Raw genomic sequence first — 101,325 nt, forward strand, 5'->3', positions numbered from 1 at the left:
GTGTCGTTTTACATTTTTGTAGCTATGGCGTTGTGAGTTTATTTTCGATTAGAGTTTGAATGTTACTCTGGCATCTTTTGTCCTTCATTTAATGATGTCTATATGAATGTTTCAAATAGAGTTCAGTACAAATTTGTAAATTTGTAAACATTTACCATTTACTTTCTAAAATTATGATTTTTTTTATCTGAATGATCATCTGATTTTCCATTACAAAACATTATATTTCTATGTTCAATGCCTTAGCCACATTTTCTCATAAAACATTTGAATATGAAGTTAATAAGTTTTAAATTTGTAAAAATAGTGGACTCTTTAATTCCTTTTTCAAAATACTTTTTGGGTTATTGGTCTGTATTAGCTAATGCTCGAAGAATTTTCTAAGACAAATCACTTTGATTGACAATTTTGCCAAATCGTACAACGTAGATATTAATATAACTCAGATTTTGTTTTCTTCACATTTTACATTTTTATTGATCTGTTATGTGTATTTCAACTATTGGTTATAATCCAAATTTCATTCTTATTTCACTTGAACTTTAACTGTCGTATATATATATATATATATTATATAATTTTCTTGGGCTTAGCTTTCTTCTAGTAATTGAAAAAATCATAATTTTCATTGTATCAGTAGGACAACCGGAAGCGCCTGAGTAAGGATTTCGCCGCTCAGTGATACGGTTCACTAGACGACGTTGTCAATACGTAATGGCGGCCATAACTTTACGTTGATTTTTGCATTTCAGGCTGATAAGTTAATGATATCATAATTTGACGCTTGAACATTATACTATACACGATAACTTACGAAGGAAAGGCTTACTTTCTATTTTTGGCTGAAATATTTAACAAGAAAGTGCGTTCATCTAAATCATGTTATAGACTCGAAAAAATGAACCGACGTGTGTGTAAAAGATTTGATGCAGGCAATACCATTCATTTCATTTTTATTCATCATAACCACCAACATGAAAGAAGATAAAATTCGGATTTGAACGCAAGGTATCCGCGTTTGACTCCGGTGATAAACCAATTCACAAGACATCCGTTTCCAGCGTTGAGTACCCCACCACATGGTAAACGACTATTTCGTAAATCTGGGAAGATAAACACCAAATACTGAACAAAGTGAGTGAAATTAAAATCCATATGTGGTCAGTTCATACCGACAATTAATTCTAAAACCTGGTACCACTGCAATTTGTCTCTGATATGTATTATGTTCCCGGTGATTTTATAATTAGGCCAAACAAAAAACATGCGTGTTCTGAACTTTTCTACAAACTTACCTTCCTATTTTGTAAGCTAAAAAAAGCCTACATGAAGTTTAATTTTTCAAGACGCAGTGTTAAAGTTATAATGTCCCTCCCATAGACTCAATCAGTCTATGTATAAAAAAATAATAAAAATGGTTAAATGGGAAAAAAATTCCTACCTACATGTACCTATTAAAATATACCCTATCTATTCAAAGATGTATCAGGAAACACACTCACATATTTTTTAACCTTACAATTATGCCATTTATCAATAAGAAATCAGCTCTATTGACTAACTTGTTGTCCTGGTTTTCTGTTGTCCTCTTATTAAACTGGTTAGTATAAAATATATATGTTCAAAAAAGTGAAAATTGGAAAGAAAGGAGCAGATATTAAGAAAAGGATCAAGGGTCGATGTTGCCTCAACCTTCGGGTTAATCTGAATTGATGAAATATTTTTGCCACTTTTATAAAACACTTAAATCTAAGTGTCCATACATTCATAGACTTTTAATAGTACATTGTAATAGTTGATTCAATTAATTCATATAAAAGATTTTAACTCATTTAGCTATTATGCTGAAATTCAAGCTTTGATATGAAACAATTATCAAATATGCCATTATATGTCACTTTTGAGATGGTTTTTGTCAAAAATGAAAACGAGTGCATCCATGTTAATTCTCAACCTCTAAATATGTTATGTTAAATGTATTGCAGCTCGAGTTATTATTTCAAACTGGACAGTGTTCAGCGCCAAGTATTACAAAGTGATTGGATCAGATCAAAAGATGTAAATCTTGAAGCACACATTTCAACATACATGACATATGACCTATAGAAAAAAGAGAATAAGGAAAGACAGTGAAAAACAGGAAATATTTGAAAGGGTAAGCATGGTAAACATTTCTTTTTAAATACAATGTATAGTAATATTCTGATGATGAAATAAATTTATTATAATTTCCATAAGGAAATAAGCATACCTCATTTTATATTTATCATGTTACAAAAATGAAAATCTGCTTTAGACTCGAATAAATTTTATAAAATTTCAGATAAATAGTGTTTGAAGTAAACAATTCAAAGAAAAAATGACTTCTGTAATTGAGTACAAAGAGTCAATTCATATAACAAAAGAGGGATGTATAAGTACGCAGCCACACATTGGGCTGACTGAGCTTTGATTTTAATCAAATATGGCCACTTTCTTTCAAATATTTTACAATAATAAAAGAGTACTTGTGGCATGATTGCCAATGACATGAGTGAGATACATTTGTACCAGACCAGTGCATTAGATGAGTCATGAAAAGTGTCTCTTGTCCTCTACATCAGGAATACTGATTCAAGCATTTTTTATTGGAAAAAACTTGCTTACAGAATGTGGTTTAAAGTATATTTATTTCTTGGTTTTAATTTATATTAATTTCTGGTACCTTTATAATATACTTTTGATATGTCTCCATTTGTTTTATTTTAATGTTTTATAGATACAGCTTTTATTTCATATTGGACAATGTTCAGCAGCAAGTATTACATTGTGATTTGGATCAGATCAAAAGATGTTTACATTGAAGCATACATTCAGAACCATAGAATAAAGAGAAAAAGAAATTACAGTGAAAAACAGGAAATATTTGAAAGGGTAAACAGTTGTTTTTCAAATATAACAGACTGATTATGATATAAATATATGTTAATTTCCATCAGGAAATTTATAGTATACCTCATTTTATCTTTTTTGTTACAAAATTTGCTTTTCAATCAAATAAATTGTATAAAATTTCAGATAAATAGTGTTTGAAGTAAACAATTCAAAGAAAAAAAAAGTTCTGTAATTGAGTACAAAGAGTCAATTCATAGTACAAAAGAGGGATGTATAAGTACGCAGCCACAAGTTGGGCTGACTGAGCTTTGATTTTAATCAAATTTGGCGATTTTCTTTCAAATATTTTACAATAATAAAAGAGTACTTGTGGCATGATTGCCAATGACATGAGTGAGATACATTTGTACCAGACCAGTGCATAAGATGAGTCATGAAAAGTGTCTCTTGTCCTCTACATCAGGAATACTGATACAAGCATTTTTTTATTGAAAAAACTTGCTTACAGAATGTGGTTTAAAGTATATTTATTTCTTGGTTTTAATTTATATCAATTTCTGGTACCTTTATAATATACTTTTGATATATCTCCATTTTTTTTATTTTAATATTTTATAGATACAGCTATTATTTCAAATTGGACAATGTTCAGCGGCAAGTATTATATTGTGATTTGGATCAGATCAAAAGATGTGTACATTAAAGCATACATTCGGAGCCATAGAATAAAAAGAAAAAGAAATTACAGTGAAAAACAGGTAACTTTGAAAGGTTAAACAGTTCTGTTTTAAATATGATAGACTTATTAAGATAATTTCTATCCGGAGTATACCTCATTTCATATTTATTGCTACAAAATTTGCTTTTCAATCAAATAAATTGTATAAAATTTCAGATAAATAGTGTTTGAAGTAAACAATACAAAGAAAACTGAAGTTTGGTAATTGAGTACCAAGAGTCAATTCATATAACAAAAGAGGGATGTTTAAGTACGCAGCCACACGTTGGGCTGACAGCTTTGATTTTAATCAAATTTGGCCATTTTCTTTCAAATATTTTACAATAATAAAAGAGTACTTGTGGCATGATTGCCAATGACATGAGTGAGATACATTTGTACCAGACCAGTGCATTAGATGAGTCATGAAAAGTGTCTCTTGTCCTCTACATCAGGAATACTGATACAAGCATTTTTTTATTGAAAAAACTTGCTTACAGAATGTGGTTTAAAGTATATTTATTTCTTGGTTTTAATTTATATCAATTTCTGGTACCTTTATAATATACTTTTGATATATATCTCCATTTTTTTTATTTTAATGTTTTATAGATACAGCTATTATTTCATATTGGACAATGTTCAGCGGCAAGTATTACATTGTGATTTGGATCAGATCAAAAGATGTGTACATTAAAGCATACATTCGGAGCCATAGAGTAAAAAGAAAAAGAAATTACAGTGAAAAACAGGTAACTTTGAAAGGTTAAACAGTTCTGTTTTAAATATGAGAGACTTATTAAGATAATTTCTATCCGGAGTATACCTCATTTCATATTTATTGCTACAAAATTTGCTTTTCAATCAAATAAATTGTATAAAATTTCAGATAAATAGTGTTTGAAATAAACAATACAAAGAAAACTGAAGTTCGGTAATTGAGTACCAAGAGTCAATTCATATAACAAAAGAGGGATGTATAAGTACGCAGCCACACGTTGGGCTGACTAAGCTTTGATTTTAATCAAATTTGGCCATTTTCTTTCAAATATTTTACAATAATAAAAGAGTACTTGTGGCATGATTGCCAATGACATAAGTGAGATACATTTGTACCAGACCAGTGCATTAGATGAGTCATGAAAAGTGTCTCTTGTCCTCTACATCAGGAATACTGATACAAGCATTTTTTTATTGAAAAACTTGCTTACAGAATGTGGTTTAAAGTATATTTATTTCTTGGTTTTAATTTATATCAATTTCTGGTACCTTTATAATATACTTTTGATATATATCTCCATTTGTTTTATTTTAATGTTTTATAGATACAGCTATTATTTCATATTGGACAATGTTCAGCGGCAAGTATTACATTGTGATTTGGATCAGATCAAAAGATGTGTACATTAAAGCATACATTCGGAGCCATAGAATAAAAAGAAAAAGAAATTACAGTGAAAAACAGGTAACTTTGAAAGGTTAAACAGTTCTGTTTTAAATATGAGAGACTTATTAAGATAATTTCTATCCGGAGTATACCTCATTTCATATTTATTGCTACAAAATTTGCTTTTCAATCAAATAAATTGTATAAAATTTCAGATAAATAGTGTTTGAAATAAACAATACAAAGAAAACTGAAGTTCGGTAATTGAGTACCAAGAGTCAATTCATATAACAAAAGAGGGATGTATAAGTACGCAGCCACACGTTGGGCTGACTAAGCTTTGATTTTAATCAAATTTGGCCATTTTCTTTCAAATATTTTACAATAATAAAAGAGTACTTGTGGCATGATTGCCAATGACATAAGTGAGATACATTTGTACCAGACCAGTGCATTAGATGAGTCATGAAAAGTGTCTCTTGTCCTCTACATCAGGAATACTGATACAAGCATTTTTTTATTGAAAAACTTGCTTACAGAATGTGGTTTAAAGTATATTTATTTCTTGGTTTTAATTTATATCAATTTCTGGTACCTTTATAATATACTTTTGATATATATCTCCATTTGTTTTATTTTAATGTTTTATAGATACAGCTATTATTTCATATTGGACAATGTTCAGCGGCAAGTATTACATTGTGATTTGGATCAGATCAAAAGATGTGTACATTAAAGCATACATTCGGAGCCATAGAATAAAAAGAAAAAGAAATTACAGTGAAAAACAGGTAACTTTGAAAGGTTAAACAGTTCTGTTTTAAATATGATAGACTTATTAAGATAATTTCTATCCGGAAGTTAGTATACCTCATTTCATATTTATTGCGACAAAATTTGCTTTACAATCAAATTGTATAAAATTTCAGATAAATTGTGTTAAAAGTAAACAATACAAAGAAAAAATAAGTTCGGTAATTGAGTACAAAGAGTTGATTTATATAACAAAAGAGGGATGTATAAGTACAAAGCCACACATTGGGCTGACTTAGATTTGATTTCATTCAAATTTGGCAACTTTCTTTCAAATATTTTACAATATAATAAAAGAGAACTTGTGGAATGATTGCCAATAAGATAACTTTTTACCAGATACCAAAGTGCATAAGATGAGTACTGAAAAGTGTCTTTTGTCTTTTACTGACTGATACATGTATAAGCCTTTTTTTTTATGGAAAATATTTACTTTCAGATTGTGGTTTAAAGTAGCATACATTTCTTAGTTATAGTTTATATCAATTGCTGGTACCTTTATAACAAACTTTTAATATGCCTCCATTTGTTTTATTTTGATGTTTTATAGATACAGCTATTATTTCAAAAAGGACAGTGTTCAGCAGCAAGTATTACAATGTGATTTGGATCCAATCAAAAGCACAAACTGACAAATGAAATATCAAAGAATTATCCACAGACAATTCTAAAAGATAGTGAGAGACAGGAAATATTTGATAAGGTTAAGATTTTTAAATAGTAAGCAGATTGTGGCCTAATTATGATTTATAAACCTAGATTAAGATATACAAAATGTATGAAAATTTTGCTTGTACTTTTTCAAATAATACAATTTGTTTTCATAGTAATTCTCACATATTACAATTGTGATAAAGGCTAAACAGATATTTATACATGTTACAAATAGTATTATCATTGTCAGTATAATTGTTTCACAAATTAGGATTATTTAATCATCTCTGCTGTAAAATTATAAAAAAAAATTAAGATAGTCATTTACTGGTTAGAGTCTTAACAAGTGGTAATTGTGTACTTTTATTGTTTACCAATTTACCCCTATTAAAGATGTGTCATTCTTTGTAAGAGGTATATCAGGGCAATGCAAAGTGATAAAATATGTTAAACTGTATCCTTTTAAAAAAATGTCAGATTTCAGGCAAAGGGGAAATAACTCTTACAATATCAAAACACTGAAAATAAGAACTTTGAGAATATCATTTTTTTTTAAACTTGTATATCCTGGATATTTTAATCATTACACTATGATATTTAAACACATTACCATATGATGTTAAAACACAGTACCAATGTACATAAAGAGTGCATGTCATATTTTAAGTCAAGGGGAAATAACCTTTACAATATCAAAATATTTAAATTAGAAATGTAAGAGTATTACATATATTATACTGTTTTCAACTTCAACAAAATGGTTTTTAATACCGTTTAATCATATATTTTTATATTCTCAGCTTGAACAGAACATCTATCCAGCACTTGAAACTTTTTTTTTCTTCAAATTATCATGAAGTTTTATATTTTACAGAAGTATCATACAATAATGTGCAGTCAAGAACTTGGTGTTATTCGGGACATGGATTAAATGGATCATGAACCAAATTTCAGATTGTGATAATGGTAAGTAATTGTAACCAACTATGTCTTGAATATTCACATACATAAAAATGAATATAGGTTGAAACTGTCATCCAGCAGTTAACAATTTTTATCATTCAGAAAGAAAAATGTGCAAAAAAGTAATAAATTTCGGATTGAAACACATTATAAGAAATTAGCTTAAATGTCATGAAAGTTATTATATGTTGATTCTCATATTTTTCTCTGTGATTTATAAATTTAATTCCTTCTGGCAAGCACTGACTCAGTATAGGACTTGAGAAAATTGTCAAGACAAATCACAAATGAACTATTTTAGAACATGAACCACATAAAAATTATTTTGAGAAATACTATTTGAGAAACACTGTCAACATGAAGCACATTAAAACTATTTGAGAAACAACACTGTCAACATGAAGCACATTAAAACTATTTGAGAAACAACACTGTCAACATGAAGCACATTAAAACTATTTGAGAAACAACACTGTCAACATGAAGCACATTAAAACTATTTTACAAACACCGTCAACATGAAGCACATTAAAACTATTTGAGAAACAACACTGTCAGCATGAAGCACATTAAAACTATTTGAGAAACAACACTGTCAACATGAAGCACATTAAAACTATTTGAGAAACAACACTGTCAACATGAAGCACATTAAAACTATTTTACAAACACCGTCAACATGAAGCACATTAAAACTATTTGAGAAACACTGTCAACATGAAGCACATTAAAACTATTTTACAAACACCGTCAACATGAAGCACATTAAAACTATTTGAGAAACACTGTCAACATGAAGCACATTAAAACTATTTGAGAAACACTGTCAACATGAAGCACATAAATATATTTGAGAAACACTGTCACCATGAAGCACATAAAAACTATTTGAGAAATACTATTTGAGAAAAATGTCAAAATGAAGCACATAAACTATTTGAGAAAACTATCAACATGAAGCACATAAAAAGTATTGGAGACAAATGTCAACCTGTAGCACACAAACAATTTGAATTAAATTGTCAATCTGAAGCAGGCAAACTGCTTGAAAGAAACTTCACATGTAGCACAAACCCTACTTGATACAACTTTCAACATGAAGCACATAAAAAGCCCAAATGAAATATTCAAATAAAATTTGGCCCTGTCACGTTGGCCACTTTACTGAGTAAAGAGTTTCCAGTTGATACCGCGTGGAGGTGTGACTTGGACTTGGTCATATTAACCCATTCATCAACCTTTTTTTTTTTTTTTTTTCTTCATTATGTAAGAAGATTTTTTTTTTTTATTAAAAAAGTGTAATTTATGTTTACAGTATAAATTTTAATATGAGCATACAACACAACACATACTGTATCTACATTTTTTATACGATTCTCACCAATTCAGCTTATACAACAGATATTGTTTTTTACCAGCTAAGTTGGAACTTCTACTGTATTATGTAAAAAAAAAAGATTTCTCACCAAACATTATATTTGAATATATTCTGCTTTCAGAATGTGAAAACAGATGAATTCAAGTGTACAGCTACAACCTACTGAAATACATGTGATATGGGATATTTGGAACTAAAATTGTTTATGTAAAAATGTTATTTGAATGGAATTATTTCAAACATGTGTATTAAAATCTGTGATGACAGTTTGTAAATCTGATTCATCCAGATCAACTAAATTAATGCCAAGATTCTCAAATTCAAGAAAGAAGTCATTAAATATCATATTATCAGAGTCCGTGTCAGTGTCTGATTCAGAGTCATAAAGGGGTTCAACTTGGGTTTTCTCGTTTGGTTGTTGGATATTTGCATCACCAGAAGGTAACATTGTAGGGCCGCTTGAATTTAAACAAGACTGCCCACATTTACATCCAGGACCGCACGATTTTCTTTGCTTCCTACATCCACACTGATTGCCACTACAATTAGATTTAATACACCCACACCCAGCTGTCCATAATTTTATATTGTTTGAAATTTTTTCTAAATTTTCATCAGAGTCCCAAACAATGCTTAGTAAATTTTTGTCAACCTTCCAGCCATGGTCATTCAAAATTGGATAATGCACCAAATTTTGATTAGCTTGCTGCCATACAAGTTTAACCCAACAAGATCTTTTCCAGTGTAAAAATAATGCATCATTAGATGGCAGGAAAAATTCTTCGGATGGAACTCTACAGTAAAGTGCATCTCTAATTTTTGAAAGCCAATTGAAGTGATTTTCTAACGGGCTTAATGTTTCTACAAAAACAGATTGAAATAAATAATGGGGAGAGTCGATCCTATCTTTTAAGAAGGCAGAGGAACATTTCCTCCAATATTCACACCCAACTAAACGTAAAAAAGCAAGAAATCCTGCAGTTTCTCTGTTATCACTATCACTTAAAATTCCCAACCACCCCTTTACAATATTATTGGAAGTAATGAAATCTGGATATTTGAAAAATATCTGATAAAAAGAAGTTTTACCATGGTCCCTAAAAAAAGATACATAATCACATCCAGTAACAATATACAACATTTGAAAAATTGATGGTATATCGTCAAGATTGTTGTTTGAAAGGCACTGTAAATCTGGATCATTTTTCATGGACTGAATAAGCTTATTCATGTTTAAATATATGACATCCTTTTTAAAAGTAAGTTGAACAAAAACCTGTTTATCTAAAGTTTGTATAAGTGGTAAACCAATGTTGTATGTGTCATTGTCTGGCGAATAAATAAGCACAGTATCACACAAAGTTTGTTCAGTGTGTAACCATACACGACTGTCCCCCTCTGATATATTAGTTTGAAAATTTTTGATTATTCTTATCTCATTTTGGACAACACATTTTGATAAAGAATTTTCAAAACCACCACCAACAACAAATGTTTGGTTCAATTTGATAGCATTTTGTGATAGTAATAAAAACTGTTCACTTATTAATAAAACCAATTGTTTTTTGTTGTTTCTATTTGCCAAAAACTTCAACCAATCTGAAGGTAGTTTGGAAGATTTGGTAAAAGAAACACCAGATGTAGTTTCATTTTTTAAATCACGTCTGTTCCTCTCAATGTCCTTTGGGGAAAGTGGAGGCGACTGATCATCAAAAACCAGATGCACTTCAACTGTAGTATTATTATCAAAATAGGGTAATATGCATTTTCTGTAAAGGTAAATAATATAATCAGTGAAAGTTTTATGTGAAGATAACAAGGGTTTGGTATGTAAAAAAAACATTCCATCTATAACCACACATTGAGGGGTTTCAGTTAAAATATTTGTGAAAGAATCTGGGTATCGTGTACGGAAAATCTTTAAGGTTTTTGACTTGTCACCTTTATATGGTAAGCCATCAGAGTCAACAATGGCTTTGGGTAAAGCAATAAACTGTTGAAAATCAGAAACTGGTATGTTTTGATTTTTGGACCAGGAAATTTGTTTCCTAAGTAAAGAATTTTCCAAGCGTTGATCTTTTAATTCTTTTTTAACATAAGAAACAGTTGGTGGTTTAAATGAAAAACCAGTAATTTTTTTGGTTTTATTATGTCTAAATTTAAAGTCAGTCATACAAGATTTTATGTAGGTCATCAAATGAGTAGTGGCTACATTTTCATATGATAACAAGTCATCTTTTTGTAATTTTGTCAGAATTATTTTATCATTGAAAAAATGTGATAATGTTTTATTCTCAAATTGCACTAAATTGCTTTGCTTGAGATGATGTATATATAAAAGTATGTTTTCTTCTTCAAAAGTTTTCCTAGTAACAGCAGTTTTGTGAAGGTCTGGCTTATTGAATGAAAGTTCGTTTTTTAAGTTTGTTAGCACTGTAGCTCTATGGGGAAGATAATGAACTAGTTTTGACAAAGCAGAAGAGGAAAAAGTTGTCATTGCACCCTTTACTTCACGGTTGATACAACTCTCATGTGCTTCATCCAACCCCTGACTATGAATGTTTCTGCCAGATATGTTAACAACAAAAGCACCCTCTTCAAACTTTTTAATAATGCCAGCTGGAAAATTTTTCAAGTCCGCTATATGATATGGTAAAAGTCGTGCATAATATTTGCTTTCAGTGATTTGTGTAATTTTGGTCACTTCTTTAATACAAAAGTTACGAAGTTCCCAGTTACCAGACCGTATAGCAAGGAAATATGAAATATAAGTGAAGCAGTGCTTACTTAAGAAAGTATTCCAAAATCTCCAGTTTTCATTTTCCGCACAAAGCTGTTCTAATAATTCTTCATATTCAAAAGAAAAATTTTGGAAAAATTTCATTTGTTTTTGTATTTTCTCTAAAGGGGAAAGTGTATCATCTGATAAAATTTCAGATACTCTTTTAATATGAATAAAATGGTCATTTTGGTCATGATTAAAATGAAAATATTTAATAACAGTTTCTATTTGAAAACGAAAAAGTGATTCCCAGAATTGCAACAAGAAATTATGTGTTTTATCAAAGTTAAACGCCTGTATAACTGAATTTGCAGTTGCACCTTGATGGAAAATTTCAATGAAGTCTTTGAGACCAGCATGAAGATACAACTTCATAATCATCCTTTGATAATTTTTTAGTATGTGCCAGTCACCTGGAAAAGGGAGGACCCAATCAAGTTCGGATCCATATTCCCCTTTTAGCTTTACTAACAGGTCATATGTCTTTCCATCACCAACAACAACTAAATGGTTGATATCCTGACCAACATTTAAATTTTGATGCAATATCTCTAATGAATGTTTGACAGTATCTTTATTGTCACATTGTTCGTCCAACAAAGACAGATATTTAACCTCAGATTTTTCAATTAGAGTATTGTTATTTTTTTTACTTATAAAATCTTGAATACCAGGGGATTGGGAATGGCTATTTGGACAGGGCAGTTTACAAAAACAATATTCAAGTAAAGTAGAAGCACAGCTTTGGGCCACTGCAATTTCAGAATCTGATTTTTCAAAATCATTTACAATGAAATTTTTTTTTAAATTAGATTCCTGTCTGTTACTATTGGAATGTTCTAGAGTAACTTTATTAACAAAACTTTCTAAATTAAGTATAGACTGATTAGAGAAATGAAGATCTTCTGGTTTTCTTTTTCTGTTTCGAGCAAATTGCTGAATTTCTGATTCTTTCATTACTTCTGTGCAAATGGCTGCAATACTTGACAATTTTTTATGAAAACCATTATACTTTCTGAAATCTGAAACATCAGTTATATTTTTTGACATGAGAAAAATTCCACTATCAAAGTATAACCTATGATTTATTAACGGACAATATTTTCCATCAACCTCCATAATGTGGAAAGAATGATTAGTTAAAAACATTGGATTTATTTTCTTCTTAAGGAGTAAGTGATTTTGGTTTAAGGGATTGTTTGTGTTTATTTCATATATATAAATACAGCATCCTGTAGCAAACGATACAGCAGCTAAATCTACTAAATCTGACTCTCTCCTAGTATTAAAAAGATATAATTCATGGTTAATGTGCTCATCTGGAGAAAATTTTGAAACTTTAGAAAAGTTTTCATCACTTAAATAATAAGGATCTGACAATATTTCTCTCAGAGATTGATCCATAACAGTATTTGTTAGGCAATTTTCCATAACTTTTTCAATATCAGAAATGCAAATACCATCATTATCTCTTTCAGATGTAAGTAAACCATAATTCATTAAAATGGCAATTGACTTGTAAAGGGAAATAACTTTAAAATCATTATTTGGAAATAAATTGATGGAACGATACTCATCTTTACCATATAAATATATATGTCCTTTTAAATACTGTTGCTTTTCCTCGGGCAATAACTCTATTGAGGGCTTAGGTATAACCAATTGAATAGAGGTTCCATCAAAACCACGATGGGCATCTGTAGACTTAACAGCAGCATAAGATGATCTTTTGTTAATATTATCTACAGATGCTATTTGAAATTGACATTTTGAGGAATTTATTGAATTTGATTTCCTTTCTTCAACAATTTGAGTTTGGTATCTCTCATAAGTCTGTTTAGAAACACATATACCAAATTTATTTAAAAGGTTAAAGCAATCAGTAGAGGAATTAGTAAACTTGTCAATGATGTCAGCTATTAACATTTGAAATTTATTACATTTAGAATCTCTATTGAAGATTAAACAACAACAAATATTAAAAATTTGAGAAAACTGAACAGAATCCTCACTAAATGAATTCTCCCCGAAAGGAAGCTGTAATTCTGTTTCCTGTCCTATTAAGGAACACAAGAAATTCCACAATATTGGGTCAATAGAATTCTCTATATAGTTTTGAAATTTAAAATTTGACAAGCTTCTATTGGAACTATTTTTAATATTTTTACAAGATGTTTGTATTTTAGATTTGATAATTTCTGCAGCTTTTTTCAAAACATTTGCATCATCATCAGTCTTGACTTTTTCTTGAAGTGTATTTCCTTCATGTGAAGTACAACTTTTAAATTTCTTTAATTCAGCCAAAGAGTCAATAAGACAAGTAACAATATTAATTCCTTTCATTAGTATTATAGTACCATGTCGGTCGTATTTGCAGTTGATGGAATCACCGAATAATGTGTTTAATTTGTGACATAATAAACGGTTTTGATTTCTCAACTGATCTGAGATAAAATTCCCCCCAAAATCTTTATAAAACTGCACAATGTCTGAAATTAGAAGTGCCTTTCTCTCTAAAAGATCATTGCAAATTTTAGTAATAAGTTTATCAAAACATTGGGTGCTATTAATATCGAAATAAATTGGAAGGGAGCTGTTAGTGGCTTTTGTCAAAATGTCTATAATTTTTTCACGACTTACTATCTCAACAAAAGCATCACTATCAAAAAAGTTTGTAACAGAAGAAAAACATTGTTTGCATATATCTGAATTTTTAGATAAATCAACAGGGGTCAAATTTTTGTCTTGAAAGTAGTATGGTAATTTGTCCATCTTTTCTAACCTCAATTTGTATTTTCTCTTTAAAATAGAGTTACATATATTGCATTTGTCATGTGAAGATTCAAACCTTGTAGCCTTCAAAAAATGAGAATCACAAAGATAAATCTCAAACCCTTCATAATCAGCTATATTTGTAGCAAAAAGAGAATTTATTTTATCTAGGGAAATGGGTGAGGGACGTAAATGAGATATGTCAGGGGAGCACGTCTGTAGAGAATGTAAGGTGCATGGAACCTTTTTCTTTTTGATAATTGGTACATCTTGCTCATTTCTCTTGGTACTGGCTGCCCTCTCTGACTTGAGAAAACAAGCCTTGCAAATACAGTCATTTTCAATAAGTTCATATTTTTGTTGTATATAATTTATAACTATGTCAGATTGTTCATTTTTTAACAAATGGCGATAAGAATAAATGCTGTGTTTTTGGCATATTCTGCATGGACCACATTCTCTTTCAGGGTGAACATTTGAACCTTTAACACCCCCCAAACCAGGTTGGTATAAATCTATTTTCAGACCATCTTCACAGATGACTGGCTTCATGGTGGATAATGTGAGACCATTTTTTAACCTGAAATGTTGCTGTTTTTTTTTTATTCCAGTATGTTTTTCAACAAATGATTTGAGGGTTGATAGTGATATAGTTTTATTGAATGTATTAAATGTTAGAGATTTGCCAAAGGCTTGGATATAAAGACTTGTTCTTTTATTATTTCTATTATGAAGTCTGTGATTAGTTGGAATTATCTTTCTCTTTTCATGAGGAATTTCTCCAGGTTCATACATTTCATCATCATTACACTTTTCTTTCTTGTCAGTCTCAGAGATGGATAGTAAATCAAAGGAATTTTTTGTAGAAACTGTGTAAAACTCAGACACACTAGTGCAATTATTCTGGTTGGCTTTGGGAACATATTTAAAGCTGCTACCAATATTAGAAACTGCACATAACTTGACAGTAGTACAATGTTTAGCCTTTGGTCTCAAAATTTGTTTGGACTTTCTGTAAGGTTCTGTTTTAGCAATTGGATTATTTACTGCTTCAGTTAGTTTAGTATCAATAATTTTGTTTGTTGACTTATTGGATGAGAATTTAAAATTATTCAGAGATTCCTGGATGCCCATTTTGTCAACTGGGTTTATGAGGGGTGGAAAATCCTCCACGTTGAACTGAAATTGCATTTTAAATAGAGTCAATAGGTATTTTTTTAAATTAAAAAAAATACTATTTCAGAAGTATTAAATTTTAATATAAAATAGAATTATATCATTATATCATAACAGACATCAGAGCCAAAACAAAATTAAAATATTAAACCACACACACAATGATGTTGAAAAACAGTATAAAAACTGTTCTTCTTTACTTGAGTTAAAGGAACTTTCTTTAAAACCACCAATACTACATTATATATACGATAAGATTTTCGTAAATGAAATATTTTAAAACTGAATTACATTTGTAAGTGTAAACGTGTTCAATTATTAAAAAAAGAACAAAGTTAAAGAGAAAATTTTACAAGTCTAAGAGCAACCAACACTCGGCAGCAGATTATGCCAGATAAAATGTACGTCAGAAAAGAACGCTGATGACAAATTACGTGTAGCGTTCTGTTTACTGAGGAAGTTCAGGTGTTAGTGCGATCGATTGGGTTTTATGAGGAGGTTCAGGATAGTACTATCGATTAATGATGATCAATGATTTGATTATAAAAACATCGAGCCACCAACTTTTATTTACCGGAAACGAAGTATATAAATATAAAATATAATGCAGTTCTCTTGCGGTACGAATACCAAATAATTCCGGTTTATTTAAAGCAGTACGATTTATTATGGTTTAGAAACTTCAAAAGGAAAGCTAATTTAATATTTTTGAACATTTGTAACAAAAGAAAAATAGATGCAGCTGGAATGTAATAGCAGTGTGCGTCTTCTATCAGGTCCGACCGCCGCCCCTTTTTTACGTTACGTGTGTGACTGCTCGGAATCCTAATTTCATGTTGTCATTACATTTTTTCTACTCAGTAGAATTAGACAAATTTTAAACTAGATAATCTCTCTATATTCAGAAACATGAAAATAAAATTTGGAAAAATTGAGGCGAAGAATTTGATTTAATTTTTTTTATTTTAAATGAAAAGATGAAAAACAGTGTCATCCCTCCGTGAACTTTACACTATAAATCAATCTCGTTTTTCTGTATATCTAATCGATAGAATTGTCTTAAATTTTAAAAAAGCATACAATATATACCCAAGATAATTACCGAAATGTATGAAAAAATTTGAGGCGACCATTTTTTTGAATTTGCTAATTAATGAGGCCGAGCCGAAACGCTAGCGAAAAAAGGGGGGGAAAATTTCGAAAACTATTTCCAGAAATATTTTTTTTTAATTATTTTTTTTAATACATACGTTTTTTTTTCAAGGACACTAGTTACTAAGGATTCCTCATTTCACTTCCGTGCAGCAAATAACTCATATTTACACTAAAACGCTAACAATTTCTAAAATATACCGCACTTGCTATGAAAAACATTGAAAAATGAGACCCCGGCATTAAAATGGGAACAAATTTTTGCCCTGGCTTGAACACCCGTGTTCTTTACAAATTTCGATGCCAAAAACTCACAAGAATAGGATGTAAAAAAAATTAGCAAATCAAAGGATAGGTATTTTTTTGTTCCCATTTTTGATTTAGCCATTTAATCCTACATGGCCGAAAATCAAAATCCGAAATTCTATGTTCAGATAGGAAAAAATAATATTTCCTTATATTTCAATGTTCAAAAATGAAAATAATATGTAAACTCATATATTTTTCTCATACAAATATGCTTATAAACGACAGTATGTATCGTCGGTACTTTACCGCAAACGAATAAAAAAAATATACAAAAGCGCGCCATTTTACAGTTGACGTCGGCCGACGCAAAATAGTCCAATTTTCGGCGTAGGACTACTGAGCGCCGCCGAATCACATTTAGGCCAAAAAGGCACATCCGGTTGTCCTACTGTATTCTAATTTAATTCTGTGTTTTCAGAACATTTATAGTTCTGTCAACAGATTTTCTTTAAATGTAAGTACTTTTGTTTTCACTTCATGAAAGCTGGTAAGCCTCCCTCATTCAGAAAACGTTTAAAAGATACAGTCACAGTTTTAATAACTATCTTTATTTGCAAAACATACAAAAACCAATTTTGGTTGTGGCAAATACATTGACAAACAAACATAATGAAACATAATGAAAACTCGACAATATTATAAGAAATATGATAAAAACAGTTACTGTTCTCCTTTCCTCAGTTCTAATGACTCTTTAATAAAAGAAACAACTGCTTTTACATCATTTGGTGTTGATGGATTAAGTATTATCACGAGTTTATCAGTAAAATTAAGTGTATTAAAATTTACATATTTTTGTATATAATATTTTAGAAAAATTTCTCTTATAGTTTTATTTATTTTACAGTTGAAGAAAAAATGAAATTCATCGTCTAAGATATTACATATTTTACATTTTCTTTCATTTCGTGGTATTTTGGTATATCGTCCAGTTTCTATGAAGAGACAATGATCGCTAATTCTAAATTTGGTTAACATTTTTCTTGTCTCTTTACTTGGGTGTGATAGGTAGTATTGCATTTGGTTATTTATATTAGATTTAAGAAATTTATATAGATATATTTTATTATTTTCATTTAAGTTATTTATTTTATCATCAATAAGAGTTTGATAATAGTTGATATAACTTTTTTTCAATTGGGGTTTTAACATTTTAGTCTGTTTTAAAGTTTTAGTTTCCTCAATAAGTTTAATGTCAATATTTATATCTTGTGACACATTTTTTAGGGAAAAAAGGGAAGTTTTTTTAAATGATTTTAATTGATATAGTGTAAATAAAATAAATATTCAGAGGGCAGATCTGTTCTTACATATCTTTTGACTTTCGTTATAAAAGTGTTCTATGTGCATCCGTAACGCAATGGTCTACGTAGTTCATCTCTAGCATGTCAACACTGGGATTGCGTGTTAAACCCCTAGCTCAACCCAGGTGATTCCTATTTTAATTGATTATTACTTTCAGTTTTCCTGGCGATGGGTAATGATTGTAACAAGGTACTCCAGCTTCCGCCATCAAATATATTTATCACTACGATATAGTCCAGATTGCAAAAAATTACTATACATACCAACAATAGATTAATACTAGTGTTCTGCATTTTTACAATATGATGTTTTTGCGAATCAAGGATAATTTCGGAAAAAAACATAGGTAAAGAAACTAACTTTTCTAATATTGCAAAAACGTTTTAAAGGAAACAATATCTACTCAAAGAAATATAATTAATATATCTGACTATACTTGCACCTTTAGACTTTTCAACTACATAAAATATTTTCAAGGACATGTCTATCGATGTGTTAATTGAAGTAACATATTCAACCTTCACCTCATCATACCATCCACTGTGGATCATAAATGGCCATGCATTTTCTTAAAGGTTCAAACGAAACAACGATTGAGAACAGATGATGGTAGCCGGTCAAAATAAGGACAGTCTGCAATGATACCTGGAAAAAAGTATAAACTTTCACTTTATCAATTCCAACAAAAAGTTTCGTCTTATATGTTGAGACCAACACCTCAGGCTTTCATTTCAAAATGCTTAACAATTAATGTGTATTCCATCAGAGAGGAATAAGGGCGGTACAAGCTAAAAGCAAAATCCGTTTACCTTATTAGGAAAATAAGCCTCGCTTGTTGGTCTTAATTCATTGAAAAGATAACATTTAAATCACTTTTTTTGGCATGATAAATAAAGTAAAATAAGCTAAATAAGTAAATGGAAAAATGTTTTTATGATTTGTCAATACAAATGACAATATATTAAAACTATTTATACTAAGTTTTGGCTGATGAGAGACCCACTATTGTTTATTGATGATATTTATGTTTTGAACATTATTACTAGATCTAGCAAACCTGTCTTGTCTGCTATATCATCTCTAACATTAAGACGAATCGTTAAAAAAAGACACTTTTGTAGGATTAAAATAAAAGATTACAATAAACGGTGAGGGTTTTGGCAAATAAACCTGAATATTTAAAAATGAGGAGATGTGGAATAATTTCCAATTTGAAAAAACATTTACCGGAAATTAAAAGACGAGAGTATAAACATTGAAAACAACACTTTGAATAAATTGCATGAATCCGATGCGCTTTTCAGGATTTACCTTCATTAATGGTTCCTCCTTTTTTCATATTTTTCATCTAATGATTTCTTTGTAATTGCTTTTTCTCTCTTATAAATTACAACTCACCAGCATTTCCACTGTAAAAAGTAAAATCCCCAAAAACTGAACTTAAAGGAAAGTCAATTAGGAAAGTCCATAATCACATGGCAAAATCAAATAGCAAAACACATCAACCAGCAACAGTTAGTCTATAGTTAGTAGAGACATCACCAACAGCGAATGTGGAATATTTGGCATAAGCCTTGTCACCATCAAAGTCGGACATATCTACTCTTAATTCGCTTTTTCCATTTGCAGTCAATAGATGCATCCTTTGGTTACGATTTCTAGATAAGATTAATAGATTTGGTCGAAACATATTTGATGTATGTATTTTGAACTGAAGTACTTTCCTTATTTTAGGAAAGAGATACTGTAAAAGCAGAGATTTAATTTCGTTTATTTCGTGGACAAGAATTATTTTGGTCTCTTGTGGACAGTTGTTTAATTGGCAATCATACCACATCTTCTTTTTTATAAGAACTGTCAATCAATGTCATTTAAAAGTCTAATGCATCTGTAATGCCCTAAAATCTTAACACATTTATTACACAATCATTGTCCTTGGATAAAACATCAAAGGTGTGTAAAAGCCAATGAGCGTGTGCAGGTTACAACACTTCCTTAGTGCTCACTGTTACTATGAAAAGCAAGTATTGATTTTTCACAACGGCGAAAGTTCAGATCAGTTTTATTAAGTATTGTCAATTATAAAGTGACATTTACATAATTGTTTTCTAAACTTAAAAACCACGAAAATTAATCCCCACGAACTTACTTTTGGATACAAAACCACGTAATTTTAACCCCACGAAAATTAATGTTTATACAGTATGCATTTGTTTGCATGTTAATTGAGTCAAACAGTGGAATAAAGGTCATGGAATTTTAACAGAAGCTTGTTCATGACCAAGACGCAGCAACAATTCCGATTTCAAAAATCTTTCTGATCGATGGCATTTTTGTCATTGACATTAAGAAACAGTACTAGTTTTTTTCTATTAACCTGTGTGTTAGACAAATGGCAGAAAACACACAATTGCAAAGTTGTGTTGCATGTTATAAAGCATTCGAATGAATTATTGATATCAATATTTGGTTCAATCAATATGTTAATACATATTTACTCACATGTAATTACATATCGATTCTACAACTGCATCGAGTTAGACTTATTGACAAACTTAATATTTGTACATTCCGAAGGCGTACTGAATACTTAACATCAAACTAGTATCGTTTACCAACCGTGCAAGGTTATACGACAAGTCAAGGTATTTAATAACTTCGTAGTATCGATTATGATACGATATTCATCCATTCGAGATAGTTAATTTTTCATATTTAAAATGCAATGCTTGTCAAGTATTTTAAACGATCCCAATTTAACTGTCGAGAGTGAATACATATCAAATTGCACAATATTTGGTAGGGGTAATCTGTTTCTCTTAATATTTTTAAACAATATTCAGACAAATTGAATTCTTCCTTTCAAATAATCTGCAAAGTTATGTGTTCTTTCTTTATGATGCACCAGACATAGTCGCATATTTTATGCCAATACGAATTTCAGAGAAATCAAGAAAATTTCGTCTCATAATGAGTTTTGACCAATAAAGAACTGAGAACAAACAAACCACGCGATGTTTAAATAAAAGTAATCTACAGGTCAGGAAGCGATAAATCGTTTAAGCAATAGAGAAAAATAATGATAAAAACGAAATTAAATAATAAATGGTATGAATGAAATTAGGATCACTAGTATTATTAATTTTCATATGGATTCTCATAATGATTTATTACAATTTGACTTTCTCGTCATACTCAAATGATCTCTAATGATGAAGGGTTGTACATTTTGTACTGTTCAATTTTGATTTACGTAAAACTAATTTCCGTAAGTGAAAAAAGGATTATTGTTTGTGTCAATTCGTCGTTAGACTGCTCTCACTATTTTGAAATACTTCAATTATGGTAAGTTATTTACAAATTTAAAGCATTTACCTAACCAAAATTCAGCCTCCAAATTCCCAAATCCATTCTCAAAAGCCCCTCATCCCCTGTAAAAATCTGTCTTTCCGTTTCATCTTTTCTGAAACACCTTTGTATGATATAATGTACATATTAATAGAGAACTGTTACGTATCGAAATCGTTCTCAGGTCAACTAAATGTTTGTAAAACAGCAGGGTTATGAAACAAAATTTGTGTTTGTGAAAAAAGGTTAATTTTACAAATTAGAAAAAAAAAACATTTTGCAATAAACTACTGATTAATATTCAATTTTTTTTTATCCGTATTTCCCAATAGCATAAGATTAAAGGTGAACATCACACACAAGGTACACACATTTTAAATAGATCCTTTAGTTGCTTCTTTGCTCACTGAATAAATGTAAAAGAATAATTTCTAACGATTGACAGCTGATTTTGCATAAATTTTCTCAATATAATTATAAAGTAAACAATTTGGTAATAATTCTTTATAAACAAACAGCATGTGTTGCAATTGTTAAACAAACTATTTATATGAAGTTTAAACACATAATAAATAAATCATATATTTGCATTATGACAGGCTCCCCTCTTGTAGTTAGTACAATTAACCAAGGCAATAATAACACATTTCATAACAATCCTATACTTCTATGTTTTAGGGGACACAAATTTATGTCTATTCTGAAGTCAGCTGTAGTTACGTTGAAAAAGTAAAGCTTTTCATAAAATGCAACGCACACGTTACAGTTTATGAACCAGACTGGATAGTTCTCTCGTTAACATGACACCACTTCTCCAATTACGGTTGTCTAATATGAATACAAACAAGTCGCCGAGGACAGATGCGTATTTTTTGTTTTCAACAGGGTACTGGTTAATAGTTGAAAACTTATTCACTCATCGTGTCGCATATATCTTGTCAGCCTTATACACAGCTACTTTTGCATAGGTACTATTTCTATACTTGAAATCTGTAGTACTGGAAATTTACTTTTAATATTTGGTACTATTTCTTTTCTTTAGAACTATTGTAATATATAGGTACTTTTATTTTCCAGTACTTGATTTGTACTTAAAATATTGGTACAAAAATAATACCAACAATAATCACAGTACTCCATGTTTGAAAATCATAACTTTATGAGATTTGAAATAGGCAAACTTTCAAAATGATGAAAATGTAATCGTGCAACCATCTTTCTGTAGTACTTAAATTTCAAGTACAAATCAAGTACTGTGCAATACAACTACCTAAATATTACAATAATTCTCAAGTAACAAAATAGTACTGAATAATAAAAGTAGATTTCCAGTACTACAGATTTTCTGTACAGAAATAGTACCTATGCAAAAGTACGTAGCTGTGCAGATAATTTCTTTTCGTTCAGAATATATTTGTCTAACTGTTAAGTTGCTGTCCAAATTATTTGCCTAGCTATACTAACACCAAGTATATCTTTTTTTTAATATAATAAACTGATTATTTATCAATTAATACCCAAGTCCCACTAGGCCACGATCGCACTACGATCTGTGAAAAAAATGCAAATGTTGATGATCGTAGTGCGATTGTGTAGATCGCAGTAAGGTCGTATCACGGTCGTGGTGAGGTCTTCAAGATCGTGAAGAGCGTGGCTAACTTTGAACATGTTCAAAACAATCGTGGTACGGTCGTGGCGAAATCAGGTCGTAGTAGAAGCGTAGTGAGAGCACACTTAGATCGTAGTAAGATCGCAAAGGTCGCTGTACAATCGTAGCGAGAGCGTAACGAAAGCGTAATTCTATTCGGAGAGACTGCTCTACGATCGCATAGCGACGTTATCACGACCTCACCACTACGACCATCACGTTCTCACTACGACCCAACTACGCTTCCACTACGACTATACCACGCTGTTTACGACCATAGTACGATTCTAGCACGCCCTTGTCGTGCTCATCACGCTCTTCTTACGACCTGACTACGTTCACATTACGACCATCATTCTCATTGTCATTTTCACATAAAATATATAAAAAAGCTTCCTAGATTTTGTTTGTTTGAATGTAATAATCCATTTGCTCTAACGGCTCAACCATGCCTCTCGTTTTTATGTAGATTAGACCGTTGGTTTTTCCGTTTAAATGGTTTAACACTAGTAATATTTTGGGTCCTTTATAGCGTGCTGATTGATGTGGTGAAGGCCGTACCTTGGCCTATAATGGTTAACTTTTATAAGTTGTCTCATTGGCACTCATACCACATCTTCCTATATATATTGATACATCTATGTCATCTCTCCTATCGTTCACTAAAATATCGTCATTGAGCTTTATGGACCAGCAATAGGTTGTAATGAAGGTTGGATTGGTCGGTCCGACATCTCTGCTTGATCAGGATTCGTTACGTTGCTCCCTCTGTCTCTACATAAACTCCTATACCACCATGCCCACGTGTTCTGGTAGATTTTGGTGGCATGACTGTGTTGTTTCCGAGAAATCTACGATTTAATCAGAAATAGAAGGAATTGAACTGTATTGATATGGAACACGATGTTGACGTTATTGCTGAGAACGTAGTAAGATTGCTCTATGAACGTAGTATAATCGTGGTAAGAACGTGTTATAATCGCAGTAAGATCGTGTTGCAATCGGATAACTCGTGGTATGGTCGTAGTGAAAACATGAAGAGCGTAGAAAGATCTTGATAAGCGTAGTGATGTCGCAGAATAAGCGCGGTGAGAACGTGGTATAATCGTAACGGGATCTTTGTAGAAGCGTAGAGAGGACGTAGTAGCATCGTGAAAGCAACGAAAATTTACATTTTCATGCCGCTCATACCGCGACCTCCCCACGATCTAAATTTATTTAAGATCGCGGTGAGCGTGGTGCGATCGTGGTCTAGTAGGACTGGGGCTAAAGAAAATGCATGAACTATATTATCCGCGCATATGCACTATACGCACATATGTATCAACATTTAGCAACGTATAACATTCATGAAACTTTCATGACCATGATTAACGAAATGTTGAATTTCAAAATGATTTATATGCACCAATTTGGTTTCTTTAACCGAAAATATCGAGATAACTCCCGCAGAGGCGACTACAAATTTTGTATCCAGTATTCTTCCTCAACGCTATAATTAGAATGAATAAAAAAATTCCAAGGATTTTAATCATATACTGACATGATGACCCCCTTTTTATCATATTATGTTTATAGATTATGTAATTATGATAATTTACATCCTATTATATTTGTTTTATTAATGAATTATTCATTTGTTTTCTTACTGATATCATTGATTTTGTATTGGACGACCCGTAGGGGTATCACTTGAATATGAAATATAATTTTGTCCGAAGATTGGGACACGTATACTTGTGTGTGTTTGGTGAATGTGAATGAACTGTGATCTTTAATCGACAGAACACATATTATTAGAATGATTAAGGAAAAACATATTTTCACATGAATGTGCATCGCTTACCGTGTTCTTTTGCCATCTTGGCGACAATTTCATTTATATAATCAGTTAACTGATTAGTCAAGTTCCTATCAAAATTAGCCATTTATGATTTCAAATTATTCATGTTTACTTCCAACTTTTTCATTTTTACTTCAATTGCATCACTTACAAACTGCTAAATACGTTCGTTTGCTTTCGACATGTCCAAGGTGGCCACTTATGGAGCATTTGGATTATCAATTAACCGAACCTCTACATCCTTAGTAGAATTTGATGTGGCCGTTGATGCCAGCAAAAACAAAATGAGTACATTAATTCAAATTGTGGACGCCATTGTTGCTCCTTCTTTAAGATGCATGTGGCAATTGTGAGTGATATCTTTGCATGGAAATATCTACTTTTTATACTTATATTTATGCTAAAATCTTACGTTTTGTAGGTCAGCATGTGAAGTATTTTGTTTTGTTTCATAGCTTATCTGCACTTTTTTTTATAATATAATGTTTACTTTCTGAGCGATAGATACTTGTGATGTGCTTGCAGTTTATGTTTTTTTCTTACTTGTGTCGGAGGAAAAAAGTATTGATCAAAGTGTTTAGTAAAGTATCTTTTTTTTCCTTTAAGAATATTTATAATTTAATGATATTTGTATTCCTTCTATGACAAAATGCTTGATGATGAATAAAACAGAATGTAAGGTTTATGTCAACGGAAAGCAACCTAACGACAAAAATAAACCAAAGACATCATGTCACAGACTATAAATTATCTGAGGTTATATGTCATATTTATTATCTTATAATATTTGTATTCCTTCTGAGGTTATATGTCAAAATGCACATCTGAGGCACAGGAATTTGTACAGTGAATGTTATGAAGAAGATCGTTAAAAAAACGGAGTGCCAATCCTTTATTTGCAAATAATTGAGCAATGATCTGAAATGTTCTCTGCGTGGATTTTTTTCTTATACGCACACAACATGTATGATTAAACACATTTTTTTTGTGATTATTAACATGATAAAAATGGCGACTAACTCAAACACTTATTGTAAGTCCGCAGTGTCCGTCCGAAAAGTTTGTGAGTCATAAATAAATATGTCACTTTTCATTTCAAATTCACTTCTTGTTCTCTCTTTGTCGCTTTAAGTGCATCACTTAAAAACTACTTCGATTGCACAGTATCTTCTATATTTTTCAATTTTGCTTTAATTGCATCATTAACATTAAGACTTCATAATATTCTCTACTTTTTCATTTGTGTTTTAATTATATCACTTACAAACTGCTTAACACGTTTGTTTGCTTTCGACACGTCAGAGGTCGCTACTAATCGAGTATTTTGATTATCAAGCAATCGAACCTCTACATCATCATTACAGTAAGATGTAGTTATTGATGGCACAACGCAAACACTGAAAAATAAATCAAGACATTTTATCTTGGTTGTGTTGCATGCGGTAAATGTGACCGGATTTTTAGCATTGATACTATAAACATGTATTTCTTATTCTTAAATTTCATCTCAAATTTGTTTGTAAATTTGCAAAATACTTTCTTTTTCTTGTTCCATAGCGTAATTAAAGCCAGCTGTCTTTTTTCAATCGAATATTTACCTTTTCTGTTATAAATAGTTGTGATGTGAATGCGGTTTATGTTTCGTTCTAACTTCGTAAGCATGGACCGGAACAATACAATATTTATCAACGTTTATGGTAAAAGTATGTTTCTCCTTCTTCATGTATATTTGGAGTTATATTATATATGTTTCCATCTTTTAATCTATGCATGCATACAATGTGGTTTATACATCAACGGCAAAACAAACAACAACAAAAAATACAAAAAGACATCAACATGACCTAATAGATATGTTTGGAGGCTTTTTATAATCCGAAGTAATATCTAATTAGTACTCCCCCCTAATTCTCTTACGACAAACAGTTATTATTTATTTCCTGAATCGCAATCAACTTAATTTGACTATATTGTAAGTCGAAGTATACGGTTTTTATTGTTTAAATAAGTCTTTGTTTTTCAGATAGTTGTACCTCGAGCATCACTGGAAAGTTAAGTATGTTTAAATGCTCATTTAATGAAATACAATTGGTTTCAACCCCAGGTTTAGTATGGTTCGTATTCCTTAGACTTTAGTTATCTATTTGGTGCTTTGTCCACTACTGCTTGTCTCTTGCCTTTTTTTTCTTTTTTTTTTTTGCTATGGCGTTGTGAGTGTATTTCGATTGATGAGTTTGAATTTCCTCTGGCATCTTATGCCCCTCTTATAATGATGTTTCAGTAATATGAATGTTTAAAATAGAGTTCACCAAAGTGTTGCAAACAAATACCATCTACGTCTTTGAATTTTGATTTTAAATCTGAATGACAATCTGATTTACCATTACAAAATATTGTATTTCTTTGTACATTGCTTTATCTACGTCTTATCCTATGACATAAGAAAATAAATATGAAAGTTATCTGCAAGTGGTTACTAAGTTTTAATTTTGTTTAAAATGGCGGACTGAAGATAGAGTTTCTCTTTGATCCTTTTCTTCAAAACGCCTTTTATGTTATATTCTTCATTTGCAGGAATAATGATCTAAGACAAATCACTTTTGTTGACAATTTGGCCAAATTTCTAAAACTCACATTATGAACATATATTCAAATTTTAATGTTTTTTTTTCTTCTTCTGTTATGTGCATTGAACAGAAAACTTTTGTAATGTATAACAACTTGTGTTCTAGCTTAATTATTACATGGAAAGTCAGGTCTGTATGATTTTCAAATATAAACGGTAATATATAAAAACTATCCATACTATGTGTATGATGATTATAAACCCACTATTGTTTATTGAATATATTTATGTCTTGAACTTAACTTTGTTAATATTTTACCATATCTAACAAACGTGTCCAATCTGCTATATCTTCTTTAACGTTAGGAAAAACCCTACAAATGAGACACTAGTGAGAAATCCCGCACGAAAGTACCTGGAACGCTGATATTAGGTCGAAGAAGCTTGTTTATTTAACAATAACAGGAATAAGGAGATGTGGTATGATTGCAAATTTGAAAAATATTTACCATAAAGTAAATGACGAAAATGAAATACTTTACCGTACGTCCTTAAAAAATAAGTTAAACAATTATAGTGTGGTAAGTGTTACATTTCCTCGGCATGCCAAAACGTAAAACAAGTAAAAAATAACCAACAATTTAATTTATGCTTAAAACAATAAATGAAAATCGAAAGCAGACAACAACAAAAAACTGTATCGACCGCAACTATTTATTAAAGTAAACATTAGATGGAAAGTTGAGTTAAATGACAGATGATAGACGATAACAAGAAATAAAAAAAAGCAGAGCATTTCGTAATGATCTAATATTGTGCTTTACGCAATTTCACTTTGTAAATGTCCTCAAGCTGCAGCTTTTATTTAACATTAGTATAGGAAACAAACCAAAATCGCAGACAGGTTGACACATAATCAACATACTGATCTTACTGGTATGTAATAACACCCTGTATAACATTAAACTGATGTCAAATAAAAAAGAAACATATGTGGCCACTATTTACAACTATCAAATATAGCCAAATATAGTATTGAAGTCTCTTATTGTTGTCGTCATTTGTGACACGAAAACCCTTATTGACGAGAAATTTTGTCTTTTTTATTCCAAAAACGAACAAAAAAAGAAAAGAAGTTCCATTAACAGCAATTTTGGTCTATGATATTGCAAAAAAGTAAACTAATGCAAAACCATAACGTATTGAAAGATGAACATGTTTGGAAATTTCAATCAAAAACGTACACTTGTTATGTCACTAAGACATCTTATGTGTCCAAAGATTATCGTTGATCATTTCAACGAGATTGATTTTCTCGCTTGAGCCGGTAAGGCGAAAAGCGAGAAAAAGCAATCGAGTTGAGATGAGATGACCAACGATAATCTGTTTATTGCTATTTTACCTATAACGACGTTGTCAATTTCATTAGCAACGCCACGTGCCTCCTTAGTTTCTAGCGAGTAGCATGATATGAAAAATTTTCACAAAAAAAGATCAAAGGAAAAATGCACAAAATAGCGATAATATATTTGGACAAATCATGGTGACATCTTTGTAAAATACATTTTGTAACACATATTTTTGTTGCTCATATCTAAATATCAATGACTTGATATTAAAATGAGACTGTTTTTACAGATTTTGGTATCTAGCACGTAATAGTAGTGTTTCGGGTTCGTCGACCTCTCGTATGTGGAGGTGTGATAAGCATAGCTGACGTAGAAAAATTACACAGCGTTACTTCCGGTTTTTCGTTGTCAATGTCAATAATGTCGGCTGCAATGGATAATAACGTTTCCCAGTTCGAAAGAATGCATGTACCGGATCTCAAGACATTCCTTACAAAACGAGGAATAACATGTAGTCTTTATCGGAAGCAGCAGCTGGTTAGGCTATGTGAAATTGCTGTAGAATTGCAGTTGGAAGTTACGCAAACACAGGACGACTACAAAGATATGGACTCGTTTCGTAGAACAGTGGAAGTGAATGGGGCTAAATATGTTTTACCAGAAATTACAACGGTGTTGAACTGGAAATCTGATTTGCGGGATTTGCCTTTGATAGAATCATACGACATTTTGATATATCTGATGAAAGTTGGTCAATGGAATGAGTTACGTTTATCAAATTACAGGAGAGATAATGGATTTAATTTATATACATCCAATCACATTCATGATGTTAAATTGCACAGACTCATAAACACTGAATATTTCTATGTGAGAGCAGCATGTGTTCCCGAGACTAGGCAGTCAGAAAACCCTTACAACCCCATGGTTATTGTTGGAACAGAGGGCCATTTCAGAAGTGGTGGATGCACTTGTGTTGTGTAAGTTGATTAGTCTTACCTTAAAAAGCTGGTATAATATATATCGAGCACAGCATTCAAACTTACAAATATTTTTTTTAATTACCTCTATAAAATTATAACAAACTTTATATAACAAAACCATGTGCAGCTTTAATTTCATTTCTTCTTATCAATACAAAATACTTATACCTCTGTAAATTGAACATCACATGCTTATTTTAAAGCCATATTCATGCGACATGTAGGTTCAGTGTTGAAGGCTGTTCTTTGACCTTTATTCAAATTGTGATTTATATTTAGAGTTGTCTCATTGGCAGATGCACTTATTCCACATCTTGTGTCTTATAAAGATGCTGATTGACTAGAAATTTTGATACTATAAATCTGACTTGATAAATAAACAATGTATTGTTTAGTATGAAAACAAGTATTTAATTTGAATCTGGGTTAGAGTAATAATTAACACATAATTTATCAAAATATTTCCAAACACTAACAATAACTTATATCATATATGTGAAATGAAAAGATTTGCAGCTTTGTTTGAAATATAGAATACTATAAATTTAGTTCCCACATGTATTGTGTTGTTCTATTGCCAAAATACAGCATGACATATAATTGCAATAATTTTTACTTGTATTTTTTTTATATGAATTTATTAGGGTTTTTCTCTATATGGCAAAACTTTTGAATCCAATTTCAGTCTTCAATTACACAATGGCAATAATAAATGCACCCAATAATTTATGAATTTACAGTTGTTATAATCCTACATGTAATATTGTAAATGTACATGTAGTGTATTTTTTCAGTGATAATGGTACCTGCAAGCATATAACAGCCCTCCTGTTCTCATTAGAAAACTTTTCAAGTAGACACAGAGACAGAAATACAGAAGTTGGTACTGATGTGCCGTGTACTTGGGATAGAGCAAGAAAATTATCAGAACCACTGACAATTAATAAAATCGATATTAGAAATAACCCTTCATCTTCTTTGCCAGTAGAACCACATTCTTCGCATTATACACCTTCAAAAGGATTAAAACTTTCAGAACACGAGATAGAAAAGCGTGTTTTTAATTTGTGTAAAATAAATAAATCTGTTTTTTCACATATATTAGAAAATTCCAGTGACGAAAGTGACGGTGAAGTAGAAATCCCTATGTCCATGAAACAATTAGCTGATAAAAGCAAAGACAATGGTAGTAACTTTTTAGACTTTATTAAATTGTATCATGATGATGACATAATACACCAAATTCAAGCAAGAACAAGTGGGCAAGCTGAAAATCCAGAGTGGTTTTTTTACAGAGTTGGAAGAATTACAGCATCTTTATTTCATTCTGTTTTACATTATAAATTTGGAGATGTGAAAGATAATTACATTTTAAGAAATATTTTACAGCAAAACAACAAAATTAACACACCTGCAATGAAATATGGAATAATCAATGAACCAATTGCTAGACATTTATACTTTCAGAATTATAAAAAAAAAAACATAAATGTGCTAAAATATCTTTATGTGGTCTTCATGTATCTAAAGCTCATCCATTTTTAGGAGCATCACCTGATGGAATAATTAATTGTAAATGTTGTGGAAAAGGTTTGATTGAAATCAAATGTGGCTTTTCTTTTAAAGATTCAACTCCACAAGAAATATGCAGACATACTGACAAAAAATATCACATATGTTTCGATGAAAATCAAAATGTATGCCTCAAACAAAGTTCGCCATGGTACACACAGATTCAGGTACAAATGGGAGTGTGCAATATAAAATGGTGTGACTTTATTTTTTACACTAACAAATCTTTCATTTGTGAAAGAATTTACTTTGATGAGGATTTTTATGCTTCAATTGTTGACAAATGTGACAGTTTTTTCCACAAATATATTGATAAAATACTATGCAATAAATAAAAGAATGAAACTGAATTTAAATTTTGTCATGTTCATGTACTTATATAAAAAAAAAGATGTGGTATGATTGCCAATGAGACAACTATCCACAACAGACCAAAATGTCACAGACATTAACAACTATAGGTCACTGTTCGACCTTCAATAATGAGCAAAACCAATTCTGCAGAGTCAGTCACTAAAGGCCCCAATAAGACAATGTAAAACAATTTAAACGAGTTAGTTCTTTTTTTCAGAGTAAACAAGAAAAAAATCTTTCAATTTGCATTTTATTTTGTTACTAGTGGCTGATCTAAGTTACAAATGAATCCACTGACTTTGACCATTTGATTGGCCAAAGGTTTAAATTTAATGTCCATCACCTGAGACAACATACGAAACAGTTTTAGCCTTCGAATTGATCGTTCCACATGGATTCTGTGTTTGGCAATAGATTTAGTCTTAACAACATCTGCTGCAGAGAGTCGTTTCCCCTTTCCCCATTTACATTTCTTTGTAAATGGAGGAATTACTAATGTTGCCCTTCGATCAGTCAATAGATCACGAATAGTGAATCCTCTGTCAGCCATTATTTCATCACCAGGTCTAATCGAGTCAAGAAAGCCACTGTGCTCTGTGATGTATCTGTCTGAAGTGTTACCACCCCACAAATCAGAGATAACTGAAAATGCTCCTGATGGAGTTATACAAACAAGACATTTGAAAGTGTTATGCGATTTGTACGAACTGTACGTTCTACTTTGAGCAGTAGGTGATTTTGGTTTCTGAATAAACATTTCTGTACAGTCAATTATTCTAGTAGTTTTGGGAAAACTAGTCTGAAATGATCTTGGCATATACTTCTTAATGTTACGTCTAGATGGCCACTTAATGCAAGGTGTCAAAACCATATGCATTAAATTTATCCATGTGGTAAATATCTGAGATACTCTTGATTCCGAAACACCAAACAAATCACCCAAAACAAATGATAATATAGCAAGACGTAGTTTCATTAGTGTCAGAATATATTCATTGAATTTGGAAAGTTTTCTCGGTGGTCCACTCTTGCATCTGTCTACACTCTGGTAGTTGACATCCTCAGTAGACTGTTTACCTGACCAATACTTCACTTTTGGTTCAGCTTCATCTAATACTTCTACAAAATAAATATACATACATGTAGTCATAAATTTCAGCTTTATTAAAATCTGACACTGATTTGATTATTTCTTTTAGTACATACATCTTTAAGTATAAAAAAGAAGATGTGGTATGATTGCCAAGGATACAACTCTCCACAAGAAACAAGATGACACAGAAATTAACAACTACATACCCTAGCCTTACAGCCTTCAACAATGAGCAAATTCCATACTGTATATTTAGCTATAAAATGGCCCAAAATGACAAGGCGTATTTAGGGGGACCTAGGCCCCTTTCCTTTTTGGGGAAAAATATTTGGTTGCTTACATGTATATAGGAAATGGTTAAAACGTTTAATCCCGCTGCAAATGTTTGCACCTGTCCTCAGTCATGAATCCGATGTACAAAAGTTGTCGTTTGTTTTTGTACATATATGTGTTTCTGTTTTTTTTTCAATATAGATGAGACCGTTGGTTTTCCTGTTTGAATCGTTTTATACTAGTAATTTTGGGGCCCTTTATAGCTTGTTGTTCGTTGTGAGCCAAGACTCCGTGTTGAAGGCTTTACATTGACCTATAATGGGTTTTTTTTTTAAATTGTTATTTGGATGGCGAATTGTCTCATTGGCACTCATACCACATCTTCCTATATCTTATCACTGAAGCGTGACTGGAGCAGACCCCCTCTTAGGTAAGTCAGTGGGCCCCCACTTATGAAAATTTCTGGATCTGGCACTGAAAACAATTCAAATTGACCCTAAATTTATGCTCTTCATCTTTCTATTGACTTATTTGGCCTTACAATTATTTTGATTTTTTTTAAATACACGAACCAACAACTAATGAACCATGAAAATTTGGTCATTAAAGTCAAACAATTCATTGGTGTTAGACAGGAAATTCAAGAGTTCCCTAAAAAATTTCAATACACTGTCACCAGTTATACATTTTTAATTGACTGAACACTTAAAGTATCTAAGAAATAAATTTATTATAAAATATATGAATTAAAACTTTGACAACTGCACCATAAATATGAGGTTGCTGTCTAGGTTCATACATGTATGAGACATAGCAAGTTTAACTCAAAACACGAAGACATCTATATACAAAGTATATTGTTTGAAGCATCCATGTCTTTCACCTTTTGAAATTTTAATCTTTCAATTCAAGAGCTTTGGTCATGTTGTTTTCCAGATGATCAGTATGAAGTCAGTGTTTTTGTTACAAACGTCTCAATTCACATGTACATGAACAACACTTACCAAATATTCCAATTAGTTGAGATTTACATGGCACTCCAGTATACTTCTTTACACTTTCATCATTTTTTGTCACAATGTCTACCACTGCCTCCCTCAAAAGAACATCTCTGTTTTTTTCCAAACTGATCAATCTGTCAATCTCATCACCAATCAGTATTGTTTGACACGCCTGGTCTTTGGACTCATATGAATCAGAAATCCTTACGCTATATGCATGATCAATGGTAGGTGTAGGGGTTGGTAAAATAACTGAAAAATATGACAATTTATACATAAAAAACATGCCATCAAACAACTCACTTAAAATTGAATATATATATCATGTGTATACATCAAAGACCATGCGGTATGATTGCCATGAAGACCACTCTCCACATAGAGTCCAAAATGACAAAAAAGTAACAAATATACAAATGTAGGTCACTGTACAGCCTTCAATAATGAGCAAAGCCCATACTGCATACATGTAGTCAGCTATAAAAGGTCCCGAAATAACAATGTAAAACAATTCAAATGAGAAAACTTAGGGCCTTATTTATTTGTACATGCATGTGTTTTTAATAAAAAAAATAATGCATTTTGTTTCAGTCATCAGAATAAGTTTTTAATTTCGATAGTTGTCTCGTCAAGATGTTCCTTTGTCATGTTTGTGTTTATAAAAATCAAAAACAAATTAGATTGATTTTTTTTTTGTACATATGTATTGAGTTTCACTCACTTTTGGGCCCACAACTAAGGGTGTTTTCACTATCGCAATTCAACATTACAGTTAATACAATGTAGGTAGTGCTAAGATAGAATTTGGTACATTTTTGTACCTCAACCACATACACAAATAAATGTACAGAAGTAGTATCATAAATAGAGATCTATGCAATATAAACAATAAGTTATCTAGGTTTTTTTTTATCTTGCTGTAAAATACATGTACATGAGTACATGTCACTGTGGTACATGTACACAAATATAATTTCATTTATTACTGCCGTATGTATGTTACCTTCAGAAAGTAAGCACTGCCTGGTCTTTTCATGAGCTGTCTGAACTGTAACTTCTTTAATTGCAGATGGTGGATACCTCACAATACATGTAGGATCTGAAAAAAAATCATAAATCATTCAATGTTTATATAATATAAATATTGTCTATAATGTTATGTGTTTAGTTTCATCAATGAAATTCTATAATTTCTAACTTTATACAGAAATTTCATGCATGTGCCTGATTTTGACTTCAAGTAAATATAATTTTATATATGATACAATTGCTATTTGCACATGAATAGTGTACATGTATATAATCAAGGGGTTTTTAAGCGATGCGATTTGTCATTGACATCACAATTTTTCCATTTAAAATCTCTTGTTCCAAAAACTTGGTCAAGTAAAGCAAGGACTTATATACGTCCCTGAGTAAAGTAATCGCTCATCTATATATTTTGATATTGTGGAATATGAAGAAATCTGGGTTACCTTACACTTTACACACATACAATAATACAATATAATACATTTAGCATCTCCAAAGAAGCTATCTTCAATATCATCAAGTACAATTGCACAATATTCAAATATGTACATGTATCAAATATTTTCTTATGAATACATATTTTTAAAAATCTTACCACAAAAAATTGGGGCTAAAAACCCTTTAAATCTGCCCCTGTGAATGAGTTATGAATGTTTTTAATATCAGAAAATCATAACAGATAACTGTTTCATAAACAAACCTAAAGATATTATAGTTGAAGATAGGTTCACATTTTCATCTGTAACATGCACACACTCATCTTCAGTAGGCATTGATGTTGCTGAACTTCTAGATCTGGCACTAGAAAGTTTTTTCACAGTATCTGATGCAGGAATGCTGGTACCATATGGAGTTGTCATATTCTTGAAGTTATTGTATGAAAATAGTTCTGGATACGGATGTTCACTTGTAGGCTCACCGTCCACGAAATGAAGGGAACACACTCGTTGCTTAAAAGTTGGAACAAAATAAGCATCATCTCGTCTCAGCAACTTCAGCCACTTTTCCCGCTGTTTGGGATTCTTCTTCTCGGTCGGAAACGAATGAAAACAAACATTTTGCATGTAAGGATGCTTTGCTCTTTTCCTGTCATCAGATGTACAACCTTCTGCGGCACAATGATACCATTTTGTAACTTTTTTCTGTTGTTGTTTATTCATTGTCAAGGAAGCGCGAAATAACCGGAAGTAAGCATGTGGACAAAAAGTCAGGTGTCACGTGACTAAAAGTACGATAATATTCGAAAAACTTCCGTTTGAACATGACTCGAAACACTACTATTGAGACGTTTGAAGCCCTTATGCTTATATTTAAGATATAAAAACAAAATATCAAATACTAATATCCAACAGACAAAAATTTGAAGTAGGTTATTTGGCGGTTTGTAATACTTTTTTTAATGCAAATTAATTGGGCGAAAAACGTGGACTGGTCACACGTCTTTCTGTATTACATGGTTTTACTATAACCCATCTTTACTATCGATATTTATATGTCCATGATCCTTGCTAAATACAAATTTACTTTTACTAGCTGAGTGAGATAAAGTGCGAGCTATCTTTAAACTGATGTGTTACTAAAAGATATTGTTATATATTACATGAACGAGACGATTAGGAATTTCCACAGCAAGTTAGATACTAAAACTAAGATCGGCAAAATAGACAAATACATATTCAAAATGCAAAAAAAACTTGCAATGATATCCTGCTAAGTAAATAACATCATACAATGCAAAACAAAATGTTTTAAAATAAATCTTTTATTATAGCTGCAGTAATATTAATTGACATGATCAAGCTATTACAGTCTCCTTATCATCATTGAAGACGACTTCATTGAATACCAGCTCTTCTTCCAATGATACCAACGTAGTCCTGTTTCACTACTTTTTTGTCCTCCTTTAATATATACCCCATTCAAGCTTGAATATACACAATATTTATACCACCAAGCACCCTGTCTTAGTATTCCACAATTGCTTGACCATGGGTCGTTGTCCCTGTCTTTGGTAGTAAAAGCTTGACCATTACTGTAATTCAGGCTGTCTCCTGTTATAAGTATAACAAAAACATTATTTTAACAGGGTCAGACAAACATTGTTAATCTTTACTTAAGATTTATGTTATGAAATATCAAAACATGGTAGACTTTTTAATATAAGATGAAAGAAATATATTCTATAACAATATAAATCAATAACTTTAAAAAGCAACTATAAACGGTCTTTCTCCCTTCTGAAACATGATTGATTGATATATATATATATATATGTGTGTGTGTGTGTGTTTGTTTGTTTGTTTCTCTCTTTCTTTAAAAGGTCCATAAAAGTGTCTTTGTTAAAGTTTCTATATTTTGTTTTGAAAGTTTTTATTCTATTTTAGACTTTGATAACTTTTACACCACTGGGTCGATGCCACTGCTGGTGGACGTTTCGTCCCCGAGGGTATCACCAGCCCAGTAGTCAACACTCCGGTGTTGAAATGAATATCAATAATGTGGTAAATTTTCTAAATTTCCTGTTTACAAAACTTTGGATTTTTCGAAAAACTAAGGATTTTCTTATCCCAGGCATATATTACCTTAGCCGTATTGTCACAACTTTTTGGAATTTTGGATCCTCAATGCTCTTCAACTTTTTACTTGTTCGGCTTAATAAATATTTTGATATGAGCGTCACTGATGAGTCTTATGTAGACAAACACGCGTCTGGCGTACTAAATTATAATCCTCGTACCTATGATAACTTTTACACCACTGGGTCGATGCCACTGCTGGTGGACGTTTCGTCCCCGAGGGTATCACCAGCCCAGTAGTCAACACTCCGGTGTTCACATGAATATCAATAATGTGGTCATTTTTTAAATTTCCTGTTTAGAAAACTTTGAATTTTTCGAAAAACTAAGGATTTTCTTATCCCAGGCTCAAATTACCTTAGCCGTATTTGGCACAACTTTTTGGAATTTTGGATCCTCAATGCTCTTCAACTTTTTACTTGTTTGGCTTTATAAATATTTTGATATTAGCGTCACTGATGAGTCTTATGTAGACGAAACGCGCGTCTGGCGCACTAAATTATAATCCTGGTACCTTTGATAACTCTTAGGTCCTGCGGGCGTCTTTGTCTCCAGCCAGATGGTGGCGTCACGTGACGACGCTTGATAATAACGAGAACTTAGCATTTATATTTCTTTTCAGGTGGAGATGTTAAAAACAGACAACATGTATAGCGAAGAATTTTACACAATGTATATTTTTGTCATCGTAGGTAATTGACATTTTGATCATAGTTCACGAGCAGTGCATGCTTTGGATTTAATTGATCCTGTGTAACTTTAAAACACTTTTATCGATTTTTGTCATATAATACAATTGGACATGTAGTTTCAGAGAACATCTGATAAAAATAAAGCATGTGGATTTTTTTTCAGAAGAGATGTAAATACAATATTTTTCTTTTATTGATAGCCTTCTTTTTTTTTCTTTTTTTTTTTTTTTTTTTTTTTTGAAATTATAATGTTTTATTTGAATTTTACATTTGTTAGAGATACATGAAGTACCGGTACCTTATCCCGGCCTCGTTAACGTTAGTATATAGCATTTCATTGATAAGTTAGTACTTGTTAGTGCACAATATATATATATATATAGTAATAATGACATGTATGTAACGGAATAGAAATATGATAACATGATGTATTATAAATTCTAATTTATGAAATTAATTTAATTTTTGCTGCAACCAGATTATGGAATTTTTCTTATTTGCCTTCTATATTTATCAATATTTCGTGATATTGAAGAAATTCTTCTTTGAAAATTTCAAACATATTAATTTGTTTTGTTTTTTGTTCGGATATATAGTATCCTTTGTATACAGTAAAAAGAATAATTGTTATTAAATCATTAATACTGTAATAACTTGTATCGTTTATTTTGTATCCGTACAAAAGTGATTTAATTGATATGATATGATGTCCTATTTTAAGTTTATCAAGTAATAGTTTTATTTGATCCCAAAATGATTTCAGAAATTTGCATGTTAAAAAGTAGTGCTCATAATCTTCGATGACATCACAAATATTACATAGCGGAGTTTTAGTTATTTTCCAAGAGAAAAGTAATTGTTTGGTTGGTAAAATATAGTGCAGAAATTTCCATCTTAACATTTTGAATTTATTATCTTGTAAATAATAAAAGATATAATTTAGCATTTGTTGTCTTTTGTTTGTGTTGTTTTCCAAGATAAATATGTTGTCCCATTTTTGAAATCCTATTGGTTTTTCATAATATCTATTTAAGAGGGAGATTTAAATGTCTTTAGAGGAAATGTTTTTAAGTGATACCATTTTCCCTTTTTTATCTTTAAATTTATATTCGGAGTCAATGGCAACTTTTGTTTTTATTGATTCTTCTTTAGTTAGCTCTTTTAACCACTGTTTTGGTATTGCTTTCATTAATTTAGAATATTCTGAAAACCAGTTAGCATGACAGGAAAGTTTATCTAAGATCATGTTTTGATTAAATTTTCCTTTATTATCAATAATGTCATTTAAAAAAAGAATTTTACTGTTTATCCAGTTTTTGAAAATGAGACATTTACCGTTTAATTTGATATTTGTATTGCCCCATATAAGCTGCTGTCTAATTTGTTTATATGATAGATGATCTGATTCTTTTTCAGATTTTGAATTTATCCATGATATGATTATTCTTAAGTAAAATTGTGGAATTAGTTCTTTCAGTTTATAGACCAAATTAATATTGTTGAAATTCATTTTAAATATAAGGAATTCTTGTCCAAATTTATCAAAATAAAATTTTGGTAAGACTTTCCAATTGGGTGATAGATCTTCATTATCGATGAGTTTTTTTTACCCAACTAATATTTATCGCTTCTTGATATTTATCTATGTTTATCAACCCTTTTAACTTTTTCTGATTTATTATTCCATATAAAACTGTATATCAATTTTTTAAATTTTGCTAGGTATTCGTTATCAATTTCGGTTACAGATGCAACGTAAGTAATGTTCGGTAAGATTAATGATTTAACAAGAGTTATCTTACCTAGCATAGTTAAATTTCTTTTATTCCAATCTTTAATTATTTTTTCAGATTTTTCGTATTGTCGTTGCAAGTTTAATTTTTTACACTCATTTTTATTAAGTCCAAAGTATATTCCCAAAACTTTTATAGGTTTTTGTGTAAAATTAATGTTTTCAACTTTATCTTTGCAGGACTTTAAATTGCCGAGCCATATTCCTTCTGTTTTATTTAGGTTAAGCTTTAGGCCTGAAAGTGATCCAAAAATTTCTATAATATTCAGAGTTAATGACACTTCTTGTTTTGAATTTAAAAATAAAGTGGTGTCGTCGGCCAGCTGGCTTAATTTTAAGGTATGGGTTTTATTATCTAGTTTAATTTGAAAACCTTTAAAACTTTTATTTTGTCTTAATCTACTAGCTAAAATTTCAACAGCAATTACAAAAATTATAGAACTCGCGGGACACCCTTGACGGATTCCGCGCTCCATGTTGAAGGGTCTTGAAATCCAGCCATTATTTAATTTGCAACCCTTTATATCTGTGTATAACGTATTTATCCACCTCAACAGAGATTCCTAGAAACCAAATTTCTTTGATAGCCTTCTTAGTTAAAAATATATGGTTGCTAAAGAATTTCAGGTTCATAACAAGTGGTTGTGAAGGACAAAAAAAATTCCTGAGGATAAAAATATTACTTCCGGTATTAAAAATGTCACATAAACTATTCATGGTAAAAAAAATAAGTGATAGCTAAGGACTCATTTGTCGTTGCGAAAATGTCATATCCAGTATTAAATTTATATTTATACTATTCATAGCCTTCTAAGTTCAAAAATATATGGTTGCTCAGGTGTTTTCTGTCGTTGCTAGGGACCTTGACCTCTGACCTTGACCTAATTTTATAGATCTTATAATGATGAACATTTTTGCAATTTAAAGTTTCTTCTTATCTCTAACTTCTTTTGAGTTATAAGCAAAAAATCATCATTTCGGACCCGAAAAATAGTTTTGGTGACCTAGGTCCATAATGGTTGGTCCGATAATTTTAGACCAAAATAACAAATGTAGATCTTTCCAAGACACATTTTCTTCGTCACATTTTATTAGCCATCTTTTACGGTTATTGATTAAATCCGATAACAAGCTAAGGTCAAAATCTTAGCTTGTTATGTCATGACCTTGACCTTTGACCTTAGCTCAATTTTCATAGTCACGTAAATTGATGATCTTTGGTTCAGATCCTAGGTGGCTACATCTTACGGTTTCTGAGTTTTAGTGGCCAACCGACATTAATTTTCAAAGGAGCATAACCCTACCAATGAGCCGTTGAATCTTTTCGATCTAATGTAACGAAGAACCGGGGTCTGTTCCTGAACAAATTCCACCCATTGTTTTTTTTTCTACCTATTATGGTTACGGAGTTGAGAATGATAACAAGGTTTTTAGTGTAAGGTAAGATAACTGCTATAAAATAAGTGTTACGGGGTCGTGCCCTAACCAAAAGATAGCGTTTAGTCAATCGATACTAGATACCTAATATCATTTTAACATGTCGCATACTTTTTTTGGGAAATGTCGTTAAAGTTTTGCGGAAAGAATAATGATAATTATAATAATAATTAAAAATCAATTCTTCAGAGAACAATTAAGGTCTTTCCACTTCGATAATAAGAATGAAATTTAAAAAACGATGTAAGAAAATGTCACTCCTTGTTGATGTAATTTGGTACCTCAAACTGATATAAAAAAATAAGATTAATAGGTTTATGCAGAAGACTTAATTGTTTTATAATGAACAAGAAAGAACTTTTAGCAAAGGTCAAAATCTAGAATGTCATATTGACCTTTGACCTTGACCTCAATTTCAAGGTCATAGATCAGTGATCTCAAATCAAAAGACCCCAGGTCAATCACTTGTATAGTGGAGAAATACCGATTTCAAATACATAAGGGGAGAAAACTCCTATAAGGGTTGACCAAAACACTTCGACTTATATCCTATAAGAATAAGTGTTTGGTCACAAAGGGTGAGTTTTGAAACCCCCATTACTGTACAACATCATTGGCCAAACATCCATTCGATATGTTGTAAAACAAAAAAGCATCTCAGACGGTAGAAGAAAAAAAAATCAGAAGAAGAAGATAAACAAAAGGTCTTTCCACGAAAAGTGGAAAGACCTAATTATAAAGCAATTCTTCAGAGAACAATTGAAGGTCTTTCCACCTCCTGGTTATGTAATTTGTAACTTCAAACTGATATAAAAAAAATAAGAATCATAGGTACTTTTTCACAGGATTAGTCTGAAATAGGCTTCTTCCAATTAAAATACGGTCATTTCCGGCTGACCTGATAAATGATGAAATAAAATTGAGAAAGGAAATGGGGAATATGTCAAAGAGACAACAACCCGACCATAGAGCAGACAACAGCCGTAGGCCACCAATTGATTTCAATGTAGCGAGAAACTCCCGCACTCAATGTCTACAACCAAATGCCAAAGACTTAAAGTTGTTTCATAATGAACCAGTAAGAATTTTTAGCAAAGGTCAAAATCTAGAACGTCATATTGACCTTTGACCTTGACCTCAATTTCAAGGTCATAGGTCAGTGATCTCAAATCTAACGAACCCAGGTCAATCACTTGTATGGTTGTTAAGTAATACTGATTTCAAATACATAAGGAGAGAAAAACTCCTATAAGGGATGACCGAAACACTTTGACTTACATAGGTTGAAGTTGCGCCCTATCGTAAATAGTTATTTGGCAAACACATCATATCATTAACTGTTACGGTTTCTTTTGAATAACAAGCAAAATTTTAAATTAAGAACATGACCTTGACCTCTGACCTTGACCTCAATTTCTTCCAAATGTTCCAAGGACTTCATATCAAGGGACTTTAGGCCTCTACGACTTATAATGTTTGAATTTATCCAACATATCACCTATTTCACATTTTCAAAGGTAAATAACTCCGGTAAGATGTCTTCTGAACATATCAGTAAAACTTTACCATACCATTCTTGAGAGTAGACGAACAATTTGGTGAAAACAGATTGTTTGAATTTTTTACAGTTTCAGAGAAATAAAGATAATAAGAAAAAGGGGACACGGGGAGATAACTCCTACAAGAATAAGTGTTCGGTAACATAGGGTGAGCTTTGAAATCCTCATCTCTGTACGACATCATTAGGCAAAAATCCTTTCGATATGTTGTAAAACAAAAAAGCATCTCAGATGGCAGAAGACAAAAAATCAGAAAAACAAAAGGTCTTTTCACGAAAAGTGGAAACACCTAATTAAAAAGTCAATTGTTCATGATCAATTGAAAGGTCTTTCCTTTTTTCTTTTATTGATAGCCTTCTTAGTTCAAAAATATATGGTTGCTAAGGACTTTTATGTTCATATCAAGTGGTTGTTAAGGACAAAAATCATTCCTAAGGATAAAAATATTACTTCCAGTATTTAAAATGTCTTATGTACAAATTTCCCCCGGATATAATTTTGTTTTACAATAGTATCAATTCCAAATTCTTGATTTATTTAATTTCACCTAAGATCACCTAAGTACATCCTTAAGGGCATCCGATACAGTTTCAAGGGAGTTAACTCTTGGCACGACGTTAAGCGTTTGAATTCCCGCAAAACGCACTTTTTGCGGGACGTAATGCGTGTAATTTTCCGTAATAAGAAACGTAATGTGGAATTTCGATGCTCCAATTTCTGTTTCTCCCGCATGCTATTAAACTTCTACGCCATTAATATTAGTGCATTTGATTCTAACAGGATAACAGTCTAATAACATCATAAGAAATAAAACAAATTATTGTTTCTTTGAGATCTTCAACAAAATAATGTATAGTGAGCAATCTCAAGACGACTGACCCTTTTAGTGTTACTAATACCATGCATGTCAATTATCATTTTTATTATCATTCATCATCTATGACATTTTATTGCAGCACAGGAAACCAATGATATTTTAAAACTAATACCGAAAATGTAGGTACACGTTGCACGTATATAATCTAACAAAAGGCAATAGCCAACAATATGTTTATCCACCCGTAATTTTTTTACGGGACGTATTATGGTACACAAATATCCGTCGTAAACATGGAACAGCATATTATCCAAATTTCATTATACTGAACATAGTTGTTTTTTCAGTCATGATGGTCAAACGATCTGTTTAATTTTTGGTGAACTTTTTGAGTTACAGGACTTTGATTATGACTATTGCTTAAAAATTTACACACTTCTTAGTTATATTAATCTGAAGATCGGTATATACTTTTTGAGGATGATTCAAAATTTAATTTTAGAGTTATTGAGTTTATGACAAAAAGAGGGGTTTTTCACATGTCGCGCCGTATCTCAGAAACTATTTATAACTATTGCATAAAACTTCACATACTTTTTAGTTAAATTATTCATAAGATCTGTATACTTTTTCGTGATGACTCTTTTATTCATTTTTGAGTTCTTGAATTTTTATTGAACTTCAATTTGGGGATGAAATAAAACATGTTGTGATATACAAACTTACTATTGAGCAAGAATAATGAATGAGTCATATATAGAGAAATGACGGAATGAAAGAAAATACAATGCAATTTCCAATATAATCTATGTTTCCAAATGGCATAACTTTTTTAAAGAATATTTGATATGCACTGATTTCCATACGATATCAGTTTTATAAAAAGTTGGCAAGAATTGTTCACTTGAAAAATGAAATTAACCAGAAGGACCGGAAGGACAGACAGAGGAATGGACGTGCGATATTTTATGTACGCGCTATGGTTAAAAAAATATATAGTTATTTACCAATAAAATTACGCTATGAGAAAAGGATTTTAATCGCAAAAAATCCAATCGTTTTTGCCAAATCAAAAATTTCAAAGTTATAGTTTCATTGTTTGGACAAGAGCATTATTTGGGAAATTGAAGATTTTCCTTTATAAGAGTTTTCTTTTGTTTTCTGACCACATAAAACAGAAGATGTAGTATAATTGCCAAGGAGACAACTTTCAACAAGAGACAAAAATAACACAGACATTAACAACTGTAGAGCACCGAACGGTCTTCAACAATGAGCAAAGCCCATACTGCATAGTCAGCTATAAAAGGTCACGAAATGACAATGTAAAACAATTCAAACTAAAAAAGTAACGGCCTAATGTATGTGCTGCAATTTATGTACAAAAAAAAGAAGTTCCGTTTGCAGGATAAGGCTGAGTTCACACGTAATACGAGTAATTAATAATTATAAATTTATAAACGGACAATTTTAGTTAAGTTTGTTAAAAAATGTCAGTACCGAAATACTGACTACTGAGCTGATGATACCCTCGGGGACTGACAGTCTACCAGCAGAGGTATAGACCCAGTGATGTAAAAAATTGAAATCAACACGTTTAATAATTTTCTTGCATCCGAAGCGCTTTTCTGGATTTACCTTTAATATTCACGATCGCTTTATATCAACACAAACTAAATTTAATTGAGTTTCCGGATTCCCATATAAAACGATTATTAAAGACCAATGACAACCTAGTCTTTGGTTTTACTTATAAAGTACAACACTTCAAACGTTTGAAGTCCAATATAAATAACCAGATATTATATGGGTAGCTTCAAAAAAGAAGATTATCTCATGATATCTATTGAAAGAACTGTACTTGCATATTAGACGAAACTAAAGAGAAGTCTCTATTATTATTAGTCCAATTCTACTTGTTTTAAAAATAACTCACTCCGAACAAATCAGATATTTTATAGATAATTGTTTGTCAATATGTCATACTTGGAATGACTTAAGGTGAGTTAATTTTACGACTCAACTATTTTGTAGTCGAATTCTGATTTCCAACATATCACTGAATTTTCTGACTTGGTTCAATCAACTTGTGTTTAAGCAATATTCATCCTTACCTAGTATTTAAGCAATATTCATCCTTACCTAGTATTTAAGGCAGGTTCATCGGAAACAATTAATTAATAAATCTAAGATTAAAACGAGCTCTTCAAAGACATTCTAACGCAGGTTGAAAACTGAACTCTTGTTTAAGTTGGTAAGATAATTTCAAATAAGTAACCACCGTCCGTGGTGTTTTTTTGTTGTTTATTCTTTCCAAGAAGTGATTACAAAAATGTATACTTTGTAGTTATGTTAATTATATTAGTGGTAACATGCACTAGATATTTCAGTGGGGAAACAAAACTCCTCATAATGCAACAATAAAAAAACTGGAGGCTCTAAAGAGTCTGTGTATATGGTTTTATCAAACATTAAGCAAACTCTCCAACATTGTAGACGAGAATAGACTCTATGAAAAAAATCTCTATTTTGTAGATCTTGTATTACTGATCGTTTAGTCTGTTTAGTTTCTTTGACTTATAAATAGATTTTTCTTTCTGATCAATTTTGTGATTTAAAGTGTTTATGTTTCTATTATGATTTAAATCATATGACAATGTATGAGGCATAACAGAAAAAAAGAATTGTTTCTCTCTAAATATCATAGTTTTCATGGTAATAGGGAAAAATGAAAAAAAACATGTTTGTCATTTATGGGCCGTAATTCCTATAAAAATTTGTCTAACTGTATTTTACATATATAGACAACTGGTAGTGCTCATTATTCTGAGCATTTTTGTTCCTTTTAGATTTTCTCTATTTATAAAGGTTTAAAATATAATAGACAAAACTTGCATTTTGCCTCTTTGTTCTATTATGTTCTATGTCAGCCATGATGGTGTTTAGGCGGGGTCATCTGACATATCTTTGTAACTAGATACCTGAATGATGATTTTGGCCAAGTTTGGTTTAATTTGTCTCAGTAGTTTCAGAGGAGAAGATATGTGTAAAAAATTAAAAATATTTACAAAATTTCCAAAAAAATATAAATATGAGGATAATCATTCTAAAGGGTCATTTTACCATTTTGGTCATGTTGACTTATTTGTAGATCTTAATTTTCTGAACAGTTTTACTGTACAAAGTTTACCTCTTTCTATCATAATATTCAAGATAATAACTAAAAACTGCAAGTTTCCTCAAAATTACCAATTCTGGGGCAGCAACCCATGAACAGATTGTCTAATGCGTCTGAAATTTCAGGGCAGATAGATCTTGAGCTGATGAACATTTTATTCTATTTCAAATTTCATATTAATGCTTTAGTTTCAGAGATAAAAGCCTACACTGCATTTTACCCCATGTTCTATTTTAAGCCACGAAGGCCATCTTCGTTGATGAGCAGGATCATCGGATACATTTTATAACTAAAGACCATGGTGATGATTTAGGCCAAGTTTGGTTTAATTTAGCTAAGCAGTTTCAGAGGAGAAGATTTTTGTAAAAATGTAATACCAATTTACCAAAAATTGTGAAAAATTGACTATAAAGGCTTGTGTTTAAGCTCCTAAAGCAATCAACCATTTTGGTCATGTTTACTTATTGATAGATCTAACTTTGCTGAACAATTTTGCTGTTTACAGTTTATCTCTATCTATTATAATATTCAAGATAGCCACCACAAACTGCAAAATTTCCTTACAATCACCAATTTAGGTGCAGCAACCCAACAACAGGTTGTCTGATGTGTCTGAAAATTTCAGGACAGATAGATCTTGACGTGGTGAACATTTTTAGTTTGTCAGATTTGCTGTAAAGGCTTTAGTTGCAGAGCTATAAGCCAAACACTGCATTTTACCCCAATATTCTATTTTTAACCAAGGCGACCATCTTGGTTGTTGGTCGGGGTCATCGGATACAATTTTTTAAACAAGATACCCAAAGGACGATTTAGGCTAGGGCCATGTGAGCTAAAAAGATATCTTTGAACGTTTAATGCGGACTGAAGATCAACAACATGCATTAAGATTGTAAATCTCAGATTATAATTTACCGTTCAGAATTGCCGAAGACTCTTGTTGTAAAGGCATGTGCCAAATCTTAATTCAGAAAATGATTGAAATCAATGAAAGTCGTTTGCTATAATGAAAGTTCTGTATTCTTTTAAGCGATACAAGTAAGACACTATCCAGACCAGAAGAAAACAAACTATCAGCTGGAGGTAAACAACTGACAATCATACTACAAAATCCGAATAAACCTGATAGTAACAATTTACATCTGTCTGCATCAGTTTCGTACAAAGTACACCGTCTTTAATGCTTTCCCAAGTATTACTTAACATAGACCAATACCAGGTTTAGACATACATTGTTGCAAGCAATTGATTAAGGTAACACATTCTCAACATTTCTGAGATTCCAATACAAATGAAAGTATACAATTTGCACCTGTTTGCATCAGTTCCAAAAGTACACCGTCGTTAATGCTTTCCCAAGTATACCTTAACATACCCCAATACAAGGTCTAGACATACTTTGTTGCAAGAAATTGAAAGCTTTGTAATACATTACAAAACGTCAGTCCAAATATACATAATTCTCTTTCATTCGAGGAAAGAACACTTTTCCGTGTTTTACAAAGAGTGTTATAATGTTTCAAACTATCGACATTTAGGAAGTAGATGCAAAGCGGATGTAAATTTAATTTACTGGTTACAAGCGTGAGAACTCCACATTATCAAGTTTCATACCAAATATAAAATTATCTGACTTCATAGAAGCCAAAGACATATAGTCGAAAAATTACCGTGTAAAATGAGTGGTGTAAAATTTCAAATTATCAGCAAACCAGATGTAGATGCATGGCATATGGTAACATTTGCTTACACGCTACTTATATATCTAGGACCAGACAACATTTCAAACTATTCGCTTTCATAAAAAACAAGAAGAGTTTGACGGAAATTGTCCTTGTATAATGTGTGTTGTAAAATTTCAAACTATCGGCTAACAGGACATCGCTGCATGGCAGATGTTTAAATTTCTTCCACTCAACAGTATCAAGCTGCTGACCAGATATGAAATTATTTCCCATATATCGTCCATTAAATCTTATTTTTACAAAGGCATTTGGCTTCTCAAACTTGTCTACCTCAGCATACCTGATGAGGAATACAAAAGAAAAAGGGACTTTAACACTGACAGCAGTGTCCTATGTCAATATTACTTACCACAGAAATAAAACACTTATTTGTCAGAAAACGTTATATGTCTATAAGTTTATCACTTTATTGGCTTTAATTGTGGTGTTATGTCAGATAAGTAGTATAAAAGCACAAGGTAATACTATTTTTGAATCCGAAACTATAAATCATTAACGAATTACATTCAATACGATGTTTATCATGGCGGTTCCGGGTCATTCATGAGAGATTTTTTTATATCATGATTTATTTTCATTGCGTTTTTGTTTTGATAAATTCAAACTCACCAGCATTCCCACTGTAACCAGCAACAGTAAGTTTATAGTTCGTAGAGGCATCACCAACAGAAAATGTGGAGTATGTTGCATAAGCTGTGTTACCATTAAAGTCGGAGATGTCTACTCGTAGTTCGTACTTTCCTTGTTTAGTCAGACTATGTATCTGTTCGTTACCTAGTAAGAATACCAAATGTGATGTAAAGAATTTCTTGCAACATACATGAAATATATCTTTTTAACTGAAATCATTACCTTCGGTTTAATGAAATACATTGGTTTGTATGTTTACTGAGTCATAATTTTGATAAACAAATTCTTTTTGATATAAAATTAAAAAAAAATATCCAATAGTGCTTTATTGTGGCCTGCCTGTGGCTAAAGTATCTCAAATGAACTAACAATTATATATTTTCTTGTCAGTGTCGTCAATTGTAGGTGCAGTTGGTGATTAAATTTTCAAATCCGTTCAAAAAAAATATCAGTGACACCAACCGTTTTGTTTGAAATTTTCTTACTTTTTGTTTTATTTAATGTTTATTTATTTATTTATTTATTTATTTATTAATATATTTTTTCTCATTTCTTTCATTTTTTTACCTCATCAATTTTACTCAACTTAAACATAAGCTTATTCATGACCAAAGGCGACATTAAATTCCGATTTTCTGTATTGAAAAGCTTTTGGGTTATAGTCGCCGTTAGCTGAAATTCGTAGGGGTTATTGGTAAAAATAATCTAAACTATCAATCGCGTTCACTCGAGATATAGTTTTTCACAATCCATTCATAAATCGCAAAAAGAAAAACCACTACTGACCTACCTTTTAAGTGATCGCACTGTAATAATCCTGACCTTCACTTTTTCATAGACGATTTTGAATGGTGGAATCAGCCATTGTTTTTACTGGAAGTGTTTCCGTGGAGTTCAATTTCATAATATTTGCATAAAGCGCGGGAAACCTTATCACATCAATGAAAGGAACATTTCAGGAAACTGCGTACAGTGACAAATGTCATATGTAAACAAATGATCCTCATAGAAACGAAGATGGCGGAATTACAATGGAAAATATTCTGGAAAATGTGAAGGTCAGGATTATTACAGTGTGATCACTTAAAAGGTAGGTCAGTAGTGGTTTTTCTTTTTGCAATTTATGAATTGAATGTGAAAAACTATATTTTGAGTGAACGCGATTGATAGTTTAGATTATTTTTACCGATAACTGCTACGAATTTCAGCTGACGGCGACTATAATTGTTTTTGGCGATAATTTTGTCAATCGTTCAAGTTTTTTTTTCTGATTTTAAACAAATAACGAACTTGGGCATTTTTTCCCTATTTTTCTGTGTATTAAATCATCGACAAAACGTGAATTAAAAAAATATATTGTGATTTAAAGATGAAACTCATAAAATTGTGTTTTAAGCATACATCAGTTTATTTCCCAAAAGATCTACGATATGTTTTATTCCAATTTGAATTTTTCGTATTATTTTAATATCAGACATGAATTTGTTTAATATTAAATACACAATAACATATTTATCAATAAATTAATTAATATTTATTTATATATTACACATTAATTAAAGCATGTAATTAACTGATTATCATCTTAGTTCTAAATTTCAACATGATAAGTCATACTTAGTTATAAAATTTAGATATCTACCTAACCAAAATTCCGCCTCCAAATCTCCAAATCCATTTTTATAAGCTTCCCAACCTCTGTAAAAGTCTGTCTTCCCGTTCAATCTTCTCTGAAACACCTGACAAAACATTGTGTTTAAACAGTAAATTACTTTGTATACAAAAATTCATGTCGAGACTTTATGCGTATCGAAAAAATTCTCAGATGTATGTAACTGTAAATGATTTCATCATATATAGAAGGTTTAGAATTTTTACGCAAGATATGTGTACTGTCTATAAAAGACTTAACAGTTACGCTCAGATCGTAAATGTAAAAATCTAAAACAAGTACGAAGATGGAGAGCATTGTGTCCCAATATTTCAAAATGTTTGAGCAAAATACGGCTAAGGTAACATTTTCATTGCGTACAACATCCTTAGTTATTCGAAAAGTTAATTTAATCATGAATATATCAATGACAATTCATGTCTACATAGAAGTAATGACTACTGGTATGGTGAAACACCCGGAGAGCAAAACTTTATCAGTAGTGGTAATGACCAAGTGGTTGTAAATAAATATTTCTTATGCAGATAAAATACTGAAATCCGATTGGTTAATTACCCTTGTGTCAATAACCTCCCAACACTAGTTCACCCCGGGATAAATAAAAATTTGCCAAATAATTGATTTTTTTTTTGCAAAATAAAGAGAGAAAAAAATGTCACAAAAAATGTAAAAAAAAATTAAAAAAAAATGAAAAAAATTTTAGGACAAAATTGAAAAGAAATAAATACAAATATTAAAAATAATTTTCGCCCAAAAATTCAAAAGAACACAAAAATGTTCTGAATTTCCACTAAAAAAAAGTATTTCACAATGCACCGCAACATCGACGTTGAAAAAATGTTACACTAAAAAATGTTCATAACCATTTTCGATTTCATATTCTGGTTTAAAAATGAGTAAAGGAATTGTCTATAAGAAATACATTCGTTATCACCGTTGTTGAAAAGTCAAACTCCCATTCGAAATTTGAATTTTCAACTACGGTGTAAAATTCTGTACACCCCTAATAAGTTATATTATCATAGATACCAGGATTTAAAATATGTACGTCAAAAGTGCGTTTCGTCAACAAAAGACTAATCAGTGATGCTCGAATAAAAATAAAATATTTAAGAAAACGAAGATTCAAATATACCATATGTTAAATTAGCATGGCGTGAAATTATTATTTCTTCAAACTTGTTAAGTGTCAACAAGGAAAAAGGAGTGTATCACGGCATTAAAACCGCTTTAGGAAAACATGACAAATAAAACTGAGTATTTAAGAGATCAAAAGTGTGATATGGTTGATAAACTTAAAAATAAAATACCACAAAGTACCATATGAAAAAAGGAATAGAGAAAGCAAAGTTCTGTCCCGGAATAAGCCGGTATTGATTCTACTGGGAGGTTCAAGACTCTTCAAATTAATTTTTCTCTTTGATAGATATCTTTGTAGTTATTGCAACTGATTGCAAATAAATTTTAAACAACGATTCGTCATCATTTAACTACTTTAAAATACTTTAATAATTTGATTAAACGGTCGATTTATATCAATTACCGTCCAACCGCCTTTGTCGGTTTTAAAGTCACAGTAGACCTTAAATCCTTCAGAATCCTTTGGAGATATTATGTAAATTCCATTTTCCCTTTTTGTTTTGAAATCTCTGCAATCCATCGGTTTTTCTGGAAATAAAGATAAATCAATAATAAAACTGAAGTTATTTTCCTCTTTCACATAATAATCAACTATCTACTTTCATACCCATAGATATTTATGTTTTTTGAATATATATAAAAAAGTTAATGACAGTGTAGTAAGGAATGCCTTATTGCATAGACTGCTAATAAAGGGAGAATGGGTGGCATATTGTATGACTTAATAACGCATATTATTATATAATGATACAGATGGCTTCCTTAGAGAATAGTTCCATGTTGAAGTTCAAACCGCCGGATAGCCTTAGTCTTACCATGTTTAATGTTTTTGTTGGTAACCTAGATTAATATTTTAACCCCAATTTTGACTGATTAAGTTAATCTTAATCAAATATATTTTGAATAATCTTTTTTATCAGTTGACTGTTTGTTCTTAGTTCAGAGACACCTTATGGCGTATAGTAACTTGTGGTGCCTTACAAACATAGGTAATGCATAGAGGTCTTAATGTGAAAACCGAGACAAATAATATTATCATTTTTCCTAATAATACTAAAATCTCTAAAATGTGTGAATTATTTTATTTTGCCCTACAACCATTTGAATCTGCTATATAATTTGCATAATTGGGTAAAGTCTTCAATAATAGAGGTGAACTAATTACAGCAGCTAAAAACATTGCCGATAAAACAAACACTCTAGAGAAATAAACGTATTCGAACTGTACATATTACAGAAGAACAATAAGTGAGTATTGTAGTCATTAATTTCAACTATAATGAATTATGGATCGGAAATTTGAATCTCATGTTTTACTATAAACATAGCCACTGCGATTACTCAGGATTAGGCGGATACCCTTTTGGGGCATATTATGTTATTTAATGGGAATCCTTCTCCAACACACTATTCAAATATACAAAATAGCTGGATCCGTTACTTCATATTATTTTGTTTATTGAAATCTAAACATAACGGACAATTCATAGAAAAATCATAGCTGTTCTATAAATAGTTTGATATATGAAAAATAGGTACTAAATCAATAGATATCTGCAATATACATCAGTACTTTAAAAAATGACGTTTAAATGTAACTTCTGCCTTTAATCTATATTGATATATCTAACATCTACGCATTTCTCTAGATACATCGAGGGGTGTGGGGCAGCCTCGCTTCTCCCCTGATCTACCTACGATACAGGTTTGCCAGTAACATATAAGATTTGATATGATTGGTATCCTTTCTGATTTCCAAAAAGCTATTGTGTATATGAATTTCAAAGAAAATCGACGTGCTTTTTTGGAAAAGCTAAAACTTGTGTATTCATGAGTTATTTTCTTTTTTTTGCATATCATTGGAAATTTGGTAAGTCAATAAACTATCTTGTACATTATTAACTCACTAGAATCATGTTTGTTTTGTTAACTGCAGAAAACGTAGCTGAAAAAGAGTTGGCATTTGATATCGGTGTATTTAAAATTACATTTCTAGATGAATGTGATGATTTGCGTTTCGAAGAAAATGCTTCTAAAAAAAATCACAAACATTTGAACTCCGAGTAGTTCAAGACGGAAAGTCCCTTATCAAATGGCACAATCATAAGATTAAACACATCAAGAGAATGGATAACAACTGTCATATGCCTGACTTTTTTATGTAGAAAATTGAGGATTGAACCTGGTTGAAAAGCTAAACCTCTTACTTGTATGAAAGTTGCATCAAATTCCATTATATTGACAACGATAACTAAAGGTATGTTTCACAGTAAATAATGTGTTAATCCGTTGTATAAATTGTATACAACAATGAAAAAATTCTGACAAACTGATTTTATACATCTTTTATACTGATATGATTTTTAAATTGTTCTCGATTTATAACTGATGTATACCCTGATACTGGATTTCAAGGACAGCTAACTTTGCATATAATCTTCAGTTAAAAACATGTCTAGATATATAAAACAACACGTTTAATAATTTATTGCGTCCGAAGCGCTTTTCTGGATTTACCTTCATCAGGAACGCTCAAAGCCAAACATTTGAAATCCGAAGATGTATAAGTACCGAAAGTCGTTGAAGAGCTATATGTTAAAAATACCTAAAATAAATAGCCAAATTCATCTAAAGCCAACTTTGCCTGAGGGAGTTGAAACCTTAGTTTCATAATAATTTCAAAATTTAAAAACGGACAATTTTAGTAAAGTTTGTTTAATCATGTCAGTACCGAAGCACTGACTACTGAGCTGATGATACCCTCGGGGACTGATAGTCCACCAGCAGAGGTATCGACCCAGTAGATGTATCTTAAACAAGAGACAACTGCGTTTCTATTGTTGCCTATATAATTTCGTTATCAATTATTGATAGGATTTACAAGAGTTCGGTTGACCCATATGAAACATCCACAATTGTCTGAAAAACAAACTGTACATTAATTTTGTGATTTCGATGCCTTTTATAGCTGATTATTTGGTATTTGTTTTGCTCATTGTTGAAGGTCGTAGTGTGATCTACAGCTGTTAATTTCTGTGGAGTTTGGTCTCTAATGACGTGTTGTCTTATTTGCAATCATACCACATCTTCTTTTATATATATTAACTAACTCTTGGACCCACGAGACATGGTCGATCTATTGTTTAGAAAGGTGAACAATAGAAATGAGGTTGACACAAGCTTAAATAAAACCTACAAGTAGTTGGCATATATTTCTAACTTGATTTTAACTTTTCTTATACTCATATATGGACATCAGAGACAAATGCATTTTCAGCGTTTTATGTTAGACCTGGGATTTTGTCTGAGCATCTCTTCTTATGATGCCTCAAAAATAGTAAATATTTAAAATATTCAGACAAAACCATTCTTAAATCAAGGTACGATAATTATATCGAAATTGATAAGAATATTAGTATTCAAGGAAATAATGGCCGAGACTCTCTTTGATTCTGGGATATAATCCGGCAGTTAAAGGGCTGGGCAGAGCGTTAGGAAAGTCATGGATTAATTTACAGGCAGATCAGATGAGGTATGCAGACAAATATTTAAAGAAGTGTCTATCATTGCGTATAAACGCAGCAGAAATCTTAAAGAATAGTTTGCCGGAACCCGGCATTAGTTGGGAGACTTTTGAAAAGGAACTCAAGATAGGCCACTTATAGAGTGAGCCACTCTAAAAATCCCGGAACACCGTTATTTGCAAAGAATTCATACCTTAGGCAATCAGAAACAAGGAAAAACGGTGTAAAGTCTTGAGTTTAGCTATGTTTGTTGGTTGAGGGAACTCTTATTTATAATATAAGTAGTCGGGGAAATAATGCCCGTGACCCTCTTTGATTTCTCGAATTTGTTTTTCTAAACACCTTAGATATTGAACTGATTGTTGGATATGTGAGTCTACCATGATGACGTTTAGATCCATACATAACCAAAACAAAAATATTGTGACCTTATGTTTTATTTTGATATGTTTAAAATCAATTGATCAAAAATTTTAAGAAAAAATCATTTTTTGAACTTTGAGACATTCAGGACTAGTAGCCGACACCAAGGATAACATTTGGTTCAAAATGTAACCATTGTATGCAATGAACTGTTAAAAAATATCATTGAACCCGCAAACATATTAATTAAGGGCAACAGTAGTATACCGATGTTTAAAAGTCATAAATTGATTGATGGAAAACAAAAATCCGGTTAACAAACTAAAACCGAGAAAAACAAATGAACAACTGGAACACTGAAGTGCATAAATTAGCTCTCACTTGCTCCCCTCGTTGTTCACGTTGTGAAAAAGTGAATTTAGACGTTTTGCCAGATATTCGGAAACATCCAAAATTTTATGCCATCCTTGATATTTTTTTTTATAATTTTGGAAAGAAACCCATGTTTACTGCATGACCAATCTAATGATAAATTTTTAATGGCTTATAATTCGACAAGCAAACGACCCGTCATTTTTTTCTACTTTTTATTTCCCTTATTCCTATGCTATCCATTTATAACACTCTTCTGAAAGCTTTCAATTATTTGAAACGTAGTTGTGAACATCCTAAAATTGCCTCTGTCGGGTACATGGTGTTATGGTCTTTATAACGTAGTTAACATGTCCCTTTTTCGTAGAATATTTATTATCTTTACCATTCAAAGTGTCTTCGTTTTATCATGTATTGTCTCATTAAATTCTAGTAGTTAAAGTACTCTGGAGACGTCGTAAACAAGTTTGAAAACACGAATAAAGGCAAAGAGGTTTAAAAACCAATACAAGTTCATTGATAGTGAAATATGTCTTTATTGTATGTTATAGTTTACAAAATGCATCCAGTGTAAAGGACAAGGTACTATAAGGCCCGTTTTTGGCCACCCTATTTTTAAATTTTTCAAATTCTGTTTTGAAAAGCTACTTGTTAAATTAAAATGTTCCCTGATGTTTGAAGTTTGTTTGGTTGAACTTCTAAACCACTGATATTTGCAACTGGGTGAGGTGAGGGGGTAAACTTTCTGTTATTATTCAAATATTGTAATTAATAATCATTTTGCAGCTGCGTGCAATGTAGCGAGAAACCCCCGCACCCGTAAGCGTCCTTCAGCTGGCTCCTTAAAAATATGTATACTAGAACAGTGATAAATGACGTCATACTAAACTCCAAACTATACACAAAAAACTAAAATTAAAAATCATACAAGACTAGCAAAAGCTAGAGGCTCCTGACTTGGGACAGGCGCAAAATTGCTGCGGGATTAAACATGTTTATGTGATCTCAACCCTCCCCCTATACCTCTAGCCAATGTAGAAAAGTAAACGCATAACAATACGCATATTAAAATTCAGTTCAAGAGAAGTCCGAGTTCGATGTCAGAAGATGATGTAACAAAAGAAAATAAATAAAATGACAACAATATTAATACATAAATAACAACAGACTGCTAGCAGTTAACTGACATGCCAGCTCCAGACCTCAATTAAACTGATTAAAAGATTATGTCTTCATCATATGAATATCAGGCACAATCCCTCCCGTTAGGGGTTACTATCATACTATCATAAAATATATGAGAAAAACATAACCCGTGTCATGCAAACAAGTGGTTTTTTTTTAAATAAATGTGTTTAGTTCCGATGCAAAGACCCTATAAGCGAATCAATATTATATCCAAAATTTGCAATCTTTAATGGCCTTGCAACAGTATCGTAACTATATCCCTTCTTCATAAGAATGTTTAAAGGTTTTGTAAGATTTTGATGTGAATACTGAAATTTTTGTGCTTTGTAAAGAATATTACCATAAAAGATTGGATGTGAAATACCTGAACATATAAGATGTTTGCATGTTGAGTTATATTTACGAATTATTTTCTTATACCGATGATAAAATTTAGTAAATGTTTTGACTAGTTAGTGATATCGAAAACCCTGGTGTAATAATTTTTCAGTAATACATAAATTTCTCTCGCTAAAATCTAATACGTTGTTACATACACGAGCGAATCGTACAAGTTGAGATATATAAACACCATAAGATGATGACACGGGAACGTCACCATCTAAAAATGGATAATTAATGATAGGAAATGAAAAATCATCTCTTTAATCATAAATTTTTGTATTAAGTTTCCCGTTAAGGATATAGATATCAAGGTCGAGGAAAGGGCAGAGGTCATTGTTAGTATTAGCTTTAGTTAAAGTAAGTTCAACAGTATAAAAGAGGGACGAAAGATACCAAAGGGACAGTCAAACTCATAAATCTAAAACAAACTGACAACGCCATGGCTAAAAATGAAAAAGACAAACAGAAAAACAATAGTACACATGACACAACATAGAAAACTAAAGAATAAACAACCCGAACCCCACCAAAAACTAGGGGTGATCTCAGGTGCTCCGGAAGGGTAAGCAGATCCTGCTCCACATGCGGCACCCGTCGTGTTGCTTATGTGATTACAAATCCGGTAAATAGTCTAATTCGGTAGGTCAAATTCATGAAAGGGAAGGGGATTGTAGTTACGACATGAGGAACATATCCGATATCATTTGTGAAATGGTTATTCCATAACGGTCAACCAACTCGTGATGGCGTCCGTAAAATTTACGAAGGGATGATTTCAACTTCACCATTTGGAACTCTTGATTTAATAGCTTCCTTGTGAGCAGTAACCCTCTATCAAGAAAATCATGATAGGAAATGCAAGCACGGGAATATCGTATCAATTGAGAGATATATACCCCGTATGCAGGTGCTGCTGGAATGTTGCTACTTAGAAATGGAAAGTTCACAATTGGAAAGCTGAAATCATCTCTTTTGTCGTAAAGTTTTGTCTTCAACCGACCCTCATTGTCAATTTCTAGATGTAAGTCAAGATATGAAGCTGACTTAACTTACTTTTCTTTAGTATACATACTGAAGTCGTCATTATTGAGAGCCAATATATCATCCAAATATCTAAAAGTATTGTTAAATTTTTGTATCAAATGTTGTTTAGATGGGTCTTTGCTAATTTTAGTCATAAATTGTAACTCATAACAGTACAAAACATGTGTATCTTTTTACATCATTTAAAAATTTGCTGTTTTTTGTATTAATAAATATGTTAATTGTATATGTGTTTAAAAATTCATTTCTGAAAACTGCATAAGCGTCTATAGCTTTTTGTTTATAATTTTATATATGAGAACTTTTATGAATTGAATAGATTAAGATAATAAGGAAAAGATTTATTTCGTGATATATAGGATCATGTATTTTATAGCCCAGTACTAAAATCTTTAAATTAAATATATGTGACCCAATCTTGATTTTGCTTACAAGTACATATACTTTCTTCCAAAATTCGTGAAAGTATTGACATTTAAGAAAAAAGTGTTCGTAATCTTCAGTCAAGTTACACAAGCCACACATACTTATATCTTGTATGTTCCATTGTAGTAGTAAGTGTTTACATGGGAAGATATATAGACAATAACTGTTTAGTGTCTTTAAATATCAGCTGTATTTGTACGAAGCTAAGAAACAGGTGTAATGCGAGCTTTAGCGAGCTATTACTCCTATTAAGTGCCGAGTACAAATACAGCTGATATTTAAAGACACTAAACAGTTATTCTCTTTATTCTGCAATTTATTCTGCAATTAATTCTGTTTCTTGTTTGATCTTTGAAAAACAGGGAAACTAACATTTTTTGCAGTTATTTTCGATTTAAAACCCCTTGGGACCCGCGTAGCAATATTAAAATCGAATAGGCAACTAAAGACGGGTTCGCAAAAAAAAAAACAATCTCGAAAGGTCAACAATAATACATCGATCATAGTGAATAAGTCAGTATTCTAACATAACAACTTATTTCAACAGTAAACTAGAGGCTCTAAAGAGCCTGTGTCGCTCACCTTGGTCTATGTGCATATTAAACAAAGGACACAAATGGATTCATGACAAAATTGTATTTTGGTGATGGTGATGTGTTTGAAGTTCTTTCTTTACTGAACGATTTTGCTTCTTACAATTATATCTATAATGAACTTTGCCCATTAGTAACAGAGAACTATATTTGGTAAAAATTTACATAAATTTACCAAATTAATGAAAATTGTTAAAAATTGACTATAAAGGGCAATAACTCCTTAAGGGGTCAACTGACCATTTTGGTCATGTTGACTTATTTGTAGATCTTACTTTGCTGAACATTATTGCTGTTTACAATTTATCTCTATCTATAATAATATTCAAGATAATAACCAAAAACAGCAAAATTTCCTCAAAATTACCAACTCAGGGGCAGCAACCCAACAACCGATTGACCGATTCATCTGAAAATTTCAGGGCAGATAGATCTTGACCTGATAAACATTTTTATTCCATGTCAGATTTCCTCAAAATGCTTTGGTTTTTGAGTTATAAGCCAAAAACTGCATTTTACCCCTATGTTCTATTTTTAGCGGTGGCGGCCATCTTGGTTGGTTGACCAGGTCATGCCACACATTTTTTAAACTACATACCCCAAAGATGATTGTGGCCAAGTTTGGATTAATTTGGCCCAGTAGTTTCAGAGGAGAAGATTTTTGTAAAAGATAACTTTAATTAACGAAAAATGGTTAAAAATTGACTATAAAGGGCAATAACTCCTAAACGGGTCAACTGACCATTTTGGTCATGTTGACTTATTTGTAGATCTTACTTTGCTGAACATTATTGCTGTTTACAATTTATCTCTATCTATAATAATATTCAAGATAATAACCAAAAACAGCAAAATTTCCTCAAAATTACCAATTCAGGGGCAGCAACCCAACAACCGATTGACCGATTCATCTGAAAATTTCAGGGCAGATAGATCTTGACCTGATAAACATTTTTATTCCTGTCAGATTTCCTCAAAATGCTTTGGTTTTTGAGTTATAAGCCAAAAACTGCATTTTACCCCTATGTTCTATTTTTAGCGGTGGCGGCCATCTTGGTTGGTTGACCAGGTCATGCCACACATTTTTTAAACCAGATACCCCAAAGATGATTGTGGCAAAGTTTGGATTAATTTGGCCCAGTAGTTTCAGAGGAGAAGATTTTTGTAAAAGATTACTTTAATTTACGAAAAACGGTTAAAAATTGACTATAAAGGGCAATAACTCCTAAACGGGTCAACTGACCATTTTGGTCATGTTGACTTATTTGTAGATCTTACTTTGCTGAACATTATTGCTGTTTACAGTTTATCTCTATCTATAATAATATTCAAGATAATAACCAAAAACAGCAAAATTTCCTCAAAATTACAAATTCAGGGGCAGCAACCCAACAACCGATTGACCGATTCATCTGAAAATTTCAGGGCAGATAGATCTTGACCTGATAAACATTTTTATCCCATGTCAGATTTCCTCAAAATGCTTTGGTTTTTGAGTTATAAGCCAAAAACTGCATTTTACCCCTTTGTTCTATTTTTAGCCGTGGCGGCCATCTTGGTTGGTTGACCAGGTCATGCCACACATTTTTTAAACTAGATACCCCAAAGATGATTGTGGCCAAGTTTGGATTAATTTGGCCCAGTAGTTTCAGAGGAGAAGATTTTTGTAAAAGATTACTTTAATTAACGAAAAATGGTTAAAAATTGACTATAAAGGGCAATAACTCCTAAACGGGTCAACTGACCATTTTGGTCATGTTGACTTATTTGTAGATCTTACTTTGCTGAACATTATTGCTGTTTACAGTTTACCTCTATCTATAATAATATTCAAGATAATAACCAAAAACAGCAAAATTTCCTAAAAATTACCAATTCAGGGGCAGCAACCCAACAACCGATTGACCGATTCATCTGAAAATTTCAGGGCAGATAGATCTTGACATGATAAACATTTTTACCCCTGTCAGATTTGCTCTAAATGCTTTGGTTTTTGAGTTATAAGCCAAAAACTGCATTTTACCCCTATGTTCTATTTTTAGCCGTGGCGGCCATCTTGGTTGGTTGACCGGGTCACGCTACACATTTTTTAAACTAGATACCCCAATGATGATTGTGGCCAAGTTTGGTTTGATTTGGCCCAGTAGTTTCAGAGGAGAAGATTTTTGTAAAAGTTAACGACGACGGACGACGACGACGGACGACGGACGACGGACGCCGGACGCAAAGTGATGGGAATAGCTCACTTGGCCCTTCGGGCCAGGTGAGCTAAAAATTAATTACAAAACATTGTCCGATTTGAAACAAAAGTGTACGAGTTGTCGTACGCTTCAGAATTTAGAACCGAACTTGAAATTAACTTAACATGCTGAAATATAGACATGGTTGATTTTGTGTTCAACATGTACACATTCAAGTTTTGAAATCGATGAGTTGTGTTGCACAAAATACTGCTGTCATGTGTGTCTGTTATCAGAAAAATGTGTTTAATTCTTATTGCTATAAAGAAATGATTGAAAACTTAATTTTTAGACCGTATAATGTCAAGCAATACGTCATTGGAATGCGACTGCAATACACATTCTGAGGTCTCGCAGGTTCATTTAACATTCGTCAACACCAATACACAAAAGTTTTTCGGCAATGGGCGGAGCTTTATAGCGATATCAGTAGAGTAAACAGGTACAGCATAGCGATACCTGTTGGGCTATATATGTATGATAAGACATCTAAGTGCAAGATAAAATGGAGTAATTTCCATCTTAACAACTTATATGTGTTATTAATTAAATAAGGAGAAGTAAATTGTAGCAATTATTTATTGGAGTGATTGATTCTAGTTTGAAGATGTATTTATTTCACCTAAATATTTACTCAAAAAAATGTTTTGTTTAATAGTGAAACTAGTCTCTTTTTTTATTACTTAGAAAATTGAATTGAAAATTTTCAATAATGTATGTACTGTAGTACATTTTTTCTTAAAACTGAAATTTTGTTGGTTTTTTTCATTTTTCGAAAAATTGATAATTGTTCCGGTTCCGATGGGGAATTTGTTTCATTAGTTGTTGTAAATAAAATTAAAAAAAAAAGAAATATCAACAACATGAACAACGAAATGAAAATTCACACGGGAGACATCTTTATTTCATTCTGGAATTCTTTAAATGTTTGATAATATGCTTATCAATTTTCGTTTCTCATGACCCCTATATGAATTCTTTAAACAAAAATTGTAAACTTAGCCATATTTTCTTGCTTATTCAGAAAGATCTGAATTGAAAATGCATTGACCTTCATTACTTCTATCTGAAAACAAATGGAAAAAAATGTTGTTTTACTTATAAACTGTTTATAAACAGTTTCCATTTCCCCTATTTTATATCTCAAATTCAAAACCCAAACACACTTGATATGAATACAAATACAACTAATCATCGATATCAACAAATAATCATGTGATAGATGGACTAAATTTCTTCTTTTTAACAGTCATTGAATTGAATAAATCACTTTATAACATATAATAAATACCTTGGCAACGCCTTCCGTAATAACCTGGTTTACATAAACAGGCACCATTTATATGCTGACATCTGCCAGTTGTAGATCCTTCGTGGTCACAGTTACAAGGTTGGCAGGTAATTCCCGTGGAACATTTTAAACTGTCTTTACACTCAAAAAAACCATTACAGCATTGTTTGAAACATTTTTTATTCTCTACCTTATCACCTTGACATTGCTTTCCACGTCCCTTTTTTTCAAGTAGTATGTGTCTATAGCGCTTCTGCTTTGCTCCAATTCCACATGCTTTGCTACAAATAGACCAAGATGTCCATTCACTTAACTTACAGTCCTGATTTCTTTCGATATCGCAATTCTTTCCTATAAAATTCTCTTTACATTGACACTGTCCCGTTTCTGAATTGCATATTGTAGATATTGCTCCTGTTGTATTACATGTGCAAGGAGTACATGCAGAGGTTATATTTTGGCATTTGATAAAACGAGTGCCTTTGCGAGCATATCCTTTTATGCACTTATTTTCAATGTCAATATTCTTCGTCAGATGAAATTGATCGCACTGAACATTTGCTGAATGTTTTATCGATGCACTACATGTAGAATCCGTTGTAAATTTAATCTGTTGGTTAGTGCGCTGCTTAAATAAACGGAGAACGGCGGGAGAATAAATATTTAATATATGACGAACTTGTAACAAGGCGGAAAACCCATTCGCCTGTGCAAGATTAAACTGTATCCAAAGATTGTCAATTTTGGCTCTGAAATTCGATGAGCAAGCCTCGTTTTTATTAATACCGATAACTCTGGTCATCAATGATTCTGGTTGAAATATATCGTCAGATTGTCTGTAATTAAAGTACGAGTTCATTTTGTACAGAGCCCTAGTCAAATGATAGGCAGTATGCATCAATTTCGATTTTGAATACCCCGTTTTTGCAGTTTCATCACATTTCATTATTTTTTTCGCATCTTTGATCAAGTAGTTCAAGCTCAGATATGTATTATAAAAGGATCCAAGGTCAAAACTTGTCAAAACTTGCTTCTCTATATTCTTAATACTTGCTTTTTGAATCATTGCATAAGCAAAACTAATACACTTCATTGATGCAGTTAAAAAGTTGGATTGCAATTTCGTATCGATAACATGTCTTACCTTAGGGACTTGATTCAAGGTTGATAAGATGGCTACTGTATCCTTTGCTAAGACAACTTGATTAAAGCTTTGACAGTTGTCTCCATCAAAGTAATTTGGACAGAAACACATATCACGATTTTCCTTTGAAAGGTGGATACATTTACCTTTGTTACACTGACTTTTACATAAATTTTTGGAGGAACATTCTTCTACAACTCCTAGTAAGGCCCTTCTGAATTCGTACATGTTCTGAGTCCATTTATGTATCTGTGATATGGAATTAGTGTTAGTTTTAGCTAGCTTACCATACACAACCATGATTTGTTGAGTTTTAAATAGTTTCAAAAGTAAATTAGTCCCAAACCTCAGAATAGTCTTTTCATTACAACCTGATGTTTGCTTGACTTGCTGAAGTAACGACATCTTTGAAAACCTTGTTCCATTTAAAGTTGCCAGAAAAATGTGCCAATATTGATCACTTATGTCAAAATCATTTTTAAACAGCTTGATAGTCCATTGCATGCCTGTTTCACATTCAGCTTGACTTGTACATTCCAACTCCTCAAGTTTTTCTAGAAATTTGTTTAAGATGACAAAACTGAATTCAATGCTTCTTAATTCGAAGTAAATTTCCCTGAAATTCTGACCAAACCTCTTCTCGCTTGTCAATTCAAGTTTTCTGTTTATATCTGTAAACGCCTTTTTTAATTTTTGAAACGTTTCTTGTTCGGTTTTTGGATCATACTCCTGAATAAAGGCAGCAAGGCTATCAATAGTACCGACAAAATTTGTCAACAAGTTGATTTGATTAAAAATCTTTGACTTCGGTTCGGTACTAAATAAATCAACGATATGCTTTCCATCTGCTAATCCGACCTTGATTTTACTTTTCCAATGCTCTCGTAGAGCTAATTCCTTTCCAAAGACAACACATCTCATCAGACCCAAGAGACAACTAACGACCATGAAAATCTGCATCATGCTAAAATACAATTAATATTTAATAGTCATAATAAAGCACTTGTACAGATTCGAATTGTACAATATAATAGTCTTTATTTATTAAATGAATGTGCATAAAATGACAAAAAAAATACTTGATAAAAGAAATTTATCAAAAAAGTATCTAGCGTATTTGTGTCATTGTTTATTTTGACCGTTGTTTTAAAGTCAAACAACGGTACAACATTGTTGTGCTATTTCTTTATCCTGTCCGTTCTAAAAAAAAATCAGCTATCTTCTTTTGTTCGCCGAAAACATCAATTTTCCATTACTTGACGTTTGCTTATCCAAATACCGGAAAGACCCCCCCCCCCCCCCCCAAACCCCGGTTTTTCAATAAAGTATAAAGTAAACTCCTTTTTATTCATTTTTATGGGTTTTTATTTTTGATTGGTGAAATCAATTGGAGGTAACTTCTTGAACAAATCGGCAAAAAAACAACACTGCTTCGTGTCGAAAATAACCTGACGTTTGCGTATCCAAAATTCAATTGGCTAGGTATTCATATCGAGTGTTTTTCTTAATGAGATGCTTTATTAGATTTAGATTCAGCCCATCATTTTTAAATTCCTCGGAAATATTTAGATTTTTCGATAATGAAAATTGATAATTTGCACACAAACTTCAAGTTTGAAGATAAAATAAAGAATAAAGGATTTTGATTTGATGTGCAAATTTTGACGAATAATAACTATGTATATTTAATATTATTTGGGTCAATTAGTTTTTATTACGACAGTGGTATTAAGTGATTAAAAATGAGGTTTGTGTCATCCGTAGTTTTACTGAATTTTCACGGTCACGTGACTCTCTTGTTGCTGATAGACTTGGGGTCAACCCGTGACCTGCTTTCCAATTGGTGTGCTTAACCCTCTTGCTGCCAGTTGTTTTTCAGGTTTGCATTTCATACGCCAGAAAATACGACTGCCGTGACATGCCGAAAAATGACGTCATTTAATATATGACGTCTTGCCGTAATGACCGTTACATTTGTTGAGAGCCATGCAGATTGCAGAAAAATAATTACACATTTTCATTTTCGTTTTTTTTTATTTTCTAAAGAGTTACATCAATGTAAGAAGCTTGCATAAATTAAAACATGGACATATGTGTCCCTCCGACAGCAAGAGGTTTAACAATAAACAAGTCAAAGCTATTTGCAAATACTACCATTAAGTTGTCAATAATATAGTACTATCCTACTAAACGTTGCATGACTTCAGATAAGAACAGGAAACACAAACACGGAAAGACAGTTTTAACTGGTCAATGACAATTGCAGCAGCAAATCAATGCTCAACCCTGCATACTCAGTATTTAGTAGCCTTGGTAAACCAAAGTTAACTGCTTGTATAGAAGGCAAAGGCAAACACAATATATTAGTAAAATTGCGAAAGGAAATGGGAAATGTGTCAAAGCGACAACAACCCGACCATAGAGCAGACAACAGCCGAAGTCCACCCAGTCAACAACTATACCCAGTAGTATGCCCAGTCAACAAACTTTATCGTTTTGGGTTAAAGGAATAAGAGACTGCTGTATTTTATATCATTGGAAAGCAGAAAACAAGCTCCATCGAATTATTGAGGTCGTTGGTGTCTACAGCAGTCACAATTTTCTTTAAATTCGAATATATATTTCAGAGGATTATTACTATAGTTTCTATATCTAGGAAACATTTGATATCTATGTTGCCGAATAGGGTTCGAAATTGACATTTGCACTAAATGGGGTGCATATCTAAAATATCCATTCACCTTGACCTCTCCGAAATTTATCTTTTCCGTTTGTTGATAGAAGGTGTTCGTTATGATTTTCTTGATTTGATGAGTGTGCAAACGCACACAATTGACTTCGTTCCAAAACTGGTGTAATATCTAGAATGATTTTTTTTTATGAGGTGTGTTGTTTTATTGACTTTTGAAAATTGATATTCACTGAGGCCAACAGTTTTTCAAAAGTCAATTAAACCACATATTTACTGAAACAAAAGACAGTAATTGCTTTATTCCATATTCTGAGAGAAATGCATGTAATGGAAAATATTTATGAAAAACCAATATTGTACGTCAAATTTATCTTTAACCAAAATTATGCACGTAAAAGCACGCGACGTTTTGCGCGTTGAATATACGTTTTCGCAGGCGAATATGCTTATTTATTCACAATCAAATCATATAGAGAAATCTACTAAAGTTCTCTATGAATTTAGCAATTAGTAAAACTTGTTTTTTAAGTATTATCCCAACTTTTTCGATAATGATTTTTATGATCATACTTTTCGTAGATTATACATAAATTCCTTTCATTGGCTTCCAGCAAGGAAACGACCAATTGATTTAGAAAGTAGGGAGGTTATGTGGGTTTTGAAAATCTATGGCCTGGTATAAACTGAACATCACTGATTTTGCAAAAGACCGGATAAAAAAGAATACCCTACAACATGAAACGCAGGATATAAATGTGTACAAAAGTACATATAGGTCATTGGCTTCAGTGGTTTGCTAGAATAGACCTATTGCCAATTCAGCTTTAAAATTATTGAAGATTTTTCTGCTAGTGTATAATTCATAGCAGGAACAGTGTTAGCTTTTTTGTTGTCTTTCACGCAAAGATGAATTTAAGTCTCAAACATCATGCAAGACCATCACATAGACTTGATGTTCCAAATTCAGTGGGTGACATGAAATCGATTTGATTCTTATACTACAGTTACAAGAAAGAAATACAATAAAAGTTTAAAATATTGAAAAACAGACACAAAACAGATTCCTCCTGAACAAAACAATACTTTACAAAGCTATCTTGCTTTTCAAACCTTATAAATCAAGCACAATTCAATACAATACAAATAGTTTAATTACGTTTCAAAACTAATATTACCTGACATAACATAATACACGAATACATAAAATAATATAAAATATTAATGCCATTCTAAAAAGAATAATGAGAGACAGGATTAAAAAATTAAAATAATTAATAATAATAAATATCAATGTACTGCTAGATTTAGCCCCACACAACGAGTAAAAATGAGAAAAGTTATGAGTGACCACTGTCCTTGTTAATGACCTAATAGTGTTAGTAACAAAATGATAATGTCAATTTCAAAATGTTGACTTGATTTGTGATTTTAATTGCTTATGTCTTCAAAATTACGTTTATTTCACACATTTGACACATACACTTGCACGAAGTCTTATTGCTTTAATCAGAGTCAAAATTATCGAAATGATACACGTTATAATTTTGCTTTCCATGAAAATCTGGTTAATGTAAGGGTAAAATCTTAGTCTTACAAAAATGCTTAAATAATAATTTATTATATATTTAAATACTTTCGGATTTTGTTATATGATATATTATTTAATATAAATAAACAAGTATTATTTTAACCACCAACAAAGAGTGTAATAGTTAAATTTTTCATGTTTAAGATATCCCGTAAAATACGGTATCTGGGTGTACCATGTATCCTGTAAAAACACGAAATTTATAAAACCGTGACCATAGGAACTTACGAGGACAATCATGGTTTAAAAATATAAAGATTTTCCTTTAATTTGAAAAACAAATAGCCGTGTGTCATGATATAACTTAAACTGGACTCGACTGTACCTCGGGTTCATTTATTTAATCTATTTTATCTACCATGGAATATTCTGCAGGTTTTTTTTACACCAGTCTACTGTTTCTGATCTAGCAAGGTCCAGCCTGATTTCAGCTTCCGAAAGTGCAAGTTAAAGAAAAAAATAGATAGTACCATCCATGGAAACAATGATATATTTTACAAAATAGATAAATGTGTTGTTTATAGTACGACGGCAGCAGTGAAAATGGACCGTCATACTAAATACCTATACATGTATCAAAAATGGAACATATTTAAAATATTCAGACGAGTTATAACACAAAATAATTAAACATTGAGTTACAAAGATGCATTCCAAAGTGTGTCAACAGGTCCAATTAACACAAAGGTAAATCTGAGAATACTCCCAGTTAAAAGTAAAAAACAATAATTAATTCAAACACCAGAGACTTAAATCAATTAAAACACATTTAGTGACAGAAGATATGACTTGTGCAATGCCAAAATAAAAATATTGATAAAGAAATGTCTCTATATATATTGAAAACAAACGTGGATATGTATTTATACATCTCCACCAAAAAATTATTAAAAAAAATCAAAGATCGTATTGCAACATTATGAAGATATTCGTACTAATAAGTTTGTTTAGGGATCGACGAGTTTTCACGGATCATATAGTATATCACCACTTTTAGCACAGTATTTTCATTTTGATAAGTTTTCTACATGTTCAGCCAAATTTACTTTTAAAAATGTTTTTAAATTAGTAAATGTATTAAGTAATTAATTGTTACGAAATACTTGCCTAAATAATTTATAAGTGATGCATTGATAACGTTCTTTAAAATATTTGACATCACTACATACACGGACGTAACGAACGAGTTGGGATATATAAAAAGTGTTTGGTGGAGCCAAAGGAACATCGTCGTAACAAAAAATGACAATAGGGAATGAAAATAGTCTGTTTTGTCCAAATATTTACATGTGAGCTATTCATGGGATTAAGCATACATCGTCCGAACAATTTCACATTTTTATCTTATTTTAAGAAACAAATTTCAGCCAATATTTTTACAAGAATAATGTATTGACATTTCATTACAAATGATCTTCTGTTAAGATCAGCAAAAAAAAAAAATACCACCAAAGACAATCTTTGAATTTACCGGTCAGTTTGAAAAGTATTCTCTGGAACTGAAAACGTATTTGTTTGAAAACTTTACGATCTTGATGATTAGGAGACCCCTTTCAGCTATTATCAATTACTACTGATAGGTCACAGTGGCATATTGTTTCAATTTAAACGCAACGGCAAATAGTATTGATAAATCACTTTCTCATTAAAACAATACGCAGAATGTCCAGATATATTCCTACATAAACTTCTTTATTCCACCAAATTTATTCCGGCGTTAACCCTAATAGGAGAAGTGTTGGTTTTAAATAGTAGTGTTTGGGTAGAAACTGTAAACAGTTGAAATGGTGATCAAAATACAAATTACAGCAATGCCCAAATAAACTGATTCAACAAAAGAAATGATACATAGCATTGAATTTTCCAAAGATAATGGTTAAGATACATTGTACATGTACCAAAATAAATAAATGCCCAATTGGTCTAATATATACATAGTGTTATTTTTCTATCAAAACTATTGATTTTAAGCAAAAACGCGATTTTTTTCTTTAAAACATTTTATTTCAAAAATCGTAATAAGAAATTGATTAATTAAGGAATGACTGTAATATTTTTTCTGTCTATGAAGAAATAACATAAAAAATGTGGTGCACACTGAATAACGCGCGTAGCGGGTTATTTTACAGTGTGCACCACATTTTTTATGTTATTTCGAAAAGACGGAAAAAATATCACGGTCACATGACTAAATTATGTCTTTGGGCTCATAACAAAATAACGTCAGCCAATCAGAAGACGCGTTACATCCAAAATTCAGTTCTCGATAACGGTTCATTTCGAGGAGATTCAGTTGCAACGGCGGCTTTTATTCTTTTGCGTTCACTCCTGTTAACTACATTAGAAGAAAAGAAAAAAGAAAGGGTGTATAAAAAACAGTCAGAATATGCTCTATAGAAAAGGTCCCATTTTGACAATTTCAACTATTACGAGTTCTGTTGTTTTATTGCCTATTATTTTGATAGCTTATTTGTAGAAAAACCTTGGTAGGCAATATGGTACCAATAAATAAATAACACTACTGTACTTATAAATAAAATGTTTTTCATTGAGGGGGACCCGGGTGGAAACCTCAAGTTCCCAAGAAGAAGGGAAATAAATTAAAGACCGCCTTTTTCAAAAAAATAAAAATATCAACACCCTACACGTACATACATTTCTCAATACTTCTATTCGTTATTACAAAACAAATTAATATACTTGGCATGACACGGGTTATGTTCTTCTCATATATGTTATGATGGTATGATACTAAACCCCTAACGGGAAGGATTGTGCCTGATGTTCATATGATGAAATCATAATCTTTCAGTCAGTTTAATTGAAGTCTGGAGCTGGCATGTCAGTTAACTGCTAGTAGTCTGTTGTTATTTATGTATTATTGTCATTTTGTTTATTTTCTTTGGTTACATCTTCTGACATCAGACTCGGACTTCTCTTGAACTGAATTTTAATGTGCGTATTGTTATGCGTTTACTTTTCTACATAGGCTAGAGGTATAGGAGGAGGGTTGAGATCTCACAAACATGTTTAACCCCGCCGCATTTTTGCGCCTGTCCCAAGTCAGGAGCCTCTGGCCTTTGTTAGTCTTGTATTATTTTAATTTTAGTTTCTTGTGTACAATTTGGAAATTAGTATGGCGTTCATTATCACTGAACTAGTATATGTTTGTTTAGGGGCCAGTTGAAGGACGCCTCCGGGTGCGGGAATTTCTCGCTACATTGAAGACCTGTTGGTGACCTTCTGCTGTTGTTTTTTTCTATGGTCGGGTTGTTGTCTCTTTGGCACATTCCCCATTTCCATTCTCAATTTTATTTATTTATCATTATAAATATAAAATATTGCATCAGTAGTGGATCTAGAACTTCAAGAGTCGAAGTTGTTTGCGACATCAAAAAACTTTATGTGGATATGCTGGTTATAGACTGATTGATATTTACCACATCTTCATTCATTTTGAAGTTAGCTTCAGATGAAAATACTCTCCTGGAATAACGTATTGCAACTTAGGATTTTTATCTAAAAAGTTAAGCCGAGCGAAACGAGGCGAAAACAATTATGTCTTTCTAGTCAAACTGTATATGTTGTTTACTGTATAAGGGAGTATATTATATATTACTTTTTTAAATTATGCAAGGGAGTATAATCAGGAAAGGTTCGAGAAAACCTGCTAAAACTAAGAAACAAAACCATCTCTGATATTGTAATTCCTCGTGTCCAATTATAAAACAGAATATTGGAAGGACTTACTTAAAACAAATACTGAAATCAAATTTGAACTAAAAAATGATGACATAATAAGAGATACATATATGACATCTGAATCGAGTGTAAAATACTCTTGATTGATAATAAGATACTGATTTAGTGTACTAATTATAAAAGCTATACTATTGCTATACATGTATTTAAAATTTAGAATTAATTTAATTTTGTTAACACATTTCTATGCTACCTCCTTTTTGAAGTAATTATAATATGCTCAACGCAGGCGGGGCACAGCTTTATCCTATCGAAGATCGCGGACACAACTTTCAAGCTTGTTAAAGTTCTGAGTTTGGATTGTGATTAAAAAATTGACATAGCTTAGGTTTTTGACACAGAATGAGTGTGTTCAAATATCTAAAAAAAAAAAAATGAAATTTGACATTTGCCTTTTATTGTTCAATATACAAAAACTGAATGTACAGTTAGATTCTGTATATCCAAATACATAGAGCTTTCTAGTTTTTATAAGTGAGTATTGAACAAATGGGGAACATTTGTACCATATTTACATAATGCCACATTTAAATGAAGTTAAGGCGAAGGTGTTGCTTTAAATTCTATTATATTGCATTATTTGCACATTGACGAATTTTAGCAAGTCAACATGGTGGGTTAATCCTTAGTTACGATACATTAACTGTGGATCGATTATACCGCAAATAATAAGCAACAACAACACTAGTTGGATTATGAATCAAAAGTATCAAATATATTTTTTTATTAAACAATATTTAAGAAATATTTCTCACAGGCAATACTTTGTTATCTTAATCTTACCGGGGTTAAAATAGCATAGAAACAGCCACATCATGTTTGTGCTTGCTTCAATTTGTTCAATTACAGCATATTTATACTTTAATCGAAAATAATTCATGCAAGCCATATATTTGTAATCATATTCACATTACCTCGGCTGTGATATTTCCTTATTTTTTACCTAGCTAACTCTTGGATGAAACTTGAATATAACTGTCCAGACTATGTTTAATGACCTTTGATGCATATTAACTTTAGTATCCGATACTTTATAAGAAAAAAAAGACCTTAAACTATTGTATGACCTAATATATCGAAATCTATAAACATTACTGTACATAAGGATCAGCAATTATAGTAAAAAAAACCTAAAAAGCCAGATTTTGACTGACTTCATTTTCATTTGTTGCTACATTTACTCATTTTTTCTGCTCGATATTTCTTTTTCTCTTGTGTACACTTTGTTTCCATCATTTTGCGTTGCACACTTTTCATTTAATTCTAGTCTGCAAGATTTTTTTATTTTTTTCATTTTTCTGAATTTTTAGACCATGTTATTCATTTTCAAAAACCATCCCTTTCCTTTTTTACAAGACGGGTTAAAAATCAAATAGGCGTCCCATATTTACCATTGTACAGGTAATAGATCAGGAACCAGCTGATGTTCAATGATTGACTTTTTTTGATGAGGTTCATAAGTGTTTCTCGTTTATTTTCATATAAAGATTAGATCGTTGAGTTTCCTTTGTTCGAATGATTTTGCCCTTATCATTGTTTTTACTGTTTGGTGTGAGCCAAGGCTCCGTGTTATGGTTTTATCTTATAAATTGGGACTTAGATGGAGAGTTGTCTCATTAACACTCATAACACCTTCTTATTTGCATCAACAATTACTAAGATTTTCATTGCTTTTGTACGCTAAAATTGCAGACCACGCTTTGAAACCTGTTTAAGACTTAGGACATGAAAACCTGATTTTGATCGGCTAAATATTAGCAAGTCTCATACGTAGACCTTCTTTTTTATTTTATTACACACAGGTGTAAGACGATATTTAAATATATGTATATGTCGTGTAAGAGTTGAAATTTTGCACAGGTTATAACATGTACAAACATTTTGTATAATGTTATAATTTGTACAATGCAAAATTCAAGTAATAACGTGTACAAAAGTACCTCATACATGTTGTAACATCTACAAAATATTGCTTTAAAATGGTTATAACTTGTACAAAATGTGATGTGAAAGACGGACATTATTACTGACACAAACACTGAAACTGTAGTTGATTTGAATGGTCATGATTAAGCATACATCCATTAACAAATCATTGAATTGGACACAGAATCAATGATAACGGGGTCACTTCATATGATTGGGTTAACAGTGATTTGACCAAAATATGTGTCATGTTTTGCTAAATTATATATAAAAACGACCGTCCTCTTTCTCTTCTGATTCATTCTTTCCTAAATATTTACATAACTTTAAGAACTGAATTTAAGTTAATGTAATTTTCAAATAGGATTTTTTTTAGACAAAAAATGGCTCACACCTACATAAATTTTGAAGACAACCCCACACTGAAGCACGTGCGTTATTCATTTTTCATTATTCATAATTCAAAAAGCAATAAAGAAATAGTTAATTATTTAACGTTAAAAAATTAATAATGAAATAGTTCAGAATTTTCTATTCAACGTTCAGTGATGCATAATGCATAATGAAATAGTTTATATTTTAGAATTCAAGTTGAAAAGTGAAGAATGAAATAGAAAATAGTTTTTACAGGTATCAAGCATTTAATCTAATACACCAGACGCGCGTTTTGTCATAAGACTCATTCATGACACTCATTTTTTTTTAATTCTTCCTTTTGTTATTATTTAACAAGTATTCAAATTGATGTAAGAAAAAAATCCATATATATTCTTTAAAGTTTGTATCTTTCTTAGTTTATTTCGTGTCGGAGGATAAACCAGTGGGTTTCCATTACTTTATCATGTTTATTATAAGAGGGTGGTAAAGGGTTATTTTCGTGCAACGTGATCGTTATTATTATTTCACGTGAAATTCCTTGTTTTAATGTATGGATGGCTTGAATACCAAAACATAGATAAAAATAAAAATACTATACATTGTCTTTTTCTTGAATGGTCACTGGACCTTATTCATCCCCTGATCATATGCATTAGTTGTCTTTTATGCGACAATGCCTTTTATAGATGTTACGGAGGATGAAATGCCAAAACACGCGTGAAAATTAAGAAATTGCCAATTTTCAATATCGAACGGATATTTTGAATAATGGAATAGACTGCTGCGACTCTTCAGCCCCTAATTACCGATATTCCTAATATGTCATTCGAAAGCTTATCAATAGAAGGATAAAAGGTATATAATCAATATGCTCGGCAACGCATATTAGAGGCGTTATACTAGACCTTTATGTCGAAGTACGCGTGCACATTAATCAATATTACATATGGTGAAGTATTTTACAGTTTTCGTTGGATATCACATGTTTTATGGTTTGTTTTACGTATCCTAAGCATTGTTTCTATTGACGCTATGTTTTAATTTATATGTATATTGACGGCTGACATTTAAAAAAATCATGCTAAATTTAGATTAATGACGCCATGACGTCACACATAACAACCATTGAGGAAGCGCCGCAGTAACCGAAAAAGAAAATTTGCAGGTTTATCAGATGATTTCAACATGTTTATATTAAATACAGACGCTAAAATACAAGAAAGGTTATGAAGTTATGTAATATATATAATATATCACTCAGTTCTAAATCCACTACTGATGCAATATTTTATATAAAATGAGAGTATATTCATTCATTTTTTGTTTTAACAGAAGTATTGTGTGTGTAGGATGTTGAAAATTTTATGTCTTTGGGAAAAAAAGGGGTCCTGATTTTTTTCCTTCTTCAATGTGGAGCTTGAAAAAATGCTACGCCTCTAATTGGTATTACAATACATATTCCATCATTAAACATCGGTCCTCTCTAAATCCTCTAATAGTCAAGTTATATCATAATCAGGGGGAAATCACAGGTCTAGTATAATTAAAATAAAAACAATGTTAAGTATTTTGATTTTTATATATATATTGATATTCAGGTCGTCAATACATCATAAAAAGGAATTAGTGTTAAAAATAGTTCTGGAAACCCTGTAGTTTATTCTCAGAAAGAAAATTAATTGAGATAAAAATTTCAAGATTTTTTTTTCTTGTATAAATTTGAATATTTGTTTTAAAAAACACTAAAATGACGAATTAAGAAATAAAGGATAGAGTGTCACTACATAAAGTGTCTATTGCATCTTTCACTTTTCAACTTGAATACTGAAATATAAACTATTTTATTATTCATTATTCACCACTAATTTATAAATTTTGAATAGTAAATAATGAACTATTTCATTATTCATTATTGAATATTCGACATAATTCTTTTATGTGATAATGAGAGAGGGGGCTAATGTGAGACTAGAAAATCGCTTAGACTTTTAGTGCAATCAATTGATTGAAATGGATTTATTGATTGATTGCTACACTGACACTTCCTAAGACCTCGGTAAAACAAAACTAATAAAACAACAAAAGGTAGCAATATATTTCTCAATTTTTCTTTATCGTTTCTAGCTATACAATTGTAGGACGAAACTCAAGATGATGAACTATGAAAGTTTTACCACTAGGGTACATATATCACCAGTCTAATAGTCAGAACCTCGGTGTTGACATGAATATCAATTATATAGTTATGTTTATAAATTTCCAGTCAACAAAAGTATGAATTTTTAAAATACTAAGGATTTTCCTGTGTGTTATAGTAGTCTCAGGTCCCAGGTATAGATTTTCTTAGCAGTGTTTGGCACAACTATTTGGAATTTTGGGTCATCAATGCTCTTCAACTTTGTACCTGTTTGGCTTTATATTTACTTTGATCTGAGTGTCACTGATGTCTTATGAAGACAAAACGCGCGTCTGGCGTATTGGATGTAATGCCTGGTACCTTTGAAAACTATTTTTTAAACTTATGTGAATGAACTGTTACTAAAAGTGATTGAATTTTTCTTTACTTTTCGTAGCACGTAAGCTCTTACTCGCTATATTTAGTACACAAATGTAACCTGGAAATTCTATAAAAATATATTTATCAAATTATTTTACGATCTTTTCTAAACCTGGATCACTAAATATATGTCTCAATATTGTTACGGACATTTTGGTTTATCAAGTTTCATTTAAGATAAGAATTGAATGATTCTTTGAGTGATTTAAAGGAGTGTAAATCATTCACCGAAGCACTGGAAAGCGCACTATGCATAAAATGTGCAGAGGATCAACTCTGTTTCAACTTTATGACATTGTAGAATTGAAGCATGACAGTCTTATCATAATATTTGTGTGCTAAAACCTTGAAAATACAAGTTAAGTTAAGCGTTTCATTCCTATGCATTTTTGTGACGTTGTGGTGGGAAGCGCGTGCAGTCATTGATATTGGAGTTTATTAGGAAGCTTAAATGTCGGATTCTAATAAAACATAACCCTGGAGCGGAATTTTCCCCACTTAGTTGGAGACCCATTAGCGGCATTCAGCTGTTCTTTTCATTCAGGCCGGGTTTGGTCTCTGTGACACATTGTCAATTTCCATTCTCAACTCGATGCAAGATAATTATTTTCAATTTAAGCCATCTTGATATGATGTTTTTAAAAATTTATTTATCTTTGCATTTGATTTATTTTTTCTTTCTCGGCTGCATGTATTGATTGAGAAATAAATGTATATTTTTTATCTACATGAATGCTAGTTACGTAAGGCATTTTGCATATAAATGTAGTGCTTATCAAAGATTACTGGAGAAGAAGGATTTATTAAATTATTTCGTTGTGGAAATGTCTTTTACTATTCCCATTCAGAATTTTAACAAAACCGGACTTTTTTGAACGTAATACCAAAAAAAAAAATTAAAAAATGAATTTTTAGTTCTCATGATTTCTGTTATCTTTAGCAGTATTGATTATTTTTTAAAGTTAACCAAAACATTATTTTACAAGTTTTTAGCGTTCAAATATTATTAAGCATGTTATGAATATGTTCAACATACTTCTTTATAAGCATTGGTTATTTCTTTATCTCTTATCGGAAATAATACTAATATAATGGTCGAAATTGCGCAAAATAATATAATTTTATTATTATTTTAGAAAAATTTGAAATACTCACCAATTTATGTTGTTTATCAATTTGTTAACGCATTAGCTATTGCCAGAACGTTGCCACGTCGACTTTTCAGTTTAGCAATACATTTCGTGATGAAAGTCGCTACTAATAAGTGTATACTTTACCTTTTCTAAAGATATACAGTTTCAAAAACACAAATATCAATAGTCTAGAGTAGTTTTGATACATAACACTTTAGTCAATATTAGTTTTTACAATACCATGAGATAAACATAATGGTTTATTATTCACAAAATAAGCATAACATTGATGAAATGCCGAAATTATCAACTTCTTATGATTCCAGAATAAAAGAAAAAAACTTTTTCACAAACATGCTACCTGGATTTAGTATAGTCTTCAATGAATGAACGATAAGCAAACAAAAACTAAGGTGTTTATCTATTAAATCAGCTACACAAGACTACTGCAAGTCGGCGTTAAGATCTGTTTGGTGCCATTTTAAGATATATACCTACTTATATGTGTGCTCTGTGATAAACAAAGGTAAGGAGTGAATACTCACTTTCCGGTGATAACTTTGAATTCAAATTCGAGCAAAATAGACAAAGGAATCACTCCTTGGTACTTTGTTTAATAACTATGTAGTTCAATTTTTCAACAAATTAAAACACCAATTATTACACGTTACAGCAACCGAATAAGGCATAACAGACTGCAGTTGTCTCCAAATAAAAACATGTAAACTCGATATGATTCTGATAATACAAAATAAGACCAGGCTATCAAAGGCCTGCAATTTACATAATTCACTTTTATTTTCTTATCTAATACTAAGTAGATAAATGTTTCTATAGAAATAATATGAAGATGATAAAAACGTTCATAGAATTTGTATAAATTTATAAAATCAAGAATTTCAAGTCCAAAGATTTTTATTTAAAAATATTGTGATGTTGATACATGCATTTTGTTTTTAGTGATGTCAAGTCATCATATGGACTTTGTATTTTGGTGTAAAACCAATCTGGGGTCTAGGTGTTAGTGGAAACCGTGCACATTCGACGTGATACGGCCTACAACACCATGATAATGATGATGTTTCGCTTATTTCGACATTTTGTTGTATTTGTTTTTCATCATGCACCACTACTTTGAATACTGTGGAACCGTAAAAACAAAATTGATGACCATATTAGCTTTTGTCATTTAAACGAAAAATTGTTTATCTTCAACAAGTTAGTTTATTTTTTTAAATCTATAGACTTAAAAACGGAGATTTAATAATTTTAATACTGTTATAAATACTATTGATATTCGTATATCTCATTTTGAAAACAATTCTGAAATTAACACCAGTAAAAGGGTCCATATTATACACATTTGTAGGGTAAAAATAAACTCCAAGTACTCACAAAGCGATTTGTGTTTATACCGGCAGACAAAGCAGTCGATAATGTAGTACTAGTCTGACGCATATACTACACGTAAGTTCTCAAAAAAGAAATTATCAATTTTTCATTCAGGCCCGTAAACTCTACAGAATGACAAAATTTAAACAAGCATATAAGCGCAAATATTCAGCTTAAAGCCTCTTCCGAACATTTAAAAGTCCCAACTATGAACTGGTTACCTAAATTGCAAAAACAACCATTTAAATTTAGTTTCATCTACGCATCTAGTTAGTGTTATACTTCTAATCTATATATCAGTGTTTCTGACTACATCCCTTACTTCTATTAAAGAACTTGTTGTTAACTTTTGTTATAAAGCAGATGCAAATAATGGTATTTTTGGAGTGTTAAACATTTTTTAGAGGTTTTAAAAATACATGCTTTTAATGGTCCTTTTAATTTGTTTGCAGTTTTACTTTTTCTCCTGTCTACACTACACTTCTAATCAATCTTATTTCATATTCAATTAAATGGTCTGAAAAGATCTCATTGCAAATTTATTTTCTTAATCTCATTTAAAGCCTATTTCTGTAACGAAAAAGTAAAGTATGCTAGTTACACTTACTGGAAATGTAAAAGATATGATTAAATCTTTAAATTCTCTCCTGTAAGAAATATGTACGTTTCGTCTATAAAGTGTACCAACAAGTTGCAGGTATTCCTATAGGCACTTACTGCGCCCCATTTATAGCCGATTTATTCACGCATTGCTATGACAATCAGTTTATTTTTTTCTTAAACTGTCCTGGACCAAGTCAGGAATATGGCAAATATTATTTAATAGTTTGTTTCAATGCATGTTGCATTGCCGTTGCACTTCAGTGTTCTGTTGTTTCGTTGTTTTCCTCTTATAGTTGATGCGTTTCCCTTGGGTTTAGCTTGTTATCCGAATTTGTTGTTTTTTTTCATTCGATTTATGACTTTTGAACAGCGTTATACTACTGTTGTCTTTTTTAATGACCAAACTCAGTAAAGACACGTCATTGATACATTTGGTTGACACATTCAACAATACCTATTGTAATTTTGATGATATTCGTTGAATAATCAAGAGTTCTATTAATACACTACCACCATTTATATTGAAATTTGAAATTACTTTGACCGAAAAGTCCCTCAACGAGTTAAGCTTACGAAACATTTATCACCGAAAATTTAGATACCCCAGCTGCCTTATCGAATGAAGTGGATGTAAGCAATTACAATAGGCAACAATAAGACCATCAGCCATGAGAAAAATCCCTAACGTTTCGTCTGTTATAAAAGGCCCCGACATAGTAACATTATTTTCTTCGCCCTCTCTCTTCTTCCCTCTAACTTATATTCTATAATTCTATAATACTAGTAATCTTCAATATTGAGACTTGAGAAGAAAAAAATACGTCAAAATTGTATTCTCTACTTCTGAATGATACACAAACGAACAACACAAGAATGCACATTTCGCTATCCTTTAGAAATTGGAATTTGATCAAGAAAAAAATCCAAAGTGTTTTGTAGACGGAATCTGATTTTTTGTTCGTTTTTTTTTCTCTGTAAGCTTTGTCCTTCCACTTATACATGTTATAACTGTTTCACTTGAGGTCGATTACCCTCTATACTATCGTTTATACTTTTCACACAAATATAAATTATCCTAAAATTTTTAATTGCATAAAAAATGGAACATGCCAAAGCCTTTCTAGTTCAACAAACATATTTACAGTTATTTTTCGTTACCTTCAAGATATAAATATTTCAGCTTTAGAAAATCTATATGGTCGAACGGCAAAGATGAAAGATTTTTTTTTCAATTCTTGACTCTGGGGATCCTTCAAACACTTGATCTGAATCTATAGGAAATATAATGTGTTTTTGGAATTTTTCATAAAGACGAAATACAAAATAAAGGTATCTGTGATATTGTACTATAACAATTAAACATGTTTTTAATTACTTTTTGACGAAACCTATTATTATAAATAAGACTGTATGCAACCAATAAAGACATTGATAGAATTTCAACAAAATATAAACAAAGGTAAAAAATACAATATATTTTGCGTAATTTGACCAAATATACATGTTTTAGAAACATACATACATCATGTGAATATTTTATAAAAATTGTCAAAACTGCCATTCATCCTATTGTAAAGAAGAAACAACGTCATAGATTGTATATGAATATACCCGAAATTAACCGAGAATGTAAATTTGTGAGACAAATTAATGTGTATTTAGAGATTTTTTTAAATGTCAAACAGCAGCCAAGTAAACAAATTTGGCTGAATTAGAAAGAAATATATAAGAAAACTCACAACAAAAATCTTAAATTACACTTGCAAAATCGAGAACAAAGGAATTGAGAACAAAGAATTCTAGAGACCATTTGAATGACTATTTTATACTGGACCAGAAAAGCAACCAGATTATATTTTTAAGATTGAAACACTGGTTTTTGTTAGCACCATTCTTTTTAATTAGTGTGATTGTAATGTCAAATTGGCCCAAGGCGATTCAAATGTCAACAGATAAATATGCAATTGATGTTTAGGAACTTTGTTTTTAATTTATTTGTACAAAATTGAGGCCCATACATACACGTTAACTCTTAACATCACAAAATTTCAAAATATTATTATCATTATTGGTGTAAAACACTTCAGCAACACCAAATTGTTCTTCTGCTACTTGACCTATGTGTATACTCATTTAAGGTTGCACTTTGTAAAAGCAGCTGTTTCTCAAACCACGCCTCTTTTGAGGAGATTTAGAATATTTATAGAAAATTAGTTTTGTTTACATACGGGTTCCCAGTTATGTTCTCTGTGTTTCATCTCACAGAGACATAACTTGGGAATGTTACCAGTAAATATACATGTGCATATTGTTTATATTGAAATCTGTGGTAACCCTTCATTCGATGTAGGGGTAGTAAAGAAAATTAGTGTTGCAATTTTTGCCGCACAGCCCTATATTTTGATCAATTTTAGGATAAGATTTTTTTCAAAACTTCATAGTAAAAGTTGTACAGCTTTAGACGTAAAAGGAGTTCCTATGGTTCCTATGGTAATTTGTATTGTCAATATGTACAGAAATGCAACCTTAAACATGCTTTAAATAGTGTTAAACATTTCACAGTTGTATCTTACCATGGCTTTGTATGAACTACTTTATTTACTTTAGACCTTAAATGTTTATCCCTAATAATTTTAATTGATGAACTTTGTATTTGCAATCAGGTATCGCAGATCAAATTTATTCGTACATAATGGTTTATTTACGTTTTTTATTGAGTTAAGCCTTCCAATTGCTATTTTATCGTGTTTTTTTCTATGTTGTAATGTTATACTATTGTTTCAGAAAAAGGGAGAAGGTTTGGTACCATTACAACGTTTAATCAAGCTGCAAATGTTTGCACCTGTTCTAAATCAGAAATCTGATGTACAGTAGTTGTCGTTTGTTTATGTGATCTTTACGTGTTTCTCGTTTCTTTTTTTTTATATAGATTAGACCGGTGGTTTTCCCGTTTGTATGTAAATGTCCGCAAGCTGCATCCTTTATTTTAAATATAATCATAAGAGACAAAACAAATATCACAGACAGGTTGACATTTAATCAACATACCGCAATTACCGATATGTAATAAAAAAAAAAAAAAAACTTAATAACACTTAACTTATTTCAACGAAAAAACTCTCGTGACCGCAATTTTCAACTATCAAATACAGCCACTGTATTGAAATCTCTTATTTAAGTCGAAAACCTTATTTGACGAGAAAATTGGCCTTATTTATTTAAAAAAAACAAAGGAGGTACATAACAGCCTTTTTAGTCTATGACATTGTAAAACAATAAACATATGTAACGCCTTAGAAATTATCTCAATTGTATTAATAAATGAACATGTTTGGACACTTCAATCCCCAAAAATCACCTGTAACGATACTTTGACGTCATATATATCAAAAGTTACACAGTACATTTTTACTAAAGATTTAACGCATAGTTTTTGGTCGAAATATATATGAGCAGTAACTTACACCAAGCAATATATTTTACACAGATCATGCTGACATCTTTCTTCAATACATTCTGTAACGCAGACATTTTATCTATGAAGCTGTTGCTCATATGTTAATAGCAATGAATAGATATTAAAATGATTCTGTTTTTGGTAGATTTGGTATTTAACACGTAATTTTTGAAGTTTGAAGTCCTTATACTAAAATAAAGGATAAAATTCAAAATATGATACAAAAATAAAATGTTTATAAAAAAAAGGTTTATAATACTATTTTAAAAGGAAATTCATTTGGCAAAAAAAAAACGTCGACTGGTCAAACCTCCTCCTTTATAAAAGGATCTGCTTACCCTTCCGGAGCACCTGGGATCACCCCTAGTTTTTTGGTGGGGTTCGTGTTGTTTATTCGTGTCGTGTGTGCTGTTGTTTGTTTGTCCTTTTCATGTTTAGCCATGGCGTTGTCAGTTTGTTTTAGATTTATGAGTTTGACTGTCCCTTTGGTATCTTTCGTCCCTCTTTTATAACCTGATAATTGATATCATCCCTGTTTTACTGTAACATATCTTTTCTATAGCTGTCTAGATATGCCAATGATTCTTGTTAAATGCAAATTTTCTTTTTACTATAGCTAGTCGAGTGATATAAAATGCAAGCTTTCTTTAAACTGATGTATTGCTAAAGGACATTGTTAGATATTACATGAGCGAGACGATTGTGAACTTCCACAGCAAGTTAGATACTAAAATTAAGATCGGCAAAATAGACAAATTCATATTCAAAATGCAAAAAACGTGCAATGATATCCTGCTAAGTAAAAAAAATTATACAATGCAAAACGAAATATTTTAAAAGAATTTGTTTTATTATAGCAGTTATATTAATTGACATGCTTTTACAGTCTCCTCATCATCATTGAAGAAGATTTCATTGAATATAGGTTTTTCTTCCAATTATACCACAATACTCCGGTATATCTGGTCTGTCCTCCTCCAATATATAACCCATTCAGATTGGAATATGCACATGTTTTATACCACCATGCACCATGTCTGTATATTCCACAATTGTTTTTGTATTGAACGTTTGTCCATGGATCGTTGTCCCTGTCTTTGGTAGTAAACGCTTGACCATTATGGTAATTAAGGCTGTCTTCTGTTATAAGTATAAAAACCAGACATTACAAAAACATTAGTATAACAGTGTCAGATAAAGCTATAAATCTTTTCTTAGATTAATGTTTTGAAATCGCAAAACATGATAGACTTTTCAATATAAGATTAGTTAATATATTTTATGACATAAGAACCATGTGACTGTCGTGAACAAACATACATTATTTTTTTACCGATGGACATTAATTACTGATTAATTATTTAATCAATCGCATTCCCCTTCGTAAGGAGTGTAATCAAGGATACAGATTTTTTTTTATATGTTATTAGATAAGGTGATATTAATGTTTTAACTCATATTTTTCTGTTAATAGTGACTGAAAAACATATTTGTCGATGCCACTGCTGGTGGAGATTTATTTCCCCGAGGGTATCACAAGTCCAATAGACTTCTGTGTTGACTAGAGTTATCATTGATATGTTTTAAATATAAATTAACTGTTAACAAAACTTCATACTTTATTTGGCCTTTTACACATTTTGGGATTCGAGCATCACTTTTGAGTCTTAAGTAGACGAAACGCGCGTTTGGCGTAAATATAAAATTTTAATCCTGGTATCTATGATGAGTTTATATTTACCACTAGAATAAAAATAAATCAAAATAAAATTGATAATGGAAATGGGGAATTTGTCAAAGAGACAACAACCCGACCATAGAGCAGACAACAGCAGAAGGTCACCAACAGGTCTTCAATGCAGCGAGAAATTTCCGCACCCGGAGGCGTCCTTCAGCTGGCCCCTAAACAAATATATATACTAGTTCAGTGATAATGAACGCCATTCTTAACTCTACATTGTACACAAGAAACTAAAAGTAAAAATAATACAAGACTAACAAAGGACAGAGCCTGCCGACGTAGGACAGGCGCAAAAATGCGGCAGGGTTAAAAATGTTTATTAGATCTCAACCCTTCTCCTATACCTCTAGCCAATGTAGAAAAGTTAACGCATAAATAACAATACGCACATAACAATTCAGTTCAAGAGAATTCCGAGTCTGATGTCAGAAGGTGTAACCAAAGAAAATAAACAAAACTACAATAATACATAAATAACAGCAGTTAAATGACATGCCAGCTCTAGACTTCAATTAAACTGATTGAAAGATTATGTCTTCATCATATCAATATCAGGCACAATCCTTCCTGTTAGGGGTTTAGTATTATACCATCAGAACATATATGAGAAGAACACAACCCGTTTCATGCCAACAACTGGTTTTTAAATAAATGTGTTTAGTTTAGATGCAAAGACCCTATAAGTGAATCAAAATATGCAATCTTTAATGACCGGACAACAGTATCGTAACTTAATTCCTTCTTAATAAGTATATATTTAAAGGTTTTGTTAGCTTCTGAGGTGAATTCTGACAATTTTCTGCTTTGTAAAGAATATTTCCATAAAAAATTGGATGTGAAATACCTGAACGTATAAGAGGTCTGCATGTTGAGCTATATTTACGAATGATGTCCTTATACCGATGATGAAATTTAGTAAATGTTTTAGTTTGTGATATCGAAAATCCTGGTGTAATAATTTTCAGTAATACATAAATTTCTCTCGTTAAAATCTAAATCATTGTTACATACAGGAGCGAATCGTACAAGTTGAGATAAATAAACACCGTTAGACGGTGACAAGGGAATTTCACCATCTAAAAATGGATAATTAACTATAGGAAATGAAAAATCATCTCTTTTATCATAAATTTTAGTATCAAGCTTTCCGTTTGTGATATAAAGATAATAAGGTCAAGGACAGGGCAGTGGTCATTGTTAGTATTAGCTTTATTTAAAGTAAGTTCAACAGGAGAAATTTCTTTAGTATACATACTGAAGTCGTCATTATTGAGATCCAAAATATCATCCAAATATCTAAAAGTATTATTAAATTTGTGTATCAGATATTGTTTGGATGGGTCTTTGCTGATTTTATAATCAATTGTAACTCTTGGCAATACAAAAACAGGTCCGCAATAAGTGGTGCACAGTTACTTCCAAATGGAATTCCGATAACGGATATCGATTTTCATTTAAACCTATTTGGTTGCCATTCCAATCAATTATTTTAATTTCTGAAATGACTAATGAAATTCAGGTGATACAAATATATTAACCATATCTTATAATAACATTGATTAAAAATGGCTATCAGGCATTACTTTTTTGTTGACTCATTCAATTATTGCTTTTTAAATCTTAAAATTTGAGTAACAGCGGGTCGGTTAGATATCTAGTGAATGAGTTCAATAGAAAATTCGCTAGTGTTATAGAAAACTCGAGAAAATCAATAATAAAGTAATGCCTGTAAATATACTGATCTAAAGTTGTTTCATGACATTTCTCCTTCCTGATTGAATCGTTTCAAAATAGGTTCAACATGTGTATCGAGAGCATATAAATCTGCGAAAATCGTTCGTCAATTTGTCTTAAAATAATCAAATCCAAAATTCCATGTCCGTCGACACACAATCTGCTGTTATGATATCTTATGGTCACCCGCTGTTGGTGTATTAGCCAATCTGATAAAATAGTAGGTACTGTAAAAACGTACCAAAACGATGTATTTAAACCAGCTATTTTCGGCTTACAACACGAGAACGTTACACTTATTTCGACGTTTCTAATTTTTTTCTTTCAACACAACTTTGAATAAGTTAACCGTAAAAACAAAATCGATGACCTGATTGTAATTTTACATCAATATGACGGAAATCTATGTATCAACAACGTCTACTTTTTACAAGGAACATCTATTGATTTGATGACTTTTGATGGAGATATAAGAAGATGGTGCTTTTTTTGTTTCGCAAGATGTCGCTTAGAATTTTAGCGTATGATATCGAACAGTTATAACACTTTTGAAACTGACCCTTCTAAGCCGAACATTTTTTATTGTAAGAGTTATCTCCCCAAACACTGTTTTTCATGTGTACAAATCACCTTCGCAACCGTTAAAGATTACGACAAAATGATTACACCAATATGCTTATTATGTCCTCAGGATCTTAAAAATAATTTTGACCGAAGCGGTCTGGAAACTCCATATGAGAGTTATTTCCCCTTCCGTATTTAAAATAAGTAAAATGTAATTGTAATTGGTAAACCATAAGTGATAAAGACCTAGGTTGTTTTGATTTGAGGTCCTTGGTCAAAAAATAGAAAATAGGGTCAAGGTCAAAGGTCAAGGTCATTTCTAAATTTGGATTTTGGCTTATATTGACCTCTTTTCAAACACAATATAAGACATCGACAACATATTTTTACTTAATTGTTAGTTGCAACATGTCGTAACACATACATATTGGTTTAAAGGGTACGCTTACTTCAAATTAGAGTTTTCTCCCCTCTTTTATTTAAAAATATGCATATGGTGATATAACTCATGAACCAAATATAATTAAGACCTAGGGTCTTTTGATTTGAGGTCCTTGGTTGATGACCTTGAAATTGAGCTCAAGGTCATAGGTTAAATTGACGTTCTAGATTTTGACATTTGCTTTTACCTCATATGTATACATGATAAACAATGGGACTTTTTGCATAAGGTTTCAAGCCATTTAACCTTTGAAAAGCTGACCGGAAATGGCCTTGTGTAAACCGGAAGTAGCTATGTTTTGTACTTTATTAATATAAAAGTATATCAAACGAGATATTTTTGGAATCAGTGTCAAGTAAACTTTCAAATAATACCAGAAGAAACATTTTTCAAACCGGAAGTTAAAAATGATCTCGCTTATTTAAAAAAAATATTTCATAGTAACCATATATTTTTGAAATCAGCGTTCATTAAGCTATCATTTGACGCTGGAAATTACATTTTAAACCGAATTTTACTACTTTCATATCAAAATACATGATTTTTGGTGGAAAGACCTTTTTTATAAATGGTTTTTAATTATTCTATTTTCTATTATTAATGTATTAATTTATTGTTCATGATAATTTAATTCATGTTACCTCTATAAAGAGGAAATAAAGATATGAATGAATGAATAAAAAAATCAAGCATCTTGATAATGTCAGTTTTAGAGAATTTTTTGTTTGAATCAGAGTGATCCTTTACAAAGTAGGATGTATCCCTCCCTGAGACAAGATACTTGTATCTACGTTGGCCATTCTCTTTTTATGAAACAAAGCAATACCAACTCTTTCAATTTGTCTTTTAGTTTGGAATGTGGAATACTTGTGTAAAGTGTAGAATAGTCAAATGATTTAATACTATTGCAAGATGAAAGTGAGTTAGATTGTATGTACTCTAAAAGATCTTTGGAATGTTTAAGTATCCACATCTGATTCACGCCACCTCTAGAATAGGCAGTTTCACAATTACTTTGAAGCCCGCCTTTGATTGCTGATAAAATAGATGTTAATAATTTAGAAAGAGGTTTCGTGGAGCAATTGGAAGACCCAGCAATATACCGTTGTTTGTAAGGACACTTATGTAGTTTAGGTATCCAATACAGTGATGGAAGATCCAGTTCTTCATCTTTGGTTGAAATTCCAAAGGAACATAAAATTGAGAATGGAAATGGGGAATGTGCCAAAGAGACAACAACCCGACCATAGAAAAAAACAGCAGAAGGTCACCAACAGGTGTAGCGAGAAATTCCCGCACCCGGAGGCATCCTTCAGTTGGCCCCTAAACAAATATATACTAGTTCAGTGATAATGAACGCCATACTAATTTCCAAATTGTACACAAGAAACTAAAATTAAAATAATACAAAACAAACAAAGGCCAGAGGCTCCTGACTTGGGACAGGCGCAAAAATGCGGCGGGGTTAAACATGTTTGTGAGTTCTCAACCCTCCCCCTATACCTCTAGCCAATGTAGAAAAGTAAACGCATAACAATACGCACATAAAAATTCAGTTCAAGAGAAGTCCGAGTCTGATATCAGAAGATGTAACCAAAGAAAATAAACAAAATGACAATAATACATAAATAACAACAGACTACTAGCAGTTAACTTACATGCCAGCTCCAGACTTCAATTAAACTGACTGAAAGATTATGATTTCATCATATGAACATCAGGCACAATCCTTCCCGTTAGGGGTTTAGTATCATACCATCATAACATATATGAGAAGAACATAACCCGTGTCATGCCAACACCTGGTTTTTGAATAAATGTGTTTAGTTCCGATGCAAAGACCCTATAAGAGAATCAATATTAACGCCAAAATGTGCAATCTTTAATGACCTGACAACAGTATCGTAACTATATTCCTTCTTAATAAGTCTATTCAAAGATTTTGTTACTTTTTGAGGTGAATACTGACACCTTTGTGCTTTATAAAGCATATTTCCATAAAAAAAAAATGGATGTGAAATACCTTAACGTATAAGAAATCTGCATGTTGAGCTATATTTACGAATGATGTCCTTATACCGATGAGAAAATTTAGTAAATGTTTTGACTAGTTTGTGATATCGAAAACCCTGGTGTAATAATTTTTCAGTAATACATACATTTCTCTCGTTAAAATCTAAAAAAATGTTACATACACGAGCGAATCGTACAAGTTGAGATATATAAACACTGTAAGATGGTGACAAGGGAACGTCAACATCTAAAAATGGATAATTAACGATAGGAAATGAAAAATCATCTCTTTTATCATGAATTTTAGTATTCAGCTTTCCGTTAGTGATATAGATATCAAGATCGAGGAAAGGACAGTGGTCATTGTTAGTATTAGACAGACCTATGACTATCCAGGATTTCCTCTTTGGTAAGTGTCGTGAAGTTATATGTTGAGTTTCCAAGTGAATTGTCAATACCTAATTCGTTTATCAAGCAGTTAATGTAGTGAGTTTTACACACAAAAACGATGTTGTTTAGGGCTTTATCTGCGGGGACAACAACATATTTGTCATAAGGTTAAGATAAGTGTTTTGCAACATTTGGGTCTTTAAAGATTGACGTAGCATGGGCATTGATAGACCCATTCAGTTTCCTAATTCTGATTTGTATCAACGACCTCACCGCCTTGATCCATTCGGAAAGAGTGTCTACGTCTTCCCTCTCGCGCTTAACCCATTGCCTGACATAATCCTCGACTGAATCCATCAAAGTTTTAAGGTTGTATTTCCAATTCATGGATTTAGGCTCACGATATTTCGGACCTTTCGATAACACATTTGGAAGAGAAGTGTTATTTACAATATTGAGGTCACCGATAAGAACGTAGCCAGCCGGATTCTATGTGAATTGGGAACTAGCACAAGTGCAATCGGGAGGTTTAGACTTGAAGTCGTCAATATTGAGATCATGCAAAACGTGTTTGTAATTGAAAAATCTAACTATCGACACATAGGAAGTGGATTCGGGGCGGTTGTAAACATTTATACAACCATGAAAACCTAAAACATCAATCGTCAGAACAAACATAAAATCAACTATATTCATAGATGTCAAGAAAACAATTCCGTCTACAATGAGAAGTGTAAAATATCAACATATCATCAAACAAGAAATTGATGAACGGCAGACGGTTATATTGCTAACAACTAAAACATATCAAGGATCAGTCCAAATATAAACCTATTCCTATCCATGGAAGCCAGGAAAAGTTTAACAGAAAGTTTCTGTGTAAAAGCAGACCGTACCTTGACCGATAATAGTTTACTTTTATAATTGTGACTTGGATAGAGAGTTGTCTCATTGGCACTCATTGGCACTCATATCACATCTTTCTATATCTATTGTATAATTTCAAACTATCGACAAACAGGACGTTGCTGTATGGCACGTATGTACAATTCATTACACGCAACAAAATAAAATTATAAACATCAAGCAACAGACCAAATATGAAATCATTCCATTTTTCTGGAGAACCTTCCCTGTGAATTCATGTTTAAAATCTAATAAACATTTGTCCACTCAAGCTGTTCTACCCTAGAACATCTCAGTATTTGAATAAACAGGACATTCGCACTTACAGCAATGTCCTGGTTTATTATTAAAAATCACTGGCCAAACCTGAACTTAGTTACCAAAAAGGCATTATTTGTCTGAATGTTTCTTATTTAACATGCTCATGGTGAGGCCAGATTGGTAGTATGAAATCATTTATTATGTTCATAAAGTAAAAAGTCTAATATTAGTAATAGATCACTAATCGCTGCAATAAAAATTTAAGATTAATTTCTATTTCAGCGAGTAATAATTTACGAAACTCCAGTAGTAATCTTGATGGAATTGACCACTTTCTAAAATGTTATTTTACGCATGCATAGTATATTTTACAAATGTTAATGCACTTGATACGCAAAGAAATGTCAAACACAATGAATTATACTCTGGAATCAGAAACTTTAAACCGTAAATGAATTCTCTGCCATAAGTTATCTTTGTGGTTCCCTTTTTTGTATATTTCCATACCATGATTTATAGTTAGTTTTGTATGGTGTGTAATGTGGTCTATTATTTGTCTGTCTTTTTCTTTTGTAGCCATGTTTTTTTTTCTGTTTATATAGATTATAACTCACCAGCATTACCACTGTAGCCAGCAACAGTTAGTTTATAGTTAGTTACCGCATCACCAACAGCGAACGTTGAATATTTTGCGTAAGCCCGGTTACCATCAAAGTCGGACATATCTACTCTTAATTCGCTTTTTCCAGCTGCAGTCAATGTATGTATCCGTTGGTTACCTAATAAGATTTCCAGATAAGATTAATAGATTTTCTCGAAACATATTTAATGTATTACATGAAGTAAATTACTTGCCTTATTTTAGTATAGAGATAAGCATTTGTTTGCATGTTATTTGAATCAGATTGTTAGTTAAATAAATGCTTTGGATATTGCGTTATCAGATATTCAACAGTGCGTTATTGTCTTACCCACGACGAAAGCATTAAAGAACTAGCTATCATACATGCTGTTGTCTGCGTCAGCGTTGTCATAATTTAAGTTGAGTCTTTGATGGAAACATTTAAGACGTCAACAACGTTCTGTTTTACGGAACTTTAACATAAGCTTGTTACCCTTTTCGATTATCATGATTATCTGAAACTCGCTGATTAAAAGACTTGTTTTCACTAACATTAAGAAACAGTGATGGATCAAATTTCTCTCCGGCCATATTTCTCTTCAGTTATTATTTCGTAGTCTAAAACCAGTAAAGAACTTTGTAATTTGTCTTTTTATCTGTTTGTTAAACAAGTTACAGAAAAAGAACACAAAACTGGGATAACTTTTGAATGTTCGACTCGCATTTGTTGAAATTGAAATTGATAATTATTGCAATAGTCATCTACAATAGCCAAGGCTTACGATCCATCCCCTCTCCATCTTTGGCAAATTAGGCCAACATTTGTGATAACAATGTTGTGTCATCTATCGGTTGATTAAAGTCACGTCCATTCCGAAACGAACATATACGGTGACATTTTAACATTGGTGCAAGAATCATACACAGGAACTTCTATTAGTTGATTAAGAACATTTAGAGTGTCACTAAATATCGTTGTATGTTTTGTGGTGTAAAGACTTGTTGCACAATCAGCACGTGTCAATTGTTTCAGTATTTTTGTGATTTTACTTTTTTTTGTGATTTTACTTTTTACCTACATTTTCTACATTAAAACGTGTTTATGTTGTATGTGCTCTTTGGTTGTATGCAGCTAGATACGACTGCAACCAATGCAAATCATTATCTTGTGTCTCCGAAGTTCTTTCTTAATCAGCAAAGTGTAGAGAGGAGAGAATTGTATCGTAACCCTTGGCTAGCGAAGATGTACAATAGTAATCGAACGATGTTTTATTACATTAACCATGTCAATGAATGGTTTATAACATATTATTGATTATTCATATGAATTATCTGTATCAATAATTGTTGGCATTAATATGCTTGTAAATATTTACTCATAAATTAACAAATATTTATAAATATGTACTAAACTAATCATTGATATAAATGAAAAGGGAATACAAGCATAATAATTTTTTAAACGAATTCTTTTTTACTTGATTTAGTCAAATAAGCTAAATGTTCTAATATCTCTTTTTCGTACGTCCATAAAGCATTGATCGTAACTGAACAACAGATTAATTATTTTAAATCAATCCATTCGTTTCTACGTGAGACTGCTTTCTTTATTTTGAAAATCAATTATAGTAAGTCATACTTAGTATTTACAAATTTCAAACATATCTACCTAACCAAAACTCCGCCTCTAAATCTCCAAATCCAATTTTATAAGCTTCCCATCCTCTGTAAAAATCTGTCTGTCCGTTTAATCTTCTCTGAAACACCTGAAACAAACAATTATTATGAAAACAGTAGAATAGACTTTGAAAAAATATGTATCAGCTTTCCAGTACCATTATCTGTACCATTGTACCATGCTTACACAATCAAAATCAATGTCTTTAAATCTTTCATAATAAATTGTTTTAATCTATCAATTGAATAATCAATACAATTTGTGTCTTTCGATTCAATTTTTTTTTAGTATGAATTCAATACAGGAATACCATGTCATAGTGCTATCTTCCAGCATATTCTGGATACATATACAGGCTTCTTTCAAAAATTATGAGTAAAAATGAAGCAATCTTTGCGAATAGGTTATCATAGATATATAGATAATCTTCATAACCCTGATTGTACAGCAACATGTGTACTTTGATATGATTACATAACTTTAAGTTCATTTTATACAAATGTTATAAGCAACATTATTCTGGTATGTTTTTTCAAGTTTATTTGTAGCATCTGTTTTTGCAAGATGCAAAGTCAGTTTTGAATATTCACCATATCTCTGAGCCATACAAAATGATAGAATTATAGGCATGGTTTAACAGAGGTAAGTTTGTTTTAGTACTAGCAGATGAGCCAGAAAAATATCTATTAAGTTCATTTGAAGCTTTTAAAGATTTATTAAATATATCTCTTTTGCATAATTGAACATGCCACTTGACTATCATATAACTCCAAGGTATTTATATTTGAAAACAGTTTCAATTCATTCATTCTTAAAAAAGAATGGTTCTTTTATGTGACGTCTACTTTTATCAAAAATTAAAACTTTATTTTTGTTTAAGATAACATTTGAGCACCAGTAATCACAATATGATTCCAATGCATTTAACCCCTTTTGAAGGCACTCAGCGGAATTTGACAATACAATGACATCATCTGCATTCATAAGTCAATGCGACTAGTGCAGAATTTTAAACTATCAGGACAGTTGTCAGACAGGTTTAAAGCAGACAAAATTGGCCGCTGTCCATGCAAAGCATGATAAGTTGCACATGATATATAGGCATTTTAATCATATTTAATGTATAAAAAAATACCGATATTAAACGTTTCCAAATGTAATTTAAAAAAAAATTGAAGATTACAAACATTACGCATTGACAAATTTGCTCTTTCTCGTTAGCTCTACATTGTCAATGCAAATTCATTTCATCCTAAGTTAAGGAAAACAACTAATGTAAGTGCATTGTTAATGATAGGTTAGTAGCGGATTTGAAAAATAGACTTTGCGCTAGGGGTGACGAAATAGACTTTGAAGCCGTCATATTCTTATTAAGTATTTTATCACAAAACAATTCTCGCTTTTTATCTTAGATCAAACATATGCAAATGCCATGTTTAACTACGACATGCATTGAACCAAGGCTAAATTGAACTACGAATAGGTATAAAAACTGCATGACCGCTTTAGAAAATGACTCAAACCGGGGTCATCTTTCATAATTATATCAAACTCATATATTCTCATTGACACTGAATGTATAACACCAAGGTATCATCATCATTTAACTTAATATATATTTGGTATCAAATTGAATGAACTCTCAATAAAATTAATTACCGTCCATCCACCATTGTCAGTTTCAAAGTCACAATAGACATCAAATCCTGGTTCTAAAGGATCAGGATATATCTTATAAACTCCGTTTCCTTTATGCAATTTGACATCTTTGCAATCAATTGGACGTTGATTAGGCTCTTCTGTTTTTTCTGGGAATAAAAGCAATAATTTCATTTAAGTTGTTTTTTCCATTTTCGAAAAATATCAACTATCTACATGCATCACAGTTCATATTGATAAAAAAAAATGTGTATATACAAATGTTGAGTGTTAAAATTGTCATTACGGTCAATATTGTCGCGAAACGATCGTACCCTTCAGAAATGTTTAACAAGAACAATCTCGGGTATCAGAGTTCGGAATATCAAAGACACTTACAATACAATTAATCCGAATGTAATTCAAGAAATTATCATTAACAAAGTCTATCATAACACATTTATTATCAGACCTATACTTATATGTTTTAGAGGACACAACTATTTATATGAAGTTTAAAAACATAATAAATAATTTTAACATTTGCATTATGCTCACATGCTTCTTTATCGTAGGTAGTAAAATTAACCAAGTCAATGATAATACAGTTCGTAACAACCCTATACTTATGTTTAGAGGACACAGCTATTTATATCTTATGTTATCAGCTGACGTTAAGTTGAAAAATTAAAGCTGTTCATAACAACACAACTCATTACAAATTACAGTTTTATAAACCAGAGTGTACATAGTAAATATGATTACTTTTGCATTACGACATGTTTCTATTTCATTGTGCAATTGATTGGTGCTTTTATGTCTAAAGGTAGTAGATCGTTATTATTTTATTGCAATCAGAATATATTTTTCTAACTTTTAATTTATGTTTTCTTAAAACAAACTGTTTGTATCTACCTCGAAATTTCTTTTCATGATTAAGTAAAATTTTTCTACATCTTCCAATGTGATTAAAAACATTCCATCACTATTACAACTGCAAAATCCCTAATATACTTGAATTCGTTGGTTTTGCTTTCTATTTGTATTTTCATATATATATATAATGTGTGTGTTTCTTTTCGATGTAACGTTACGATCCGGCTTGGAAAGCCTAAATATGGAAAATAAACTTGAAAGTACCTCAATGTAACTGATTTATGGTTCTACGTGGATTATAAAACGAAGGATAAGATATTGAAAGTGAAAATTAGATAAACATGTTAAAGTAGTTAAAAATTTTCATGTACATGTATTAGCAAACAAAACGTTTGTCATGCATATTCTTTGTTCTAATCAATGTTTCCAATTTACAAGAATTTTGCATTGGCTGTCCTAATTGCTTTCCTATCCATAGTAACACTATCTATCTGTATTATATTAAATTGATAATTCGTTATCAATTAAAAAAACGCATGAATATTTTTTCAATGTAAATTAAGCAAGCAAAAACCATCAATCATCTGAATGCTTAATGTACAGTTTGATAGGTAATTTATGAGACATGTTTAGGGTTAAGTTAATTAATATCCAAAGATGCAGAAATAACATGTGACAATTCTAAATGGTAGTTTTTCTAGTCTTATATTAACTCACTTTCTTCATTTTGAAACCATCATTGTCAATTAAATATAGATGGGCAATTGTCGGTCATACACACATACATACCAACATTTACACCGCATAGAATTTATGAAACTGTCATGATAATTAAAGAAATTTTGCATTTCCAAATGATTTGTTTTCTGTGCGTTCTGCACCTATTTGTTTTCTTTAACCGAACATATCGAGAGAAAAAAACTTGCATAGGCGACTTTAAATTTTGTATCCAATATTCTCCCCTAATTCTATAATTAGAATTAATCCTATAATTAGAATTAATTATAAATTTTTCAAAATTTTAATCATATACTGACATGATGCACCTCATATAATGTTTACAGATTAAAATTATTGTAATTATGATCATTCACATCATATTATATTTGTTTGATGAAATATTTATTTGTTTTATAATAATTTCTTTGATTTTGCATTGGACGAACTGTGCGAGTATCACTTATAACTAAAAATATAATTGTGTCCGAGGATTGGTACGGGTATACTTGTGAGTGATTGGTGTATGTGAATAAATTGTGACCTTTAATCGACACAACATATATCAATAAAATGCGTAAAGAGAAACATTTTGAAAATAGATGTACATGTCTTACCGTTTTCTTCTGCTTTCTTGCAGACCGTTTCATTAATGTTATCAGTTAACTGATATGTCAAGTTCCTTTCAAAATTAGCAATTTGTGATTTCAAATTAACTTCCAGATCTTTTATTTTTGTATCGAGTGAGTCACTTACAAATTGCATAGATTGCACAGTATCCTCTATATTTTTCATTTTTGCTTCAATATCATCATTAAGAAACTGCTTAGATTTAACTGTTTCTTCTATATTTTTCATTCTTACTTCAATTGCATCACTCACAAACTGCTTAGATTTCACAGTCTCCTCTATATTTCTCATTCTAACTTCCAGTGCATCACTTACAAGTTTCTTAGATTTTACTGTTTCTTCTATGCTTTTAATTTTTGCTTCAATTGCATGACTAACAAATTTCTTAATACGTTCGTCTGCTTTTGACATGTCAAGAGTGGCCACTAAAGGAGCATTTTGATTGTCAAGTAACCGAACCTCTACGTCCTCACTAGAGTTTGATGTAGTCGTTGATGCTAGCACAAACAATAAGAATCCATGTATCCAAATTTTAAACATTGTTACTTCTCCTCCGTGAAGTTACAAGTGTCACATGTGACTTATCCTAGCATTGAAATATCTACTTCTTATAATTATGTTTATTCTAAAATCTCACGTTTTGTAAGTATGTCAAGTACTTTGTTTTTGTTTCATAGATAACTACAACCAGTTGTCTTTTTTGTAATATAATGTTTACTTTTCCAGATCAAACATTCCTTTCAAAATTTCGGCACAAATGTTATCATCATGAAGGGATAATGCCAAGCTCCTTGCACCTTAAGAATTAAAGTAGGTGACCCCTTGCAATTAAAAAGTAGAGAATCGGCCCTTGTACGAGCCCACAACTCGCTTCCTGCATACAATAGTAGCCTTATTATCACTCAATTCAGTTATGAAACAAAAATCTAAGATTTTGGTCAATTAGTATTTCCAAAAAAAAATGGATATAGCCAGTAGTTTCTGACAGATGCTTGGAGTCGAAAGTCAATCAAATAAATATCAACTCTTGTTATGTTATGTTTAAATAATAAATACGTTTTGTGTAATCATTTCATTTACAAGAAGATCCAACAGAGTGATTACAATAAAATTTCAGTACCCTATGTTGAAGAGAGGCGAAAGATACCAAAGGGAAATTCAAACTTATAAGTCGAGAAAATAACTAACAACGCCATGGCTTGAACAGAAAAACTACGGATTATCTCAGGTGTTCCGGAAGCGTTAGTAGATCCTGTTAAAATGTGTCATCCGTCGTGTTATACAAGTTACCAGAGACCCGATGATGGTATCTTAGGTTACGTTTAAAGAAAAGGGGACGAGATTGTAATGACGACAATTGGTACATATCCGTTGTCATCTGTGAAACGGATATTCCAAAAAGGTCAACCAACTCGTCATGGCGTCAATAGAATTAACAAAGGGTTGATTTCATCTTACCCATTTAAAAATATTGGTCGCCTAGCTTCATTGTGAGAACTTATACGACCATTTAGATGACTGTTGTTAAATGTTTGTTGTTGGGTTGCCTTTGCACTGATATATACCCCACATTTAATTTCATAATGTGCATCAATTAGGAGGTTTTTTTTGACAAAAATATGTAATAAAATGCTTGAGGACAAACACCTTGACAATAAATGTATATTTCTTACCGTTTTCTTCATATAACTTGCCGACCATTTCATAAATATAATTGGTTAACTGATCAGTCAAGTTCTGTTCAAAATTAGCAATTTGTGATTTTAAATTTACTTCCACAACTTTCATTTTTGTATCAAGTGCATCACTTACAAATTGCTTAGATTTCACAGTTTCTTCTATGTTTTTCATTTTTGCTTCAATTGCATCATCAACAAATAACTTGGATTGCACAGACTCCTTTATGGTTTTCATTTTTTCTTCAATTGTGTCACTTACAAACTGCTTCACACGTTCGTTTGCATTCGACATGTCCAGGGTAGCTAATAAAGGAGCATTTTGATTATCAAGTAACCGAACCTCTACATGCTGATCACTAGAATTCAATGTGGCCGTTGATACCAGCGCAAACAATCTGAATACATTACTCAATGTTTTAAACATTTTTATTTCCCCTTGGTAAAATTAAATGTAGTCCAAGTGACTGATATCCTAGCTTTGACAATATCTACGTCTTATACTTATATTTATTCTCAAACCTCAAGTTTTGTAAGTATGTCAAGTTTTTCTTTGTACGTACTTTTATTAAAGCCAGCTGTAATTTCAATAGACTATTTCCTTTTACATAGATACTAGGCATCTCATGTGTCGTTTAAACTTTTGAATTTTGAACAGGAAGATGAAATTATTTGATACAGTTTATGATGTGAATTAACGTTTTCCTTTTTTAATTAATATTTTAATGATACTCGAATGCTAATTTATGTTTGAAACGGATTATGTGGTACACATCAAAGGGAAATCAATCAAACAA

At 31.4% G+C, this 101,325-nt stretch overlaps 3 protein-coding genes and 1 pseudogene across 3 annotated transcripts; 1 reads left to right on the plus strand and 3 right to left on the minus strand.

Moving 5' to 3' along the window:
- Positions 1-29,487: 29,487 nt before the first annotated feature.
- On the plus strand, positions 29,488-31,927 carry LOC143077028 (uncharacterized; annotated as a pseudogene).
- Positions 31,928-32,188: 261 nt separating this feature from the next.
- On the minus strand, positions 32,189-36,567 carry LOC143074392 (uncharacterized). The gene is made up of 4 exons (XM_076249873.1): positions 36,046-36,567; positions 35,317-35,412; positions 34,317-34,565; positions 32,189-33,065 (listed from the first exon to the last, which is right to left on the minus strand). Exons 1-4 carry the CDS (start codon positions 36,503-36,505, stop codon positions 32,197-32,199), a joined length of 1,674 nt encoding a protein of 557 aa, XP_076105988.1. The 5' UTR covers positions 36,506-36,567; the 3' UTR covers positions 32,189-32,196.
- Positions 36,568-37,148: 581 nt separating this feature from the next.
- LOC143077029 (uncharacterized) lies at positions 37,149-79,310 on the minus strand. The gene is made up of 6 exons (XM_076252917.1): positions 79,211-79,310; positions 64,009-66,116; positions 52,987-53,111; positions 51,414-51,510; positions 49,751-49,915; positions 37,149-37,396 (listed from the first exon to the last, which is right to left on the minus strand). Exons 2-6 carry the CDS (start codon positions 66,113-66,115, stop codon positions 37,149-37,151), a joined length of 2,742 nt encoding a protein of 913 aa, XP_076109032.1. The 5' UTR covers position 66,116; positions 79,211-79,310.
- Positions 79,311-85,471: 6,161 nt separating this feature from the next.
- Positions 85,472-99,504, minus strand: LOC143075390 (microfibril-associated glycoprotein 4-like). The gene is made up of 5 exons (XM_076250782.1): positions 98,840-99,504; positions 96,651-96,799; positions 94,983-95,079; positions 93,306-93,470; positions 85,472-85,780 (listed from the first exon to the last, which is right to left on the minus strand). The coding sequence occupies exons 1-5, from the start codon at positions 99,390-99,392 to the stop codon at positions 85,521-85,523; spliced, it is 1,224 nt and encodes a 407-aa protein (XP_076106897.1). The 5' UTR covers positions 99,393-99,504; the 3' UTR covers positions 85,472-85,520.
- Positions 99,505-101,325: the final 1,821 nt, after the last annotated feature.

Source organism: Mytilus galloprovincialis, chromosome 5 (assembly GCF_965363235.1).
Source record: "Mytilus galloprovincialis chromosome 5, xbMytGall1.hap1.1, whole genome shotgun sequence".
Taxonomy (NCBI): Eukaryota; Metazoa; Mollusca; class Bivalvia; order Mytilida; family Mytilidae; genus Mytilus; species Mytilus galloprovincialis.

Bases quoted from the DNA above. Each gene is read 5' to 3' on its own strand.
- LOC143074392 (XM_076249873.1), bottom strand. From the start codon at position 36,505: ATGAATAAACAACAACAGAAAAAAGTTACAAAATGGTATCATTGTGCC. The intron at 35,413-36,045 runs GTTTGTTTATGA...ATTTTTTTTCAG, and splicing joins TTCAACTATAATATCTTTAG to ATCCTACATGTATTGTGAGG. The intron at 34,566-35,316 runs GTAACATACATA...CATATTTTTCAG, and splicing joins GCAGTGCTTACTTTCTGAAG to TTATTTTACCAACCCCTACA.
- LOC143077029 (XM_076252917.1), bottom strand. From the start codon at position 66,115: ATGATGCAGATTTTCATGGTCGTTAGTTGTCTCTTGGGTCTGATGAGA. The intron at 53,112-64,008 runs GTATTTATTATA...CTTTATTTCCAG, and splicing joins TTACGGAAGGCGTTGCCAAG to AAAAACCGATGGATTGCAGA. The intron at 37,397-49,750 runs GTGAGTTTGAAT...TACTTATAACAG, and splicing joins TGGTTACAGTGGGAATGCTG to GAGACAGCCTGAATTACAGT.
- LOC143075390 (XM_076250782.1), bottom strand. From the start codon at position 99,392: ATGTTTAAAATTTGGATACATGGATTCTTATTGTTTGTGCTAGCATCA. The intron at 96,800-98,839 runs GTAAGACATGTA...TTTTATTCCCAG, and splicing joins CAAGAAAGCAGAAGAAAACG to AAAAAACAGAAGAGCCTAAT. The intron at 85,781-93,305 runs GTGAGTTATAAT...TACTTATAACAG, and splicing joins TGGCTACAGTGGTAATGCTG to AAGACAGCCTTAATTACCAT.